The sequence below is a fragment of the Mizuhopecten yessoensis genome, unplaced genomic scaffold, assembly GCF_002113885.1.
Source record: "Mizuhopecten yessoensis strain PY_sf001 unplaced genomic scaffold, ASM211388v2 scaffold3949, whole genome shotgun sequence".
NCBI lineage: Eukaryota > Metazoa > Mollusca > Bivalvia > Pectinida > Pectinidae > Mizuhopecten > Mizuhopecten yessoensis.
Window position 1 is genome coordinate 1032057 of NW_018405300.1, and position 144179 is coordinate 1176235.

General features: G+C 36.9%; 3 protein-coding genes across 7 annotated transcripts in view; 2 read left to right on the plus strand and 1 right to left on the minus strand.

Annotated features, from left to right (window-relative positions):
- The first annotated feature begins 8429 nt into the window (after window positions 1-8429).
- Window positions 8430-105269, plus strand: LOC110448227 (netrin receptor UNC5C-like). The gene is made up of 18 exons (XM_021494371.1): window positions 8430-9039; window positions 54597-54971; window positions 61387-61490; window positions 67407-67584; window positions 73028-73195; window positions 76406-76567; window positions 82309-82350; window positions 84432-84566; window positions 86755-86811; window positions 87775-88215; window positions 89171-89272; window positions 90014-90180; window positions 90408-90644; window positions 90890-91036; window positions 96446-96616; window positions 96898-97121; window positions 98990-104322; window positions 104839-105269. Exons 1-17 carry the CDS (start codon window positions 8937-8939, stop codon window positions 99159-99161), a joined length of 2985 nt encoding a protein of 994 aa, XP_021350046.1. The 5' UTR covers window positions 8430-8936; the 3' UTR covers window positions 99162-104322; window positions 104839-105269.
- Window positions 105270-110655: 5386 nt separating this feature from the next.
- On the plus strand, window positions 110656-119804 carry LOC110448228. Its single transcript, XM_021494372.1, has 6 exons — window positions 110656-110767; window positions 111074-111152; window positions 111543-111824; window positions 111938-112024; window positions 113060-113164; window positions 114571-119804. Exons 2-6 carry the CDS (start codon window positions 111092-111094, stop codon window positions 118719-118721), a joined length of 4686 nt encoding a protein of 1561 aa, XP_021350047.1. The 5' UTR covers window positions 110656-110767; window positions 111074-111091; the 3' UTR covers window positions 118722-119804.
- A 7523-nt stretch (window positions 119805-127327) lies between these two features.
- LOC110448229 (heparan-alpha-glucosaminide N-acetyltransferase-like) overlaps window positions 127328-144179 on the minus strand; it is a 35822-nt gene continuing 18970 nt past the window's right edge. For 2 of the 5 annotated variants that reach the window (XM_021494376.1, XM_021494373.1), the window contains 12 exons: window positions 144128-144179; window positions 142869-142976; window positions 138955-139109; window positions 136019-136131; window positions 135487-135608; window positions 135147-135243; window positions 134263-134292; window positions 133568-133654; window positions 132738-132812; window positions 131835-131905; window positions 130937-131049; window positions 127328-129353 (listed from right to left, as the gene is read on the minus strand). The exon at window positions 144128-144179 is cut by the window's right edge and continues 70 nt beyond it. In XM_021494376.1, the coding sequence (XP_021350051.1) occupies window positions 129178-129353; window positions 130937-131049; window positions 131835-131905; window positions 132738-132812; window positions 133568-133654; window positions 134263-134292; window positions 135147-135243; window positions 135487-135608; window positions 136019-136131; window positions 138955-139109; window positions 142869-142976; window positions 144128-144179 (1199 nt within the window). In that variant the 3' untranslated portion in view covers window positions 127328-129177. Of the gene's footprint in view, window positions 129354-130936; window positions 131050-131834; window positions 131906-132737; window positions 132813-133567; window positions 133655-134262; window positions 134293-135116; window positions 135244-135486; window positions 135609-136018; window positions 136132-138954; window positions 139110-140949; window positions 141058-142868; window positions 142977-144127 lie in introns of all 5 variants that reach the window. The other 3 variants (XM_021494375.1, XM_021494377.1, XM_021494374.1) reach the window with 3 other exon arrangements.

A 144179-nucleotide genomic window follows, 5' to 3' on the forward strand; every position in this document is an offset into this window, starting at 1 on the left:
GCCAGTTATTTTAACGGTCGTAGAAACAGACTCGGAGCTCGATATTATCCCTTGCCGACAGATGTCTCCGTCACAAACATTATTAAAATAATATTGGTAGATATAGTAGCCTGATGTTTTGGATAAATAGTTGGGAACTACTCCTTTAAGTAAGTTCCCCCGAGGCAAGGTAATACCGACACTCGGCTAGACTGTTCATCGTCAGTGAGTCCACGATTTTGAATTTCCGTTCTGATATGTCAATAGAAATAAAGATTAATGTTCGTGTATACGGGGTCTGTGTCTTTATCCGCGATACGTCACACGGTGCGGTACACAATCCTATCTACATGCAATCAGCTCTTAAAAATTTAACTCAATTGTATTTTTTTTCAATCTTGGTAGTTCTAATGGCGATTTCCTTGACATGCACTTACACCTACCTACTTTTCACATTTATATACGTTTTCTATGGAATACGTCTTCTTATACGTACGTACTTGCGGTGTGTAACCTTGGTCTCAATTAAGAGTGTTCCCCGTAGAGAGACGCCATTTTGATGTCACATGTGTCACGTGATCTGATGGAAAGGCAAAGTGCGTTTGATTTTTAAAGAAACGCGTACGTGTGTGCGGTAGTACAGTGACTGATGGTTCAGCCAAACACAATATCCTCATTTCCAAACTTACGTCATTAATTTTGACACATTGTCCCGAGACAATGTATCATGTAAGAAATCCATCATGTCTTTCCCACTAGGTGGCGCTGAATGTCCGGTAAGACGAGACAACTCGGAACGCCATATTGCAAAGCTTAAACATAATTTGGATTTGCATGCAACGAATAAATGCGTTGTCTATGTTGATGCAATATGGACTGTTGTTATGCATAACATGTATCCCACCCACTATGCAATATCGCCAGTTCACCCTCAAATCTAACGGAAGTGACGTCATAAGCTGATAGTGTGTCTAAAATCTGTGCATAATTTTATATAACTGTTGGCGAATCTTTGCTGTGAAATATAATAAATGGCGAAGCAGCACTTGTCGGAGTGATAAATAGTCTATAAGTCATAAAATCCGTCTAATTCCATCGTTACTGCGCCTTTTATGATGAATGATGCACAAATGGAATATATTTCTCTTCAAGGTTGACGTTTTTATCAGAGAATAAAACCGTACTTCCAAAGATTGCGTCTTTTATCACTTAGATACATGAACGGGAATAGTTATCGCTGATCGCTTTTCTGTGAATGTTGTTTCTGATGTTGATATCACTGTATCATGGGTAGGTTTCAAGTGGCTGTACGATTGCGCCTGGGTGTGTGAGGGTGTAGATATCGCGGTTTGAAGCTTTGCACGTTTCTTTCCCCATGACAGACATCAGTTGACGTCTAGGCGGACATTACATCAGCACGGTGGAACGTCTGATCGCAAACGTCATATGCTACATTTGTTTCATGTTAAGGACCTTTATCATAGTCGTTATACCTAGATCGTACATGCAGCGCATGAAAAACACGTGCACTCAAGCCACGACTGTTTCTTTAAATACGCCTCATTGTATGGGCAAGTGTGTGATCTGTCGTGGATTGTTTATTCGTAAATACAATTTAGTATATTACGAGAATTGTCAATAGCAACAAAGATCTAAAATGTAGATATCTGTAAATAAAACTGGGAAGACCGGGTAAGGTAGAGAGCAAACCTTCATGTTAAACATTGATGTTACGATGACTAGAGGTTGTCCTGTCGTGACTGTGAACCATTTGGCACACAAATTACATATGGCCATGATACATGTCTCTTATATCTGATTACCCCTATCCTGACCAAAGAGTAGATCCCGTTGTCCCGTATACCGTATCGCCAATGATTACAACATCATACTCCTCTCATCCTAAAGAAACTTTGTTTCTCACGAATCTCAAATTGACATCGGCAGTCAGACTAGCAACCGTTCCGGGAACATCGTCCATTGACAAAAATATCATTGAATGAATAGACATTTTACACATATATATTGTAAAGATATAAATAGGCATACTGTTACATGAAAGTTTAAGACCAAATATAATGTGGACGTGGTAAATGTGTTATGTTCCGTATAAACCATTGCGTAATTTCAGCAAATGGCGATTTCTATGTAAATGGTGATCCCGTGTTCATTTCCTGATCAGAACGCAATCGATTCTCGTCCGTATCTCGATATACCAATAGTTAACTTCTGATTTATTATACTACCGTTGTAAAAAAAGAACGCGAACGCACAAACGAATATAATGTGCAAAGATTAAAATTTAATATTTTGCATCCCCCCCCCCCCAATCTTAGGAGACCTGCTGAAGTCGCTACGCTAAGAGAGCAAGCCATGTTCTTCGGTATCGGAGGTATGGTGTCATGACCAGGCTTCGTTCTGACATTTGAAAATGAAACCCATAACTTGGTGGTTTTTAATATGACTGTAATAGAATAATTTGATAATATTTACAGCCCAGTGTCGTATCCATTTTATCGTTTTAGTTTAAAGCTGACAGGTTTAATTATATATCAGGTTTATGAAATAATTTTCTTCATTTTGTAATCGTCTAAATCCGGACATGTCAAAATATAGTGTCAGCTTAAATTTTTCACAAACTACATTTACCAATTATTACGTCTCCAGATAGGGTTTGCAACCATGGTTTCTTTTACAAATTAGTTACGGGGACGTCAACATTTATCCTTCAATTTAGGAGATGTAATTTGGAAATTGGCAGTAGAGTGCCGAGCGGTCGAAGAACGCTAACAGGGTACTCCCTAAACTATTTGTAGATGAACCATTTTTGAGCACAAGTTGTACAATTTTCATTGTGAAACCGCGAAAGGAGAAAGCGATTTTATGTTAATTGTAGAAACAGTAAAACGTTCAAAAGATCACGAAGTTTGGTTTTATCAATGTCATGTAAGCAAAACACAAGAGGAATCGTTGATTCTGCATGGGTTCCATATCAGTCGCCTCTTCCTGTAGGGACCTACTAGCCTAAAGAAGAACACACACATGCATAAACGCATTTGGAGAATTTAGCCAGATGGCATATAACAAGAAATTAGAGCCTGACAAGGCAATTCCTACGAATTGCTAAAATAATGTGTTGATTGATATATTGCATGATTTGTTTACATCTATGTGTGGTAAACTGGAGCGGCTACCAAACGTCAAATTACCAGGATTACACTCATACTATTACCTCTATAATATTCATTTCAGATGTTTCTATAACAATGTTTAATTGAGATATTACTATAACAAGGTTGAATTCAAACATTACTATAACAAGGTTTAATTTAGATATTACTATAACAAGGTTTAATTCAAACATTACTATGACAAGGTTTAATTCAAACATTACTATAACAAGGTTGAATTCAGATATTACTATAACAAGGTTTAATTTAGATATTACTATAACAAGGTTTAATTCAGATATTACTATAACAAGGTTTAATTCAGATGTTATTTTAACAGGATTCAATTCAAATGTCGCTTTAACAAGGTTTAATTCATATATTGCTGTAATTAATGAGTGCATCAATTCGTGTTATAAAAAGAGAATTCAATAAATTAGTAAACTTGTGTTATAAAAAGAGAATTCAATAAAGTAGTAAACTTGTGTTAAACCGTTCTGTACACTAACTGGACTAGCCATGTCCAAGAGGCTATAAAGCCATACCAATGTAAACAAAACCATACAATGATATGGAAATAAAGTTAGGTAACCTGTCGGCTAAGATGAAAGGCGGACGGGAGGACAGGTGTGTCTTTGTCGGGTTCACACTTTACCTCATACATGTGTCGGTACGTTTTCTCTTTGAATCACGGAATCAGATTATCAAAGTTTGTGGTTTTCATGATCTCAAACAAATAAACGTCCTTCACCATGTTCGTGTTGTTGAAAACAAGCAACAAGCTAAAAGACTACACAAATAAAAAATAAACAAACAGCTTAGCGTAATTTTGACGAACATCTGTAGTACTATCTTTGCTGGGAGGTGAATTGGAAACCGATTATTGAAAATTCAATTTATATACAAAGCCTAATTTAAAAAAGAGAGATAGAAAAAAAGATGACTATAAATTTCAACAAATTAGTTTTCCACTCTCTTCTTTGCTCATTAATTATTCGGCATGTTTACCGCCATGTCACAGCTCGTCACGTAAACAGACTAACGAACGATCGGATAAGTAGCGCGCACACAAGAGGCACCAGTTCCAGGCTCCGCTCGGTGCGTTTCGGGGATTTAGATTGCATTATAATTACTGGCATCGGTCATTAAAATTGATAATGTCATACTGTAGATAAATAGACGTCTATAAAACTGACAGGATATCCAGATTTGCAAAGATTGCTCGAATGACTTTAGTTTGGAATAAATCTGCTCTTTAAGACGTTATCTTAATCATCTTTTAATTTTGATACATCCAATCCCCAAGGAAGACTCATAATCCGGGCTTCCCACAATAAGCCTCTATTGCAGTCAGGTTAGCGAGCATTTCCGAGTACCGTTCTATGACATAAAACGATCAGGTTACGTCATTTTGGGAGGGGGCGACAGAGCTGCCACAAAATAAAACTATGTACCTTGGTTGGCCTGTCATGTGAGAGCGTAAAAAAGGTTAAAAGCTTGAAACTTGTAAGGGAAGGAAGGAGGCCATATGTAGGAAACTATAAATGACAAAAACTATTAAATCGAAGAATTTTAATCCATTAATCACATTTGATTGTATTGTAATACAATTATATAGTATCTATACCACTAAGGCACGTCTCCAGAAGTCCTGTAATGTCGGGGACGGCATACCGTGTTCACGTATGTAAAACATAAATCTGACACGATTACTAATCTAGGTGTTTTAGGGCACGGATGTTGATACAAAAGAATGGCGGGAGATGGGAGGGGTTGTTTATATATCCGTATTTAATCCCATCACAACGTCAAATGCATGTTGAGAAGGGTCGCTAGGGAGCAAGATCACCAGCCCCGCCTCCCCCACTTTCTCCGGTGTAGTATATATAATCTGTTGGGGAATATTAATTCTGTTAATTATAATATTGTCCTAGTATGAGTATTAGGGGTAGAGAACCCGCATACCTTTATGTAGAGGTTTGGGAGGGGGAGGCCTTGGGTGTTGCGGAAAAATAATTAAAGGAGTAGAAAATGTTCCTGGGTGATTATTTCAATGTCAGTATTCCCCTACCCTGTTCCGATTCCATCTGTCTCGGCGACGACCTGAGTAAACGTCAGGCTGGACATGATTAAGTCATACTTGAACAGAGGATAAAGAAACAGGTAAATAAGATTGTATCATTCTCAATCTCCTTCAGGTAATCTTATTTGGACCTAAAGTAGTCTTTGTATGGTGTGGTCAATACGAGGGGATAATCGGCCCACACAGGTAATCCCCAGTCACCCTGTCTCTGCCTTACAGGACGGCTCCCGGACAAGTCTACCTTACAAGGACGGGGCTTGTACTGGAATCTCTCCGTTCCGAATACAACAGCAGACTGTAGAACGGTTACACAGCCAATTAACAATGTTTCTTTTTGTGAGCCTCTGGCGAAATTAAAGGAATATTTTGGGATGAGTTTCATGGATAAAATGAAACTTAATTGAAGATCTAAGTATTTACATCACTATAAGACTTAAACAGACAATTACCTTTCCTCGCGGACTTCGGTAGATCATGGTTCATCACGCCATATCGATTGTCCGTATATTATGGCCATCGCGATATTGAGCAGGGAAGGATTCACAGTTTTTGCTCGGACTGTGATGATTGGTTGACATTTCGTCTTCGTTGTAAATCTCGTTAAGTCTCGGTTAATATAACAGAACGATTTTTTTGGAAAAAAAATATGCATTTATATATATACTTAAAAAAGGAAACGTTCTTTTTTTGTTTTTATTAATATTTATTCTAGTTTTTATTTCATTTTTATTTCATGAAATTCAAGCAGAGATTTTATGTCCGATTATTTGATTTTTCTAACGAATGATTCTAAAACGCATTTCTAGATCTGTTCAATATTGATGAAAACATGAAGTTATGTCAGCGCTCATCATAAAGATAGACATTATGGGGCAATGCCGATTCACTTCTCCTATTTGTTTCCCCTGTTCTCTCTAAACAATGTGTAGTGGGAAAGTCCTAGCGTAATAGGAAGATAAATGATAAGCTAGTATATCAGGTATTGAATTTATTAATAAAATCTTAAATTGTATTTAATAGGATATTAGTGTACACATGCCTGGTGACTACAGATTCCCATATATCCACGTCAATACTATAGTATTAGGGGAGATACAACGTGATAAACATCAAATTCAGTATATATATATATATATATAAGAAGCTGTGCGATCGTAATTCAACTCAAAATCTTTCAAGATTCGTCCAACATTTTCTCCATAGGTTGTATGCCTCTGATATTTGTAATAAGTATAATGTTACTGATGCTGTACTTTCAATTGTCACAATAATCAGTATAGCCCGGCGGACATTTTGTTATATGATATATCACTTTGATTTGTAGTAAGTCATTAACGATGAATTAGTACTATTACGGAACAGTCATATGAAGTGTTTTCGTCGTCTCAACATAAATCCGGTATGTTTAAAGTTATATAGATTTTTTTAACAGATTCTTTTCCTGTTCATATACAATGACAGTGTTTGATGGTAGTCACCAGACACATGCATGATCCCCTCTATAGTAACAACGAATGCCCAAACAACTATTAACCTTTTTTTACATTAATTATGACCAGAACTTTGATATCAGCATATTTATTTACAAATTTGGTTTATTAGAAATAGTGTAAAATGTGCCAAAATTCACAACATCCTCCGTCACTCTTCATTTGTCTTTTGTCAGTACATAATTTCATTACTTTACATGCTTTAAAAAATAAGTTTTAACTGATGTTATTTATACATAAGCTATACCACGTACGGTAGAAGGGTATGCTTTAAAATAAATTACAAATGTTGCGATGCTATTTCTATTTTTAATAATTGATTTATTCTTTATTTTTTCCTTATTACAAACGATTGAGTAAATGTTTCGTTATATTTTTATTCCTCTTTATCAAACAGTTCAGGATCAGTGAGGCGATATATTAAATATTTTCTGATATATATAGCAATACATTATCCAATCTGTGATTTCTGATTTATACCAAAAGCTAATAGAAAGGAAACAACATTTAATACAACATTAACTATATCACATGTTACCTTTGTGTGGATCTAATCAATTCAAGCTCATTTTCATAAAGAAAAATTGATTTTAAATTGTGTATTTATGTATTACAGATTCCCTATTTCATATGCCGACTAAACAGATTAAATATTATATTTTTGAACTTATATCAATGTTGAACGGAACTTAACTGTCTATATTATTTATTTAACATTGTACATATTGTTTATATCATTAGTATTATTATGTAGATACTGTGAAGAGGATTGTTCAAATCCTGTACCGGAATATACATTATTCTTGAGGAGCCATCGTAAAAGAATTAATGCACACATCGGAATTATTTTATCACCAATTGGGATCTGCATATATATGCTTGCATAGTATTACTATAATACAATACAAATTATTTTTATTAAAGTGTCACATGTCAATTTTTCTTAAAATACATACATACAAGCAAGATCTAAAATGTACAACAATATATGATTGACACCCAACCTATNAAAAAAAAAAAAGGTTAAGACTTAATATTAAAAACACATTCTTCTACGATACATCTTATGAACTGTGCTCGCCAGAACATATTGTAAATTATGTTCATTCATTAAGACAACAAGTTACTAGTAAACATTTCATTACAATTTCACTGATACCTGTATAGTTAAATTCTACCGTCGATGTTTGCATTCAACTAAGTTAGAAAATATATAGTTGTTCTCGCCGTAATTAGAAAAAAGTCTTGAGAAAATCCTATTAATTGGAGGGAAAAAAAACTAATAGAAAATTTTACTTAAATTGAAACCAATATAACCTTCATTCTAAAGAAGCTGATGGTAATATTTTATAAATATTTGTGACAATTTAACGTTTAAATAAATTCTACAACCAACAACTGTTTTAAGCAGTGTTTAGACAAAATCAATTAATATTTATAAGATGAATATTTAAATGAAATACGAAAGGTTCACATATTTAATATTAATTAAGTATTAATATTAATTCGTGGCCTTTTACCTCATTTTAAAAGAGCGATAAAATCATTGACGTTTTAAATACACTGGAGTGAGTTCAGTCCTACTAAATTCTCATGAATGAACAAGACACGCCCAGCCAATGAGAACCAATGATCTGAGAAGTAGGCGTGGCTAAGAGAACTTTATCCAATGATTTATCGTTTTAGCCAGCCCTCTCAGCGTTAAACGGTTGGTTACGCCAGGATAGTTTGTACGTTTCCAGAACACCTCTAGATTCTCCATGGTAGAGCTAGCAGCTAGTGGGGATCTCAAAACTTCCTTCTGAAAAATCAACACACTGAAATTGATAACCGTAATGTCACATTGCAGGGCTGGAGTACATGGCTAGAGATCCGGCAAGGTCTATTCGGTTAGTCCAAACGACAAGGAGAGGAGTCTACAAGAAAGAAGAGGATTAATTTTGTGGATACTGATGATCTGATGATATGCACATGTAAAAAGTATGAAAACGTGAAAAAATAGCATTTACACCTACCAACTTGTAAAGTGTGGAAGTGATTGGATGTGTATCGCAGTGTGCCCATGGGGAGTTAACAGTGTGATTGGAGTATAAACACAGCTATGTATATAGTGGATTATATTCTTGACACACCAACTGTTGTGTTTTAATTGTTAAAACATCCATGGCATGGTATTCACTCCATTTGGGAAATTAATCATTTAAATCTGCAAACATGCAGTTTAAAAGGAAACGTGATTTTATTTCAACAACTGTTTTTAATGTGTGTTTGACTGCTGTTGTTTTTCTAGTCAATGGTGGACATTCTGAAAGTAGAGGTAAGTAACAATAATATTGTCTGTTTTACTGTTTGTTTATTTAACTATTGTCATCGGGGAGACATTAACCGCTGAAGAATATTACAAGGGCTCTTACCATCGTCTAAAGAACCACTTGGTTTTCTTAGCCGATTACTACCCGCAGTGAAGGTGTAACACAATTCCTTTCAATCATCTCTCAACACTTGCCGGGAGTTTATCGATTTGAGGAACCCTCTTCGTGCAAGTGTACCTCCATCTCGTACTTCTACTGTCATCCTATTTAAATGATTAAAAAATATATTTGAAATACGTACAAAAAAATGGGAAATATTACAAAATGATATTGATTAGAATCGTTACGCTTACTGATGGAGACGGCTGCTGTAAAAAAAATTGGCGAATATAGATATATAATAAAATGAAATATACCCATTGGCCAATACCTATCATGATCTATCTATAGGGATTGCTTTAGAATATAGATCAGTCTCATCAATCATGGACTGTAAAAATATATACACGTAGACCGCGTGCAATTAAAACCATGGTTAATTACCCACTGTAATTAAAATGTGGATTTAAAAAATCCAGTCTTATTTTCCCCGTTTGAAGTTGGGTACTTGACGGAAGTTCCATAATGGCCATTTGTATATTAAAACGCTTATTGGAGTATCCCTCTGAGGCTGACTTCAGTGATTGAGAAACGCTTTTACTCAAGGTGCAAAATCGATGCTGGTTTCTTACGGCATGCAGAGCATGGGCAATTAAAGTCGAGTACATGTCTCTATATAGCTTATTGATATTACAACTACAATAGGCCGCCCTATCCTTACCAGTAGTTAATACGATCGGCTTTCTTCGGCTTCAAGCTAACTCAAATATAGTCGCGTAAGGAACCGTGATTTATAAAATTGATTTTCAATGTTAGATTCAATATTTCCTTCGTTAATTGTGTAACGTAAACTGCTTTATTTTTTGTGGATTAGGAAATGTAATAACAGTAGAAAGTTGGATTTATACAATTGATTATTAATCATTTGTTTAAAACTGGATGTCACAATTAGAATTGGGTTAGAGTCGGTTATGAACCTGGTAATCAATATCTACCATGTTATGAATACACGAAAGTGAAGCCGTTTTAACGTGTACGTGTGAAGTAGTTTGGAACCAATACCTACAGACTGTTAGATAAAATCCAATTTATATATTCTATATTTGAATTATGAAGAAAGTTTATGATTTATTTAGAAATGTCGAAATGGATTTCATGAATACTAAGATCGAGAAAAGGAATTGCAGTCACCTTTATGTATGTATATTTATTTATAATTCTTGACATTAATGGGAAGCGAGGAGATAAATTTTACATCAAAGAAGAATTTCCATCCCCGTTAAAAAAAGAAAAAAGTTAAGACGTGCGAATTCTGGGATAATTGTTTGAAGTTCTGTAGCCCGCTGGACTCTAAAAATCAATTACGGATCGATAATTTGATGGATATTACAAGGTTGTTTGACAAATGTTCCACGGACGAAACTGGACAATAGCAGTAGTGACCACTAATTGAGCGTGATTAATGTCCTGCGTGCTACCTACGGTCACCTTAGTAGGGGTTCTTTGATGACGGTAGGTGGGCAGGACACATCCCTACAACCAGCTCACCTGTAATACGATTAGCGCTGATGACCTAAGTATGGCCGATCTGATAAGCCTTACGTAACTAATGCCCAGAGACAGTGTTCCACCACGTTTTGATATGGTCGGCCTGGTCACTGTCAGATGGACACACAGGTTGTCCACCCAACATGTCCGACAACTACATACATAGGGGCTGTCGGGCCCATGATTGTATGTTGACAAGGGACATGTGGGGTTGTTTTTACAACATGGCTGATAAAAAATTCTGATATATACTTAATTGCTGTTAGCTATATAATAATGAAAACAGATAACCCCTTCTATTTGACATAATCTCAAAAATGTCATAGATATAAACTGATAAACCAGTACAATTATACAATGTATAATAGATTAAATTGAACATGCCATGACATTTTATTGTTATATTGGCTAAAATTAAAAAATTCTATTAAATAAAAGCTGTCAAAATATATGAAAACAAGTGAATAAAAAACAGCTAATGGAGTAAAATTCAGTAAATATAAATGTTGTTCTCTGAAAATATTCTTCTGATTTCAATTGAAAATGTTTCTTTTATAAAAAAATAAGTAGGATGGTTATTTCAAGTGCTTTGTACTGGTAGCAATATAACCATTTTTTGGATAAAAGTGATTTTTTAAAATCTTTTAAGTGTCTATCATTAAGCTATTAAAGTTTCACTTTGGTGTAAAGCAGATGGCCAAAAATATTCCTTCCATAACATACCACTTCCTTTCTTCCAAAGCAAAATTGATATGGGGAATCTTTGTGATGGAAAGTTCAGAGAAGCCATGAAATTTAATCATTTTTCTGTGCTGCAGAATTGTAATCCTGAACAGATTAGTCGAAATTCATCATGCCTCGTTTAGATAGCTCAACATACAGGATAAAAGCAATTGTCTGTGTGTATATTTTACATATATTCATCATTTATAAAGAGCTAGCCTGATTAGATGAGCAGTGCTTTAAAAGTTTGCTGAAATATGGATCGTTTGTAAGGGTCATCAGTTGTTATATAAAGATTAACCCCAGTCCCCAGTCTCCCAGACCCCCTCCCTTAACGTTACGTGGACATCCAGGTGTGCTAAGTTGATAGGGCAGATGATATCACGGATTTGATAGGGCCCACCTGGTACAGATACAGGGAATGTAGGCAGCACCGCTTGATCTCTTCGATGATAGAATGTGAAATGTATGCCTCCAGCATCTGAAAGCCATTCCTCTCCGACTCACTAGCTGGATACAACTCTCCCTAACTCTACAAAAATCTTTTTCACTCCACTAACCCTACAATAGCCCTCATCGTCAAGATCTGGGGAACATACAGCCTCCAATGTATCCCTCATCAAGATCTATTCGCCCCTAATCTGATTTCGCTCGGTGTAGGTTTCATTCTATGACAATACAAAAGGCTACAGGATTGTATAGAGGGATTAAACTAGCTGTGATTGAGTATTTTTGTAAGCTTTTTGATAAAAAGCAAACCGTTTTAGGGTAAAGGATGTTTTTGAGATAGGTCCAACTTCTGTAGTTAAGAATTATTTCTTTTTAAATTTAGAATGAAAAAAGTGTACCTTATTTATTATTTTGTCGTAAGTTGAGTTGAAGCATAGACATTTACAAGTTCACTTACCAAAGCCATTTTCAGGTTTTTATCCCAAAGATTTGTTTTGATTTTATTTCTTTTATATTTTCTAGAATCACAGCTAAAACATATTGGAAATAATACCAATATTTTGCCTGACTGACATCACAATAATGTTATTGATCCGTTGGTTCCTCAAGTCAATAGAGATTAAACCTGATAGTGGTTATTTCTTTTTCACTTAAAAAAACATTTCAAATTAATATTTAATTGAATTGACATCTTAATGTAGTCAGCAAATATTATTGAAATCAGTGATGAATATCATACCATACAGATAATATTTTGTTGTTGATACTGGAAATAATACTGTTTATAATTGCCCATCAATTCACTTTGTATTCATAGTTTTTTCCAGTAATAATATTGTCTGTATCATCTATAGATATCCTATCTGTCCTATAATGCATTCTTTCAAGAAAACTCCCCTCCGTCCCTTAAAACAAAATTACTTTCTCAAGTTCAACATTAGTTTGAATCATAAACATTGAAGTTTGAATAGACAGATATATTACCTGTAAGTAGTGTCTTATTAGTAAGTTATACACCCTATTTCCGAAGTTGAGAGCAGATCTTATAAAAAGTTCAGTTATCAGGCAGGAAATCCACTGAAATTTGTCTCTCCATGAACATATACCATACTACCATAAAAATGTAAAATCTTATTTAAATAGCCCCACTCTTGTTTACTAATATTTAGTAGGCCACTTGATATAAATTGATATTTAGTCAGTGTTGAAGTTTTTATTATGTCTATATTTGAGTAGGGTGATTTATAATGTAATTATCATAAATAGGCCCTTGAAAGTGAGATTTTTCAGAATTCTCGACCTGGAGACAGGTGCAGTCGTTAAGGGGTAGGGTTGACATTTCCTAAACGTAATGATAACCTGTTTCAGATAGAGAACTGGAAGGGTTAGTGGCCAGGTGGAGAGGTTTTAGGGGTTTGAAGGGGCCTCCGTCTTTCCATAATCTCTTGGTGATAGCAACTTGAAATGATAAACCAAAATGAAAGTGGGTTTACGCTTACATTCCGGGGTTGTTCTCCAGATAAATGATCAAGTAATTGACAGACTTTTGGTTGGAGAGAGAAATAAAAATCTGATGTTTGTGTGTACAGTGTGTGCTTACAACAAACTTTTATATAACAGCCATTTAACGGTTTGTGAGGAGTTTACAACGCAACTATGTGAAATACTCACCTTATTTTATTTTACTTCATGTCAGAAGATTAAAAAATGTTAATGTGGCAGAAATAAGTATAATGCAGAAATTATTGAAACCCTGTGTCAGAATTCAATAGCACAAGAAAGAAAATTATTTGTTTTGTGTTTTTGGTGATAACTTGGTGGTTATGGACCCAAACATGACCATGTTATTACGGATATAGAAAGAAAACACAGTTGTTAGATGATATAACAACAGATATGAAACTGAGAATGACACCCCCCAAGCTACAAAAACAAGAGATACACAAATACAGATATATGCTAGAAAAAAAATTCTAATTATGATACAACATGAAATATTTAAGTTACTGTAACTTACTGATATTTTTGGGATCTACTAAAAGGCTTTGGTCGCCCACTCAGCTTTGTCTTCCAAATATTAAGACCTCACAAATCTCATTGATGTCTGATGTATCTTACTTAAAACACATTTATTTAACAGTGTATTTGTGAAGTTTAAAGTTGGACACCTGCCTTATTTTTTCATCCTGATGGTGCTAATATAAAATATAAAAATTTCCTTTTTACACAGTGTTGGGAAGTCTTAACACTGAAGCTATCCAACAATAGTTTGGCCACTAGATTCCAGTACTCGACTGGACAAAAAGGCTCATATGGAAATGTAGTTTAGTGTGAAGGAGGGTTGTGATAGTTATCAGAAGTGTTGTCAGGTGAGACCGTCTAAGGTCCCCCATAAATCTGCTCCAACACCACACTTGTCTGGCACAAAACTGACAACATCCAAGTCGGTGCCACGCTCATTTCCGAAAAACTTTTTACTTCTACAAATACTGGGCTGCAAAGATAACAAGTTGGACATTTTGGTATGATGTTTGGGGATGGTGCTAGGCTTGTAATGTCAATATCAACTGGATGCTGGTTTAATTGGCGTAGTATAAAACTTCACAAACATCGCTGGTTTATGTGGCGTTTTATTGTTGCCGTCATTTCACTGCTCTGACATATGCAGTTTCTAGGTTCTTTGTGGTTTGGATAGAAAAGCTGTGGAAACTGACTACAGAATTATATTTAGTATTTATCAGCGGAAATGACTGCTAGGAGTCTGGTCTAAATTATATCCTTTTTTAAATGTATCATTTCTCCAGTTGAATAAGCCCAAATTACTCTTTGTTAAAAATACTTTGTTTTTTAAATTGGTAATTTTTTATCAGTTGTTGTTGCTTTATTTGACTGTTACTGCCAGGTGTGCACACCTGAAATCCCTCAATAATCCTCGTTAATCTACCTGTATGAGAATTTCGGATGATATCTTAAGTATGCTTTATATCCTGAGGTATATGTCTTGGGTACCCAGCAATGTTACACGTTTACCACTTCGTAGGTAAGCAAAACTAATAACAGAAAACCTTTTTAACATGGAGATCTCCTGGCAAAATAGCAGAGCTAGTGTCCTTATAATTGAATCCCTGTTCTGTTGTGTCAGTGTATGAACGTAGAAGATTTGTTTGGTGTACCTGGACGATTTTGTATCCTCATACCTTATACATGTATAGATATTTCTACTACACAGGCTTTCACAGTAAACCTTCCAAAATATCACACTTTATATACACGTATCACAGTTACATCTTGATTTTACAGTTTAAAAATCTTAATTAAAAAATCTTAATTAATCTTAAAGGTCGTAACATTGTGATTTTTCTCCATTCACAAAAGTTGTTGGCTGTGTTGTCTAAAAGAAGACATCCCTGTTGAGTGTCAGGCCAATGTATATAATTATTTTCATGTAGATATTTCAAAGCTGGGTCTGCCTCTTCAGAATGTTTACAATTGACTATAAAGTTGGTGTTATATAGACATTTGTGTTTTTCCTGCCATCAGGTGATATAAACCTGTTAAAAGTGATGTATGTTTGTCCTTTGCCGATAATTGCTTGACTTTATCCCACCCAAAACTTCTGATACTCTGCTCTAACTTTAAGGGATGACTATGTCTTTTGTCAGTGTTCCGTGTTCCGTTGGTTTGCGATCTTTTATCACTGTTATTCAAAGTTATAGAGAATTTCTTAGGAAATTTGCATACATAAGTGCATAATTTTCTGCCTGAGCTATGATATGTAAGGGTTGACTAAATCAGGCCGGCCTTTTGATCGGGATGTTGACTTTATTCCCTTTACTATAGGGAGTATGTAATAGTCTTTACTCAGAACAAAGTTTCCCTGCCACACATTAAGCCAGAAGTTGTATATAGGCCTATATGTGTTCAATCTAACCTGTCAATATCTCCAAACCATGTTTGATGTTGGATCTCCCTATACAATCCTCTCCGCTCCTCAAAAACTAAAGTCAACAGTTCTATGCTGTACAGCGTGCTTGACAGCTCCGCTGATTTTTGCATGTCATAATGGAATTAACTTTAGGGAGATGGCTTCACCCCCTATAGCCTACTGCTGGTCAGTAAATGGTGAGAAGACCAGGTAAATCCTTCTGACATTTATATTACACTATCATTGTTACTATTTTGTTCTGAATTTAATATTAATACATAATTTCCTCTCATGGTTAGGGAGCAAAAGAATAAAGTAGAAAAACCAGGCTTATAAATACGTTATCTTGACAACCGCCTACTTCATCCTGTGCTTAAATAACAGCTTTACAAACCGCTGCAATCTGCCCTTTCTGAAATTGAAAAGTTGGTAAGTTTTGGAAAAAGTTCAGAAAGTCTACCTTTGATGTACTTTTCATGTCTACAGACAGGGCAGCATCTGGAGAAGGGAAGTTCACAGCTGAAAGACTGGAAAGTTGTGTGATCTGTGTTAGGAGCTAGAGACTTCAGGTGTAGAACTATAACTGTACATGAAAATGGTTTGAGAAAGGGGATTGGTGAGTGTTAGGGGTTTTTGTTGTAGGGGTAAGGGAGGACAGAGCGTGAAAGCTATGTTTTTTTGTCCAGGGAGTAAAGGGGGCTACGATTTAGCGGTAAAGTTAAAAGTTGTTTTCTTTGAAATTTATCTGTAATTAATTGTGATACTACATGATGTTAACATGGCTGAAGGAAAATGAGGTACTGATTGTAAGTTAAAGATAAGAAATTTAAAGCTGCATACCTGGGCACACAGGTAAAGTGTGTCCAGGTAAAAGCTAGGTAGATTCAGCTGAGTCGCCTGGATTCCAAAGAGCACCTAGAACCATTGCTATCACCTGGTAGTGTTCACTCAATAGTCCTGTTAAAGGGGGACTCGCGCTGTGATCAACAATGTCCTCAATAGTGTACAAACGTTCTGCAGGTGTTCGTCGTTAGCGATACACACAGGGACTTGTTGGTGTTTGTCCATAAAATGTGAACAGCCCCAGTGGAGTTTTATGTGTGGTAGACAATCTTTATGTCCTTCTCAATGCCCACAATGGCTAAGGTTACACCATTTCAGTATCATTTAAAAAATGACAATGACAGTTTCTGGTCAAACTGACAAAGGAAACACATAATGTCGGAGTTGAGCCGATTCAATACTGTTGCAGTTTTGAATGACTTAAGGTGATTTACTTGTATATTATAAAATAACGCCATTAAAACAGGATTCTGAAAATATCTTGGCATCAGATATCTCTAAATCCCTGGAGATTACTGTATGTATGTTTTGGTTTTTAATTTCCAAGTTTAAAATTTCAAAGGAATCATGGCTGATATTTCAAATTGTTTTAGAGGCATCTTCATCGGTTAAATTTCTCAGTCATTGATCTGAGTCACTGGAATGCTTTACTTGGGAGAAATGTGTCGCCTAGATGTTTGGAGATTTCTTATTTGGGGTTACGTAACAGTCATAAAAAGTGGATTTTTTCAGCAGGAAAATAANCCCAACCCCCAACCCCCAGGTTATAAAAGTAAGAATGAGCCACATCTTGTTTTGTCAGAATAGCTGACTCCGGGTCTGGGAAAAATATCCTACTTTTATATACCCTCTCTGGAAGTGAAAAATGTAGATAAATTGACTGTAAAAAGAAGGATTTGATTGGATAAGGCCTTTGGGTAAATATTGATTTGACAGGGGAAATAAGGGGTTGGTAAAGCTGTTTGACTAAAAGTAAACTTAGATGTTTATAGAGAAAGGTAAACTTGTCAACCATCTAAATGGCTATGTACATAATTGAATTAAATAGACTGCACTTATAATCAATTAATCACAGTCCCAGCGAGCAGGTGCTTGGACTCCAGTACCTCTAGCTAACTGACAATTACAGCGCCACATTATCACTATTTGATCTGTTACTGCTTCGCCTGGTCCAACTTCTGGAAAAGAAAGTAAATAAAAGCAAAACTTTTCAGTCTAATAAAAATTATTATACATTGTATGTAAATAACTGGCTCTCTGTTTTTGATATTATTGTGTAGTTGAAACCGAATCTAGTGGTGGTGTGTTGCTGTGGCAGTATTAAGTGATGGATATATATTTTTCTGACATCTTCTGCATATAACGGCCCAGACTGTGGCCATTCATCTGTAGTTTGTGTCACAATAATGTACATTTACCGCATAACAAACAAGACAAAATGGAAAAAATGCTGCAAATATGACATTAGCCAAGTCTGATTACCAACTTGAGTCAGAAGTTCTAACATTTTGGTAATATTTTGTTTATTGTTATACAAGATGAGTATTTGATGCAACAAGGAATTTGTAATGATATAGATGTAAGCAGACAAGCATATAATATGTGTAAGTCGGTATGAGAGCTGACAAGCGTTTATCTATGGACTGGTCCCCATGGGTTCTGATGTGTTTGAAGGTTTCCCACCCGAGACCCAGAACAAGCACTGTGCTAGTGATGTAAATGGTCCCTAACCTGCAGGGATATAAGAGTTCCAAATACTTCATCAATGTCTGGGTTAGGATAGGATTCTCCTACAAATGGACCCTAGGGGCCAATTAACAAGCCCCTTTTGGACTGTTGGCCCTTTTTCTCTGCCCTTTGAGGTGGAGTTCTGTTACGGAGCTGAGATGTGATCCTCTCACCCCCTTTCCACATGGCTAGTTGAGCTATCTTGTTGATTATATATAATGAATGCTTGTTGCATAAATGCAGTACACATTTTCGGATCTAGTTTCCCTGAGGGTGCATTCCCAGTGACCTCCCTTTTCTTAAGTTATCACTTATCCGGGTAATTTTATCCGCTGCCGTTATCAATAAGACATTTGATTTGCCCAATTCTCACAATAACTGTTTATTAGTGCACCTATTATTTTTCAATTTATACCACAATTTTGACATTTATATTTTGTGGAGTATTTGAAAACCCAGACGAAAGCAGGTGTTTGTAAGAATGTTACCTTCAACAAGAACTATTAACTAAGTATTTGGTTGCCAGCGGTGTCGACCTTATGAAATTTTGGGATGGAGTCTGTTGCATTTCAAACTTTATGAGGTGAAAGATATTGAAGATAATGTTTTGTGATTGATCCAAGTTTTCTTATGGGTACAATAGCTCACTCTTCTATTTAGGAGGTCTGGAGGCATACATGTAGATGAGTTTAAAGTAAAACGTGCAAAATGACGCATATGCTTGCCATTAGCTTGGCTATCAAATCCACAAATTTCTGTTTGATAATGTTTGAAATTACCCAGTACTTGCAACAAAAAGGTGATCCTATAAAACTTGTAGTAGCAAAACAGGAAAAGCAAGAAAGTAATACTCATTGCTAAATAGCCGTGGCGTAAACTGGTCCTGGTGGTAGAGGAAGGAACTAGACATGTCTTTTATTTGACACTGCCCTTTTACAATCCTATATGTTAAATGAGATCGAAAACTAAAAAGCAATATTCTACTTCAGGCTTGCCATCGGTATTCCACTATAGGCTTGGGAACAGTAAGCAATTTGAAAATCCAATATTCTTGACTTTTCTTCCCTTTTCATCAATTTATGTGAAGCATCTGTAATCTTGGATGCCATTATAATGAATTTTTCAAGATAACTTGAATATAAATGAGGGAAGGAGTAAATTTATTGGAAACAAAGTATTTTTCCATGTTTATTTTATGAGATTAAAAGGCTAGATTCCAGAAAACAGCGTTCAAACTTACCACTGCAGAGTGAATGCCATGTCTGGGATCCTAGCTCATCAGTCTAGTTGTTGATCAATGTGGGGAGTCAATGCAGGTTCAAATTTATGATCTTATTGTCGTCTGCCATCTAGTTCTCCTTGTTAGAAATTGGTGCTGACACATCTTTGTGTTTCATGCTAATTCCTAACCAGAATTAAGATTTAAGAATGAAAAAAACCTCGTTTAATTCAAAAAACCAGTACTGATTCGTTAAAATTTTGATCTGTTTGTTGGAATCTCAAATTAATTGAGTCCTTTTCAGAAATTTTAATTAGCGATCTGCATTGTGAGTTTTTGTTATGTCGTATGTTTGTCAGCAATGAAGGTGCCTTCATTATGGTAACTGTCTTCACTTAACATTCTAACACCAAATTTGAAATTTACACAGTAGTAGCAGTTTAAACATGGAGAAAAACAATAGAATTGAAACTCCGGATATGTACACCTAGTCGGGCTCCTCGCCAATAGTTACATCATCAGGCTCGTGTTGTAATCGGCCATTGTCAGAAGCCATGGGTGAAGTTGGTTACGAGAATTTTGTTATGAGTACTATTATTCGCGACCAACCAATAATGAGAATTAATTCCATCTCATTTCCTTCATTTGGCCCGAGCACTGCCAGCTTGGTGCTGGTGTGGGCGCGCGTTTTGAGGAGACCAGCACTCTCCTTGTCTTTCTGCCACGGGCATGATCTCACGTGCACACAATAAATAATTTAATTATAAACCAAAATTGTCACCATATTTATCAATTGCCGTTAATGCTGAGGGAAGGGAACCTTCATCTGTCTTTGTCCTTCATCAAGTCATGGGCGATTTGCTTCTATGAATGCATTGTGTTTTCGTTTGCTTGATTAAAAATACAATTATCTTAAAATGATGAGATTATTCATTTAGATGCACAATGCAGGTCTGCTTGCTCTGTATTGGGGAGATTTTAAATGGCAAGGGCCATGTAAAACACACAAAACCCTGATGCAGTCTCCTGTAGTTCAACATTCCGGGGGATACTGAAATATAACGTGTCCACCCTCAAAACCCAGTTAAACTAAGCTGTTTGACAAGATCGGTTCAGTCCATTTCTCAACTGAGGACATTGAGAAATGAGTTTTAGTTAAATTGGCCTGATTGTTTTGTGTCCCGTCGTATTTCTTTATTAGAAAAAAATGGCTATCAAAGCAAATAATTGAAGTCACCATCTTAAAATTGGGTGTTTTGTGGGTTGTTGGTGTGAATGATAGTTGTTTATTGTAAAAGCATCCATCACTGGGACTAATGAATGCCGACGTGTTGTGAAATCAGGTGTTGTCCTGTCCAAGCAAAGTGATTTTTGATTAAAACCGATAAAGTTAGCGTTAAGTGGGTATTTACCAGACGTCTGTGCATTGAATGTTAGAAGTCAAGCTCTCAGAAATGTTTGTAGAATGCACCGTAGTTATACAAACTGATAAGAAAGAACCGGCACAAACTGTGGAGGTTTTACAAAAGACCATTTGTAGATCAAATAAGTGGTTAAGAAATTGTAAACATTTGGCATAGTGAACCTGCAGGCTGGAGACAATTTATGCTGTTTTTTCATGCATATGTTTGTTAAAACTGGAGACACAAAGTCTTGCTTAAAGGGATTATCATATTGAACCTTTGGTCTATTGTTCTACATACTGTTATGTATCAAAACTGTGATCAATCGATCAGTACAGAGCGGCTCTGGAATAATGAACCAAGTGATTTACAATGGGGAAGTGTGTTGACCCATAGGCGTTACAAGTTTGGGTAGACTGGGGTAGTCCAGCCGCACCAGGGGCTGGAGTGTCCACCCATTTCTATACAGTAAGGACATGCTTGTAAGGTTATAAGTCAATGACACGGTCATCTGTAAACATACTTGTCCACTACCCAGATTTGTCAGCCTCTTGCTTGACCGGATTGATGTTTGACTGGTCTATTTGACCATTGTCCACATTTGATTCGGCCTATTGCTGATCACCACCATGCCATGTCTGGTTGAAGCGTTGTATCTCCCTTACAACTCATTTAATATTTGACACAAATCCATAGAGAGTCCTAGACCACCTTCTGAAATGTTGAAGCTCGGTAAATCCACATGAAGGTCTTTCTTGCTTCGTTCTATAAACGATAGGTACAATGAACAGTCTAGATCTGGGGCAATGATTAGCATGTTACTTTAAGAAGTCTTTATCAAATAATTCACTAAAAATATAAAATTATTTCAAGCAGCACTAAAAATAGTCAAGGTCGAAGGTGACCAGTAATTAGGACAAGGATGGTCGTAGTCCAAGATGACCAGTAATTAGGACAAGGATGGTCGTAGTCCAAGATGACCAGTAAGTAATAAGGATAGTCTGTGTAAGATGACCAGGGTTAGGAGTATAGAGATAGTTTATGAACCAGTAGTTAGGCTAGGGATGGTCCAAGTAAGATGACCAGGCGTAAGAATAGACACTATTGGGTGTATTTCTGGAAACTGGGCGGGAGGGAAACCCCACTGGTCCTTGTTTTGTGTGGTCAAACTGCAGTGGTCAGAGAACACTTAGGCTGTCTATGGTAGAGTGGTCAGAATTGTCACATAGCTTAAAGTGACACATTGGAATCAATGATGCCATTGAGGGTCAAATTACCAAGTCAATTACTGTCCCTAGCAGTGGTGACTATCCCACTGTCAGGACCACATCAATTTAAAAACTGAAAACAGATGGAATGAATTTGTTTACACTCAAAGGAAAGAAACAAACACCTGCGGACAGCAAGATTTTACACTGGGTCATGTGACCACATAAATAATGTAAAAAGCTTGAAATTGATTGGTGTCTGTGCTTTGTCGAATCTTAGTTTTGGTTTTTTTAAAGTCACTGATCCATAGATAAAAATAATTGGAGAAAATATTGCATTTTATTGTGAGCTTTAAAATTCATTTTATGATTGAATGCAATAAAAATTATAACTTTTTCACAGATCATGAATAAGAATTAGAAGCTTGTTACGAGAATGACAATAGATCCCTGGGCCGACATCAAAAGATTGGTGGCATTTGCAGATTGGTCTTAAAAGTGCAAGGGTAATAAACATTGTATACATCCTGTATGTTAAACACAGACCCCAGTACATTGTGACCCAGTAGTAAGCTGCTTATTACACCATCTCCTCTCACCAACGTGTTTCTCAGACATATTAGTCCCAGTTTTGTAGAGATATTTGCTGGTACTCGTTCAGATTGAGGGGATCAGGTTTTACTTGGTATTTGACCAATAACATGTTTTTTTTATACAGACGGCTTTGTTAGCATATCACACACCGTGGAAATTACACGGCAATTCTGCGTGCACAAGGATATTACCCAAAGATTTAAAACAGTTTAGGGAATTTCATGCACTAGGGGTTGTGCATTGATTCGTTCGTTGACCCTGAATGACACAGTTTGATAACCATGCATTACAACAACCCTTGAACAGCAGATTCCGGCTAATTAATTCTAATTGCGGTAGGTCAGACTCCAGAACGGTTTAATTTTCTGTATGCTCATTTCTCAGATTTTTAAATAATATGCTGCATAAAGTATGACTGTGTATTTCCGTCCGGAAGCGATGTCGGCAAATGCAGATCAATGGATCACTAATGTAAAGGAGATCAGGATAAATATTCCTTTTGTGTTAATTACACTGAAAGATGTACTCTTATTTAGCTGTTTTTATGGACTAGACTATATTTAGAAATGCACTTCAAAATTGGCAAAGATTTGATGAAAGTGACATGCTTTGTAAGAATGGACCCGACTTGACAGGGGATTCTGACAAGATGTTTGTACAGGTCCTGCCAAATAATGGTAAATAGAATGGACTCTGTCTTGATTTGCTTATCATTTCTGCTGCTATAAAGTTCCGGTGTGTGGAGGGATCAAACTGTCTGCAGATGTGGCGTTGCTCTCTATTGGGTGTTTATGGTAACCACTGCTGACCAGTGTCCAGTCTAATGGCTTACTGGTCAGCAACACATGGCCAAACAAAACTCGGGCCATTTCATTTTATTGCTATTTTGAAATGGAATCACTCAATAGCTGTACGTAGAAAATCAAAATATGCCTAATGTCAGTGGCCATGTTTTCTGTTAGGGACTTATCTGGTTCTGTCTGTTTATACCTTCTGAGTGTCCGAGAGTAAATGCTTGTTTCTTAAGCTTGCTTTTACCTTATCTGATCTGTTTATCTGCTTGTTTTCCTGTGTTTAGACCTAAATTAGATATACAAGCTGGACCCCTAGGCTCATCAAATCTCCTTGCCTTCATCTAACGATATAATCCACTCTTTGGATCCAAAAGCATGCATGTCTTCTTCGTCCACGTGCCTATAAAATCTAATCAACATCTGTTTGGATCAGAATTCTAATAATTTTTCCAGTATTGTTGTTTCATAAAAAAATATATCTTTTAAAAGTTTTAATTAGTTTTTGTTACAGTTGCCTGTTTTAAGATGTTGGTTTAGACATCAGTAATAGATTTGATATAGCTTCTACAGATTTCAAAGTGGCTTGTCTTGTTTGTACTGTCAACAAACCCGCCCGGCTGTGAGCATGGAGCATGGCTGTGTTAGCCCTGTATGTATGTCAGATAGCTGCCTCCATACCAAACCCATTTCCAACTGTCAGAAAAGTTGTGTTTTCAAATATTTTCCTACATTATACAAACATGTACTAACAAGCTATAACAGTAAGAAGTGCAGGAGCCACAGGATGGGACGGGCAAACTTGTGTAGCGGAACAGATGTACCTGTGAATTAATGTTACTCATTCCTGGAGAGACATGATTGCTTGTAGAATGCCATTTTGGAGTTAATTAGCGTTCTTTGCTGTTTCCAGTTAGTGAGTTATGGTGTCATTTCAGTAATATATTTGCCCAAAGTTTTTGTGAAAGTTTTGATCAGTGAGAAAATGGGTAGATAAGATTGTCTAGAGAGATTTAGACTATTTACAAATGGTGAACTTGGATGAGACAGGGTAAGGATTTATAGCCCCAGAATTTCATCATCTGATAAGGGGGTTTAGAGATTATTTGTCCTGACTTTAGTGTTGACTGACAGTTGTGACTGGGAGATTTTGTGTCCAGTTGGTTTTAGAAGATTGTGTGTGACTTGTTGGTCATGGTCAGTTGCTGTGGACATTCTGTGGACAGTGGCTAGCTGGGAGCACATCCATAGATAAGGAGGATACACCCTGATCAAAGCTAGACAAACATATTGCTGTATGTATCTTATCTGAGTTCATGATCAGGCTTAGGAGAAGGCCATCAATCAACTTTTCATCCACTCTGTCCTGATAGCTTTGGTATTGCACTAACGGGTGGGCAGTAGACCAATCATCTTGACCATTAGATGACCAGATCTGAGAGGCTAAGTTAGTCCTGGTTTTTTTTTTAACTACATTGTGACCTGGTCTGGATTTTTCTACACAAGTTTGTAGAGATTTGGTCTAAGATGTATAAATAAATTTCAAAGCTTATTTCAATTATTCCATTTTTCATTCCACCTGATATCAATTAGACCTGTCTGTTAGGTTAATGAGGGCTCGTTTGGTACCAGAGCCCTGTAAATAATGCCTAGCAGACGGTCAACACAAGTCAATTAAAGGTCAAAACTGACCACCATGATACATGTTGGTCAATTAAAATGAATTTAGATCCAGACATGAGTTACTGATAAGTACGATGTACTGTTTACACTGCCGACTTACTCTGTAACACAGAACACACATGACTTAGTCATTTTACATTCTTGACAAATTAAATGATGAGCAAGACTCTGTGAGCATCATATTAAGATAATTCAAGGGATGTTTTTCCTTCTATGAGTAATTTGAGATGGAGATATTTAAAAGGGAGTGCTTTGTGAACCTCTGTATCCGTCATCTGTTTTGACTTATCTGATGTAATTCCTGTTCATTATACCGAGATCATCAAGGAGACACTACAAAGACGGGCTGTAAATGGCTCTGAAGTTTACTGTAGTATCACCACTTTGTACGTCTTTTCTTTGCTCCTCAAATCTGACGGAATTTGAAAGTAGAAAGACACTGTGTTGGCACTTTTATTTGTAATTGAAATGATTTCACAAGGGGGAGGTCATTTAGTGCCACGCCCTGAGATAGGTTTTCCTCCGGGGATCTGAAGGCCAGGTGCTGGTAGAACCCCATGCTATGTCAATATAGGTTAATTCAATTAAACATGGCTGACATATCTAAGCCCGTTGGGGCAGGCCTGATTACTGGGTAGCCTTTGGGAAGACATCTTTAGCTTATTGGATTATTTGTAGATCGTCCTGTATTCCCTGTAAAAAATAGACCTTGTTTCTCACAGTCTCAAAGGGGTTACTATCTTCTTCCCCTCCGAAACGATCTTGACCACGGATAGCGGAGGTGTACTATGCTTCGTCACCAAAACAACTGTTTCTATGGAGACTACTACAAAACTTGATTATCAGAAAAAAATGTCGTTTTGATGAATATCAGATGTGATACTTCCCTTATAAAAATGGTCGAGCATTGTCTTGAGGGGTTTACTGGCAGTTGAAGAAAGACAGTTATTAGGTTTATGTTTCTATAATTATATTACAGGGGAGGTAATTCTATTTTTGAGGAGTGATGATAGTAGAAGTGTAGAATTGACATGTTTAGTATCCCTTTGTTAAGGTTTGTAACAGAAATGACGGAAAAGTGACACAAGAATAAAACGGAATCATCTTGATTATACAACTCAAAAGGAAGAAGAATGGGTTCCAATACTTTTATGCATTACTGTTTAGTTAGATTAAACGCTCTTGTTATAAAAACATCATATGTGTGTGGATTGTATTATTTGTTCTGGTCAAAAATTGAATTGCTGAACATGATCTGTTCTGCTGGTCAGGAGGTAGGATGGTTTGAAGACAAACTCTTCCATCTATTGTTCTGGTTATGGGGAAGACGAGGATTTGCTATCCTATCTGTTCTGCTGGTCAGGGGTGAAGACAGGCAGAGACAGATACACATATATAGATAGAGACAGCTGGTGTTAGATCTTACTGTTACATGGTGAAGGGTGGGAGGGAGCCTGGGAATGGTGGTCTGAGGTAGACCTGCACCTGTGGAGTGAGAGGAAGATAGGGTTACTGTGGTCAAAGCCCCCCCCTCCCTAGTGTTTGGATGCTGTCTCATGCCTCATTGAGTCCCAAGTTCTCACCCTACTCGAGCTCTCCAGTGTACTATTAGCACAGCCGAGTGGGAGGAGTGGGGAGGGGCACTGGGTTATCATGGCCTTGGTCTGTATCTGTATAGGGGTGGACAGGCTTTCTGTTTATCATTGTTAGGGGAGGGGTGGGGTCTAACTTGTAGGTAGAGGGGTGGGTGAACATTTGTAGGTAGTAAATACTTCATGTAAAGGGGATGGAAGAGGTGGGCTCTACATTCATTAAAGCCCACTAAAATTGGAGGATTTCTCCTAGAATCTTACCTTCAGGAAATATATTCATGATTGTGTGGGGGAATGTTGTAGAGCTAAGCTTTATTAGAGAATCCAGCTCATAAGTATCTTGATAGAGTAGAATGATGACATTGATTTTAGTGTTTTATTTTAAATAAATTGTGAATAAGGATGTGAGAGACTTAAGCCAGCTGGGCAGTGTTGTAGTAGATACCCTGGGGAGGGTCAGGGAGACGGGAACTTGGCTACAAGTGAACACTTCAGTGATGTACGAGTGTGAAGGGGTGTGACCACTGTCAGAGTGATTAATCTCACAGTGCATAATAGCCCATATAGCACACCAAGATTACAAGGGAAATCGTTAAATTTCACGCTCTGCTCCTGAACAGTGTGCACCGGTGACTTGTAGGGGGGACATAAATCAGGACTACCCCTACAGCACCCTCCTCCAGTAGGCAGCTGTCTCTCACCCTAGCCTGTAAACTGGAGGAAATACCAAATTCTGCACCCTCCTCATACAACAGACATGAACACAGTCTTTTCTCATGCTTCACTGAACATCCCCATAAACCCTGTTACTTTTCCTCCTCCCCAACCCATAACCCTTACAACCCTTCAGCTTTCCCTACTCTTCGTGACCTCGGCCACTTACCATCCCCTGACCTAATGTTACAGACACTTGTCGGTGGGTGCTTCACACAGAAGAGTTCTCATGTCTGCCTGCTGGAGTTTTAGTCAGTCTCAATGGCTTTCCATTTTCACAATACAATTTTATGGTTTTTGCGACATCCTTCCTGCTCCTCATAAAATGCTAAGCTTCTGATGACCTGTCTCTTCCCTGCCGACACTTCAGGGTTTCCAACCTGCTCACCTGTGAAAGATCAAAGAAAGTAACCTTTGGTTTAGAGGCTACTGGTGTCGTGTTTAGTACGGGAAAGCTTGCGGGTCAGATAGACACCCCTATGTAATAACAGAGCAGGGATATAAACCGGAAAAGTAATGTTCAGATCCACTTATCCCTGGTGTATTCAATTCATTTGATGTCAACACTCATCTGTGGACAATACAATTTAACCATTGGCAACAAAGACGGAAGTGTTAAAAGCATGACTAAATTATTCTTAATGGATGTATAAAGTTTTCGGTATTGTTGGCAGAATCAATCACCCTGTAGCAGCCATTTATATTTACATGCATCAGCAGCAACAATTCATCTTTTTTAATCTTCAGGCAAAATAAAAGAGCAACTTTTTTTATTATTTTTTTATAAATATTACAGATTACACAGCCCTTGCCGTTAAGCAGGTAATAAATTCTGGTTCAAACCTGTCATTAAAAGTGTAAATCAATATTTTACCCACGGGGCAGAATTTAGTGTCAAATGTTTATTGATGGTAGAGTAGAATGTCAGAAATTAAATGTTTTACCTCTATTTGTGGAGATTTCCCAAGCTACCTGTATATAATACATATTGATGTCAATAAGTCTGCAAGGAAAATACTGATAATCTATTTGTTTGGTCATTTGGGATAATTCCTTGTGTCCGTGCTAACTTACAAATATTGAATGTTTACTCAGGGACAGTGGACATTAACAGATGTATGTTTGTAGGTTGTCACCAGAATGTATACCTATACAATTATACAGGTACGTAGGTGTACCAGCCAGGTAAGTTCAGCCGACCACACAATTAAAAGTCAATTTTGAAATTATCCACGCACATAATTGAACTGGCCAGGTAAGGGTCAGAGAACCGCACAATTGAAGTCAATGTTAAACATTCCGTTTTCTAAACAGCTGTTATGTTTTACATGGACAATATAATCACTGAGACTTGGTAACAACACAGGTTCTGGACAATTGTTGTTAATTGATATTATACTTCCTTACCCACATCACCCCTCCAGTCAGAAGGTCAATGGTCATTGATATAAATTAAATGTATGTAGGACATTAGGATCTACAAAAGTGACCATATATTTAGATTACTTCGCTAAAAAAGCATATAAATAATAGCTAAATTCAACATTGTGTGTATAACAAGTAAGTTTATATCATTATGTAGGTCAGACGAGTTGTATGACAGCTTAGGTTTGGTTTATAAAGCCTATTTGTGTAGTAGGTACAGTAACATCTGGGTTCCTCTGACAAAGTTTGACCTGCACTATCACCTTCTACACCATACAAATCTAAAGCCTAGCCTATCACTTTCCTCCACACAGTGAGCTTGCCCTGCAGCATAGATACAGTTGAAATTGTAGCCCCGTTTTCTGTACACCTGTATTGTTGTGCTGTAACTCCCCAAGGCTCATTCACAAATACTTGAACGTAACTCTCCGTATTACTTTACAATGAAATATTTAATTCATAAATCAAAATGATTGGATTTTCTTTAAAACTGTTTCTTAAAAGGCTCATGATGTATTTCATGTCAATATGATTAAATGTTTTCAAGGGTTTAAAAGATTCAAACTACTAAATGATCCCCTTGAAATTGTATCGGATGTCTCAACTTTTTGTCAGAAAAATAAACAAAGGTCCATCTTCTTGGAGGGCTCTGTTGTGTAATCATAGGGATGTCACGCAAGACTGGGTTTGAAGTGCAATTTATTTCTGATGCATTTTGCAAATAATATCATGCCTTGGTGTGTATTTAAGACAGTATTTTGTTGGAGAAGCCGAACTGAAACCATACAATCTGATGTGAAGCAAGTCAGTATTTGGCTGGTACATTGTATTTAATTCCTGCAAGTGCAGTGTATGCATCTTTGTGCATATCTGACAAGCATGCTGCATTAATTGCAGTGTGAAAAACAGTGACACGTGCTCCATCGCTGCAGATCAGAGTTGTAGCGCCGTGTAAGCGTCTAACATGATTGAAAAGGAATACAAATATTTAAATGAAAGTTTACTTGGACTGGGAGTTATGCATACTAATCAGATTATGGCCAATTGGACTCGATGACGGCCAAGATAAAATGTATTGTGTTTAAGACTACTAATCTCCAAGCCTCCTGTCTGTCTCGAAGCGCCCTCAATAATACACAATTATTGTCCTTCTTGCTTAAAATGATTTTTTTTCTGGTGGACAAGAAAAACATTGGGGACAAATGTTGAGTCAAATCTGTCATGTTAAGTCCAGCAAATCGTGCGTGAAATATTATCAGACTACTTTATCTGAATGTTTACAGTTCAGTCAGGCATGTTTTTGTGAATCGAGTACACGCATGGGGACACAGCTAATTTGGCCATGCAGGAATGTTTAGCTATAAAAACAATAATGGATTAGAGAAAACATTCTGTTTCATTTGACATATAACATTGCCATCATGTCTGCTGTTATTGTTTTTATACAAAACAACACATTATAAAACACTTCAGATGGCTAAATCAAAGTGACGCCATTGCTGTCGTAATAGACATAAATAGAGCTTGTTATATTTGTAATAAGTACAAGTTTTTAATATTTAACAAATATCCATGATATACATCTCTGTGAGGTTCCCCTCCCCGACTCCACCCAATTACAAGCTCACTACACTGTAGCTGACAGGTAAAGGGGAGGGAGGCGGCAATGCTTATTACAATAAGCTGATTGTATGAATGAGTAAGAATGCATGAGCCATGCAAAAGTAGTTACGCATGTGTTTGGGTTCATGAGGTATTGGTTTCTCTGAGAAAGAGAAAGCGTTGACGGACAAGTGCCAATATTGACAGGGTGAGGACAGTAGGTGCTAGCAGCATGTGGTTTTGTAGGTCTGCCATTTTGTGTTTTGTTGTCAGTCTGACAATGGATATGTCTATTTCTACACTTAGGGTGGTGCATTGTTAAATTGTTGGTCAGTGTTGGCATGGAAACTATCAGTTTGACCATAGCAACATGGATCCGAGGCTCAATATGCAATTATTCAGGGCTAGTATGATGATTCTTCTGCAGCTTGATATGTAATTACTGGTTTGCCAGCCTCTCCCCTGGAGATCTGAAGAATAAGGTACATTGGATGGCAACTTATTGTGATGTCAAATTAGTAGGATTGGTGTGCTACTCTTTTATTAAATCTTTCTGTGTCTGGAATTATCTACACGCCAACAGATGTTTAACTGACATAAACTCGGTAGAATAAAACAGATTTCTGGGAAAGTTGGCCAATATCGATGTTTCTGTAGAAGATGCAATTCCATATGCTTTAGATGTAAATATCATCAAATCATTCAATGATTTCTAATCTTGATCGGGGATTATTTTTAAATTCTGATTTGTTGATATGTCACCCTTTCCCATGGAAAGTTCACAAGCAACCGAGGATGAAGATATGATACAGATACAAGAGCCTGTGCTAGGTACACAAAGTATAGGATGTTAGGAGGGCAGTCTGGTGCAGATTGTAGATAGGGTTACAGATATTAAGGGATCTAAGGGATGGAAAGACCTCTTTGTTTAAGAGATACCTTAGGATTTAAGGGGTGGGAAGCCATTTTAAAGGTTCATGAGATACACAAGGGATAAAAGTGGAAGATTAGTGTTCTGTTTTGTGATTGATATATGTTGTACTGAAACAGAAGGTGGTAGATTTCGTTGTCACCCTATCTCAGCAGGGATCCCCTCACCTCCCCATCCTAGTGTATCTGGGGGATGGCAGTAAGTCCTGTGTCAGGCCCTCTCGGCTGAAATTACCGAGTTTTATCAGCCTGTATGCTGCAAACTGTTAACAATATTGTGTGGTAAAGCCAAAGTAAGGCATGACAGAGTTAGATTATGACATAACTGCCAAACTGATAATAACCACAGATGTTGTTATTCTCCTGGTCCACAAACATCATGTATCACATCTCTGCTAGTCTATAAAGCAACGGGTTTGTCTCTGGTTCATGGATTCAATATTAAACAGAAATCAACAATTTGAAAAAAACAAATTATGGTGTAAAACTGTATTAAAAGGGTGTGCATGTTGATGTAAGGATTGTGTGAAAACAGTGTTGGCCTTATTAGTTTGGTACATATCTGTTCACTTTACTCATTCAAGTGGATTAATGAAGTTTACAGAAAATATCGGCATATGTCTCGATTTCCTAATACCCATACACGCATCAAATCTTTATCAATACGTCACTAAACTCGGGTCTGGAGGAGATCAGATTGTGAAATAAGGATATTGCATATTACTGATTAATTCTATACTGTAATTATCAGATTATTTTTCCGCAGAATGAAATACGGCTACAGCAAGACCTATGGCATAATATGGGAGTTACAACGTAATCTAATGTATTATAAGACCAACGAGTTACAACGTAATCTAATGTATTATACGACCAACGGCAATTATAGTTCTGTTTATACAATTGATTGTCATGCGATAACCAGCACCCCCACATTTCCAGTTTTATTAAAACAAACAAACTTAGTGTTGGATAAAATATTAACCATGCAGTAGGGCGTCCATTGGCTGTCTTAAATGTACTCCATGCAGTCAAAAACATAGCAATTTTCTTTGGGAAAATATCAGATTTTAATTCTGATCTTGGTTAAAAAATATCAGATTTTAATTTTGGTCTTGGTTTGGAAATATCAGATTTTAATTTCTAGTTGTGAATAGATAATGATGGCATCTGTTTTGCCGTAATTAATATGTTAGCATTTAAATGTTTATAACGTAGTCATTGTTATGCAGACTATCGTGTAATACATGTCTGCTCTGTCTAGCTATTCCATTGGTATAATTTACTGTCAATTTAACATCTTGGCTATAAATAACACAGGAACAATAGTTATTTTGTACAGCAGATCAGATTGCTGGCTTCTCCACAGCATCGTTACATTTTGCTAATTTAATTGAAAAAAAATCTTTCAGGTTCATATCCTGCAAACTAATTTAACAAAGCTGTGTTATTACCAAATAACACCACCAAAATTAAATTTTGTCAAAATAAAAAAATGCAGTTCTAAAGAAATTTTATTAGAAATTGTCTGGAGTTATTTTGTGGCAGCTTGCAATCTTGTTGCTAGCAGTTAATATATCATGATAAGTGATTTCTAGATTTAAATACATAGTACCTTCATACGTCTCAATGCTGATGCAGGAATGAGAAAAGATGAATGTATTTTCCATGCGAAATCCGTGAAATTTATCTGGGGATATAATAATACTCAGTGTCGGTACTATACAACCAGTAATACATTTTTCAGAGTCTGGAATTTGCCACCCTGAAACCAAATCATATGGGCAATGCTGGCAGCTAGCAGCCTGGTGGCAACTCCACTCACCAATAAAATCACTTTGATATTTGGCAAGGGGAACTTTTCTGTTTAAATTTTTAATGAATTCTAAGGTTCGTAGCTGGCAGGCGACCATATGGTTGACTTACAGGCACGGGGCCCTGTGTGAGGACGGTTTATGGTCCCCACTTTATTGGTTTGTGGGAAGGCGGAGATTAGGTCACAGTGTTATCCCCTGGGGGGATACAGCCCCTGGCACTGGACACTGAACTAGAAGGCTGTGCCTGCCAGTGAAAAGTTTTAAAACTTTTATGACGGAAAACTGTCATAAGAGAATCAACTGATTATAATATTCTCTTTTGTAATTTTGAGTGTGAAAGTTATAAATTTTGGATCTACAGTTTAAAGCCTGGGGTTGACGGTCAGTAATAAAATACTGATGATGATCTTAAAAATATTTCTCGACTGACAACACAGTACATGGTGGTGTTAGCTAGCATGGTCAGCACACAAGGTGAGAGTCCCTTTATACAATCAAATCTCTTAATGTCACATGTTAACATGTTAATTTTCACAGACAACTATTATTGTTGAGACCAATTAACTGTTAGGTACGTATATAAAGATATCGTGATTGAGCACAGTGTTAAAATGGACACAACATTTGGAATAGGTTATAAAAGTTTAAACATTTTCTTTGAAATACAGCATTGGTATATATATGGAACGCGTTCTGGAATTTTGAGTCAACCTTTGGGTAAGTCAGACAGGTAGATTGTCTGGACAGTAGAATTACAGGTGTAAAATCATGTCTGTCGGAGATATGTGAAGTTAGTGTTACCTCATTCAGGGCTCCAGCTAGCTAGGGTACTGAGTTTACTGTCAAAAAGTTAATAGCCACATTCTTTGTGTGAGAAATTGATGTTGTTAGCACATGGCTGCCAGTGGTCACCTTCGACAGTCAGTGGTAAAAGTTAAAGCTTCAACTATCTTTGGTGGTCACTGGTCAGTGAATGGTCACCATAAACTGAATGAGGTAATGGTACTTGAATAGGTCCAGGTGTTACGACACAATAATGGGGGGATAATTTGTTGTGAAGGGTCCAAACAGCCCTATAACTATGTACAGCTGGCACAGGACCAATCTGTTCTACAGTCATAGGACCCAGGCACTCTACCAAAGAATGCTGCCTGCTAACAGATCAAAGCTAAAGAGGTGGGCATAAAAGGACAGTCTGACCATCTGAATGACCATGACTAACTGAACAAAATGGGGAGTTAATCAACTGAGAATGACCACTTAATAGGGCGGTAATGGTCACCATTATCAGCTCCCTAGATACCCAGTGTACCCACCAACTTACCTGTAACTTACCTACCTGTAACTTACCTACCTGTCACTAATGCCCAAAGTCTCTCCAACCTTAGTTGGCTCACCAGCTTGTATTAAATGTGCAAGCCAGTTTACCTGCTTCCAAAAATATTCCTTCCTCCATTTGTTTAAACAAAATTCCCTGTTTACAATTTCCTCCATGTCAGTTTACAGTGTGCATGCTTGGCTGATATATAGAAGCTCTTTATTCAAACTTTAAATCTGTAAACATGCCAGGCTTCTTTCTGAGATGTTCCTCTCAGAGGGAGCATTGTCCCTCCCTGAAATTCCTCATGGAGAAAACGTTGCTTTGTAACTGATGATTAAAATGCAGTTTACATCATGTATTTAAGAATACATGTTATAAAGGATATGGCCTAAAACAACTTTCAAACACGTTTTTATTCTGGGAGTCTTGTTAAGTTGTTGTAGTTCATTTCCTGTTGGGGAGGGTCCGGGAGGTGGGATATAGGATGGGGGAGGGTCTGTGGGTTTAGTTAAACCATGTGTGCCGAATTAATGGAGAGATGCAATGCACTAGTTTATTATATCAAAGTCAATTTTATAATTTCTGCTCTGTTGGGCCGTTTTCTAAAGGTACTGACAGTTGAAGGGATAGATAATTAAAATATCCACATGGAGTAAACGGTGGCATTCTAGCCATCCTCCTGTCAAATCGGGGTGAAATGGGTCCGTATTTTGGGCTGTATTGATGGCCAGTGTTGCATTGAGAATTAGAGTTTAAAGGTACCTGTTAAAGCTTTGATCGACGTCCATAGAATGCTGTAAATAACGACAGATGCCCAAGATTTGGATGCCATGACGAGTATGGTATAGGGACGATTGATACACCTGATAGTTGATTTATAGGGGCCAAAGAACTGTGTACAAAGGACCGACCATTCTACACCAATATCTCGATAGTCATACACATACTTTTGATTGGGATCATTGAATCATGTGTTGGGATATTAACTTGTAAACTTGTCCAGTTCAATACATATTGATTAATTATCTTGGAGTGATCAGTTTGACTGATGAACGGTCTGGGCGGAGTTGTCAATGTATTGGTCAGAGATGCACAAGAATAGTCTGAGGACATGCAGGTCAATATAAATTTGTCATCCATTGATACTGTTGTCAAGTACTCCTCTTTTTTCCCCGGCCATTGTCGCCCTTTATTTATAACTTGGGACCTGTACCTCCTCAGTTTGGTTCTGGCATTGTGTATAAACTGTTATCCCCATTGTACACTCCTTGCCCTTTGGGTAATGTGTCCCTGACCCTTGCTACAGTAGCGACACCTGGTACAGAGCTGTGGTATGTCCCGATTGATTGATTACTAAATACCAATGTAAGATAGGAAATGACCAGACCTTCCATGCATCATAATTAGAATTCTAGCTTTGCAGCCCAAGTCCCCATTGGGAATGTGAGGGGAGGGGGAGTTAGTTGGAAGGGGTGACCAAAGGAGAAAGAGGAGAATTTGAATTCTTTTCTTTATACCTGGTATGTAATCACCGGTTCGAACAGACAGCTAGGGAAAGTAAAACATGGAGGAAGGTATGTCATAAGTATGATGGGGGAGAAAGATGATGAGTTTCCTTCCCTCTCAAGTTATGGCTGTGGTTGCATGCATTACCAATATGAAACCTGGTCATGTTGATGAATGCATTGTGTATCCACTGTGTGCACATGTCATGTTGCACACAGCATGGATTCTCATCACCATAACAGTATAACTATCCAAACTAGTCGGTAATCAACGAAAGTAATACCTAGAAATAAATAGCCAGGTTTCCGCTGGACTAGCTATTACCTAGGTTTTCACTATCCTAATTTATACATAGGATTTCACTCTTTATGTCTAGTTTATCACTTAAATTTATACATAGGATTTAACAGAAATTTATACGTAGGTTATCACTGAAATTTATGCCTACGTTATCACTCAAAGTTATACATGGGATTTCACTCAAATTTACATACCGGTAGGTTATCATTACAACTGATTGTGTTAAAAAAAAACCATGCATATATGTTAGTCATTAAATAAATATATCCTTGTGTTTTTTCAAAAATTAATACATAGGTCATCACTCAAATTAATAAATATGTTATAACTCTAAGTAATGCCTAGTATATGCCTTGTGATCACTTCCCAGCAGTACTGGGGCTATATAGCTATATATCAACTCATTCACCACTGTAGCCTTGCAGGTCTTCATCAACTACAAATTATCACCCTCTCCCTATCATCAGGCCAAAATTAGCAGGAGTGGGCTGTGGACAAAACTCCTTGATGATTGTAAACAAACTGTTTGTTCTGTAAATTAGTGAGTGGGTCAGCATTGGTCATCTGGTCAAGCTACAGTAGCCATCTGCTTTTGCCATGAGCTGACAGACACTAGGTCAAACCAACTGACCACTTCTGACAACTAATAGTAATTATTGGTTATTATGACCACACTCTAATCTCTGACCAGTGTGGTTAGATTCTGTGTTAATCAAATCCTTTCTCCTACACAGGCCTCGGCCATTGTCCCCACCAGGAATCCCATTATCCTCACTGATACTGTTTTGAAGAAGATGGAGCCCTGTGCCATGATAGCCAAGAATTTCATTATCATCTACAACCATTTCGCTATATTCTTCTCCATTTATTTTTTAATAGTGCTGTCAGCAGACAGAAAAACAATCCATCTTTTATTCTATTAATAAAATTACCATTGCATCATTGTGTATGGCGAAGCGGAACAGGGGGTCCAGGAGGTTACCAGCTTTGACAGTCTAGCCAGGAGATGGTGACCATGGTGACACATGATGGAACTGAGGTGTATTGATCTTGTTCAATTTTCTTTGTGGAATGGCTAGGGGTGGCATAGATACAGATACATGTTACAGCAAAAATATTTGGGAGTATTTATTTATATTTGCAAAGATGACCCTCAAACTCCCACGCTTTCACATACAAAGATGACCCTCAACCTTCAACCCTTTCACATACAAAGATGACCCTCAACCTTCAACCCTTTCATATACAAAGACTACCTTTGACCTCCCAACCTTTCATATACAAAGACGACCCTTGACCTCCCACCCTTTCACATTCACAAAAGAAAGTGCACCTTGAGGAGTATAGTAAAATCAAGGACACTGCCAAGAAATTATTTTTACAATGATATCAACACAAATTTATCTAACTTTCAAAGAGTTTTACAATATTTGTGTATCTCCGTCCATTAATTATCCGTTATACATCTTGCCCATTCCTTGACAATATTTTATAGTGTTATTTATGTACACAGGTGCAGGGACTCCATAACCTACCCATATCATTGGTAATTTGTAGTGGTCAAGTGGTCACTCCTTGATCCAGATGAACATTGAGGGTCAGTCAATCAGTCATAATCTCTCTCCCCCATAACAATAAAACATGAGATGTCCAAAGACAATGTATGCGGTACAGGTTAGGGAAGTCGATAGGTATGTACCTGTCCGTGTGTACAGGTGAGGGAGGTTCGTTAGGTAGGTACCTGTGTCGGTGTGTACAGGTGAGGGAGGTTCGTTAGGTATGTACCTGTAGGTGTGTACAGGTGATGAGAGGTGGCAGTGTACCCTGAGATAACACAGTATCTTAGAGTGTCACTTGACAGGTATAATCCTATGATACCTGTTCCTGGTGATACAATGTACTCCCTCAACCCTAGCTAATCACAGTATCTCCTCCAATGTTAATTCCCTTCACATGTCCGATCCTCATGAAGCACTAGTATCATGGCTTTAACAAAACGGATACATTTTCGCAAAAAAGCAATTTTGTTTGGATTTTCTATATCACTTTCCAGGTGATGATATCACTTGGGAATTTGCTTATCTGATAAGTTCAGTAGGGATTTGATAAGTTTTTTCCCTCAGAACTTTCCTGAAGACTTTGTTTTTAACCTTGTTTATGTTACGTGAAGCTTTGTAGAGTTGCCTTATGTCATGTGTGTTATTCTTTATGGTGGATCCTGTGGGTTTACGCACCGTTAACGTTCCGGAAGTCCTTAAGTTCTGATGAGCATGGGAACCGTCAAGATGTTCACAACTCTACACCACGACCAACCGTACTCGAAGCAGTGCACACAGAAACTTCCACTCGTTAAACACCTCTAAATGTTTGAAGCACATTTTGTCATCTTAAAACAATACTGTTTATGTAATTACGGGATTCCTGAAGTCTGTGTTTTGGTGCGGTGGAAAGCAAGCATAATATGTTTGGCAGGGATATCATTAAGGGGTAGTTGCAGGTCTATCTGGTATTTAAATACTGTTTCATTGAAACAAAACTTTTCACTGGTAGAGGGCCTTCTCATACTGAATGTGTGAGGGAGAACAGCCCAGTGTGTTACTTTCATTCAGGGAATGATTGTATCCAAATACCTAATGCAGTGATGCTTAGCTATAGTCCAACACTGCGACAACAAAATTCTGGCCTGCAGTGGCGGGTGGTATAAAGCTACCTGCTGACTTTGTAAGTAAAACAAACAAGCAGACTATGGTAAGACCATCAACAAAATTATCAAACTACAAACACTGTATTAATGGGACTTCCTGTAACTTGCACAGTGGTACATAGTAGCCACAACCTTACCTAATCCTGGGATCTGGTAGCCATTAGGGGTCCAGTCTGGTCTGAGGGGGAAATGTTTTCTACATCAGGGAATGATATCTCATTGCTAAGTGTGTGGGGTTATCTCCTGTTTGCTTGCTTATTCTTAAAATCCATTTGTAGATCATGGGGGGAAATGTAAGCAAAGGCCTGTAATTATCTAATGACAGAGTGGTTCAACACACTGAAAGTGCTGTCAGGGCATCGGCCTAGAATCCAAGCAAGACACTGGCCTGGAGGAATCTCTGTCCTGCAAAGCCTTGTGCCCCTGAAAATATGTGTGTTCGAGAAGGGGTCTAACATTCTGTCATGTTGTGGAGAAGATCAGCTTTAGTCCCTACTCTACACAGACATGTGTATCTATTATACTGAAGAGCTTGCACATGGCTGTAGAGTACGGGTACATGACAAAATGCAATATCTCCATGTAAATCTCATACAAATGGATGCAGAAAGGAGAAAAGGGGGAAACATGATAAATTGATAGAGAATTGGCCTTTATGAGATTTCGATGAAAGAAAAATTGCGCACATATTTACATCATGGTGTTTGTCAAAAGGGTTATATAGTTGAGCTAGTGCGTTTGTTATGTAGATTAGCATGAACACGATGAGGGAGATACCATGACGAAATGTGAAGGAAAAGCTTTTGAAGTGATACAATGGGATGAGGTCTCTCAAATAGGTGTTTCGTTTGATGAAAAATGCTTAGATTGGGTGGTTTGGGAAATGTTTTCATCAGGAGGCAGTGTTTTAGAAAATGTTTTCATCAGAAGTGTAATTGGTAAGTGAATTTTCTACAGTTGATTTAATTATGAAACCAGGACATCTGGAAATGATCAATTCAGTCACCCCTACTAATAGGTTATCCTGTCATGATTGCTGACCTACTAATCAAATATGTATGAACAGTTCTTCTAGATTTTTAAATTCCAAAAAACAGCCATTTTGATTGATGTTTATGGCCCTTTGGAGAACTCTTCAAAACCCTTCAGACAGGTTCTTGTTGATTAACTGGCAATACACTTATGGATTTCTTTAGAATAGGACTGTTTACACGAGGAAATCATGTTATGATAGAATAAATGTTTAGATTGTAAGGGAGCAGGGATATTGGCCTATTTTGACCGTGTGCAATTTGTTTGCCATCCTCCAGCTCTCCCTTTCATGGCCAAGCAAACACATTGTTGTCGAGCGTATTGGAGTACTGGTTTCAAGCTTGTCCAATGAAACACAATATTTGAACTTACCATAATGTCAATTTCATCTAAAGTGCAGTGTATGATTGTAATTAAAGATATCGGAATGAAGCTGTCGGTCAACAATGCTGTTAGTTTCCTGCCAGGGTAGGATTGTTGCTGGTCGATTTGGATTACAAATCCAACCATTGTGTGTTCAGCTTAATCCTGGAGGATATTTAGGAGATGGGAGGATAGCCTACCTACACATGTCTCAATTCTACACAAACAGGCCTCCGGGGCGGCCACTCAACTCCCATCTTATATACATCCAGGCCCAGTTTGTAAATAGTTTATACTAACTTTCTGATCTCTCCCTAGGGTTCATGCAGTTTTGTACCTGTGTATTTTACCTGGAAGGTGCAGGTGTTCGTCTTAAATATGATATGATAAACATTTGATCACTACCTGCCTGCTTATTTGAGATCCTCAATAGGCGAGTTTGCCAACACAAGTGGAGCCATTGTTGGCTTGTGTAAGGCCCCTAAGGTACATTAACCTGCCACTTCATTTGGGAGTCGGAGACATTACATTTACTGTGTCAACCCTATGGTGCATTGCACCCATGAAGATCTAGAAAGAGCAGGCGATTTTTTTTTATTGAAAGTTTATGTAATATACACTGCAATTTGATGAAAAGTGTTCATAAACATCCTGTTCGTTTGATCAGGCAGTTTATTATTCACCATACTTTTACAAGAAATGTGAAGTTGATGGAGGCATGCCCGATCAGAGTTGACTGAAAGCTTCATCACAGATCTGGATCATTAACATTCCATGAAAAAATCAGTGGAAATTAATTTCTTGCATAACGTGACAGACGATTTATATTGGCTTTCAATTGATGATTTCATCTTTAAGTTCAGTTTTTATATTTTTACACAATAGCAATTATAATATTTCTCACTCCAAAAAGAGATTAGAGTACAGTTTCTTTTTGATGTGTATAGGACGCAAGCTATCCAGGTAAATTGTCTAGGGAAATAGTGTGAGCAAAGCTTCTAGGATAGAGCAGTCGTTGGAAAGTTTAGTACAACTTGTTGTTATTACTGTTAGCTCATTGTAATTGACCATAGGATGTTACTCGCAGCTTATGTATTGCTTCTTCATCTAAATAGTATAGATAAGTAATTGGAAGGCTACTTTTCAAAGCACATGTGATTTTTCATTGATCGTTTTACATCAGAATATTTCTTGACAGGTGAAATTCAATTTCAGTTACCCCATTGAGTTGGATAATGGTAGAACTCTGTTGTGTAGGGCATCCCATTACACACACTTACACACACCACAAAGTTAGGGGAATATACTGGAATCACGTTATTGGTATGTTGGTCGTCTTGTCTGTCTGTTCTCAGATGGAAAATTGCGCAGAGAATTTTCTAACATCTTTACCATAATTAAAAAAAAAAAATTTAGTGATGCAATCAACTGGATCCCACTTTTTTGTTGGAGTTATGCCCCTTTTAGATTTTTTGGTATTTGTGAGACATAAACAAATCCAGCTAATTTTATGGGAGTAAATGGCTTGTGACTTACTTTATTTTTACTGTTTTTATTGGGTTGGGGGAGGTATTAGTTAGCTTATGGCTTACAGTTCTAGTTGAGACAGTTACCGATACATCCTTTAACTATTGAAGGGTACGCAAGACTTTATTTTACCTCCCCATGTAATGAAGCACACCCATTATTTGTCAGCCAGTATCGTGCTAATGGTTTCATTGTCCGGTTGGATCATAAATAGGAACCGTAATGTAACAATGCTCTTTAAAAAATATGTCCTGAGCCCAATGTTACTACAAATGCACATAAGAGTAGAGTTGAATTGGCTAGTGTCTGGGAAATTTGAACTAAATGGGTGGTTTTTATAAGCAAAAAACCCTGGGGCGGCATTCTCAAATAAACAAGAAAAATGTGATATGTTCTTCCCATGAAGTGGCGACCAATTCACCCTCGACTTACATTTCAGTGTTGTGTATGACAGTGTGAATACTCGATACCCAGGTTTTTGTTCTACTGTGTCTTCGTGATCTCTATCAATAAGGCTCTTGATCAGAAGTAGGTCACCGTTGGTGATCAGGCCCTGTGAGAAGGTGTAGGTTGGTTGTCACATCATCTCTGACAGCTGATAGTCATCAGGTTCTGTATAAGCTATTGTCATATTGTCTCTCTGTCTATTGGCCAACACCCTGGCAATCTCGCCAAGTATATCTGACATGTCACAGTTAAAATCTCTTAAAAAATATGTTTTTTACTTCATGAAATTCTACCTGTATCTCTTATTCAGAATTTTTTCAGACTTTAAATTGAAGGTCTGATGACAAGAAGAGATTTTTGTTGTTGAAATGTCCTGAGCTTGGCATACGCTTGTGTCTGTTAGACAAAGGTTAAGGTCATTCTATTGTCTGTAGTATAACTAGGTTCAAACATTAATGCCTGTTTTACTTTGAGACCAATTCTGTAAGACATGTTTTACAATTCATTACAAAGTGTTATTGCATATGTTTCATGTGCAAGATATTTGTCAAATTCTGAAAAGGAAAATTGTAATTGCATCAGGTAATGTTGTATTTTATGAGTTCATTATCCATAAAAGCTTCCCTTTACAAAAGATGAGGATATTAGCTCTACAGCAAATAACCTATTTCATTGATAGCATCTGCTAGGTATTGAAGGAACAGTTCATGTGCATACAGCTGTGTGGAAAAGTCAAGGTCAAGGATTTGGGGTCCAAGCTGTAGTAAATTATGTGTAAGTGACATGTAACATAGGCTTGTGTAAGAATGACAGGCTTGTGTAAGAATGCACTCGATGAGATTGTGTTTAGAGGTCTTCATAAAAAAGTGGACAAAACATTTTATATTATTACAAGATGGTAATTACTTTCTATTGACAAAGCTAGCTTTTCCACTCTGTGGAATCGGAGACCAAAAAATACTCCCAAGTGTTTGTTTTGTGGTTTTAGTGCAGGTGCATCATAATTATGGAGTAGCCAATCACTGAGGTCTTGTGTGCTATAGGGTTTCGGGGGGCTAGAGTCTCAGGGTGCTACGATTGAGCACTGACTTAGTATTTCCATACCAGTTACTTTTTCACAGTTAAATGAATCTGTTTAAAACTACAAACCATATCTCACCAGAATGAATAGAATTGTGCTTTTGATGAACAGAGTGGGTTAAGTCATTGTTCCGGGGTATGTGTTAAGTCCTAATAGTCACGCAAGGTTTTTACATTCTCCACGTTATGAAATTATCACTGGGAAAATCGTTCATATCACTGACATATTGAATGGAGTTTATTGTTCAGAACCCCCTAGCTTCGGTTTCACCTCTGTAGGCAGTTAAATTTCCACTGTATAACATTGAAACTACTCGCATGTTGAAAGGTTAGAAAGATTGTATATTATTAAAGACAAAACAACTTGAAATAGGTTGTAACAATACAAACTGAAGTAAAAGAGTTATGATGGAATCGTATTGACAGGTTAAAATGTCACCAAGCTTTGACTATAGGTCCAGTGGACACACTAGTGTTGTACTAGGTAAAACCAAGATGTCACTAGCCAGGCGAAATAGTGAGAACTCTTATCTGTGAAGGAGTGTAACTCAATCTTATCACCAAATGTAGGAATGTCCGAAAGGATATGATGACTGATGACATCAGAGTCTTTTAGCAAGAAAAAAATGAAGCAAGGAAAGACAAAATCGAATTAAAGAAAAAGTTAGAGGTCTCTGTGGTGATGAATGGAAAAGAAAACATGTAGGAACATTTTACTTCCTGATTTTGTCAGTTCTGTTTCCAACATTGTTTTCAAGCTATTGAGTTTTGAATGTGATTTTGGGGTAGCTGATTGGAGCCCCGGACCTCCTCGCCAAGGTGCCATTACTGATCAAACAATCTGCTATTGTGTTTGTCTAATGAGACTTTTAGGAATATTTCAAGTCACTGTGTCTGCATATTTAGATTCAATTCATCATAATCCATATGTGTATGCTATGCAAAATCCGGAAATAAATGTCTGAACTCTTTTGTGCGGCCTGTCATCATTAGAGTGTGAATAGGGGTTGGTGGCGTGATCAGGAATGATTTAATGGCTGTGTTTTAAGACTAACTTGTCCAGTGTTTAAGGGGCCTGGGTAGGTTGTGTCCATTGCTGTACTTAATTGGACCGAGTTTGAAGAATTCTGACATGTCAGGTTGACTTTGAAGATAAAAAAGGACATAAATTTGGGTATTAATTATTAATACCCCATAATCTTGTCTGTCTAGAGGATTTTTTCGACAGAGAAATATGAAAACTGTTTCTGTTCTCGGCATAGTAAGACATTATGTTTGTCTGGTATCTATGATATTGTTATGTTACTATCATTTTGATGAAACTAATAAAGATAGAAAAAAAAAAAAAAAAACTTTTTTTCCACCAGAACCAATAAAGAGTTTTCTCTGCCTTTATGAATTACACAGGACAGATCCCTGGGACATGATGGAATATGATAGAAGATAATTTATTTTAAAACTGTTTCTGCCTTTGAATAGCGATACATGGGTAAGTGAATGAACCTATAGTTGTCATTGAGGTAATGAAGTGGAGATCTAAGGTGTGATGAAAATTCATTGCATCTAAAAATTGCTGTATATATATGGACTTTACGAGTTTAATCATTCTATCGCACCATCTATGATTTCCTTTGAGAACAGGTAGCAATCTCACACTTTGCTCCTACGAGATTACATGGCGAGAGGAAAGGCTCTCACACTGCTCAGTCTTTGAGTGAGGAAATGAACTGCTTTAGCGTGATGGCGTTGTGGCGGTGTGCCTGGCACTGTGGAACTGGCCTGTATCACAGACACCCCTAATAGAAATAATGGTTATTGAATCAAAGAATCAATCCTATTTTTACAGGATTATATTAACAGGGTGACTTTTTGAGCCTCTCTTTATGTTTTTGTCGTTAGTTGAGCGTCGGTACATGTATTCTGTGATACACCGCAGTGAGCTGTTCAATGTCACGGATAGAAATCAAGAGTTGTTGTCGCAGGGAGCTGATCGTGACATAGCACGGAACATTCTGAGACCTGACGCTACATGGACTAAAAGCCACGGATACAGATTTGGAATCGGAGCGAGATATTAGTCCATAACATATAGACATAAATGAAATAAACTAGTATCTGTGAACATCAAAGACACTCTCCAATCAATTTATTCACGAGAAATTGATCATACTATGAATGTAATGTTCATTTGGTGTTTTTTTATTTGACGGGTAATGTTAGAAATCCCCCAGCTACATTGATTGGCTTATACTGGCTCAGCATGTGGACAGTGTAGTATGCCAGGACCGATGGAAAGTGCAATATTTCTGTGTTTATGTCCCGTTTCCTTGCCTGGGTTTCACATAGCCATGTCATAAATCACAGTCCTCCATATCACGCCTCAACAACTGCATCCTATAATGTGGAAAAGGACAACGCCATCTAGGAGGGAAAAAATCGTAAAACTTTCATTAACTTAACATGCGTGATTTTTTTCATCGGCCCCTTTGATAGCCATTGATGGTTTCCTTTATGATTGTGATTGGTATGAAGGCATCGAAGTGCCCCAATAAAAGAAACTCTGGTCAAAACAGTTCCGGAAGTCATTGACAATGAAACTGCATCACCATGGTAACCAGAATACCTTCCAATTACCCCATACTGGTTTGATGTCCTACCAATTAAGGATAGGGAAAATTCATTTAAGTTTTCTCATGAAACTTCTCAACATTCTGGCATTTTGCCGATTCAGTGAGGAAAAGTTGGGATATTAAACATTGCTGGTTGATGTTTGAAGCTTAATCTCATGTCGGAGTTTCCGCCATTTTAGTTTTGCATACTTTACAAGGATGACTTCAGTCTCGCTCTTTCTCCTTCTCCGTGTGTAATACTCATCTTCCGTTGGAGCTCGATGTTATGGGAAACTTAATTGCTGTTTAAAATCTATGTTTTGAACCGTCGCCTGGTGCTAATCAATGAGGTTACCACAGGAGACAAAGCTTAAGAAGTTAATTGCGAAATTCATATCCTGTAGTCATCACCAGATTTCCTTCAATGTCACAATGCATTTGTATTTATGGTTGGTAGAGTGATAGAGAGTGCAAATCCAGATATTTCACAGCACTAAGCTGGCGGTATTAGAATTGGGTGACCGTTTAGCCAACACTAAACCCAGTATGTATCTATAGATGGTATGTTTTTATGATGACTCAAATCTCTGGACTGTATCACTTTAGAAGATTGCACATTTTTTTTGTAGAGGTTCAGAACTTCAGGTGATATTGTGGTTCTTCAATTATACCATATTTTAGTCTTCAGTCAGACGATTGGCAATAGAGTGGGGGGAGGAGAGGGGTTTTTGAAAAGTACAAGAATTGATGTATACCCAGAAACAGGTAAATTGATGAAATAATGGCAGGAACTGTTGGAAAAGACAGAACACATTTAGATTGTATGCCTTGCTCCCAACCCAAATATTTATGTCCTGTACCTCATGATGAGTGGTACAGGATTTAGACGGATGGAGGATCAGCTGTAAGTAAACAACACTTTGTTTAGGTTAACATATGTGGGGAGAATTATGGAAATGGCCTGTAGTAGGATGGCGTGGAGTGTCACTGGAGGCAGTACCCCCATCTGGTCCTGGTGGCTTCCTGGGACTCCTCACCAAAGTGGGGTGGGAGGGGGGGGGGGACCATAAACATCTCAAAATAAAACCAAGTCTCATTTGTCAAGCATTGGTAGGGGAGAGGTCATTACATTCATATGTGGTCAAGCGGTCTCAATAAGACTGTCCAGTCTACATTTGTGGGCCTGGTAGCCACTGTGAAATGGATAATAAACATGAAGGAAGCCCTCGTAAAGCAGTCAGGTCCTGTTCAGACCCCACAAACTCATCAATGGACCCAATAAAAGTGCACATTTTGTACTGTTCCACTAAAAGATATGGCCAATTCATTATTTTGCCTGTCCCCTTGGCAACCCTACCACTGTTAACACTTTACACTGACAAGGTTCTGGTTGTTCTGAGCTACGTTTGTAACAGTTTACAGAGTAGTCAAAATGGGAGACAACCAAACATCTCCACAAATGTATCATAGTTCTCCATTCTCTTCAATTTAATAATTAAAAACTAAAAATTGATCCAACATTTTTGTTGGTTGACTAAGAATGATTTACCATGCATCATGGTCACCAATAAGGGCTTATATCAGATAACATATAGCCATTGTATTTTAGTGAAGGTAACCTATTTAAGATATTTAAAACTCTGTAATTTAGCTAATACTGGACAGCCTTACACACTGTCATGTCCTGGGACACCCAGGTGTGTAGGAGAAGTATGGCCTGTCCTTCTCAATTTGTAGCTGCATTTGTCTTCACACTTTGTGTCCTGGCTGTGATGGTGACCTCCCCTACCTGCCTGTGATGTCATATCCATGAGGTCAGCTGGTATGCAGATAAAATATATACACCTGTCACCTGCCTTTGTTTATAGCTGTCATACTTCACACCTAGCTTTGGTATTCATTTCCTCAATGACAGTATGTAAATTACACATCTTAATTTTTACAACGCTGACAGTCTATGTTAATTATACAGGCTTGTGTTACTATTTTAAACTGAAAAATTTGGATTTGAAATCTTGTTAAACATTTTGTTGAGGCATTATATCAAGTTGGAGTCTGAGCGTCAATGCTAGGTGTTATATTTGGAATCCATACAACGTTTCTGCTTCAGTTTGATGCATAAAATTACGTTTGATCTTGAGCAATACAATATGACGGTGTATGGGAACAGTGTTCTGACCTAGGACTTAATAGTAACACTATTACTAGTAACACGGTGTATGGGAACAGTGTTCTGACCTAGGACTTATTAGTAACGCGGTGTATGGGAACAGTGTTCTGACCTAGGACTTAATAGTAACACTATTACTAGTAACACGGTGGATGGGAACAGTGTTCTGACCTAGGACTTATTAGTAACACTATTACTAGTAACACGGTGGATGGGAACAGTGTTCTGACCTAGGACTTAATAGTAACACTATTACTAGTAACACGGTGGATGGGAACAGTGTTCTGACCTAGGACTTATTAGTAACGCGGTGTATGGGAACAGTGTTCTGACCTAGGACTTATTAGTAACACTATTACTAGTAACACGGTGGATGGGAACAGTGTTCTGACCTAGGACTTATTAGTAACGCGGTGTATGGGAACAGTGTTCTGACCTAGGTCTTACTAGTAACACTATTACTAGTAACGCGGTGTATGGGAACAGTGTTCTGACCTAGGACTTATTAGTAACGCGGTGTATGGGAACAGTGTTCTGACCTAGGACTTATTAGTAACACTATTACTAGTAACACGGTGGATGGGAACAGTGTTCTGACCTAGGACTTATTAGTAACGCGGTGTATGGGAACAGTGTTCTGACCTAGGACTTATTAGTAACGCGGTGTATGGGAACAGTGTTCTGACCTAGGACTTACTAGTAACACTAAAACACGGAGGTTACAGGTTCTGGTTTACTGGACCTTATGTAGATCATGCACATTACCAGAGGAACAGTAGATAATTAAACATCACCTATTGTACAATATGTATCACTAAAATCCTGGTACGTACAGAACATACTGATACAAGTATTCTCATAACATCAAGCTTTATGTCAGCATACATTGTTTTAACAATGCAGCTGCTCTATGGAAATAAAAGTTTAAGACGGATGAAATTTAGAACAGCTTCAATTATGTAATGTTTATGAGATTGGCTTCGTGTAAAAATGCAACATCGGAAAGATAATAATTTACAAAACAGAATATTGAATGTCGAAATGTACATCACAATCATTCTTTGTCCGCAAAATCATTCATTAGTCAATGCAGAGATTGAAATTATCATTTCAGTTTGTCAGGGTCTACTTAAATCTCTGTCATAATGGTTATTGTACAGCCATTTTCTGACGATTCTGAATTTGAGATAATTTAAATGTCTACTCAAATGTTCTCTAATGGTTTACAAGTCTGTTCATTGTCATTTTTTTCACCAACATGTAGATCAGTTAATTTTAAATGTTTGAGTCATGCAATTTTAAAATTTAAATGTTCACATGATTTGCAAACTAGTAAAGATCTAGTGTCTAATTTGTGATGTCCTGGGTGAACTATTTGTTTAATTTCAAGTTTGTCCTAGCTCCAGATTGTTATGGTATGTTATTTCAATAATAAATATTACACAAATATGACTTGCAAAATAATAAATATCAGTATTGTCTTATTTTCAAATTTTTGGGTTCTAATTTCATTTTTTAATTCATGAAATTCAATTTTCATTTATTTCGGTGCAAAGTAATGAATTTTCCATTGTGTCCAGTTTATAATGAAGCATGCAACTTTGGTGGTCCTTTTTCAAAATTCAAATGATATGAAATTGTGAAACTTACATGACTTGCAAAAATGTCAGTGAGACAAATTCAATACAGTAGGTGTCTATCCTAGGTATCTAGCTTGGTATATAAGTTAACTCCATGACAAATGTTAATGCTTGTTTTTGGGGAATATAACAGTGTTTCTCCCTGGGAAATTTAAGCCATGTTTTCCAAAAATTAAAAATCACTGCATATTTAACCCCAGTTTTTTTGTACTTGCGTGTCACGAATGCGTCACTTGAAAGCTAATATTTTAATGTGACATGTTTGGGGATATTGTTATAAACAGTGTGAAATCCCCAATCTGCAAGCATGTTGCAATATATTCCCTGTGCAAAAATAACAGAAACCTCTGAATATAATGGATAAAAAAATCACTGACAGGATATAAATATTAGGAGGGTCTAATCAGCTATATGTATCCTTTAAACATGTAAAATGTACTTAATTAATGCTGTCTAATGAACTATACATACATGTATATATTAATGCTATGGAGGCTAGCTGCCAGTGCCATACCTATGTGTAGGTAGATGTCGCCCTACTTATACACTGCTGCAGCCAATTATAAATGGGCCGTGAAGATTAGTAGTGTACAGGCCCTATCAGTTAGCTCCCTCAGGTCTGTGGTATATCTCCTATAACTGAATTCCATACAAAAACACTGACAGCAGAAAGAATGGCACAATCACTATATGTAATGATTGCAGCAGAATAATTCAGCCTGAGAGAATTTCCCTGGCACAGAACAATTAATTTTTATGTAAAAATCCATTGTTCAATTTGTGGTGAATGTGTGTATGACTAATAGCCACTCACACCCTTCATGATGTAATTAACACCATGCTGTTGTCTAGAAGGAACTGAAGATTTAATCAAGGGGAGTTAATTCATTACTTACCTTTTGGAGGTGATTGTTTCTATAATTGTTTTTGATGCTTTATTCTATTTTCGGTGGTTGATTGTATGAACAGGCCCTTGTTGTAAATTGTTGTTATTATGACATTTCCTTTTATGCTTCACCTTCCCAATTGGGTCAATCTGGTGACCTATGAATATAGGACATTCAATTAACTTTCTTTTTCTGATGTTTTATTTTGTATGGTGTTGGCATCATAGCTGACGGATATTTTCACTGACGTGTCCTTGGTGTTTTTTTGAAAGACATTTATTTTGTTTGGACCTGTCCTCACCCTTCCAGCCAGATCTGAAGATAATTTTATCTTTTAGTTACAACAAAATGGTGGTTTGTGTCCACAGCTGTAGGAAAATGTGGAACTTGGATCATTAACAGGGTCATTAATACATCAACAAGTTATAGTTGTGTGGGGGGGAGGGGGGGGGGGGGGGGGGGGATCCCCTCACCCCCTGCCGGGGGGTGGGGCCCTCTAACACACATTTATACAAGTCCCACTCAACATGTACACAGCTCGGGCCTGATTAGGTTTCCAGCACCCATTAATCATCTCACAAAATGTTGTGTGCTGTCCCTCCCAATGGCTACTTCCTGTTGCAGTCAGCCCCAAAATATCATAATTCAACACCAAGTTTTCTACTGCTTCAGTATTTATGGGCTATACATTCCAATTCTGTCTCTCCTTTACATAGGAAGAAATGTAATCTCCATCTCCGTCTTATCCCCCAACATGTAACACAAAGACAGTTAGAGGGGTGGGGGAGTCAAGTAAAGCTATGCAATAGGTTTCTAAATACAAACACATGCCATGGTAGATTAATTTTTAATGCTTTTTAAAGTAGCTTGCTGTATAACCACGAAACAAGAAAGATACCTTTTAGTAAATAATATTGTTTCTATACAAAGTTACAAATTTAATGTTGAGAAGTCTTAAGGCAGGGTAACATGTCTGATAATTTCTGAGGTCCTAGGACAGGGTATCATGTCTGATAATTACGGAGGTCCTAGGACAGTAACCAGTCTGATAATTACAGAGGTCCTAGGACAGTAACCAGTCTGATAATTATGGAGGTCCTAGGACAGTAACCAGTCTGATAATTACGGAGGTCCTAGGACAGTAACATGTCTGATCATTATGGAGGTCCTAGGACAGCAGCGTGACTGATAATTACTGAGGTCCTAGGACAGTAACATTTCTGATAATTACGGAGATCCTAGGACAGTAACATTTCTGATAATTAAGGAGGTCCTAGGACAGTAACATTTCTGAGAATTACGGAGGTCCTAGGCCAGTAACACGTCTGATAATTACGGAGGTCCTAGGACAGTAGCATGATTGATAATTACGGAGGTCCTAGGACAGTAACAAGTCTGATAATTACGGAGGGCCTAGGACAGTAACAAGTCTGATAATTACGGAGGGCCTAGGACAGTAACATGTCTGATCATTATGGAGGGCCTAGGACAGTAGCATGACTGATAATTACTGAGGTCCTAGGACAGGAACATTTCTGATAATTACGGAGGTCCTAGGATAGTAACAAGTCTGATAATTACGGAGGTCCTAGGACAGTAGCATGATTGATAATTACGGAGGTCCTAGGACAGTAACAAGACTGATAATTACGGAGGTCCTAGGACAGTAACAAGCCTGATAATTACGGAGGTCCTAGGACAGTAACCAGTCTGATAATTACAGATGTCCTAGGACAGTAACCAGTCTGATAATTAAAGAGGTCCTAGGACAGTAACCAGTCTGATAATTCCGGAGGCCCTAGGACAGTAACCAGTCTGATAATTACAGATGTCCTAGGACAGTAACCAGTCTGATAATTCCGGAGGCCCTAGGACAGTAACCAGTCTGATAATTACAGATGTCCTAGGACAGTAACCAGTCTGATAATTACAGAGGTCCTAGGGCAGTAACATGTCTGATAATTACGGAGGTCCAAGGACAGTAACAAGTGTGATAATTAAGGAGGTCCTAGGACAGTAACAAGTCTGATAATTACGGAGGGCCTAGGACAGTAACATGTCTGATCATTATGGAGGGCCTAGGACAGTAGCATGACTGATAATTACGGAGGAACTAGGACAGTAACATGTCTGGTCATTATTGAGGTCCTAGGACAGTAGCATGACTGATAATTACGGAGGAACTAGGACAGTAACATGTCTGGTCATTATTGAGGTCCTAGGACAGTAGCATGACTGATAATTACGGAGGAACTAGGACAGTAACATGTCTGGTCATTATTGAGGTCCTAGGACAGTAGCATGACTGATATTACTGAGGTCCTAGGACAGTAACATTTCTGATAATTACGGAGATCCTAGGACAGTAACATTTCTGATAATTACGGAGATCCTAGGACAGTAACATTTCTGATAATTACGGAGATCCTAGGACAGTAACATTTCTGATGATTAAGGACGTCCTAGGACAGTAACATGTCTGATAATTACAGAGGTCCTAGGACAGTAACATGTCTGATAATTACGGAGGTCCTAGGACAGTAGCATGACTGATAATTACGGAGGTCCTAGGACAGTAACATGTCTGATCATTATGGAGGTCCTAGGACAGTAGCATGACTGATAATTACTGAGGTCCTAGGACAGTAACATTTCTGATAATTACGGAGGTCCTAGGACAGTAACATGTCTAAAGATCTAAAGCCATACGCCAGGATTACATATCTAATGAATCAAATACGTTTTTGTAGATTCACATTTCAAGCAAAAATATTTTCAGTAGCCAAGTTTCTGCTAAGCCTGACAATATTCTAAATTACATCAACATCATAGGCTGGCATCATGTAGATAAATGAGGAGATGTGAATTACAAATTCTTTAACTAATCAACACAGCTTATAAAGTTATGTGTTATTTACAGCAATGTAAAATCTTTTGTAAAATGCACAGAAGGCCATCATTATGTAAATAAATGTCTTGTGACAATTATAAAGTGTGGATCACTTGATTCTTGGGTGTTGAGTAAATAAAGGGTCAGACACTATTTTTCACAACATCTGTATCAGAGCCTGTAAAACACATACTGTTTTGGCTGTGCTATCTGTGTTTTGGAGATGTTGATGATGGTGTATGGGTTAGCTAACCATCGGGAGTCCTGCCATCTGGCCAACCTGCTCCAGAATTGCTAGGTGAAGAGACCCAGAAAAAAAAATGATGTATACTCATTTGCCTGAACTGTGTGTGTTGCTGTGCACATCTACCGGCCATTAATAAAACCGTTTCAGACATTGAATACCCTTCTTCATGAAGTCAGGCTTTTCTGTTGATTGATTGTTAGGGTTAAGTAAACAACTAACAGACATTGTATTTCTCACCTGTCATCAGCCAAGCTATAGCTCGCCCCTCCATCCCTGCTGGAAATCATACAGGCCTGCTAGATTTTCCCCAGGAGGTACACTGTATATTTTATAAACCTCCTTATAAAAAACAATACAGTATTAACCTTGACATGATTTTATAAATGTAAGCAAAAATTGTTTTGATATTAGATACTTAAATACATGTTTTAATTTGTTTCAACTTAACACATCAAGTACACCCCACTCATTTCTTGAATTTTTATGTTTTGAATGATTTTTATTTTTGATGCATTATTTAATTTCTATACTGTTATGTGTTCCAGAGTTTGTTCCGGGAGCAGTACACGGAAGTAGTGATCCCCGTCTCATCGGGTCTCCTATGTTCATCAAGGAACCGGAACCTTACTACTACATAGTCAAAAATCGACCAATCAACATTCACTGTAAAGCTGTTAGTGCAGTCCAAATAAAGTTCCGATGTGCCGGTGTCGATCAGTACCATGAAATAACGGAGGAATACTTCGATTCAAATCTCAATAAAAAAGTGATTTCTAGTCGACTGGAAGTAACACGGGATGAAGTTAAAGATTATTTTGGAGAAGGTGGATTTTGGTGCGAATGTTATGCGACCAATAGTTTACAGGACACTGATAATGGAAAGAAAATCAAAAGCAGGAAAGGAATGGTGGAAATTGCAAGTAAGTAGATTATTTGGACGTTGTTTTCATCCAAGGGAGATAACTTATATAGAATTTTTGTAATCATATCTACACAGCATATATAAGGAACAGGTGATGGGAATTTCTGCCTGGAAGTAACTGTAAATGTCGTCGAGATTCAGTGATCAGTTTGGCCGTTTCAGACCATTATTATGTTGTGTCATTGTAACCATTACTATAATCAGCTTGGTGAGTTCTTATTTGGTTACGTAAGATCAATATGCCTCCTTTGATAAAGACATCCATTGAGATTGAATTAACAGCTGCAGTTATGGAACATATCTGATACAAAACCTAAAAACACACTTCAAGCTTAATAAATGGACTTTATTGATACGTACAGGGTGACCTTTGGTGATAGCGTTTCTCGTGATGTTAGGTGTAAAAGTGTGGACACCATTATGATTACAGCTCCACTCTCTGATGACTGATGCATGCAGACTTGATTACCCATTTCACACAGCCTGTATTAATATCAAACAAATTCACATTAACTGGTTTCAACTTGATCTGTTTAATATACTTCCACTGTTTTCACAAAGGCCATCTATTGTTTAAATGGAGGAAGAAAGCAAACATAAGGAGGACAGGAGATAGATAGTGCTCAATTAAGCAATTAATTTACCCAAGGAATCGGAAGATACATAATAGCATTGTTTTGTGTCTGTTTACGACCTAGGAAAGCACTGATCAGAGGTATAGCTGACATGCCATTATAGTTATATATGAAGTTATTAGGATAATTGATAAAGAGGCATTGTGTCGTAATAGCTTTGGATAGGTATAGCCGCCATACACAGTGGTTGCCATGGATACATACAGAGCCTCCATGTTTATTTATGGAGGGGATATGATGGATAGCCCCTGTCAGCACTTGTCCTCATCAGCCTGACGGTCAGGACACTTGTCATAGTTAGGAAAGGACTAGGGGTCATCTGAAGTCAATGATCACTGACCATTGGTCAGTATGGTATTGTTTTGATGGGAGGTATTCAATACATCGAAAAGACCACCATGTAGACACATTCCTCATAAACCTGTACATTTTGTTGTCCATCTCAATCTTCATAAAACATTACGCTCACATTATTATTTTGTTTTGTTTCTATATTGTAAGGTATAAGGTATTTCTTTTGACATCTTTATACACATAGAGACATATCAGCTCTGTTATTGTGTGGTTCCAGACAACTTTTAAATTTATCACTACAGTACAGAAGTTATTGTTGTGATTTAATTATTTATTAAAAGATCAAGGAACCATATATTATAAAATTTTATTGAAAATCACCGGAAAGTAAGCAAACAAATATTTTTTCAAACATAAAGTAGAATTCAGGATCCATTCTATTCATCATGTTCATGATTTGTACTGTTGAATCCAAACATTTATGAAAAGAAAACATGATAATCTTCCAAATGGCTAATCATTTCACAGGCGATCAGGTCAAGGCTTTTTGATATCTTTTTTATCTTAGTCGACCAGGGTTAACCTGTAAAAACAAGTTGTTCTACAATTAATCAAAGTCAAATTTTTCTGGCCTTCAAAACCCTTATCTTGTCACTTCTGTATGGTACTGATGAGAGACTGGGCAGTGAGGCCTACGATGTAAAACCCAAGCCACATGGACAGTACCAAGATACCACCATATATATAAACGACAGGAAGTTGATATTTTTTGACAACTTTTAGCTTTATATCAGTCAAGCGTAATCTCTAGTAAAACAAATCTCCTCCATTCAACATCCATCACGAATGTCTGAAAAGTGAGGTTCCTTTTTATTTGACCTTCCAGTCACTCAGATTTTCTAAAACAACTGCAGTTTTGTCAGCAAGATTTAAAAAAAAGTATGCCAGAAATCTGCTAATGTATGTTTAATTCTACAATTGCATCAATTAATTAAAATCATACTACAATTCATATGTTTATTGATTAATCTTACGCTGGCAACTTTCATGGATTATTCTGAAATTCATATTAGAAGTCAATTTCCTGTTTTTCCTCTTGACTACCCCCCTATACTTTCCTTGTGTAGGGGATAATGGTATATGTAGGGACTGCCCTACTGAAATCAGTCAGCCTCTCTACTGAAGCTGTTACATAGGATTTAATGAAAATTGTAGGAATTTTTTTTCACATAAAAGTACACAACATGTGATAGGTATCATGCTGGTGTGTTATGTCTTGTCATAGAGGAATAACTGTGTTTTTAAGGGCGAATTTCCTTGTAAAACGTCTTTGAGACCAAGAAGGAGTATAAGATGACAGGGAAGCAGTCACGTTTTATGGGAGAGTATTTCTGATCCCTTTACCTCACTGGGTAAAAAGGGGTTTAGCAGGGTCAGTATATCGGCCCATCTGTAACACATGATTATAAAATTCTTATGCCTAGTTATAATGCTTCATAAGAGCACAGACTCCCGTATTATATGTCAGTTTTGAAATTTTTTGATGTAAGATAAAAAACACCCAATGTCATTCACTTTGATAAGAAAAATCTGGAAGGGTGAAGACAAAATTCCATAAATCATCTGTGTTTGGGAGGAGTGAAAAAGAATAAGTCTAAACGGGGATACATTTTCACTACAGGGACAGAGAGATAAGGGAAAAAAATCAATTTTAGGTCCACCTGAGACAAAGTCTCAAGTGACCTATTGCGATCGCCTTTTGTCCGTCGTCGTCCGTCGTGTGTCCGTAAAAAATTTACGTTTTCGACTTCTTCTCCAAAACCACTGAACCAATTTCAATGAAATTTTGCAGGAACCTTCCATGGACAAAGGTCAACAAAAATGCCCATATCAGCCCTGACTGACCCCCCGGGGTTGATGGGTGGGGCCAAAAAGGGTTGAATTGACTGAAATTTCAAAAAATCTTCTTCTCAAGACCCAGATATGGTAGAATCAAATACTCTTCATGATGGAAGGGTATTAAGGTGCTTTACCAAAATTGTGAATTTCTTGACCCTGGGGTATCATGTTTCCCCCATAAATTTATTATGGTTTATAATGGCAAATGATACTTTTAATATTACATGTTAATAACTTGATTGGAATTATAACCTTGAGTTGTCAGTTTGATACTTTGAAAATTTTGAGCCAGCCCTACCCCCAAGGGCTGTAGGGTGGGGCCCAAAGGAGTCAGTGTGCTAAAATTTCTTCATTTTCCTTGTTTAGAATCAGAGGTGCTAGTTTCAAATACTTTTTAGTCTTAAATCTGTATGCTAGATATTGAATAAGGTGGTTTTATTGTCACTTTGAATAATATTTCTGTACATGTTAAAAACAAAATCAACTCTCTGTATATAAATATATCTGGCGACCATTAAGGCCCATGGGCCTCTTGTTTATTTTGTAATTATTTGTAATGTTTTACCAATGAACTGATTTAATAGTTTCATACAATTTACCTTCCTGTGAGCTGTCTAGTGTTAATACTAATAGCACCCCCAATGAGTATAAAGCATGTTCACTTAACATAGTAAAACAGTCATTCAAACTGCACTTGTATAAAAAACATAAAAACCTAGAACGGATAATAAAAGAAGTGATTGAAAGTTCCTAGTCGATTCCCTGTTTTGAATGCCAAGAATTCACTTTTCTAAATCGGTCTAGATTTTTATACCTACCAATTTACTAAAACATAATGTCTGTCCATTCATTTACCGAGGAAAACTTAATCAATCAATCTAAGATAGGACCTATAAAGTCCCCCACGAAAAAATCTCAGTTTTATTGATCTTAAGTGGAAAGAAATCGTCCATAATTCTAGATTTGAACGATGCTATTTCCCTGATAGGTACTCAATTGCATGTTAGGTGATGCAACGGTGGCCGCGTCGTGTATTAAAGCGATCAGTCGTGCCAACACTGCGATTGAAACTGCTAGTTGAGATGGTGTAATTGTGTGGTTCTATAATACCCAGGAATAAAAGGTGAAGTCAACTATCGGAGAGAGAGTTATTAACTTGCACATGGCATTCCCTGGTGTTGTTCGTAAATCACATGCGAACATGTAAGCTGCTTGGTGTACCAGTATCGCTCTTATCTACAATTATGTACTGTTAATGCACTTTTGAATAATTTTACTTCAAATCATAATTAAATTTTTGCCAAAAAATATTGGTGTTCCTAAAAATGTAATTAAAGAATTGCCTGAAAATAGTTTTATCTTTAAAGTGCCACACATTTTAGTTCAACTGATAAACTAGCTAAAAGAAAATATAACTTATATCTTATGTGAAATTATGTTTCATACAATTTCAATGTTTCATTCAACTTCATACAGATCAGAATTAAAGTAACTGTTAGAGAAATAATTTCAGTATTAGTTACGTTCGTGTAGAGGATGACTATTTTTAATAGATCCTTCTCCTGTTGTATGTCCCCCTCCCATAGACTTCTCCCTCCCAGAGGCACCTACATGTATGTTAGTGTGGATTACAGTACCTTTCCTGGTCTACCTGAATGTACCTGTCTAATTGTGAAAATTGAGACTGGGATATTGTGTCAATTAAGAGCTGGATGAATGGTATTCAACTTTTCTGACAAGCAATTAAATTCACAGTGAAAATATCATTAAAATACCAGAGGTTAAGGTGTTTGTGGTCGGTCACATCACACAGCTGTTATAGGGTATCACAGTCACAGCCTTAACACTTTTAGTCATGTCACCAAAAGTCAGGACAGGTCACACAACTCTCGCTGTACACTGTTAAACAGTCACAGCCATCAAACTGGTCAAGTCCCACATCTGTACACAGCGTTACAGTCCCACAACTGTACACAGCGTTACAGTCCCACAACTGTACACAGCGTTACAGTCCCACAACTGTACACAGCGTTACAGTCCCACAACTGTACACAGGTTAGGTTTAGTGTGATGTTTGATGGTAGGTTGTCTTATATTTAGGGATATCTAAAAACGTTTTGCCATTGAGGAGTAAAGAATAAAAGGTGGAAATGAAAAAATCTCCATTATAAATGAAAATAGATGAAATCAAAACTACTGTTGAGACATTACGGGATATTATGTGACACTGACAGGATGTTTACGAAACAAACCATTGATAGTCATCCTCTTTATAGTACACTTTGTAAATGTAATTTGCTTTTTGTTCAATATAAATCATATACTGCTTAAAAAACCTGGATGCTTTAGTTTCTGCGAGATAGTTTCATCTTATATAATCAAATGAACCATGAAAAGTTACTCAATTCTCAAATGTGCATTATACAAATAGATAATGGCATAATAAATCTGGGTACATCCAGCATGGAATGTGTTTGTGAACATGTCCTGCGTACATGTAGCACAGATGTTCGACAGTGAAGTGATATGAACACGAGGAACAGATGCTTACATAATCCCCAGCAAATCTAAGTCCTGCTAAAACGAAAGTAATTGAGACACATTTACTGATAAAGAAACATAGGGTTGAACATCTTGACAGAATTACGTCATCTCTATACATTTAATTGTGGCTGAGTTAAATTTCAGGATTAATTTTAAACCAAGACGATTAAAATTCCACCTTTTTTTTATATTCAACTCTTTCATTTCAAATGAGCTGCACCTGTGCTAAGTTGATAGAACACAGAAGTGAACGACTTCCAATTATGGCCTATCTTGATCGAAACTAAATTTGAGAAAGAAATGATACAGTGTTAAAAGGAAAGGTCAAAACATAAAGCTGTCGTTGTGCTGGCTGTGTGCAGATCAGGCTGTACATGGTAATCATTGGAGGGGGTAGTCTTTCATAACCCTGCCACTGTCAATATTTACCAACGAAATCTATCATACAGATTCGTAGACTTCAGAAAGGAGGATTTTAACAAAAATAAATTTTCATTCACAAAACAAGTGCTTACAGATAAAATATTATGTTAGAGTCGATAAATATTTGAATAAGGGTGAGCAATTTAGCATAACCTACACAGCGAAGAGTTCCATTATGTGAGATGGTAATCGTGGCTACACACCTGATTCAATATTGATTCATCAGAAATTGATTATATATCTGGAGATATTTACAATAACCGAGAAAATACCAAACATTGAATATTGACGAGTTTGTGAGGAAGATAACTGATCGTGGTGAATACTTCTTGGAGATAAAATCATAGGGTAGTTTTTACCCCGTCACTCATCTGGAATTGACTGAACATTTATATACAAATCACATGTGTTATTGGATATGTGAAATAACAGCTGTAGCTATGGCTGACATTTTTAATAAAAAGAATAATTAAGAATCTCTGGTTAACTAATTGCCCTCAACTTGATAATGTTCTGTGTATAGTTTCTATTTCCGTTCTTTTCATTATGAGCATTGTTATATTATCTTAGGATTTCAAAAATAAATGTGGTGGTAAATTTCTATTTTCGTTATTACAGTGATGCGGAGGTGGTTTGAACACGAGCCAATGTCACTTCGTGCCGCCCTTGATACTGACGCTCAGCTCACCTGTCTGCCACCAGAGGGCAAACCCAGGCCAGAGGTAAGGTCCACACATATCCTGAGTTTAGGCTTAGTGATGACAAAACACTTTTGTAAAGTCAAAATTTGCTAAGTTCTGATTTCTTGGATATGATGCTATATTTTTATCAGCCGTAAAGGACCTTGCCAGGAATTATTGTGTAGAGAGCTAGGAAAACCAAAAAGTCGCCTGATATTTAGTATTGTTCATCAGTGAGCTAGAAATACCCAGAAGTCACCTGATATTTAGTGTTGTTCATCAGTGAGCTAGAAATACCCAGAAGTCGCCTGATATTTAGTATTGTACATCAGTGAGCTAGAAATACCCAAAAGTCATTTGATATTTAGTGTTGTTCATCAGTGAGCTAGAAATACCCAAAAGTCACTTGTTATTTAGTATTGTTCATCAGTGCTAGAAATACCCAGAAGTCACCTGATATTTAGTGTTGTTCATCAGTGAGCTAGAAATACCCAAAAGTCATCTGATATTTAGTATTGCTCATCAGTGAGCTAGAAATACCCAGAAGTCACCTGTTATTTAGTGTTGTTCATCAGTGAGCTAGAAATACCCAAAAGTCATCTGATATTTAGTATTGCTCATCAGTGAGCTAGGGATACACGGAAGTCACCTGATATATAGTATTGTTCATCAGTGCTAGAAATACCCAGAAGTCACCTGATATTTAGTGTTGTTCATCAGTGAGCTAGAAATACCCAAAAGTCATCTGATATTTAGTGTTATTTACCAGTGAGCTAGAAATACTCAAAAGTCATCTGATATTTAGCGTTGTTTACCAGTGAGCTAGGGATACCCAGAAGTCTCCAATTATGTGGAATGGTTATGCAGTTAGGAATATCAAATCTTAATTGAGACAAAATTGATCTTTTCTGTCTGTGTGCATGACAACCTATTCAATTTCTTTAATGATGAATTTAAAGGTTTTTATGGGATATGGGTGGAATTAATAGAAATATCTGACCATCTGTACATTTTGGGTCATAAAACACTAATACCATCTCCCTATTATCAATATAGTCATATCATTTATAACTTAGGTATTCATTTTTTATGCATTTATCAATTTTTAGTATCATCCTTAAATGGTTGGATGAATTTCTATAAAACCTAATTATAATTTTTGGCATGTAATCGGACAGGATATCAATATCCTCTACGGAGGCACAAGATAAATACGATGGACATATTTACTTAGTGTAGAGTGATCTACCTGACTTTGTTACCTGAGGTTAAAAAGCCAGGTAAATAAACAACCTGTGATAGCAGGTAAATGTATAAGGAGAACGGACAAGACTCCACACAAAGTAAACAGCGGGTACACTCTAGATCCTACCACTCTGCCCTGTAATTGAATTCATAAGAGCAAAAATGCGAAAGTCTGCTTTGAATCTTGTCACAACTGCGTGAAGGTAGGCCAGTGATACCCGTAATTATGACAGGATAGCTCGGATCAGGTTCCAGAGGAGGATTCCGGTGGCAGATGTGGTCCTAGCTATTGCAAGGTGTTCATTTCACACGACGTACTCAACTGCTCTCTGCTCTTCAGTGGCAATTGTTTCCTCCTCAAACATTCTTCTATTATTCCTTTTTTTTAACGTTACAAATCCTGGATTGTCTTGCTTTTTTTATTAAAGCCTTTTAAATTAAAATCATTACTGTTTTTATCATTAGTGTTTTGTTTTGTCATAGATGACTAAAGCCTAGAATGTGACTCATGCAAATGTCTAAATCGTAAGTCCCGTTCCAGTAAGCTATTGGAGCTGTCAGGGAGCAGTGCCTTCTATTGTCTGTTGGTAGTGTTTCCTATCATTAGATTAGATAAATCTAGGAGAAGTTGCCGCTGCCGTTGACGCAGTATACTTTGGTGTGTACAACTATGACTAATACGTAGGCCTTCATAAATCATACTTCTCTAAATCAAAATTAGCATGCTCAGACAATATCTATCTGTTTTCTTGTGCATGAAAATTTCATTTGAAATAAAATTCATCTTTTGTACGGTAATTACTCCAGACAGAAATATTGTCTTACAGTGATATTGTCAGATTAAGACGAATTGAGCTATCTACATGCAGATCTAGAAATTAAAACTAATACATCATTCCCTGTCATGGCTGGGGTATTCATGCACATGGAATTAGATTTAACAGAAGTATGTAATCAGAGGTTTATCCTCTAACATAACCCGTAAGAAGACCGTACATCCTTCAAGGATGCATTCACAAAAAATGGAATTGAAAAATGTAATCAAGCGTATGTGGAATATTTCTCAGACTACAAGCTATCGATAGACAATATCTCAGAGTTATTATGGATGATAATTTAAACACCTGGTAATTGCCAGTCTCTCCATAAGATAATCTATATGTACAGAGAGTGTTGTAACATGAAACATCTCTCCATAGACTGTCATTGTTGGACGGTTCCCTTGTACAGGGCAGTATGAAAGTATTTGTTTGCTTTGATAAAGATTTGGATATTTTATGTGTGTTGTTGTTATATTGGAATGACACGTGAACAAACTTGTAGTCATGATTACATATTGACCAGGATAGATAATTAGGGAGTGAGCTAGCTATGTTGCATGAATACACCCAGATACATAATTGGACAGCCATTGATCTTACCTTGGTCAGAACCCTATTATAGGTTAGCGTGCCTTGCAGTAATTACTTGGCTTCTAGGCATTTAAATCTAATTGCACACTACAAAATTTGACAAACTTTTGATAATTGGAATCATAAATTTTAAATGATATTGGGTTTAAGGAAAATGACATGACATTCCCCATAATGAGTTATAGGGCGACGGTAGTAAGGGGCACCCGAATCAAACGTCACCTTTTCATTGAAAAGAATCTTAACAAAACGTACAGAGGGAAATAAGAGAGTTTTTTGTGACATATCAGGTCTGAGGTATGATAAACTAAGCCTATCTCCGCGTCATGTAAAACCTCGGATGATGGTTATATTTGAGCTTGCACTTGATTGCATAACATGTATGGTTTGGGGTCAGAATTAGAACCACTTATAATGGATGTATACCTGGTCTGACAATCACAAACCCCCAGTGTTGACTCAGTTCGGGTAGGACCCGTCATTGGTAGGGCCGAGATGCTTATCAGCACTTGTCTGTTCCTCAGCTTGTTAAAACCTCTTTGTCAATGGCAGATCCAATTTTACCTTGAAATTATCATAATTTTATTGAAATTTTATAGTTTGTTATTTGAGTCATATTATCAATTTCCATTCGCTGTTGAAATGATCTGCAGTTAAGGTGGAGACTTACAGATTAAATCCCTTATAGACTTCAATAGGTAATGTCAAATTTGTTCTCCAAATACAGGTGCACGTCTTTGAAGTTTTAACTTTTACGAAACTGAATGAGGAACGGTTATGAAAATAAATAAATCTTGGGCCATATTTTTTTTAAAGGTCTTTTCCAGTGTTATCAGAGTTTTATGAAGACATAGAGATATTTGATTACAGATCTCTGAAAGTATTTGCAAGTTTTATTGGAACGTATGCCTAGTTTGCCCAGTGGTTTCGCCACCAGATGAAACGTATACCTAGTCCATTAAATTCTCGGTTTTGAAATGGAAGGAAAATTGAGCTGGTTTTTGATGGTTGTGATAAGTCTTCAGTATATTTTTTGTCACATTAAATTAAACCTTCTACAAATTTAGCATATAATTTTTTCTGTGGAATGTAAAACGAAATACAATGATACATTATTATAGACTAGATATAAATTAATACAATAATACATTATTATAGACTAGATATGAATTAATACAATAGTACATTATTAAAGACTAGATATGAATTAAAACAATAATACATTATTATAGACTAGATATGAATTAATACAATAATACATTATTATAGACTAGATATGGTAGATAGGGATCATCATGTATTATATCAAGGCAGAAGTGGAAGTTAAATATTGCCAATATATTATTTATTGATAATGTATATTTTGTTACTTCCAAAAATAAATAAATAAAAAAAAAAACTTTTCATGAAACATAAATTTTTCTGATGGTTGACACAAAAATTGGTCAGATAATTTATATAGATCTATGTACATGTAAAAGATGTAGTGAAATTTAGTATGGATAATTTAGAAAGGATATTTGGTTATTATGTATGGATATTTGGTTAATATTTGGTTATTATGTATGGATATTTGGTTAGGATATTTGAATGTTGGATATGTTATTTGGTGAGGATATTTGGTGCAGTGCCTCCAATGGAACTGAATAGGCTGTTATCATAGGCCACATCTAAGGACACGTTAACACCAGGTCATTATGGAGGTGCCATATATACCCACCTATACATCGCGTGGATGTAATGTCTTGGCTCTATTTGCCACGATTGTTGAACAGGACACCTGCACCAATGGACAAAATGGCTAATCTTGTATGATTATCTTGTTTAGGGACGTATTCGTTTCACCCCACACAACCTTGCTAAAAACAATGTCCATTACGAGTAGAAGAGGTCTTTGTGTGTAAGTCAGTGGAACAGAACACCCAAGATGAGATTTATATCCACCTAATGGGGTATCCTATTGAGCTATTTCAATTTATGGTGCTGTGAGAATCATGTTGATATCATTACAGGTTGAAAATTCTATGGTCGAATTGATGGATATGAAATAAAAAAAATATGATACGGACAGCAGGGACAAGGTGTAGAACTCACAAACTTGTCAAAAAGCTGGCAGGATCACCTTTGTATGGCGTCCTGAACTTTACTCTGGATTTACAAATTTTGGATGGTCTGTGCCAAGCTTTTGTAGTGGCTTTGTGTTAATTCAGATCTGTATTAAACAGGGTGTTATGTTATTATAAGTGTCATCCTGTCCAAATTTCCAACTTAACCAACCGATGGGAATCTCCGTTGTGAATCATTTGTTGATTGTCACTTCCGTTTCAAATTCAGAAAAGTTGAGATTATGAGCAAACAAAAGTTACTCAGAAAGAATTGCGACATGAAACGTCACCCGTCAAAGACAAGCTGATGAAACAGATACATATATGATCCTTACGTGTGGTTCAGGATCACCGATTTCCCGGTGTACATTGTGCGAAGGACATTGAGGAGTGTCGACTATTGTTTCACGCACTGGAACACCTACTGACAACATGGCCCCTAAATAAGCATGCTTGAAAAACCCACCCTGTCATAATCAACGTGTCACTAGTGTTTAAGTCATTGACAACCTGTTTGAGAGTTGAGAACTTTGTGACTGGTCAATAAAAACACCCCATGGTGTGTGTATTGTTGAGTAAATTTTTAAGTGATCAATTATATAATTATCTTGTTTTTTAGAGAAGAGAGGTTGTCGTCCCATACATATTTTTGGCCGAGGTCACTTCCAGGCACAAAGCTAAGATAGTCATCAGTATCGGAAGTGTAGAGTTTATTTCACATAGCTTTAAGAAAAAAATGACTTCACTGGAAATACGTAGGGTAAATTTTTGTAAGGACAGCTTAAATGCAGTTATAATTAAGCACCGCTGAGATCAGACATAATCTTTTTCATAAAATTCACCTTTCAGCTAAACTCTGTATAAGTCAGCCTGGAGACATGCTAAAGTGCTGATGGTCTCTCTAAGTCTAAATGATGTCACAGAAATCAATAGCATTTGTTCTCAATTCAAAGTTAATTAAAAGATTTGTTTTCTAAGGTTTCCTGTATTGAATGTATTTTCTATTGAGATGATTAGAGTTGTGTCCCTTGTCCTCTTCCTTCCTCCCCCAAAACATCATCACCTTTCAGAATAAAGATCACCTAAAAGTGTTCAGAGTACATTTCATACACTTTTGAGAAGAAGAAAAAAGTTTTATCAATTCTTTTGTATTGCCCCAATATTTTCAGTTATTCTTATGTAATTTTCTGTTTCAGGTTTTCTGGCTGAAGAATGGAGAGGAAATTGATATTAAGAAGACAAACAACATTATATCTAGTGAAGGAAATTTACTCTTTCCACAAGTTCGCATTTCTGATACTGGAAACTACACCTGTGGGGCTCGAAATGTCGTGGCAAAGCGTATCAGCCAGTCGGCTGTTCTAACTGTGTATGGTAGGTAGCCATGGTAACACATTTGTCACATTTTACCTTGAAATGCCGAGGCTTTTGAGCACTTCTTTAAAACATTTGATAATACAATGCTGACTTCATAGTAGATGTTTAGAAATACAATGACTTGATCAGTGCTGTAGAGTTTAAGAAATATAATGACTTGATCAGTGTTGTAGAGAGGTTTAGAAATATAATGACTTGATCAGTGCTGTAGAGTTTTAGAAATATAATGACTTGATCAGTGTTGTAGAGTGGTTTAGAAATATAATGACTTGATCAGTGCTGTAGAGTTTTAGAAATATAATGACTTGATCAGTGTTGTAGAGAGGTTTAGAAATATAATGACATGATCAATGTTGTAGAGAGGTTTAGAAATATAATGACTTGATCAGTGTTGTAGAGTGGTTTAGAAATATAATGACTTGATCAGTGCTGTAGAGTTTTAGAAATATAATGACTTGATCAGTGTTGTAGAGTGGTTTAGAAATATAATGACTTGATCAGTGCTGTAGAGTTTTAGAAATATAATGACTTGATCAGTGTTCTAGAGAGGTTTAGAAATATAATGACTTGATCAGTGCTGTAGAGTTTTAGAAATATAATGACTTGATCAGTGAGATGTTTAGAAATATAATGACTGAGATAAGTGCTCTAGGCCAATGTGCTCCTGCACATATTTGACTTACAGATCCAGTGTCTCTACAGTGGATAAATACCAGATGAAAAATTGAAATGGAGCTGATAAAAGTTTCATTTATTAATAGGGTTTTCAGTATTTTTGCGAGTGATGTTATCTACAGTGAAGCTGTGTAGCTAGGGGTGGTGGTATGGAATGACAAACAGATAGCAATATCATAACCCATTTACTTAATTGTATGTATATAATCCACGCAGACATCCAGGTCCATTCTGATGTCCATCATTGATGAAACAATCAAGTATTAAGATAATGATTCTGTTTGATATTTGATACAAAAACTGTTTGCGCTTTGGGCATTATGTTTATAATAATGTAGTTTATCTACCGAGTAGTTATGACACCAATAGTACCCCGTTAGTGGTCTGTCACTCGGTCGCTGGTCACCCCATTGTCTGACCAAGGCATGAAATTACAGCTCGCTTTAAAGGTTGGTCCTTTTGTGGGCAGGTGTGTTTTGTGTCTCCGTTGATTACCCTGGACTTTAGCAGGGGTAATTATCTGTTTACACAGATAGGCTGACTGATAATGTTGATGTTTCTGCATCATATTTACTACAAATTAAAACTTATTTTCATCTGTAAAGATTAGATGGATTTATCTGTTGTTAAAAAAGAGGAAATTTAATCAAACTTTGTGTGCATGATATGATGGTGACCTCGAATGGATCACATACATTGCTGTTTATAGTACCTTGTTCTAAATTTAAACTACAGGATACAAGTGGGGTACCTGTATTAGACACAGGATGAATTTATATATGTTATTTCTTATCAAATTAAAGGAAAAGCTACATTCAACTTTATCAAATTTATACCAACAATTAGACTCCATTGAAGAGTCATGAGAGTCTTTCAGAAAGACAAAAAATTACTGGAGGAAGGACATTGAGAATTTATGAGTGCACGCTGACCTTCTATAATCAATCACCATACACCAGGGGGGCATTTCACAAGAAAAAAACTGAAAGAAGGGATGTTTCCTCTCCTTTGGTGGTATCTGGTAGGACTGCACTGGACAACTGACTGATATTTTATTAATGGGTTTTGCTATTGGAAAATTTAGCTGAGTTTTTTCAGGGTTGCTAGGTACATTTTCCACATACTCCAGCTTATGTGGTGTTGAAAGTCAGAACAGTTGAAATTCAGAGATAAAACCATGGGAAAATGTCCTGGTCTCTGTGTGGGGTTTTTGGTGATGGGAGGTTTCAGAGGAGGAGGAGGAAGTTAATGGGGGTTACTAATGAAAACTTCATGTTTGAAATGGACTGTTTTAGACCACTGTTGGTCATTTGGCATTAAAGGTGATGGTCAGAGTGATTTTGTCCACCACCTATGGTCAGGGACATAGTGGTCAAGGCCACATGAGAGTAGGTTACACATCTGGTCCTACAAAATTTGTTTTTACATTCTGTTGTTTGAAATTAAATAGGAATTTACTTTTGGACTCGTGGGCTATTTTGACAATTTTAAGACCTATCCATCTGTATGATGTATTCCAAGATATGTCTTCAGATGCTAAACAGAGGATAGCAATGGAAGTAATTAAGGTAATTAACAGAATGTACACATCCAAGGGAGGTTATTAGCAATGTACACACCAAAGGGAGGTAATTAACAGAATATACACATCCAAGGGAGGTAAACCAAGGGTGTACGCACCCAAGGGAGGTTATTAACAATGTACACACCCAAGGGAGGTTATTAACAATGTACACACCCAAGGGAGGTTGCATTAACAGAGTGTAAGCACCCAAGGGAGGTAATATACAAAATTTACACACCCAATAGGGTTATTTACACAATGCTTGCACCCATGGGAAGCTATAAACAAAATGTTCACATGCAAGGGAGGTTAACCAAGAGTGTACCCACCCAATGGAGGTAATTTAATAATGTGCATTCCCATGGCCGATAATTTACCAAAGTGTACACTTCGAATGGAGTTAATTTCACTGTGTACATACTCAAGAGAGGTACTTTATAGCTTTAACACCAAGGAAGGTAATCTAACAGAGTTTACACCTCCAAGGGAGGTAGTTTGACAGAGTCGACACACCAACAGAGGTTCTATTAATGAATGTAAACACCTAAGGGAGATAATTTCATGATATATAAAAGCCCAAGGGAGATAATTTCATGATATATAAAAGCCCAAGGGAGATAATTTCATGATATAAAAAGCCCAAGGGAGATAATTTCAAAGAGGGGAAAATGGAAGGGGCAGGTTTGCTAAGAGAAAAGTGATTGTACAGAATTCTTGTAAGTGTTAGTGGGATGTGATTTTACGTTGAATAAACAAAGAAACCACTCAAGGGAGGCAATCTAACAAGATGAACAGGGAAATGCACAAAGAATATACTTTACGGAGGTATCTGGTTTGACATTTTTATTGTCGAAATAATTAATGCTTCAATTTACAATTATTTGAATGACTCCAAATATGTCAAGTGTAGGTCAAGCCGAAGGGAAATCATCATAGCTTTATGTAAAATGTCTTTTACAGAGGAAATATTGGAGGTGTTTTAATAACTCGTGTGTTAATGAGTCTGGGTTGACGTCTGACGACCAACATGATTGATTAGACCGATCATAGATATCTATGACAGGAACGACAGTAGATTATGGTGGAGTTTTTACTGAGTATTTTTTTATTGTTCCATGCTCTTGTGATCAAAGAGAAAGGTAGAGAAAAGCATGTACGCTGGGCGTAGATATCTGGGGATCTACTATAACAGCCGCGATTAACTCGGCGTACCAATCACTTACTGATATACACTTCTCTGTTTCCATTCAATGTGATTAATTACAACCTTGAAATGTATTTTGAATATTTACAGAAACCTAAAAAGTTGCTTGTTATTACAGAAGAACTTCAACATAATGTACACAAGCATGCAATTTTTTTGTTATTTGCACATTTCAACAAAAAAATCTTATTATAAATTTTCTTTCATTGAAACAATGTCTTTGGATATCAGTCAGTTTCATAAAAAAACACCTTCCACTTTTTTCCCGCCAAAAATTCACAGTGCTTACTGCTGGTGATTAGTTAACTTAATTGTGTTAATGCGCTGATGTCAAACACACTGCTGTAGACAAAATTAGCATCTGTTCAGTGTTTGGTTGCATTCCTGTCATTGCTGATGGATTCAAACGCTCGGAGAGTAGGTTTATGTTTTACTCGTACATTTCCAGATTTTATGAAGAATACTACTGGAATATGTCTGATATCTTTGAAGTTTTATGATAGAGGTCTCTACAATTTTAGCCACAGTCTTACCTAGCGGTAAAGGATCTATTGTACCACACAGACATATGGTAATACAGGATCTGTGGGTTTCCTTAGCTTTGATTAAGCTATGAATTACTCCAGCATCTAGACTCAGTCATAAACCATATCCTTAATTAGTACGGAGACATTTAGTCACATCTCTGACATAGAACAGGACATGTCCATTTCTCTCCAGCTGACACCTAATACTCAACTTATTGGTAAGACAGTACAATCATAATGAATAGATCCTGTCAGACAGGCAAAATATTTATACATTTTTGTCTTTGATAGTTTATATGTATCTTAGCTAATTGGGACTAAATGTTTCGACAGATATGTACATACAGTATCAAACCCAAACTAACAGCGTGTTCTCGGTGCTTAGACTGATCTGATGTGTCGGTTTGAAAATAAAGTATTTGACTGCTAGTACATTGAAGCATAATTGCAGTATTACAAAGCTCCCATTTTGTTGACCCAGCTCATCAGACAAAGAGATATACTTCATTGCAAGTTATGCAATGGATTTGATACTGAGCTTGATTACTTTTACAACCTAAGCTATGCAACTGCCAAATAACAGGAATTATTCTTCTTCCGAGTGGCGGGTAATGACCTCAATGATGAGAGGGGATTCAGAAGGGTTTTATCTAATGAGACTTAGTCACTCACGAGATGTTAGATAAATCTCCATAACGACACGGCACAGACACCTGGTACAGATTTGTCTGTATCCCCAGTAGACCAGAGTGTGTTCAGGATTTTAACTTAATGTATAAAAGGACTGGAAAGAACATTCAAAACTGAAAAAAATAAAATTAAGATTATATTTTTTTCAGTAAGGAGTTCTGCATGGAATATCATGCAATTGGTATGACAAAAACCCCGACCAGCATGACTAGTTTTTGTGCGGTGCTGTGGATAGTAGCTAATTTGTGGTCTAACGGCCAGGTTCTAGCCCACTTCTCCCAAACAGGCGCCGTCCGGTGCAGTTGATTTTCCTTCATTATACACCTAGCTCTGGAGTCGACTGAAATGTCGGGACTTTAACAGATTGCCCATCCCAATCAAACTCTAATCAAGCGTGACCACTGACTTGAGATGTGCAGCAAGATCAAATAGTCTAAAAAAATTCAATTCAATTAGGTGGTTAAAATGTTTTTAGGAAGGAGTGGATGTCAAGCTTGTGGGTGATGGAGTTTCAGGTCAGATTCGTTATGAGGAGAGATTTGTACTCTAGATAACAAGTGTATGTTGATACCATCGGATCGGTTTTATGAATGCGAAAAAAACACCTTATTATTCATTCAAATATGACCATGAGAAGGACAGTCAACTGTCGCAGCATTTCCTTGGCACGTCCAAAACAATCGGCAAGATTTGTGTCATACTGTTCAAATCCACCTAAGAGTGACCAACCCTGTAACACATGGTTTTAAACCCTTTAAAATTGACTGATTTTGATTTCAGTGAATGGAAGCTGGTCAACATGGAGTCAGTGGTCAACTTGTTCAGTCAAGTGTGGTCGGGGCTCTCAGAAGCGTTATCGAGCTTGCACCAATCCGACCCCCCTCAATGGGGGTGCCCCCTGTGTTGGAGAGACAAGTCAGAAGACTGAGTGTACCGCCATCTGTCCAGGTAGGTCTTCGGCCAACCCTACTCGTCCTCTCAACATCACTTCACTTTCTCTCCATCAGTTTCAAGTTTTGTTTGGCAGGGAGGAAACGTATGCCCCGAAACGTTCAGTAATGCAATAAGTTTGTCCGCTCTTACTGCCCGATTTTCTTTGAAGGTTTTCATAGTTTTCGACAAGGAAGCATTACCAACAATTTGATGAAGTAGTTTTAGGTATGGATGAAAAAAATAACATTTTCGTTTCTTCATTTTCTCTTTTTCATTTGATCATCTTTCAGATAAAAGCTACTTTCCCTCCCTATTAAACACATGTCAAATTTCCCCAAAATAACATAAATTACCCCAGACAAGTTTCTCAAGAGCGACACTTAAGTAGGCTCCATACCATTTATTGAAAACATGGTCTGTATAAAACAACAGTGTTCAGTTGGAAATGGTCTGCAGTACACAGGGATGGGAGGGGCTGGCTACAGAGGGGTTGATATGTCACATTACACTACATAAAGGTTCAGGGTAGTACTCTATCTAAAAATGGGGGACGATTTTAGGGGTCGTTGACACGCTGACCTTGTGGTAAGACTAGGGAGTCGAAGGGGCAAGTAAGTCTGGGTTGTATTACACACACCACTACCAGTGGGCCCCAGTGTCTAGACAATTCCTAATTCCCTGGAGCCAAATTCATTCCCTCCATAATTACAACTTATTCAATAAAAAACAGAGGCAAGGAACAACTCTCCCATGAGCCCAGGAGATTGAAGAATGCGCAAACATAAGTCATGTGATTTGTTGTTGGGACTTGGGATACATATTTTGTTAGTTTCTTTTACCATCTTTTTTGCAAATTATTAACATTCCGAGATGTTTTATGGTGATCCTTAGAAAATTAGGCAGTTATTTCAATAATTCATTTTGTGACATGAAGCTATAGTGTTTGGCATGATGTAACCGAGATCGAGAACTGTAATAAGTGATCTAAACACTCATTTCATTTGACAGAGATATAAATAAATCTTTGGCACAGGTTCATTATCATGAGTAGGATCGTTAAAAGACCTAAAATCATCATTCTTTAAGAGGCTTTCATGCTAATAATATCAGATGTAACATGATGGGTTTTGGAATGTGGTATTACAGAATGCATCTTGTGTAAGGCATAATGAGAAAATAGAGGATGAGAAAATAGAGGTCCATCTTGAAAAAGATATTACTGAAAATGAATGCAAATCTTTTATGACATTTTTACAAAAACACATCATTATTGATGAATATGATTATGGTGAAAAATTGTTTAGCCATCTGACTATAATTCTCAATAGCCCCATGTACGACAATGACTACCCATCTGAGTTATAGTAACTTGGACAATTGTAATGCTTCTAGTTATGTGAAATCTGGATGGTAGTTAAGCCTTAGTGGTGATTACAATTATATTAACATGAATCTGGCTCAATGAAATGTTTGTAAAGCATTGGCAGTATCAGGCAGTAGCATTATATTTCCTAGAATTTCGAATAATTTGACATTTTGTATCGGTGTTTGTATGGTGGTTTATCACCGAACAGCCCTGGCTCTCATTTGACCTGTATTGGTTATCCTGTGAATATAAATAGCAGTTTGATACTGTATAATTCTCTAGAACTGAATTAGCTTAAGACCGCATCACTTACATTAAATCTGTCGCTATTTTTAGTGTACAATCCTTGGCAACATTTTATTTCTGATATGTTGCAGCCTCTGTAGACTTCAGTCATCCTGATAGCATTTATTGGATTTCATTTCATCATTTTAAAGCTCATCATGCAATCTTTAATCTTCCAACATAAAGGACACATTTTGTGAACTTTTAACTGTGAAAAGAAAAACTTCAATCAGATTGTAAAACTAATAACAGCTGCAAACAACTTTCTTAAATCTCCTTAAATTAACACCATTTTAATGAAGGCAAATGTCAGTTTTTGTACCAGGGTGAAATCAATCTTAACGTTTATTTTTACTGGGGTCAAATTGATTTTATGATATATTAATATGTAAAGGAAGTGTAGAAATCTGATCAGTTATCCGTGATAAACTAGCGTACCTGTTAATCTGAGATAATTTACCTGTTAACGAGATTGTTGTGTAATTGTTGCCATTATTACCATTTCTGCCTCGCCTTACCTGGATGTGATGTAGATGCAGGTAAGCATAGGAAGGCGACCGTAGGAACTAAAATCATCAGTAGAATCCTGACCCTTATACTCTTATATATCTTTGTTTAATGTATTTACCATATAATCTGTTTAATTACCATCTTTACATACCCAGGAACAATCCATCATGGAGTCTTTGGAATTTTGTGGGTTTTTTGTTGTTTTTTTTGAAGAAATTGTCTGTTCTGCTAAGTTGGCCGTTTTGCTATTTTTTTCAGTGCTAGTTAAAAGAATTCGAACGACAAGTTATATTTTTGACATTAATATATTGGGCCAACATGTATGATTTCAGCAATTTTGATAAAATCTTATTTTGTAAAAAGTAGCATCTAGATTTGTTTTAGTTTACAAAAGAATTAAAAAGAAAAAGAATTGTAATTGACCATTGGTAAAGTAAAATAAAGTCAGCCTAGCCTGTACCTAACATAGAGATTGTAGCCTAGGTAACTATCACATTGAGGTAACACCCTACTATTTAAAATAAAGTCTTCTTATTAGGAGGAAATCTAAGAAATGTGGGCTGTACTGTTTGTATTGTTTCCCTGTGTACAGTAGTGCTGTCCCTCCCCCGGTTAAGTTCCAGACCCTCCGTTCCTCCAAAGGACATCTTCCTTGTCTCTTTTTCACTTCTTATCTTTATTTTTCACTTTATTCTGTACTCCTTGTTTCCTGATTCTTTCTGTTTGCCAGTCTTGTGAATTTCCTTTGTGAATTATTGTGTTTTAGACTTGCCTCCCTTGATATTAGACATGAAATATTTGACATTGAGATGGACAACCATACTTTTTTATATGGACAATTACCAATTTTTAATTGGTGATTAGGTTATTCAAATTGATTCTTGTTATCCTGAAAAATGATATTAGCTTATAAGATTTGATAGATGACATATTGCAGTGTTGGAGAGTATATCATAATAATTTGACTTTATGTAGCTCCTGATGTATCTTATTTGAAGTAAAATGTACATTAGCTGTGTTGAAACCTTTCCAGTCACTTTAATGTGTTATATGTTCCTGTTCAGTGAGAGGACAGTGGTCAATGTGGTCATCCTGGTCAACCTGTAGTCCTGATTGTCTCCATCATCGCCGAAGGTCATGTGACGACCCTCCCCCTGAAAATGGCGGAGGATACTGCAGTGGAAATGATCTTGATTCTACTAACTGTACTGGAGGAATGTGTCGAGGTAGGTAACAAAGAGATGATTTCTATCTGACAAGAGAAACTAGGTCACCAACGCCTGAAATAAAACAAACTATTACGACAAAGTTTCAGATAATTTCAGTTTTTGTGTCAGAATAAAATTTCAAAACAAGGAAGCACTAATTTTTTGCCACATTGCATAAAAAACACCCTTCCTAAGTAAAACCAAATGAACAGATGCAAATTACTTGCAGATCTGTTCTCAAAACTGCACATTCTTTTGCCTTACAGTGACTGATATCACTACTAGTCGGGCCAGGATACGTCTGCAAATTTACTTGTTCCCTAACCCAGCCATCACGAAGCTGCTCCTAGTCCCAACTCCTCAGTTCTCTGATTAACAGTATTCAGTTTCCCCTTCGTTGGCCTCTTGTCAAAACTGCATTTGAAATCCAGTAACATACCCATTTTGATATGATAGTATTATTTTGCTACAAATACCCAGACTAGATATGACAACCTTTTCACTTGTAAGTTTGTTTGACATAGTAAGATAGCATTTTTGGCAAGTCATGAAGATAGGATGAAATCCAACATAGTTAATGGCAGTCTGGTTGGTAAGTAACAAGGGAGAGAGAATTAACGACCCAGCTCGGATCAATTCATCCATAATGGAGAAGCTTTTTTCATTGATAGAATAATTCGGAGGAAATCCAGGAGAGTAGCAATATGCATTAGACAGTATTGATGTTATAAAGAGATAAGGGCGCTTTATATTTATTTACCAAATTATTTTAGAAGAAACATTGCCATGGGTGTCTATACGAACACAGGATTTCACAAGGGGACCACAATATTCAACTTCCGTTGTATGCGATTTGTCAGAAAAACGATGAAAGATTGGGAACAAAATTTGTGTATCAAAGCTAGGTTCATGTATATTAGCAATAAACTTGTATCTACTTCAGGTTTCAGGTTTTGTGGGATATAACCCTGCATAGTAAAACGTAAAGATACTTCAGCCACAAGATTACGTTCCCTATTTTATAGACTTACTCTCATTACAGGTCCCAGGGAGACCAATACGCTATAGTTGGGGTGATTTAGATTCCGCTTCTAATTGATTTCATCATCTGATTGGATGTTGCTTATGCACAAGATCAAAGTAATCAAGAAAGTCAAGTGTCGATTTCTTACGGTAGAATAACGAAGCTCTCTGGAAATGCGTTTTAGCGGTATCTGGGGACTAGCTTGGCTAAGTAAAGATCCTACTAATCTTTTACACTGTGTGTTACCTTTAAAATAAAGAACAGAAATGATAATTATGCAACCAAAAATACTCTCCAAACATCAGTTAAAAGTTTTGGCAAATTTTCGATTGTATGCTAGGGTTCCCTTGACTATGACTAATGCACTTTCAGTCTGAAGAAAACAAAAATATGGAAATTGGTTTCCATAGAACTGAGATAGAACTTCTGGTTTACGAAGTCTTTTAGTGTAAATGCATTGGTCACTGATGGGAAGACAAACTACTAGAAAAGCATGATACACATTTCTTACAGCTTGGTGTTGTGTGTGACAACCCTGCTGTACTAAACACACCAAGTTACTACAGTTACTGCTCCGGTTTAACGCCATAGAGGAAATAAACTGTCAGCGTTAAAGCCAGGAAAGTTGAGGGAACCGAAAATAGGAAAATAAAATTGGGCATTTATTACTTCCTGTCATTGCATTTAATGGTCAGGCTAGGCTTGTGATGTTGGTATTAATGGCAGAAAGTGTTGTGGGTTAGAGAGTATCTACTCTCTAAACACACTGACCATATGAGAGGGACATGCCATTTTACCATGGACAGGATTAATTGGTGAGGATATCTGATCTTCATCGTTTACCATATTTACTCAAAACCTTTTTATGAAGGCTAGATATATACAGATAATAGGAGGTCATTTTGAGGGCTTCATCAATGATGAAGACATGCTGACTGTTTGTCTCAAACTGTTGCTTTATTAGTAGCAGATTTTGTTATACAAAAATGAAAATGGAGTGAGTGAGGAATGTATTTTCAAGCATGGTTAAAAAAGTATCTCTTAACGTGCCAGATCTGTGAAGAACTTGTTGAATAGTGCTGATAGGTAATTGGCATAAATTGGAAAATTAAAGTGTTATCTAAGTGTGTCAATAAATGGCAAACATGGGTTGTGGGAGGTGTAGTCTCTGACTGACACAGATTGTAGGTAGTCTGGTGATATCCTACTCCTGGGATGCAACCCTCCACTAGACCCTCCTATGACATAAGACCTGGCAAGCATTTGTTTGAGTTTCCCTGATCACTGGGCCAAAAACAGTGCTGGGTCTTGAAGTAGTTGATTTGGGATAAGGGTACCCACTGAGAATCTCTGTATACATAGAGTTTTACAGACTGTCAGCTTGTACAATACCTCCCGGAAACCTAGTGGCAAGTCTGTTATCCCATCCGACACATCCCACAAACACTGTTCATAGACCACTTGAAAACTCAATCATAACAATTTTAACCACTCTTAAGATTCCGATCTCCAATTTTTGTGATTTTAATGGATCTCACATAGAGTTTATCTGTTCAAGATTTCACTAACAACAGACAAAAAAAATAATCTATTTCTCGCTAAGCTTGACAAATGGCTACTATGTAATGGTAAATACAGTTATATAAACATATGTTTGTATGGAGCATGCTAGTTATTTGATGCTCCATACTCGAGCATGTATTTACCTGTAGGTCTTGCAAATTAAATAGAGATTGGAAATTTTTTTGGGAATGGTGTATGAAAAAAATGAGAAAATTATCTTTTGATGTGTAGAAGATAGTTGTGTTTGCTTTAAGGCAGATTCACTCGCTGTAATTGGTGTCATTCTGACTTCCATCAACAAATTCAGGGATCTGGTTCTTTTTATGGAAATATTGCATCGGTATAAGATGTAGTGTATGTTTCTATAATTATTTTTAGTGTCTATGTAGTATGTTTCCTCTAGGTATGTATACAGTTTGTATACACTTACATAGATGGTATCCTCTTTACCTTACATCTTTTTGTTAAAGGTGGGAAAGGCACTTTTTGTTAAAGGTGGGAAAGGCACTTTTTGTTGAAAAATAAGTACAACTTTAGCATGCATTACTTAATGATAATGATTTAAAGAAAAGTTGGTAATAGGAAGAAGCTGTTGTACTTCAGAAGGAAACAATTTAGAGTTCAAACTAGAATAGAGATCATGAAATATCACCATAGGATATTATTTTTGCGTGGTATAATAGGCGCCCCCTCGGGTAATTACAATGCGTGTATATTTTTCTGTTACATCTTTACAAGGCTGCTTTTGATGATGCTTTTTAGACCTTTATTTTGATATGATTTGGCTAGTGATCCACTCGGGTAAGATTAAGCCCACAGGAGCAGACGGCATTGTCAATCATTGATGAACTTGCTATCCTGATGGTACTCATCGGGAGGAAACACTTGGTCCATTTTGCCTCGCCTCTATGACCGTTAATCACCAGGATAGATGTAATTGTAATATTATTCACCCCTACGCTTTACAAGTTCTTATTCTTATGCTTGATGGATATCTTAATACCCTGATAGGTTCACAGAAAGTACAGAGTAGCATTTGTGTAGGATAAGCGTATGTACCTAATTATATGAGGCCTTCATTAGTGTTTATAAATACTGGAGTTACAATGTTTCCTAAACCGCACCTTTATATGTGTAAAAGGTACAGGGGCTGTTTCTTAACCAAAAAGATATATAACATTAGAGGAAGTATTGCAAAAGATGCAAATCCCAGGAGCATCAATGAGAACATTAAAGATTCAGCATTAACTCTCAAAACAGGTAGACAGGCAGTCTCTGTTTTTTGTTACTCTTCGTTAAAACTCTAAGTTGGGGGGTAGAGCTCGTATTCCATGGGGAATGTAGGTGGGTTGATTTTATACCCGATTAAAGAGTTCTTGTGATTAGAAACAGTTATCAACTTATTAAGGGGGATGATCTTGTGATTGAGGCTGGTAATATATCATGAGTTGATTGGGTACTGGTAGCATGTTAGGGGCCTTTCCCATGGGTGGTGGGGGTCTGCTGCCCGTGATTGGATTTAAAATCTAATGAAGTGTTTGTTTTGGAGAATGAATCTGAATTGGAACCATGCTTTGATCTGAGTGCGTTTGTCTTGAGTACATTAGTTTTATCTTAAAGTGGACTGGGAAATACCATTATTATTTCACCATTCTAGCATGAGCTGATAATTTGGACATTCAGCTGAGAAAATTCTTATAAACTGGCTACTTGCATGTTTTTGTATGGCATCACATGTATAGGTAAGGACTAACAGTTATCTAAAAATCTAGGTGTGTTGTAATTTCAGATGGTAAATGGGTTTAATTCACACTGGTCAGGGAGACCACATTCATCCAAGATGGTAAAGGGTTGTTCCCCTTTCTCCCCCTAGAGGGGACAGATATTGGTTACACAAAGCTACCATTCAACATTATTTCCACATTTATCCACTTATTTCATGCACTATTAAACTGATTTACAGAATCCAATTTTTGCTTTTTACATTTGACATCGTGGAAATGTTAGTTGACCCGGAGAATGAGTAAAAGATAAACATTACGTGGACAACACACCAGTTGTATGTTTGGTATCACTCTTCATGAAGAAGCCGTTAAATTTTGCTTTCCATCGCTATGGAGACATTTTAAATGTGTGTCCAGTAGGAGGTGATTAGCAGGTGTATAGTTAAGACCTAATACTTGAGTAGCCGTGATGAACTTATGTTGACCACTGATCATCTCAATAATAACTGTGTGATGCTGTGGTCATTAAATTAGCCAGCCAAGAGTGTAGTAGTTAATAAACGTGGACTGTAGCGGACACAGAGGTGCTGCACATCCAGGGACGTGGAGGGACCTCTGTGGAATCTGGGGTCACCTAATCGTGATCAAGGCTCTGTGGTCACCACTGGTCACCTAATCAATACTAATGGAATATATTGTATGGAATTTGATTATCACTCTGCTGATCTCAGACATATGATGAACTTAAACCTGTCACCACACGTCGGTCAGCGTTAAGTTTTAGACACACAAAATATCCATCCCTGATTAACAGTGTTTCCCATATACCTAGTTTTAATATAGAGGGTTGAGTCTTTTTCTGTCTGTTGTACTGAAAGTGAATTGGAAGGTGTATTACATGTGTGTGAATATTTGGTGACTTACCTGTTCACCTTATGATAGTGTAACACAAAACATCTCCCAATTAGGTAGCACAGCTGTGACCGAGATATCTGGTATTGTCACACAACCAATTAATAGGGAACACATGTAAATAACTAGCTGACAATGACCTGACAATGACTTCAGACTAATTTATTGTTAAACAAGGTTTTTATGGTACAGTCTTTAACTCTGAATATTGAATTTGTATCATATTAGTATGACTTAAAAGAAGGGTAGTTTTGGTCAATATGAAGTTGAGGGAACAGCTGTAGGTGGAGACAATGTCTCGCACAAATATAAATCGTACTACAGGTATTATAACGTAGTCTGTAGATGTGAATGTCTACTGTTTTATGTCTTACAAACACTATGGTCTATTGTTTTAAAACTAGATGAGATGGGTTATAAAACTTTCCGTTATCCCAACACCAATCTATTCTTCCAGAGTTTTGAGTTGATCTGGTATAAATTATGATAATGGTATGCATATTAGTTGACTTTTATGATGTATTAATTTATTACAGAGAGAACACTGTATGGGGATTTAAGAGGCCCGGTAAAAACAGGTAGGTTGACGGATCACCTCTAATTATCTACCTGATGTATAGCTGCCCTACTGCCTTCTAACGCTGTCCCTGATCATTAGCATGCACAACCTCCAAAAACCTACATCTATCTCCCTTTCTCACTTCACTTAGTTCAGGCCGGGGCTTTACACTGAGAATCGCTAATCACGGGTCACATGACAGAAAACATTACTCAGACAAGTATGATGATCTTTGTAGCGATTTTTAAATTGACTCCATTAATTATATAAAACACTGCAGTTGCATAACTATCTCCGTAAAAAGTGAGATATTTGTATAAAATGTAGGGCTATTATTCATTTGGTATTTTTTAACTTTTTGTTTGATACCAGCAATAAATTATTTTTTAAAACATATTCATTGACTTTAAAATTTAATCGTTGAAATTTACATCATTGTTACTTCACAATTATTTTTGTTTGCAAATATAGCTAAAACTTATATATTGTCTATACAGTAACTTACATATTTTCAATTTAATATCATACTTATTGACAAATATCATTGACAAATGCAATGGCTTAATCGTCAAGTTGTATGGATCATGATGGAGCCTCAAAACAATTATTCAGAATATGTATTTTGCATAATTTTCATTCTTCAATCAGTTAAAGCAAACTCATCATATAATCCCATCTATTCCTCAAGTGCAATGTTTTAAAATAAAAAAAGTTTTTTTTTAGATTAATAAATGTTTTAAGTGTCAATCACGAAGGCCTCTTACACACCGCTGTGCACATTAATGTCACATGACGTACACCAGATGCTGTATTCTATGTACCTTAGAAGTTTTTGCCGAAAAAACCCTTTTGGGTAGCCTTTGATAGGAGGTCATTATTGGATGGTTGAGGGTTACAGGCATTGCACTTTACCTAGCAGATGTGTTGGTAACCCCGCCAGATATTGGGGGAACAAGATATCCTCTTCTGATTTACACCCGACAAGCTTCTCTAGATCAGCTAGGTCGACCAGTAACATTGTGCATCGTTGTGCTTCAGGCGCATCAGAACTGCAGCCATAGAGCACGGATTACTGAACACTAATTTTCATCAATGTTTACGATTCAGGAATAATTTGTGGGAACGGGAGAGGAAATAAAGACACAATGTAAGCCTAATTGGGATGTCAGATACATGATTGGGATTAACACTTTAAATTTTGGGAAATTTAAACGACCACTTATAACTAATTAGGTGGGAGACTTTATGATTTTAATGATTGGCTAATGTGATTGACCAGAACAATAGCCCTCTGATTATACTCTATGGGCTCTAACCTGTCTTGCCAGGCAAGATTTACCATCATATTTTCTCGTAAATCTAAGTTTCCTCCGAGTTTTCAAGAGTGGAAAATAGGCGTTAATTTTCACTTTCCGTTCTATTTCACACTTGCATACATTTAAATTAGCGTAAGCAGACGTTAGTTTTGGTTCCTGTGTTTGTGTTTTTAAATTTATAGGCCAATTTTGTTCTAAAATTTATGGGCAGTATTTTAGCGGGTTAGATAAATCATGGTATTTCTCCTGAAGTGGCCTATTGCAGCATCAGACGTCTGCCTCTTTGAAACGTTTGAATGCTAAGTGACTATGTAATACAAACCAGGTTGTGTTTGCCTGCCTTTCCCTGTTAGATGTGATCAGATCAAAAGCTGTATGCTATATGTTGGTAGGAGAACTGATTTCATTAAGAATCTCAGATTTAGTCGATTATGGCAGCAGATAAATTAAATAATATTCATGTGTTTTTTGTTACTAGTTATTAGACATTGTAGGTATGAGTTCAGAGAATTTTGTGAAAATACCTTGTATTTTTTCTGGCATATTTTATCAACTGAACTTTACCTACAGGGGTCATGATTAAAAAATACTTTTACACTTGTGTTTGAACTATTTTTAACACTAAAGAATGTTTGGGGTCATGGCTTATATCTGTTCCCATGTTCAGATTCAAACTGATGTAAGATTTACTTGGCCTTAATACCAGTGTATTGTGAATTTGTATTAAAAATCTCTACACTCAGAAAGATTTGAAATATAAAATGTACTTTTTTTGTCATTGTAGCAACTACTGTTGGACCCAATGCAGGAAGTGGCAACATCGCCCTCTACATTGGAATCTGTGTGTCTATTGTTGTCCTTGCCATCTTTGTTATTCTGGTCGCCTTGGCAATAAGAAGAAAAAGTCAAAATGCAAACAGTAAGTATTAACATCGTGCCGGTCTAAGTAGGTTGAACTTAAATCAAGAGTAAAACCATATCTAGATATTCATTGCTTCTTCCTAATGAAACGTGTCATGTTGAATCTTCCCGCTCCTTGAAATGCGATAATGTGTGGAAAAGAGGTACGAGATTGAGGGAAGTGAAGACACACCTGTCGTTGTATGTAGACTGATTCATGGTTATAGGGAGGGGAAGTGGACAGGCGGTGTCAGAACAGGTCCCGTCAACATTTCAGCTCAGGTCCATGGCCGAAATGTGTCACTTTATCACATAATTAGTAGGCACTAGTGTGGCAAACCATCAAGTACTCACATTGACATTTATTGTTTACTCTGTGGTTTAACCTCACATGGGTCAGCAGGCAAAGCTCGTTTATCCACCACAGGTTTTTGGTAGAGAAGGACATTTTTTTGCCTGTAATGTTGTCTTATCTGTGGAGTTGGGGCCAATATCCAAATCTATTATGTGGATTTGGATGCAGATGTGTGTTGTTTTTTTTTATCTGAGAAAGACTGGGGGGTCAGTCTCATAAGGAGGACATTGATCTTTCCAGCTGCACGCTCAGTTGGGCTTTATAACCATAGAATCAATTACCCTCACCTGAAGTTAAGTTCCTCCCCATCCATATCTATATTTCATCTTGGGTCAAATGTCTGGCAATTCAAATGTACTTTACAGGTATATACTGACCCTTATGCGTTTTTTTCCTCCCCTTTTGAACTTATTAGTGACCCCTAGTGGAAATACTCTGTGCTGATAACGGCAATTAAACCATGTGAGAATACAATGTCCACTAAACTGACCACAGAACCAATGAGGCGACACATCTACATTCAATTTATACCTCATACCTATTGGCTACTCCTTACATCCAATAGGAAACCTCCACTATCTCCCTCAACACACGTTAGTAAACAACATGAACAACAATGCTGCACTAAATGAATGGTTCCAATGAACACAATTGGTGATTTGAAAGTTTGTTGATAGCAGGTGACAAGGTGGCCCTATTGTATATCAAAGGGCACCTCACGTTTCTTCATGCTGTAAAATATCATAAAGTTTTGTAGTCTTTGTCACCTGACTTGACCTTAAGTGTGTCAATGGTTGTCCGTATGATAGAATCTTTTAACATGAACCATCTAAAACAAACCAGTGTGTGCTTCGTGACCATGCCTTTTGGGATCTCGATGGTGTGGTAGTCAATTTAGTTTGAGGTTGTGTGTCACAAAAGACACAGTTAGAAGCTGGAAGAGATTTATTGAATTTGAACCAGAATGGACCAAAAAAAATACAAATTTGAATTATTTCTGAAGTGGATGAAAGAAAAATTAAATTATGTTCCAGATTGTATGAGAGAGTTTGTAATTGTGAAAGGTTACGTTTCTTGTTTTTGAAATAGAATCAAATAAAACCATTTTGATAACGACTGGAGATAAAAGCTCAGTCGAAGGTCAAGCTATAATTAGCCAGAACAGCTGTGGTTGAGTATTTTGTGTTGTAAACATTAAGGAGAATTTACAAGGTGTGTTTGTACGGGGAGTCGTCTGTACTGATTGTATTAGGTCGGTGGCTTTCTGGATGAACTATTGACAGATGGAGGAGAAAAAACGTGTTTGACGTGTCATTTTATTCTCTGCAAAATTATAGAGTGGTATTGGTCACTGACACCAGCAAATTATTTTAAAAAGCAATTTTACAATTTTCCCATTTGTGAAGAATTCGATTTCAGAAAAGAGATTTTGATGGTGCTAACCTTGTATGGGGTTTGAGGGTAGCATGTCTACAAGCATTTATCCGACCCGGAGTAAGATTTATCCGATAAGATATGGTGGCTATACCACGCCCGCTCAAAATTTACAAAGGGAACAATCAAAAATGCCAAACCCCACTTAAACGGTACATTTGTCACTTTTCAAAGACCAGGTGCTCCCGACTTGTGTAAACATCTGACCTGTATATCAACCAGTCTGATCAGAATTATTCAAAATCCTTTTTCTCGGGCATCATGATCAATTAAAATACACACTTCGGCTTAAATCAAGTTTATCAGATTTTGGTGATACCTACAGGTCCAAAATGTTTGTAAATCCTGATCTTATAATTTACAAAAGTGAATAATATTGCAATAAATATAATTCTAATCAAGGTCTTTGCATTTGTAGATAGTAACCAACCGCCCCTAACTGACGAGGAGAAGAAAGCACACAAAAATGGAAATGGTAGGTACAAAAATTAACTGAAGAAATGCTACAACTTTGTAAAATATTATATAAAGAATAGTTTATAATAACCAAATAAAAGAAGTATAATGTTTTCTGATGTCTGTAGGGCCTCCAAGTGTTATTATCAGCTTACATGACACCTGCAGAAGAGTTTGTAGTGATACCCAGTCTGATGTAAGAGATAGTTCTAGTGGCCCAGCAGTAACACACATATCAGGTTCAACACTTGTGGAAGTTTACCATATAGTAGGGGCTTATATTTCTGAACCTCAATCTCCTGTTCCCTGTGTCTATCACAACTTCTCTGTAGACAATTCAACATGTTTGACGGCCATCTTCACACATTATTGATTCGAAGGAAATTTGATCAAAAGATTAAACGTATGAATCATTTGATATAATGATAACTGTTTCACGCCATGACAACACTTTCCTCAGATTTGGTTTGATATTAACTCTGTAAACCTTTTGTAGTGCTTCCGATCAGCCATTTATCATCTGTACCAAAGTAGTAATATTTTATAGGTGAAATAACATGTATTCTAACAATAGAAATCAATTAGTGGGTTAACGGGCGTGAGATTAGCAGGTGTGAGGAGGCCAGACAAATGGATGGCTCTGCTGGTCAGGTCTTACAGGAAGTAATGGCCGGTGTATTTCCTCCTACACAGTAGCCAACCTAGACAGATCTTTTTTAGGTTAGTCAGACTGGACAAGGTTAGATCGATCATTGATCATGCTTTTATCTCGTTCTTTTGCAGCAAAATTTGCTATATATACAGATTGAAAACAAATGCTCAATAAACGATACCATGTACAGTAATAAAATACAAAATAGACTTATTTCACTTGTTGTATTATTGACTTGGGTAGTATAGATAAATTAAAATAGTTCAAACGTCTGTTTTGGTGAAAATCTAACCATATGAAATCCTAAATTGAAATGTGTTTATTTTGTAGGCGTGGTTTCTGTACCCCCAGACCTGACACAGACTGTAGTCATTGTACAACACAACAACATGAATAACGGAATCTCCCGCAGTCCTAGTTTAGAGGCTCCCAATAACAACCATGTGAACTCGGTCGAGAACATTTATGATAAACCTGACATCAGTCCTAGCATGGACAGTAGATTATCGGGAGGCACTCTTACCAAAAATGGCAAAACACTTTTTGTAGAACCCACATTTATGAATAATAGACCTCAAGAAAAATTACCATACGAGAAAGATGTGCCACCTCCAGTTCCCCTTGGACCGAGACCACCTATACAGAATAACAATGTGATGGATAGTCGCCAGTCTATGATGTCCGTCCAGTTACCTAGCAATATTGACATGGAGGCTGTGGCATGGACTACGTTCAACCACCAGGGTGGACGCCTGGTCCTCTCGGACTCAGGTAGCCAATCAAAACACCTGTATCATTTATCTGTTCTCCCAGAATGAGGCTTGCAAATTCACTTTCAAAAACTATCTAAGCAAAGATAACCTGGTATATACAAAGTAATGATGATTTTCTGTGAGAGACGGTAAAAATTTGATAGTCACCTCATCAGAAACATTTTTACACCCCACTTTTGATTATTATCTGTTTAAATGGTTATTAATTGCGAAATGAGAAAATGAGGATGACTGATTGTAAGCTGAGGATAAAACAGTGTAGTGAGCTAGCCTGATTCTGTGTTTGATTACCACTTCTAGCCATTGTTTATAATGTTTCTAGATTATTTAGGAGTTTGTTTGAGTTTCTGATTTTCTGCCAACATTTTAAGTCATACTAGTCATTCTCATTTTGTTCATGCCTTGTGAATTTTCAAATCTAAAAATCTACAATTCCATTTGTATGTTTATGCATACCCACGGGCTATATTGGAGAAGTCTGAAAGCATTCAGATTGCATTCAATTTCTGTTGCCTTAAAAAAACGTTATGATAACATTTTTCAATTTTGCAGTGGGAAAATTTGAGTGATATCATCATCCATTTAAACTTTAGAAATGTTTAATTTCACATAACAGTTTTTTTTTAGCAGAATGATAATTATTTGTATCATGAATCCTCAGAAAAAAGTAATCGGGGTGATGTTTTAGGAGACATTAACTCCGGGAGATGAGTTTGTGAGCGGGAGAAACATATTTAAATGAGACATCTGTGTTAACAGGTTGTCTGTAATTTATGGATATTAAAATTTAAAATGGAAATGAAGTCGAGTATATATTCATTACCATATTGTCAATTCAGTGTATTTCTTTAATAGCTTATATACATATTGGGAGATAGCGATGGAATGGTTAAACCTTTCTGAGCTATAACTGAGTGAAGTAGATTGAGGTTAAAATGGTTTTTCCTGCACAGGTGTTGCACTGACGGTGCCGGAGGGAGCCATTAAAAAGGGTCACACGGAGGAGCTGTTCATTGCTGTGTGTCGCGACGACAAGGACAGGCCCAAACTCTCAGGTATGTTAAGTGAGCACCGTTATCTGATTTGAACTTTGTGCTCCTTCAGGCAGTTAGTTCTGAACCGATACTCTACCTACGGTTAGTATAATAAACAAATAATACACTAATAACCTGATCAGACTCTGTGATTGGCTGAATCTGTCTCGACTCCACTAATGACAGGTAGAAGTGCATCACCTGGCACTGTATAGAAAGTGGAGCTGTTTGCATAAATCATCTGATATATAGGTATGATCAGAGAATCTTTGACGGTGTTAACTCGAAAAGTGAATAAAAATTCAAATTGTGTTTCTACCGTGTCCTAATCTTCTATCTGAGTTGACAGTGATGTGACATTAAAATGCAGATGTCTTTCTTTACCCTCCATTGTAGGATATAGAAGAGAAAGTGAATTACTCATGTTTTGGAAATTTGGTATTTCATTCCGATTTAGAGCAGGTAGTGCTGGTTGTATTAATTAAATAAAAGAAATGAATAAAAATTTGCATCAAAATTTAGAAACATGTATTTTTTTTAATGAAACACTAGGACAGACTCTATATAAAGATTATGTTTGAAAATTAAATACTATTTGAAATTGAGAGCTTTTGTGATATCGTTAATGTCCAAATAATGTTATGTGATGCCTTTTTTATGACAAAAGGAAGAAGGGTCTACCTAACAGACATCTGGACTCCCCAGATGAATTGTGTACATTTGTCAGGTTTTTTCTGACAGGTAAAATGTTGTTTTTGACAGATCACCAGACAGTTATTAGTCCTGTGATATTGGTTGGCCCTGTCAAACATGATATGCTGAAACCAGTTATCCTGTCCGTCCAACACTGTGCCAACATGCGGCAGGGTGGTTGGATGCTCTCCCTTTGTACCAGTGACACGCCCACAGACGAACCCCCACGATGGCATGTAAGTAACCAAAAGGTTCCTGGAACAGCCTTTGATAACACTAACCATCAACAAATCATGGATTCATTACAGAATATATGGGAAAGTGTGGTTTGAGAGAGAAAAATAATTATTCACACAAAACACGACACTTGTGTCTGAACTCTACTGAAATTAAAGAATTCCTACTTAATATTTAATTTATTTTTGCCATATGAAATTAATCCTGAAAAAATCTTTTATTGTAGAAAATTGTAACATTAGGACAGGAGACGATAAATACACCAATCTATGCCCAGCTAGATCCTAACCACTGCCACATCATGACCGAATACCTTCAGAGATACGCCCTTATAGGGGAGGCAGTCCATGGGGGAAAGCCAATCAAAATCCTCCGTCTGGCTGCTTTCGCCCCTATGATGCCTCCATCCATGGATTTCAGCATCAGAGTATATGTGGTAGAGGATACCCAGGATGCATTAGAAGTAAGCTTTAAATTCAATATCATGTTTCACACTTACAAATGTTGACTATGGAGATTGAATGATAATCAAATGGAAAAATGTATATTCGAGTATGATAAGTGGGTGAAACTTTCAAAAATCCTATTTAGGTTCGTTTGATTTGAGATATTCGTTTAAGAAGCCGTTCTAATAATTTGAAAGGAATTTTGCATTTTCAATATCTTTGAGATGAAAAGAATTTTTATGCTGACTTTTGAACTTTCCAGAGTGTGATACAAGAAGAGAGAAAATTTGGAGGACGTTTACTTGACAAACCCAAGCAGATACCATTCCAAGATGGTGGACACAATTTGTGCCTTACCATTGAAGAACTCACCCCTGGTTGGAGAAGTAAATTAGCAGCAAACTACCAGGTAGGTGTTGTACACCCGGATAGCTTGTTAGTGTGTCGCTGGTGTGTACGCTGGTGTGTACGCTGGTGTGTCGCTGGTGTGTACGCTGGTGTGTCGCTGGTGTGTACGCTGGTGTGTTGCTGTTGTGTACGCTGGTGTGTCGCTGGTGTGTTGCTGGTGTCGTGTACCAGTGACATTTGGAGGTGTACTACAGATTGTCGGATGACAATAATGTATTAAGATATCTTGTCATCTCTAATTCAAGTTTTTTTGTTTCAAAAATTTCCTGCTATTTACATGGACATATAAAGTTGATAAATGCTGCTATATCACGAAGAATTTAGTGATATATTTTTGTTTGGAGGTGTGGTTGGGACTGGACTGACATTTGTTAGCGGGACCATTTAACTGATATAGATCTGAATTAGTTTATATAGGGTCTGACCTTTTATAATGTGAATGGGGTTAGGGAAAGTGACTTTCTGTATGATTGCCAGGTTGGGAGACTTGGGTTTGATGTTGCTGATGAACGTCAGTTGGTATACTCAGGTTAGATATAGTTGGTTTGTTCAAAGTTTGTCGAGGTTGGGAGGGAGGGGGGAGGGGACATTTGTAGGGGTATTGGTTGGAGGAAACGGATCTAAATCCATTAACTAGATAAAAAGACAAATGAGTTTGTCCAAAGTGTGGTGAGGAGCTGATTATCTAGTTCACGTGGAACAAAAGGAGGGGCAGATTTAGGGGAGGTTGTATTGGGATAAAGGAAGGAATTATCGTGATTTGTGGCCACATACATACAACCCAATTGGACAAATTGATAAATGTCTGTGTCCATTATATACTAGATAGAACCAGAGGTATCTGAGCATATCATTTAATACAAGTACAGTCATTGTATGACATGCATAAATCAGCATAATTAGTGTGTATTGTGACAGAGCCGGTGGGATCAGGTATCTACTGTGCCCTATTTTATTGTCAGCCCACATGGCAGGGGGAGGAGTTCCATCAGATATTCTCACCCCCCAACACAAATTGGGCTGTGATGGATGATTGTTTGACATCACATTGTTAATAAAACAAGACATGGAGAGCCGGTCATTGTTCCCAGCTCCAGTTGGTGTAACTGTAGCCAGGGTAAATTACAGACAGACTGGCAAATGGTGGCCGGGTCCTAGGAAGAGGAAGTCGGCATGTGTCGTTGATTTCAGATCTGTTCTACTTAATTGTACCGAGTGGTAGCATTCTATTTCTATTTAATTTGAACACTAACTAATTTCCTCATAGAATACCCAGGCCATGAATTCATTAGACCAGAGAAAACATTGCCCATATTTTGAGAGAAAATAAAGATAATGTTTACGAGATCAGATTGGACAAATATCACCAGACTGCGGAAGCATCGTGAATGTGTTTGGGACAGATAAGGGATTAAACACTGCATGTCGCAACATAATTTTTTAATTGATAATGGAAATATTATTTACAGATTTTGCTGCTATTGTCATAGCAATTCTATTGTCTTTTGAAGAATTTGGAAAAGTTAGAAATTACTGCGACCCATGCACCTGCACAAATAAGATCGCTTGAGATGATGGGGAGACAATTCATACACGACCAATCTGATACGTCGCTCGCCGCAGTCGCGATGCTGCACACAGCTGCTGCACATCGAATCTGACGCCGTAATTGTACATTTCATATTTCAAGTAATATAAGACCCCAAGATAAACTTTCTCGCCAAGAGATTCTAATGACTGTAATTCTCCATCATGGCTCCCAATAATTTTGAATTAAATTTAGAATTTTTTGCACAATTTTGACAGATAAACTTCTCATTGCAGTTTAAATGGATGGTTGGGTTAAGCTTTTCCTGCCATGCTTTATGCATTCTGGAGAAAATTGATATATTTATCGTGCAGTGGCAATTTTACGTTGGAAGCAATGTTTAACTGAAACCAAAAAAAATAGGTAAAATGGAAATTATATGACATTAAAATTATAGACTAAGGAACTGAGGAAGATTATGGAATATCTTTGGGACGTGTTTTATAAAGATTTTAAAATTCAAAAAAATTATTCCCAGTACAAAGAAATCAAAGTATTTAGATATTGTTAATTAATTCTGGGCCTAAAACTATTGCTAGTTATTAACAATATTTGTGTTTCAAACACTGATAAGAGATATTTTATTGAAGTAATTATAGAAATTGGAATAAATAAGAGTAGTATTAAGCTATCTTTATGAAAGATCTGTGAAGTCCCATGAAATGTTAGGATTACTACCAGTTTATTGGCCAAAAATGTAAAATGATTTGGTAAAGTGACCCAGTGATAGATATCTATGAGTAATGACAAACTTATCTAGCCACTTCAGTGGGGCTAATTCACCCAGCTGTGTCACTCTGACTGGAATGTCTAGCCCTGATAAAACACAATTAGCAAATGAGCAGGTTGAAGTGAAGATTGCCGGTAGAGGTGCAGACAAGGTCATGGAGGGGCTAATTCACATTAGAGGTCAGCCCTGTCTGGTCAACTATCATCTCCACATGGGGAGTTTTGAAGACATGAAAAATAGGTTCTGTTAAATTTCCATAGGGGAATCATTTTGGTAACACCATAAATCTAGCTCTGAAGGGGATTTGTTTAAACAGATGCCCCCAGTTGAAGACACTTTTGTCACGCTTATGATTTATGAGTCTTTCTTTTGTCAACTGTTCATTTGCCTGGGAGATCATACCCTGATTACTTTTACATTTATGGTAATAAATGAACTATTAAACCAAGATGACACAGTTAAGCTCCGATTTCTTGCCCTGCAAATTTCTGCCATTAGCACTCTACTACTGTACCATCTCAGGGGATGGGATTTTAGCATTACCCCATGTATCGCCACTAGTACTGGAGATAGGGTGTTAGCATTGTACTATGTACTGCCACTGGAGGAAGGGTGTTAGCATTGTTCTATGTACCATCACTGGAGATAGGGTGTTAGCATTGTTCTATTTACCATCACTGGAGGAGGGGTGTTAGCATTGTTCTATGTACTGCCACAGGAGGAAGGGTGTTAGCATTGTTCTATGTACCAGCACTGGAGGAAGGGTGTTAGCATTGTTCTATGTACTGCCACTGGAGCCCGGGTGTTAGCATTGTACTATGTACCATCACTGGAGGAAGGGTGTTAGCATTGTACTATGTACCACCACTGGAGATAGGGTGTTAGCATTGTACTATGTACTGCCACTGGAGATAAGGTGTTAGCATTGTACTATGTTCCATCACTGGAGATAAGGTGTTAGCATTGTACTATGTACTGCCACTGGAGATAGGGTGTTAGCATTGTACTATGTACTGCCACTGGAGCCCGGGTGTTAGCATTGTACTATGTACTGCCACTGGAGATAGGATGTTAGCATTGTACTTTGGACTGCCACTGGAGATAGGGTGTTAGCATTGTACTATGTACCACCACTGGAGATAGGGTGTTAGCATTGTACTATGTACTGCCACTGTAGATAAGGTGTTAGCATTGTACTATGTACTGCCACTGGAGCCCGGGTGTTAGCATTGTACTATGTACTGCCACTGGAGGAAGGGTGTTAGCATTGTTCTATGTACCATCACTGGAGGAAGGGTGTTAGCATTGTACTATGTACCACCACTGGAGATAAGGTGTTAGCATTGAACTATGTACCACCACTGGAGATAGGGCGTTAGCATTGTACTATGTACTGCCACTGGAGCCCGGGAGTTAGCATTGTACTATGTACTGCCACTGGAGATAAGGTGTTAGCATTGTACTATGTACCACCACTGGAGATAAGGGGTTAGCATTGTACTATGTACCACCACTGGAGATAGGGTGTTAGCATCGTACTATGTACTGCCACTGGAGATAAGGGGTTAGCATTGTACTATGTACCACCACTGGAGATAAGGTGTTAGCATTGAACTATGTACCACCACTGGAGATAGGGCGTTAGCATTGTACTATGTACTGCCACTGGAGCCCGGGGGTTAGCATTGTACTATGTACTGCCACTGGAGCCCGGGAGTTAGCATTGTACTATGTACTGCCACTGGAGATAAGGTGTTAGCATTGTACTATGTACCACCACTGGAGATAAGGGGTTAGCATTGTACTATGTACCACCACTGGAGATAGGGGGTTAGCATTGTACTATGTACCACCACTGGAGATAAGGTGTTAGCATTGTACTACGTACTGCCACTGGAGATAGGGTGTTAGCATTGTACTATATACTGCCACTGGAGATAGGGTGTTAGCATTGTACTATGTACAGCCATGCTAGAGGGTGAAAATTTAGCAAAGTTAGCGAATTTGGAAACAAAAAAAATCCATAAATTAAAACAAATAAATAGTTTCTTCAAGTCAAACAAGAGACAATAGGATAAAATTGTACTAGTGAACTGGTCAACCAGTAAATACTTCTTAATCATAAATACTGATTTATGTTAACCAGAAACTGGAGGTGTTAAGAGATTAGGTGAATTAAGAAAATAAAATGGTCTTATGTCTGTGTGTAAAGCATTCCATGTTGTTATATGGTGTAGTATAGCAGTGTATCTCCAACTCTGTCACATAAAACTGACACTCACTTCTCTCCCTTTGTAGCCGGGATAATGCCATGGACCCTTAGTTAGGTTACAAAGTGACAGGGTCACTGGAGGAATTCCCGTTGTCAAACTTTTGTATAGGGGCTCATAAATTATAAGGGTAATATAAAAAAAAATAACAGATGAAAAGGAGCTGATATAAGCATCGTCAGACCCACCCCTCCCGATGCGGACTTGACGATTGTGTTTTCCAACAGATTTGATTAAAATAGATTCACTTTCCTGTGTCAGTATGACAGATGCAACTATCAAACTCCCTCTGTTGTTAGTGCCCATATATCGCTGCATAATTTGATCACTGTTTGCATTATGCATACCAACAATCTCTTAATATAATTCATTTTAAAATGGCTGAGGGGTACTTCATGCATCCCGCATTTATATAATTGAATATTCAATTTTCATGAAATATCTGTTTGTCAATAGTGTTTTAGCAAGGTAGACATTGTAACTAGGTCTCAAACAATCCATTTTGATATGTCCCTGAAGATCACATTAACTTTAATTGACTTAGCCTATGTGCATATTATTTTTAAGGAAATGTGATGTAATATTTCTCTTATACTTTGATATATTGGCAGTGGTGAATCCATGGACTAATACGATAATCATAGTGTATTCACATACAATTATCAGAGGGAATTCAAAGGAGCATAATAAATGAAAAAACCAACAGCGGGGTGTTTCTTAAAAACTTGATGTTATTAGTATGCTACTTATTAGTAATTTGTTGAAGTGATGTGTTGATTGGTTTTAATATTAATAAATATTGCTTATATTCTGTCCTTGCAGGAGATTCCGTTCCAGCACATTTGGAGTGGGACTCAGAACAACCTACACTGTTCGTTCTCACTGGAACTGGTGGACCGGGCTTACCACAAAGTTAGCTGTAAAATACAGGTCTACCAGAAAGCTATACTCAGTAATAGACAGGTCCTCAACATCAGCAACAACTTTAAAGAGGTCAGTTGTCTCCCTTACCTGTTCACATTCCCTTCATTTAGGTGTATAGCTCCCGTTGCCTGTCCATCTTCCCAATGATTGTGTGTGAATGTAGCTGTCTCCCTTTATCTGCCCGCAGTTCTCTTGTTGTAGTGTCCAAATTTCTTTTTAGAATCAGCTTGGTCACTTTTAAATTCATCTATAATTTTTTTCCATCATACTTCAGATTTAAGACTTAACTTTCATCGATATTTTCTAGAAGAAATGTTGAAATTAATATTTTTATTTTATTTTTACTCCAGAAATCAACATCTTGTTCCACGCCCTCCTCAACACTCAAAGGGAGGTCATCAACAGTTACCACCAATTCCAGTTCAGGGTTCAGCTCCATGGTAACGCTCGACCCTCAAGGTCAAAACTTCCGACTGCCAACACATATAAGGACAAGATTGTGCATGTTACTAGATCCTCCCAATGCTCGGGGTAATGACTGGAGGATGTTAGCTCAGGCCCTCACAGTAGATAGGTAGGTATTCAATACATAGACAAAGTCTATAAAACTTTAAATATCTAACTATGGAAAAAGCAATAAGTGAGAATAAGCTTGGGAATGAGCAGTGAAAGGGAGAACTTCACAGCCATTTTACTAACTAATTTACCAGTCTGACCTGGTGGCATTCGTAAAATCTCCATCAATAATGGAGGAATCAGAAATAGATCAATGAATTTAGGTAAATCTAATTACGGCATTAATCAGACTGAACACAGTGAGGTGGAAACAATAGCGGGCACACATGAACAGGGGGCTCTACATCAATAGTCTCCTACTGGGGTAATGATGAGCAGTGTACTCTATCTTTTCAAATCCTACGGAGGCATGTCGTTAAGTTTAAGTTTTAGGAAAACGGAAATGATTGAAATTGGAAGAATGCCTTGGTTGCCAACTCCTGTAGATTTTTATATATATATATTGCCTCACTGGATCTGTGGCTGTAATTATTGAACAGGCTTGATGATTCTTCTATTGAGGTACTGTTAGAAAATAGCAATTAACCAGACACATTTTGATATCAATCATTACATTAGATACAGATTATATCAGATAGTGAGAGGCTTACTTAGACAAATATTACACAAACAGGAACTTAGTTTCACTTTGAGAAAAGACATGTTTCACTTCCTGTACAGTTGTATGTTTGATTCAAAAATATCAATAGTTTGTGTCTAACAAATAAAAGAGTAATTTGGAAAAAAAATTGTTATAAATTATGAGTCATAAATCTAACTTTTTACACGGGGTAAGGGTAGGATACTAATAAAACAGTAATGTGTACGATGTAGGGGGGGATCACTCTGCCTCCCTCGGAGGACGGAGGGTAGAGATATTGGGGGGATACCTAGACAGCCGACTGAGCAGCATGAGGCTAATGGCATGTGATTTGAAATTTCTTTACATGTGCATTTCATAGAGTGTGTATAAGCCTCGTTTCACAGACTTGATTTTCCTTGGTAAGACTACATAATCCTGACAGCTCCCCAAATGACTAGGGGGAAAAAGGCAGAAGGATTATGTTGGTATAAAAAAAATAGGAAATGTAGCTTAAATACCTTGGGTTGATGATAGAAAAAAATCACTTTGTATACGTCATTTGCAGTTTGTACTTATGTTACCGTACGGGAGGGGCTAGGTTTGTTTGGTGTTATCTACAGTTTACTTATGTTACCGTACGAGAGGGGCTAGGTTTGTTTGGGGTTATATACAGTTTACTTATGTTACCGTACGAGAGGGGCTAGGTTTGTTTGGTGTTATCTACAGTTTACTTATGTTAGCGGACAGGAGGGGCTAGGTTTGTTTCGGGTTATCTACAGTTTACTTATGATAGCGTACGGGAGGGGCTAGGTTTGTTTGGGGTTATCTACAGTTTTCTTGTGATACATGTGTAGGCACTGTGTTTACCTGTAACATCATCCACTATGTTTCTTCTACGCTTCCCTCTCATTTCACCTATATTCCTTTTTTTTTTATGAATTTAGCTTATAATATAATTCTGAATTTCCTGGTTAACAAAAGGAAGATTTTCACTCGAGGCAATAAAACATATTATCTAGCCCATAGTTAAACAGGTGTTCAGGGCTCCCAAAGTTAACAGTCAAGCACAAATACCCTAGGTACATGTATACTGAAGTCAACATTCCAAACAAGCAAACTCATATTCTCTGGAGATACAATCCAAACAGCTTGGATTCTCTTCCTTTAACTTATTCTGATATACCGAAAAATGAATGCTCAGATATTTCAAAGTTTCTCTCCAGACCCGGCTACATTTTGTGATATAGCTACTTTATTTGAATAGAAAACTGACAGATTTTAATGGTGTGTTATTTCATTTACAGGTATGTTCAGTTCTTTGCTACAAAAGGGTCGCCAACAGAACACATCCTCGACTTGTGGGAGGCGCGACACAGAGAGGAGACGGCTGTTACAGACTTAATGAACATTTTCCGTGTAATGGGTCGGTTGGACGCGGCGTCTGTCCTTGAGGAGGACCGAGGATCATGGTTATGATTTTGTCAGTGTGCTGATGACAGGACAATACTTCTATAACCTATGCAAGTGTGGCTGTGATGGTGTGCAGCCTCCGTGTGTGAGGCGAAAATATTCGTCGAGTGCCTCGGGAGGCTGTGCACACCCCAAAGAGTTCCGACTCGGAGGGCAGATATGTCTCATAACCAAACTCATCACTGGTGCTCCACAAGGCTGACTGGTTTGTGAAACTATTGCAAACTAGGACAGTATTGGTTACTTTACCAAACAGCAACCCAGTCGGTCCTTATAAGGACATTTAATAATGAGATGCATAAACTAGTGACATGATGGTCTTTATATCATGTTCAAAAAAGTAGCAGAGTCGATTCATATATGTCATGAGCGCATCATATTCATGAATGCTGCCACATAAGTTGTCATTCGTAGTGCTTAGAATGTCTCGATGAAACAACGGCCTAATATGGGTGCTCAATATAACCTCGTATTGAATGTCTGCTGATGCCTATCATGGGAGGTGATGCCTACACAAAATCCGTATTATACTTACAATGAAACTCAGCCAAGTAATTTAAAGAGTGCTATTTCAAGGAAGATGAAGACTTATCACACTAACTATATATTTTTTAAAAAGATTTTAATAGTAGTGTCATTAATCAACTCTAGGAGTTTCAGTTTGGATTTTGTGGTAGACAAGTGGAAAGATTCCTACAAAACTATTCTACACAACAAAATGAGAGAAGAGCTCAGGCAAAGAAGCATTTTCCTAGACCTGGCAGAGACTGATGACTTCTGTCGGCGGAAATGTCAACCTTTGAACCCCCTAACTTGGTCAAAGGTCAAGGAAAAAGTGCCCCCATATACATGGACATAGATAAACTTTGATATGTGGTGTATATACACTATCTTCAGTGGAGATAATGTTGTTGTGTTCAACTGGGACAAACGAAGAGGTCATCTTTGTGATCTGTGTCAAAAATGACACCATCACTCACTGGTGACTGTTGATAGGATAACAAATATTGTGATAAAATAACATTATGAATTGTCCTACAATTCAAACTGCCAAATGTGTGTGTGGATGGTCGGTTATTGTTTTAACCCTCACATGTGTGCTTATAACATGTGTAAAAACAAATTGTCAATATTTTGTCAGACATGAAATTCAAACACGTGGCCGTTGATACAACCAGGGTGTTGCGCTATGAATTATATTATTATTGTAAAAATACTACATCTGAACTTCATATGTATTGATAATGATAAATCATGTACTACTATTGAAACAAAAACATTCACATTTTCTGTCTTGGGGTAGTATAACAATTTGAACTGTAATTAAGGTGATGTGGTTGTAGGAAGAATTATCATGAAAGGATATCTTAATAAGAATGAAAATAAATTGAGTCATTATTTATGTTGGTGCACAGGAGAAAGTGATTGCAATTCTTTACCCGTGGGATAAACCTGAGGTTTATAACAAGAGTAATTTGTTCAAGCAACCAAAACAAAGTTAAACCTGATATGTCTAAATAACCGCTCTAATCCTAGGGCCCTGTACAGGCTAAACTACCAGATGAAGTTTTAAATTGTTTCAACTTCAATGGCATCACATTACTGGGGTCACAGGGTGCAATTTATGTTGAGGTAATGCACATTCTCTCCCATAATGTTGCCTTTGTGTGGTGGTACAGGGATTGATACCACATCAAAATAATGGCTGAATATGGCCGGCTGACAGGTGTAATCCTGAATCTACAGTACTTCTTGTCCCAGGTATGGCCTGGCAGAAACACCACGATTCTTTGATGCGTCAATTTGGTGTGCAATGGCTCAAAGCTGGTGGAACTAATGGTGAGGATATCAAAAGGTAGCTCACCAATTACAAGGCGTATATAAACCTGGCCAATTTCATTTAATCAATATGGGCTAAATTTTATTACTGTCGAGTTGAAAAATTGAATTATTCAGAAAAAATTAGTCTACTTTTCACAAAACATTAGCGCATATATATATTCTTCAAATACTTTCTAGTCATTTTGTATCTTATAAAACCCTAGATGAATGGTCAATTGTACACTGAATATTACATGGAAAGTGTGGGCATATTTACAATCAAATGACTCTCTGAATAAAAGGCCAATTGATATTGTACTTGCCTTTGACCTTCGACAGCGTACTGAATGGAGGGGATTATAATGTCGGAGGGGACAGGGCGATGTGTGTATGTGTGTGCGCAGGATTGTCGACACTGACAACAGTTTAGGGGCCATCACTCGTCTCATTAGGGTATTACACCAGTCTATAAGTGTAGCAGTGCAGTATCTCATTTCTCCTAACTCATTTGCCACCTAGATGGGTGTGTGAACACACCATATTGTCACCATTTTATAGCTGTACTTGATAACACTATGACCTGCTCTCAAACATGTTTCAACCTCTCAGTATGCAAACATTCATTCTGTACTGCTAAACTGAGCTCTCGGTAAAATGAGTTGACCTTCACGTTACAGACACTGTTAAACGCTAGTTAGTGAGACATGTCTCTAGTTCTATCTGATTATACATAAGTAATAGGAATCAAAAGACAATTCATAAAAAGGTGATAAATGCCCTCTCTTGCTGAAAAAAAGTGCTTTTAGTGTGTATGTAAAATGTATGCTCAAGCTGGCACTCAAACATTGAGAGGAAATGTGTTATTTCTTATAACTCTGAAATAGTTTACTAAAATAGATAAATGACCAGTAGATAAGGGGAGATGAACCTCCATTATGATTCCTGTAAAAGGCAAGAATTGTTGAATTGTTGAACTTGGTTCTTTTTAATCTATTTGAGTGTTCTATAATTTTTGTATATCACTTCTATATTTCAAAGAATTTTTCAAATGTTGTTGAACATGTTCCAAAATGTTTTTGAAGAAACACTGTTTCACAGAGAGTAGTAGTTTGAATCTTTGTCTATGTGAAGTGTTGGTCAGTCTGTTTTCCATATGCCTATCATATATAGTTGGTTACCTGCTGGCTTTTTCCCCTCACAGATGGTGCTAATATGAAATTCAGAAATAAATCGCTGAGTAATGATCTAATATATCACAACCGTGTTGTCAAACTATTGATCTGGCTTTACGCACATCATTGTCGCCCTCACTTGATGATCTGGCTTTACGCACATCATTGTCGCCCTCACTTGATTATTGTCCTTATTATAAATATTTAATGTTCACCCCAACACAATGCAGTGCTTCCATCATCACTTTCATCATTCCCATTTTAAACTTTCATAAGAAAAGAAGCTATTATTTGCGAATGAATCATCATCTGACATGTATATATGCCCTAAATCATTCAGATATCACCGTTTCTTTATCATGCCAGTGCACATTTTGGCAAGTCTCCTTCGCTATTAATATCTAGCATGTGTGGGCATCATTAGCCATTTTTTAGTGGGAAAGAACACTGGAAACAATTGTATGTGTCACACCAAAGTGTCAACATTTCCAAATGATAGCTTTTCTTCAGAACATGTTTTATATGGCATAGAAAATGGTTCTTGTCAAAAACAATTTCATCTACTGTTTATCAAATGGTCTCCTGGCCGGAAATCATTTTGAATTGTATTTTATTTTAATCATTTTGCTACAAATTTCTTGTCAATTATTCTGCGTGTTGTGTGTAACTGTTTTCCCCCTTGTTTGACATGTGTGCCACAAGGTGGAGCCAGGAGTCCCTTTATCACAGAGATGGTGTCGCAGCAATGGCACAGGGGAGTAAGGCATGCACGGCACTCGTGCTGTGTTTGGTAGGCTCCGGTCAGTTGGTAGTGTGAATGAGTGGTATGTCTCTCCATTAATGATTCGAGGAAGCCATGTTAATTTATTGAGTATAGTAATGCTATTTTTAATTTTGAATGCTTAAAAGCATCAATGTATTTTTTCTCTCAGAAAAATTGATGAAGGTGGGACCTAATCTGTAAGCATCTTATATTCAGTACTGGATTCTGGAAAAATTGTTTGTGTTATTAATTTATGATATATATATATATATATTAATGTTTTAAGTTTTTAATTTATCACGCATAGGGAATGACGAAGCATAATTTAAGTGTAATACTAAAAAGTTCAATGTATATAATGAACAAATTGAATTTTATGTCAAGGCTGAAGTCATTAGCTTGTCGTTAAATATGAATGTCATTGTAGGTCAAATCATTTATCAGAGGGGGCATATATTTAATTGAAAGGAAAACAATGTTTCTTTCAACAATTTGTTCGATGATTAACTAATAGTTTGATGGTCTAGTTCATTGTGAATGTTAAATGATCCTAGAGGGAAAAATATCTATTAAAGGATAACAATGAATTTTTAACCCCTGCATCCAGATATTGTCATACTGAGGTCCAGGGCCCACTTGTATAAAACATCTCAAAGTTAAGGAAAATCTCAAGCAATGTATTGTCTATGGGAAATCTCAGACTTGAGGAAATCTCAAGAGTTGAGATGTTTTATACAAGTGGGCCAAGGTATGTTAAGATTGCTGCCACTCCACGCCAAATGTACCTTTAAGACAAGAGTTCAATGCCTTCATCATTGTGAGACAAAAGCGTGCTCCAAGCTAAAAAGTACACCTATTCGTTTGACCCAGGGATTTGATGCCGTATGACTTCAGGTTTTACTCATTCTTCCTTTTGTTTTAATTGAAACCTGATAAGTCCTGGTAACAGATGGCTAGATTCCATTACAGCAGCACGAATCACATTACACAAATTAAATTTAACTTGATGAAGGCAATCAATGTGCCACATTTTTTAAGTAGAATTTTCAAGCAAGGAAGTTTTCTGATTGACCTAATCCATCTTACTCTTCATTAATGTAATGATCAGTGCCATAATGGGGTAATTACAGCTAATTTCGGGCAAGGGTGGTGTCACTTTTTTTTCATAGAGGGGAAGGGATGCATCTTTTTTTTTAAGTGGGAAGGGTGGTGTCTTTATTTTAACAAATGGGGAAGTGTTTTCTGAGAGTTGTTGATTCCATATGCAGTGTGTGTGTATGAACTTGTATGTGAATGTATAAATGCTATGCAAGTGGAAGAGTGATAAATGATGTGTGATAGTACAGGTGTGTGACCATTTGATGACCTGAGCTAGTACAGGTGTGTAACAAATGCTGACATCCTAGTACAGGTGTGTGAGTGATCAACAGCATACGTGTGCTAGTACAGGAGTGTGACCATTTGATGACCTGTGCTAGGACAGGTGTGTGACGATTTGATGACGTGTGCTAGTACAGGCGTGCGACCATTTGATGACATGCGCTAGTACAGGTGTGTTACCATTTGATGACCTGACCTAGTACAGGTGTGTAATTGACGACATGCTAGTACAGGTGTTTGACCATTTGATGACTCATGTGCTAGTACAGGGGTGCGAGTTATCAACAACATACATGTGCTAGTACAAGTGTGTGACCATTTGTTGACACATGTGCTAGTATAGGTGTGTGACCATTTGATGACCTGTGCTAGTACAGGTGTGCGAGTTATCAACAACATACATGTGCTAGTACAGGTGTGCGAGTGATCATGACGTGTGCTAGTACAGGCGTGCGACCATTTGATGACATGTGCTAGTACAGGTGTGTAACAAATGCTGACATCCTAGTACAGGTGTGTGAGCAATTGATGACGTGAGCTTGTACAGGTGTGTGACCATTTGATGACACATGTGCTAGTACAGGTGTGTAATTGACGACATGCTAGTACAGGTGTGTAATTGATGACATGCATGTACATTGGAGATTATGAGTGCTTCGTTTTCTCACATGTTTTCTTTGAACCTCAACACTTTATACATGATTATGTCGCATGTCAGTTTTTACAGAATTTGTCATTTATCATAAAGATGTGACATTCTTGTTTATTTGATACATAATGAGTGGGAAGCTACAGTTATATGTATAATAAATATATATGTCATATATATATGTAAATTATGTAAAGATAGGTAGCTACCTGGTCTGTAGGCTACAACAATGATCATGCAATTTTAAGATTAAATATTTTGTTTTTGTCATGGTAACATGTTTATTGTATATAAATGTCACTAAAATAAATTGAGAAAAATGAAATCTGAACACCTGCTTTCTGTTTTTTTGTACTTCTGTGAAGATAATAACATGTTAAAATTTCATATCTTTACTTAAAATTATACAAGACTTGTTAAGAGCCCCAACACTTAATTCAGCCTTTCAGTGTCAACCACAGAATGGATTAATAATTAATCAAGTACAGAATATTTTTGTCAAATTAATAATTGTTACCTTTAGCTCTGTCCACTATTAGGGCAGAACTGTGATTCTAGTTGAACATTTTCACATTTGAATTTATGCTTTTCTAAGTAAGAAGATATTTGCCTGAAATAAAATGCACACATAAATAATTGCCCATTTTACTGTTTCCAATTTGCATTTGTTATTACGTTTTAAGAAGGAGGGTTTCTGAAACTATAAATGACATTAAATTTTAAAGATTGATAATCATTATACATGTAGTAATTAGGACTTTTTTTGAAATATGACAATGGCATATAAGACTTGGATGCAATTTTCATTTTGAAAAACAAACTTTAGTTGAAGCATACAAGAATGTTTGTATTACATATGAATGCTTGTACAGACAATAAGAAAAAATAAAACCATAGATATGCCATGTTTTATGCAATGCTCCAAAGCAACCATGACAAAACAGAACAAAAAGATAACTTTGTGATAACCAAACAAATTGTTTGCATTCCGGTGGTCATAATTATGCTAGCTTAGGTCTGATTGCATTCCTGTAGTCATAAATCTACCTATGTAGCTTTAATGATTTAGCAGTTCGTTATCCATGTTTTATACCAACAAATAATTCTGAATTTTGTATACAAAATGCTTGTAAATCTATACAAATATGGCCTAGACAGGGGTAAATCATGCAGTGCTGCATTGACCATTACAGATTATTTAAATCAGAGGTTGCAAGTCTTCAGATTGGAAAGACTGTTCAAGGAAACTTCAGTTTCTTTTTATAGTAACAGAAACCTTGATCATTTTGACATGTTGGGTAGTTTATAAAAAGTACACGATCATGAATTAAGTGAGTTTATGGAACTTTCGGCAGACCAATGAAAATGTATTTCATCAGCTTAACCTTATCTTTACCTTTTTACGTCACTTGCTCAAGTTTTCTTGACAGGTTTTCGGTAAAAACGACGTTTTCAGTAAAAACTTCAGCCTAACGGAAGCATTAGCTAACAAACTCGTGGTATTTACCGATTCTCTAGATACATTAATGTGAAACTGAACTTCGACTATTTAACCTGATTCAAATTAAGAACATTTGGCAAGAAAGTATGAAGTGTGGTTCACCCAAGTTAACTCAAGCGTTTGTACTATAGTGAATTCCCAGACAGATTATCTAGCTTAAATATCGGTACTATTACTACCAGTTAAAAGCTTCTGGAAATCCAAACGGATGAAATAATTTGATTTTTGTCGAGTAACATGCAGATGATTGCTAGAATTGTATTCGAACCTCTATGTACAGTAAACCACAGAACGACGTGTCTACAACATACCGATAAATAAAACGGAACTAAATAAAAAATCAATACCACTAAAATTGATTTGTAAAGTAAATATGGAAAGCGGATTTCTTAAAGCAATTAGTCGAGTTTCAGAAGCTTATTACATCACACATAAGCCGTAGTTACTGCTAACCTAGTTTTAGACTCGCGTCTGATTGTAATGAACTTTTATATTTGCAAAGTTCTGTTCAAGGTCTTGTTATTTACAGACTGCCGACTCACCATTGTTTTAATAAGCACTAATTATATATATCATACAAATAGCTGGTAAAACAAGCACTTGTTACATATACCATACAAATAGCTGGTAAAACAAGCACTTATTACATTAACCATACAAATAGCTGGTAAAACAAGCACTTATTACATATTCCATACAAATACCTGGTAAAACAAGCACTTATTACATATACCATACAAATAGCTGGTAAAACAAGCACTAATTATATATATCATACAAAAAGCTGGTAAAACAAGCACTAATTATATATATCATACAAAAAGCTAATAAAACAAACACTAATTATATATATCATACAAAAAGCTGGTAAACCATGCACTTATTATATATATCATACAAAAAGCTGGTAAAACAAGCACTAATTATATATATCATACAAAAAGCTAATAAAACAAACACTAATTATATATATCATACAAAAAGCTGGTAAACCATGCACTTATTATATATATCATACAAAAAGCTAATAAAACAAGCACTAATTATATATATCATACAAAAAGCTAATAAAACATGCACTAATTATATATATAAAAATAGTTGGTAAAACAAGCACTAATTATATATATACAAATAGCTGGAAAAACGATCACTTATTATATATATCATACAAATAGATGGTAAAACAAGCACTAATTATATACATCATACAAAAAGCTGTTAAAACAAGCACTTATTATATTTCTCATACAAATACATGTAGCTGGTAAAACAAGCACTAATTATATATATCATACAAATAGCTGGTAAAACAAGCATTTATTATATATATCATACAAGTAGCTGGTAAAACAAGCACTTATTATATATATCATACAAGTAGCTGGTAAAACAAGCACTAAGTATATATATCATACAAGTAGCTAGTAAAACAAGCACTAATAATATATATCATACAAATAGCTAGTAAAACAAGCACTTATTATGTATATCATACAAATAGTTTGTAAAACAAGCACTAATTATATATATATCTTACAAATAGCTGGGAAAACGATCACTAGTTATATATATCATACAAATAGCTGGTAAGACAAGCACTTATTATATATATCATACAAATAGCTGGTAAAACAAGCACTAATAATATATATCGTACAAGTATCTGGTAAAACAAGCACTTAGAATATATATCATACAAATAGCTAGTAAAACAAGCACTAATAATATATATCATACAAATAGCGAGTAAAACAAGCACTAATAATATATTTCATACAAATAGCTAGTAAAACAAGCACTTATTATATATATCATACAAATAGTTGGTAAAACAAGCACTTATTATATATATTTTACAAATAGTTGGTAAAACAAGCACTAATATCTGTCCTTCGACTATTCGGTTTTTATCTAAATGTTTTCCCTACTTTTGTAGAACATTCGCTAATGTTGCAAAGCTCTGGATTATTTCTCCAGATTGTGAATTAGCATGTGAATAATGCAATGTGCTTGTAGCCGATGCAGTTGCACATTGTATCTTGGACTGCTCTGGCGAAGAAGTGTTAGCTTTACGCGATACCATCTTCTCCAAAATTGTCAACGACTACCCTGGTCATGCTACATGTAACGTTGCACTGAAGAAGTCGGGATATCCAAATAGCAACGTTTCTTGGCTCTCCTCCGGATCTTTTTCGAGATCTTTTTGAGGAAGACGATGATCTTTTCTTGTTTTTGTACGAGACTTGCATTTTTCCAGAGAAAGCTTCTGCTCTTACCTTCCAATAATACATGTGTTCCTGTAAGTAACCTTTTTGTATTATACTGGTTGAAGTCTATGCCATCGTTAAATGTAAGTTTGCATCATTCAATCAGCTTATTTTTCAGTCATTATACTTTTTTATGTAACTGTATTAATTTTCTTATATCTATTGTTTATTCAAAATATGTATTTCATATAACTTTTCATGTTTGGAGGAATAAAGATATGAATGAATGAACCTAGTACAAACTTTTAAAGTTTAAATAAGCACTGATTACAGTACATAGTTATCTAGTTTATACAGTATAGGTTAAACAAACACTTATTGCAGTACAAGATCATCTAGTACACACACCGAAAGTTTAAATAAGCACTGATTACAGTACATAGTTATTTAGTAATCATGTATTTTGCCCTCACTATTAGTTGTGATCCTATTTAGTTTTGACACCAAATTTTGTTCCGGATTATTCGGAATATTTTGCTTTGCTACTTTATAACCTTACAAGGTTAAGATGGCGTTTATGTTACTTAAGCTATGAATGCCTACCGAAACAATGCAATGCCTAGGATCAGTGAATATTTTCCTTCAAAATATAGAATCGTTGAAGCAGCTTGGTTGTCAGTGAAATATGATCATTGATTGAATATATTGTCGTTTTGTTTGAAAAATTACATGATTTTTGTGCACACGGAGTCGGACAGCCTTGAAAATGCCAAATAGTGAAAGAAATAATTAACCAGTACACGTACGTTCTCCTGAAGTATATCCATGTACATGTACATCGAGAAAATGTAAAGAAATGCTCAAATGTTCAGAATGATGACATGACTTTCCATTGTGACAACTGTACTCTCAAATTCTCAATTAGCAGTTTCTCCAATGGCCATACCTTGTTTTTGATACAGGTTGATAACTACGACCACCCTTTTTTATTGTGAGGATGAATGACGAGCCCTCACACTGACACGAGCTTCGATGAAATACACTAACACGAGCGTCGATGAAATATCGTAATTAACCCGGTCTTAATTTTGCATATTTTTACATATTTTCATTTTTTTGGACTCGGAATGCAAGTGGTCGAAATAATTTCAAACCTACGCGTTTGAAGCACTGTTCGTTCGTATAATGTCTTATGTATGTTTCCTCAATCATACAAGATATGTTGTCCAATATCAGTGTGTTGGAACTTTAAATTGACCACTGAATGGCCACATCACCGTTGGACATCGCCTTTTTACGACCAGATCAATTTATTTAAACATTTTAACGCAACAAAACCATTAAGAGTTAATAAGATTTATTTTCTTCTGTTGGAATTGTGGTTCAAGGGAAGCAACTCTTATTACATATAATAGTGAAAAAAAAAAGAAAAAAAAGTCGTTATTATCTAAAAGTGTGGAAAGTTTTCATGAGGAGAACATATTGATGTAACTAGGATAATAGTTGATGACAGTTTTGTTTTTGAGATTGAGGCTTGGTTTTAAATGTTAACCTGGTCGTGTTACATATGTTTAATCTTATCTCAGAATTTTCCACTCATCATTAACTCGAGGATGTATGTGTTCGCAGTGTTTTAGGTTAGCCTATACAATATAATCAGACATCTAGTCCTTTCCATTGAATGTAAAATAGATGAATAATTATTATAAAAAATGATAAGTTATAATAGTTCATAACTGAAATCTTCTGTCATTTTTTTTCCAAACTCGATTTAACTGCAACAATCAATAAAGAGTAACATTTTTAATAATTCAGTTTTACAAAGTTATAAAATTATATATTTACTAAGCACTGATTTAATGAGTTGGCTTGCACGAATAAACCTTTTTATGACCGCCATTATCGAGCTAGATTAGATTTAAAAGCTCGGCAGTGACGTAATACTTCAGTTCAATAGATATGTGTCATGTGCCTCTATGTTACACATGCGTATTGACGCGGTGCATTACAATGGACAGTCAGAAGGGACTCACTTAGTTGATCTAGTGACGAGGCTATCTGATATTTCTGTCTGAACATTTCAATCAAGGCAGGGCAAACACCACAAGATGTAGAAGTAAGTTTTTTTTATGTATTTCATTCTCTGAACTTTTCACTGATAGATTCAGCACTTCCTATGTAGCCGTGTAATAGGAATAACCTATCACAATGAAATAGTAACGGTATTTTGGATTATAAAAGAAACGTTTTAATTCCTATACAATGTACTGAAGTTTATTAAACTAATGCAAATAGAGTAGAACAACTTAAATATCCTTCCAGGAAAAAACTAGTTTCGTTTTGTGCACTTCCGGATTTTGAAGAGTTACATGATTGTCTGGATTGGGAAAACTGTCTTATTTTCATTTTGCTTATATTTCAGTAACAGCAATATGCGATTATGTATCATAGATGTCAATCAGCCAAACAGAGGATATCTGGTGACAGAAAAAGTAGAAAAGGTATGCAACATGATAATTGTATAGTTTCATTTTTCATTTCTCTCGAACATAGTTTCTCGGGTATGGCATAATTCCCTCTTATAATTGAAGTATCATCATCACAAGTGCAATGCAACACACTAATGCTGCTTCAGATTCTGATTATTCTTCTACGGAGAAATGAAATTTTAATTAGAATACATTGTGTATCAATATTCAGTCGCTTTGTGACCTTTACGAATGCTCCTTACTAGCATCGCTTGCCTAGTTTAGTTTTTGTATTGTTTAACGGCCCATCGACAATGCGAGTCATTTCATGTCTAGAGAAGCAGCAATATACATGTCATACATAATGGTGAATATTGTAATGTACAGGCATACGTCACCTAGTTCTTACAACCTGCATTGTAGTGAAAAATACATGGAAATCATTCATCAGAAACTTGAGCGAGGGGATTGGATCATCCGAGACATGGCGGGAACTAGGTCTGAGACTGGGCTTTTCTCAGTCTCAAATGGCTCAGCTGGATGCGAGCCACAAGGACGACCACTGTTTCTGTGCCCAGATTATGTTGAAAGACTGGCACAACATTGCCAAGAAGTTCATAGACCATCCAGAGACACATGTATGTGACACTTTGAGACTGATGGGAAAGGACAACCTGGTAGAATCATGTCAGCTGTCTAAAATAGGCAAGCGCTTTTATTTATTCATAGTTAATTAATCGTTTTATGAAGTAACTTGGTATCAGGGAGGGATGTTTCGTTTCATGTTAGTTCCTTCAAGGTATACCTTGTGTTTTCAGACGTTTCACAAGCAAGCGTCTACAATAAGGACACAATGACGAAAGAAATTCAAGCCATTTCGTTTGGTCCTACAACGACGGTGACAGGTAGGTATTTACATAATCATATTACGTGTATATATGCACACAACTATGCATACCATAATATATAGTTGTTTGAATCTTGCAGGCAAACATTATGTTGAATTCTTTGCTGAACATAATGTATAGGTCTTGTATAACAAAGAATTGATCCAAATTAGACTCTTTTGGACCCCTTGATATTTCATCTGTTCAACACAATGCAGAAAACTTGTGTTAAAAAGGATGGGTGCCAATGAGATCCGTTTTTGACCCCGTGTGTTCTCTCTTGTTTCAGTGATATGTCAATACGAAAACAGTTCCAATATTTTTTTCTCTCAAATGGATGCTATAATGAAAATATGTTTTCAGGATGAAATTGTTTTCAACAACAAATGGGGAACCCCATAATGGGCTGGGCTGCCATCAGGGAGATCCCGTGGCTCACATTTAGATTTATCACATAATGTTCTGTGTTATCCGGTGAATATTAACTCATGTAATATGACCTATCAGCCCTGTGATTTGTTGTAAGTTTCAATTTGTCAATTGTGACGTCCCGCCTAGGACAAGTAAATGACGTCACAGACTTATGCACTGGGGTCAAAATAACGGCTATTTACAGTTCAAGGTTGCATGAAAATTGTCGTTTTACACGAATGCCTCATATCTTGATATGTGATAAAAGGGATCTTCATTTGATATGAAATTGATGAAACTTGTCAAGAATTTTTCATTTTTGCTCGCAGGAGGCTCGCTAAATTGACAAATTCTTAGACTCGTTTCATAAATCTCATATCTAAAATGGAAACTCGTACGTGTATAGGATACGTTATATTTATTATATGATATAATAAATAGAAACACTAAATTCTTGTTTTCTTTTGTATAAAATTTGCATTGACGTTATATATTACATACATGTATCTAAATTCAATTAAGATTCAGCAACGAATAACTTCAAAAGATAAAAAAAACAAATGCATCAGTTATGCATCTCGACATATTTTGCTTTAAAAATACATTGTTTTGTTTGAAGTTAGGCAACCTTTATTCTTTTAGGACCATCACTGACCCACGCAGCTTATCATATCTCGAACTGTAGTACTGTTATGATTGGTACAACAAATACTGTCACTGGCAGTGCTGATCATGTGTCACCAGTTGGTACGTATTTGTGTAACTTAACTCATACACAATTTAATACATACTTATTGATTAAAGTTCATTCTAACACGATTCGTTTGCAACGCGTGTTTTGATTGGATACGGACCATGTTCTAATCTGCGATAGAATCATGATCAATCGTGTTAAGCTCCTCCCATCGCACTTAAGCCACGCCCCGTTTCAAACTAAAACAATATGGCGTCAAGCTCGCCTCTTAGCGAAATCCCGCTGATAAGACTAGTAGGCAACAGAACAGAAACGACCGATGAAATGTATTTGTTGAATGAATTAAAAAGTAAAAAGTACACATTCCTTGTTCTTACCTCCATTTATTACTGAAACATTCGTTCCATCCGTGTGAAGACATCTACTTAAATCCGAAATCAAATGAAACATTTCACATGTGTCGTATGCATTTACACAAAACTCTTCACAAATCTATACAAATAATCACCGATTTTGTCGATAAGCACAGATTGTTATGAATACTGACATGGAAATGTAAGAACTTGGTCAATATTAATCCAAATGTGTCGTATAAACTTTGGTAACAGGACGTTCACGAACAATCCAAATATTCCGCCTCGTCAACATACAGATCGAGCGCTCGCCAGTATGGGCGGGGCCAAATGACCGACTTTTGAAAGCGTCTTTCCGATTGGTCAGTGCGCTGCAGAATGACACGTCGCCAGTTCAGGTCACAAAGTGTGTACTTCTGTACAAGGAAATACAATGTTTCTAAACATATTAGCGTAGTATATTTGTTCAAGTGTGTTAGAATGGGGATAGTACGTTGTTTTTCGTGTCTTATACTGGCGATTAGAACATGAAATTTGGTTTAAACTCTCGACCTATCGTTCTCGAGTTCAAACCCAAATTTCATGTTCTAATCGCCGGTATAGCCACTCAAAACAACGTACTATCCCCTAAATAAGCCATCTAAATAATGTTCGTTTTGACAACTTTTCTTTTCCTTTTTGTACATAAAAAACCCATCAAGATGTTAGCATCATTAGGTCACATTTTTACTGGACAGGTATATTCCATTTAGGGACGTTTTACTTTTAGATATAACTATATATGTATATAGTTGTTTGCTTGTTTTGTGTTTTTTCTATGTCTAGATGAAGGAGCTGATTGCTCCGAAAATTTGACAACATCATTTTGTCTACACTGTAAGAATTACTTCCTTGCCCCCTATACAATTCTAAGTAATTCGTATCCTACAAACCTACATTTGCAAGGATCCAGTGTTATTCAGGAAGCTACTGGTAATATTACCTCTTGGCCTATATGTATATATTTAGATATACACAGCAAGGAATGAAAAACACTTTACCCTACTGACTACTCACATGTATTTCTTCTATGAAATCAGGTTAATTTCTTCTGACTTGTATTGTAGTGTCATCAAAGCCGGAAGGTCCAGAAGAAAAGATTGTGAGAAGTTTGGAAATGATTATCGAGCGACATCCAAGTAAAGCACAGGGAATGAATTTGCAAAAGCTTGAAACTGAGTTCCAGAATATGTTATTGATTCAAGATAATGTAAAACAAACGTTTCATAACTTTACAGGAAAGAAACTTCTTAAGTTTTTGAAAGAACATAATGACCGGTTTGAAATATGTCTTGATAGATCTATGTATTCTGTAAAAACGATAACCAAATCGGTTATGCCCAAAGTTGCCCCTATACGCACACCCGTAGCAGCTTCTCATGTACAAGAAGCGACTGAAAGTGCCTTGACCACAAATCTTTACGTTGAATCAGATTCGGACGACGATGTTCCGTTAGATTTAGATGAAAAATGTGTTGAAACCAAAACAAGTGTGCCTGAAAGGAGACAAAACATAGTTAAATCGTATGCTGCGGCGGTAGGGGCTCGTGGTAAAACTCACACGAGTGCAACATCAGTCTCTTTACCACCTCCAAACATTTCTTTCACTAAGTCAAAATCTTGCAATCCCGACGACATAGAAGACGTTCATTCTGACCCACGAGACTTACTCGAGTTTGTAAATAACTTCACTGGGGGGCATTACATACTATTCGTTTGTTTCAAGGGGAAAATGAAATATCTAGATTGTCTTGCACTTGTTCCCTGGCTCGCAGTATTTGATTTTGACGACGAAAGTCGTAACAATGGACTGCTATCTGTTTTGGAGGAACGGATCAAGAAGATGCGTGCAATATACACGTGTACATGGAAGGACACTGCCAAATTTTCCGATTATAGTACTGAATGGTGCATGATCAGAGGATCGGTTCAAGAGGCAGACAGTAAAACACCAAAGGACAGTAGAAAGTGGTTTCGCACTGTAAAGACCAAATTAGACCTGCATTTCGAGACGATGGCTGCTTTTACTGAGACGTATACAACAGTAAAATGCATAATTGTCCTTCCCGAAGACGAAGAAACTTTGCAATGCATGCATAAAACAATGTTGAAGATGGAAGAGTATATCGAGCCTGCCCCTACTGTCATTGTATGTGATCCACAAAGGATGTCCTATGGTTCGAATTCACAAAGCTGGATCTACAAAGCCATACATGTAGACTTCAAACTACGGTGCGATTTCCAAGAGCTTTGTAAAGCTCTATCACATACGTCTCTTGCCGACGATTTGAAACAGATGAAGACGCTGTACCGACTTCCAACATCAGACGACACAAACAACCCAGGATTTGACGAATCCTTTGTATCAAGTCTTCGTGAAAATTTGGAGGTACTCTACCTTGATTATCCGCGCTCTCGACCGATCGATTTGGACGCGTTGAAGGAAGAGGGGGACAAGTTCCTAAAAGGAGGAACTCTGCGTTGGTTTGCGTTTTACGAATGCAATGCTGGTCATTTCGATGCAGAACGAGACATCATGGAGTCTATAGTAAGAACTGTCATGGAAAAATTTCTCGGTCCCTTCAAATCTGGTGTAATCAAACTGTACCATGCCCCTGGCTCAGGAGGAACAACTCTCATGCAACGAGTCCTTTGGGAGTTGCGGAAATCATCACCGTGTGCACAGGTGAAAATACATCCTACAATATCAGTTCAAGATCTTGCACACAACTTGGAATCTCTCTTCGAAAAGACGCATCTTCCATTAGTTGTGTTGATAGACGGAGGAGAAGACAAACTGTCAAAGCAGCTGGCCAGGTTGCTAGGACATGTTAGTATTGTCATCCTGCAAGTGAAGCGATATCCTCATACTATAAGCATGACTGAACATCCTCATAACAAATTCTTTTTGAAAGGAAAGGTATCGGAGAAAGAAGCAACGGAGATTGGTATGAAATTTATGGATAGGTGCGACAACGATGCAAAAAGAGATGCTTTGCAGGAATTGGTTGTGGATGTTCATCATGGTCGTGACCATTCAGTTTATGAATTTGGTCTAACGACATTTCTGGAAAAGTACCGTGGAATTACCTCGTATGTAAGAGGTTATCTTCAGTTAGAGTTCAACAAAACTCAAAACCTTGAACCATGGCAAGAAATACTTGGATTTCTGTCAATGGCATATTACTATGGACAGACATCGATGCCGTGCCAATTCTTTGCCGCTATGCTTGGGAAACCGTTGAACTACGATGTTTCATTCTCAGACTTCCCACATTTTGTGCAGGAGTTGATCGTTCCATGCGATTCAGAGGGGAGAAAAAACAACATAAGAATATGTCACTACATTATCGCAAAGGTAATTCTTGATCAGATTCTGGCATGGCCACGAAAATGTGACGAATCGGTTGCACAAATTGGCCTCAGTGAGCAAGCAAAATCAAAGTTGATGAACTTCGCCTACAAATTCATAGAAGAGAGCAAGAAGAGAACTGTGAGGTCAAACAACAGGTCAAATACCATCATTGAAACTTTAACTAGAACATTTCTGCATCGCGATTACAAAGATGTTGGCGAAGGAGAAATTTCTATGCGAAAAAGGCCTCTTTCAACTTTGTTAGAAGACATACAAAGCAAACCGCCGTACATAGAGCGAATCAAAATCATCGAGAAGCTCGTTGCGACATTCCCCGAAAATCCTACCTTCCATGCACATATGGGTCGCATATACATGATTTGTCAGCCCGAAGAAGAAGAAACCGCAAGGAAATGTTTTGAAAAAGCATTGGAACTTTGCAAGAAAGAAACAAAAGGAAAGATAATCGACGACATCAATGAAAGTATGAAAATAACATTGATGCATATTTACCACATGTTTGGTATGCACTACCTCAGATGCCTTGGTAAGTTCACTGGTCGATTTGGTGAAAAGCCTGTAAAGAAAACCCCGAAAGATGAGTATCCAAACCGGATTGATCACATCATAGAACTGGCTAATTGTGCATGTAGGCATTTCACGAAACGACGGGAGATCACACCCATAGGGAGTGAAGAAGGATATGGATACATTGGCGAAATAACAGTTCGTTTACAGGTATGCAATTTTATAGCCAAGTACTTTCCAAAAGGCATATCCAACTTTGGAGAATATTTGAGGATGGCTGAGGGAACCGCTCCAGCGCGCTTCGTAAAAGAAAGTATCACAGAAATATTGGAATTATTCATGGAATGCTACAGTGCTGTGGATGCCAGTGACCTTGACCATGAATATTACAAAAATGTCAACATGTATAACGCCCTATTCAACAACCATAAGCCTGTGCTGGCATACATTTCAAAACCAGAAGACATATCAGCCAGATGCTTTAAAGCAGCAGCTATCAAACTGAAGTATGGAAAAGAAGAGAGTCTTGGGGTCATTGAAATGATAACCAGCAAAGTCGATATAGAAGAACTTGTCAAAATTTATGAAGAATGTTTTGAAGAAATCCAGAAAGCAGGCCTTATCGCGAAACGGCGAGTACTGGAAATGTGCTACAAAGAATGGATCCATGCGATTCGTCATATACTTTTCCCGCCAAACTACAAACAAGATGACGTACTTTTGCAAATACGGCAATGGAACAGCTTCTTGCGAAGTCCAATGTCAAAGTTCTATCTCTTCTGTGTACTGAGTATAATTGGGATCGGTTCTGATGGCTCTAGAGGAAACGTTGACCATCTACAAGAGGCTGATGAAATAAGGGAAGAATTGCAGAAGGTGTATTTTCCAAAGCCCCGACGGCCGAGGGAGTGGTTGGGAAAAGGAAATGGAATCAAGGCTCTGATACCAGTAAGTGAATTTCTTGGACATGTAGAAGAACGCAATGTTAAAGGCGAACCAAACACGTCGCGACTAGCCTTTCTGAAAGGCACCATACGCAGACCAAATAGACAGCGACAAACTGGGTTTATCGACCTAGATATCGGTGAAAATCTGAACACAATAAAGGTGTTTTTCGTTCCTATTCGGACAGAGGGAAAGCTGTTTGGCCAGACATACGCTGGTGAGCGAGTGGAGTTCGCTCTGGCATTCACAACCTCAAACGGATATGAAGCCTACAACGTTGCTCTTTTGGAGAAGATAATATGTACAAACTGTGACAGCTACGTGGAAATCAAAAGCGACGAGGACTGGACGACTTGTGGAAGTTGCAACAAAAGACTTGACCGAGAATAAATGCCAATGTAATCATGATGAAATAGGATACCATGCATGTATACGAATAATACGCTAATCGGAGAGGGAAAAAGGGAGGCGGATTTTTCAAAATGTGATAAAAAAAATGAGCAATGGGTATTCTTATGGAAATGGAGGAATGCGACTACCTGTTTGACAATTCAAATCGCGAACTACGGTATTGACGAACATATTTTTTCCATAATGGACAACTGGAAGCTACAGACGTTATCGTAAGCATATGCTCATTATACAAATGTATAAGTGTAGTATAATGGTCAATAATACGGTTTCATGTGCATCTAGTATTCATTTCAACATAGTGGCTACAAAAATTGTATATAACATTCTTAATTTAGAAATGTATATAATTCATATTTTCATATTTGTAGATTTCGTTTTAATGTCTTTGACATACAATGTGTATGAAGTGTTATGTATTAAAAAAAAACTAATTTCATCAATTATCTCGAACTTTGGTAATGAAAATAAGAACAGGTAAAATGGTGGATATTTTTTTTCATGCGTAAACCATATTGTTCATTTATCTATTTATCCATGCTTTCCCATTACTACCCTGATAAAAAATATCCGTAACGGATGAAATCATAGGTGTATGCATTTATCGTACATCTGAAAATGTATTCGATTGTACTTTACTTCTTTTTCAAGAAAAAAACGATGTTTGTCATTTACAGGACAAAAATAAGAATTTGTAAATTTATAAATACGTAAAGGGAAAGATGAACATAGAGATTTAAGGGGAAAGAAAAGCGGGGTAAAATAAGATTTGTAAGTTTATAGATATGTAAAAGGGAATGATAGAAGATAAGGATTTGTAAATTTATAGATAATGTAAAGGGAAAAATAGAAGATAAAGATTTGTAGATTTATAGATATGTAAGGGGAAAGATAAACAGGATAAAATAAGGATTTGTATTTATAGATATGTAAAGGGAAAGATAGAAGATAAGGATTTGTAATTTTTTTAGATATGTAAAGAGAAAAATAAAAATAAGGATTTAACAAGTTCAAAAACGCATCCAGATCAGCAATCAGCCTTTAATCTGATACAAGTGTGACAGGCTGACAAGTATGACAGGCTGACAAGTGTGACAGGCTGTACATGTACAACTGATGAAGAGCTAGTCAGATTACTTCCAAGTTACCATTCCTTCATAGAAATAATTTAAGATTTCATATCGGTTTCTGAATTTTCGATATCTTTTAATAATTGAATTACAGGCATGTCAATGGACTGAGACGATAAGTGCCTTTGGAAAATGAGTAGTAATATATTTTAGACGCAAACAAGGATCAAAGAACTTTAAATAGCTTGATTTGAAAAACCGCGGTTATTTCGTTAGTTAGAAAATGGGAGATAAGGTTTGTTATTGCAAATGAAAAGTAGAATTAGATCGAAAACAAATTCTAACGTTACATTTAAAAAAATAAATGTTCTGTTCTGGGCAATACAGCCAAAACAGTTAAAAAATTATGAAAGAAAATGATATAGTTCTCATAATAAAACGATACACCATATAACAAAGTGGTATGAAACTTCATTTTTTTCCATTAAACCACTAAAAAGCAACAAAGTGTAATTATAATATCTAGAGATTCGTTCTGCTAATGGCAAAGATAACATATTCAAATTACATAAGGCTTGGAATAGAGCGTAAATTAGCCTGTCGAAATATAAACCGATAACAAAAGTATACTCAGAATGCACCAAAAAGCGAAGCGGTTTACGTGAAAAGTGCACATCGGCTATCGGTCCATCCATCAATTCACTCATTATAAATCAATTTCGAAACAATATGAAAAAGAAAAACTTCTTAAGAAAATTATTTATCATTGACGAATTGATTTGTATTATGTCAAATCAGAGGCAGTGTTTCAAATTCCCCGCGCGTGCTACGATGTGCTCATATTGTATCGGCCTACCAAGGAAAATCAAAACCAAAAGAGCGTTGCGATAATAGTATTATAAACAACTTTAAGAAACAGCAAAAATTGATCGACGTTACCGTAAATTACTAAGTTTGCAGAGACCTGGTTTTTATTTGCAAATATAGAATATACATGTATTGCGTCTCTTACACTCCTGTTTTGCGTTCCTTCCGATGTCGTTGTTGTTGTTCATTGTAATATAATATGGTGTTTTGCAAAATGCAACGTAAAAGTGTTTTTTTTAGTTTAGAGCGTAAAATATTTGTATACCTTTTGTTATCTTGTTGCAATATAAAAATATATGTGGTGTATGTTAAATCTGTAGTTATATTGCCAACATTTGTCTAGAGATGAACGTTATGAAGAGTTTGTTGATAAAATGGGGGGAAAAGTGAAAAGGATTTGTTATATAAGAATGAGAGAAGAAATGAGCTTCTGACATGTAGGCAGTAAGCTAGGTGGCAAATGGAACGAGGGGTATGCTATAGAGGTTTTACTGTAGGGATGCTTGCAGTGTATGCTACAATGTAAAAATGTTTTCTTGTGCTACGGTATAAAAAAAAGTTTACTGTTAGCTACAATGTAAGATGTTTAGTGTAATATATAATACATTGTAAATTGTAAAATGTTATAAAATGTAAAACTTCAAATCAAAACTGCCGAGACAATCACATAGTCATTTCACATGTAGCCTTCGTGTTTAGGACACTGTAAATGGCGAGATACAATATGTGTAAGCCTATTAATCATCAATGCGTATAACATGCAGTGTATGAGTACTTACACACTACACTTTACAGGTACTCGTATGGTATATATTACAATACCAGAACCCCAGTAATTGTTCTCTTATTTCTTTGATTACTGTATGTATATGGTATTCAATGTATACTTTCTTATTTAATACAATCTATTGTGCGTATTGTAGACAGCGTCTCTCACTAGGTACTGTTTGAGGGTATTTCTGTTCACACCCTGTCCGTACATCACTTTGTCCGGGAATATCTGATGTTCTCTATCACTAAATTTTACCTCTGAAGATGGTACCGTGTTGCATACTGAAGCAGGACTCGTGCACCAAATGACATTTTGTTTGTTTTCGATACCGGAGTTAGGGAGCTATGGATTACCCTCACACCGTTGCCGTGTCGATGACCTTTGTTTAAATCAATGTAGACATATCAGTATGTCTTTTTTTTTAAATTAATATATATATTGGTATATTGTGATATATATTTTATATACAGTTTAAGCCTCAATAGATTATTTATTTAGAAAAGTATTTGCTTCACCAGTAAACTTCGGTTGGGCGTTTAGAGGAATTTCACATCATTGCTTCATTATCTTACTACGTCGGTAGCCCTGCTCAAAATTGTGGCTGATCTTGGCTTCTCTCAAATTTGCTAAAGAGTCTATTATTCTGACTTCGTTTCTTTTAAATCTCTTTAGAATATTTTATTCGATTTCCCAGTGTCTCTGGGGTTGCTTGTATCCTAGTCACTTCACATGAGTTCGGCAGAGTCTGTCTTATTCTCCATTTTTATCGTTCGAGGCTTCAAAACTTTGAAGTTTTAGGTTTAGGTCTGCTAAACTGTAGTTAGAATGATTTGCCTCTGGTCGAATGTTTAATTATGTATTGTCGTCCTTATGTCCTACATTATATCTATACATCAAAGAGAGTCATTAACAGGTAAACTAAGTTTAGAGTATTTTGGTTTTATAAAGATTGGCTAGTGTAATGATGTTTTATAAGGTTTGGTGGTAGTATTGTGTTAACTATTGTAATTATGTTTGATTCAATATTGATTCCAGTATTATTAGCTATTGTAATGATGTTTTTATTAAATGTTGATTCCAGTATTTTTAGCTATTGTAATGATGTTTTTATTAAATGTTGATTCCAGTATTGTTAGCTATTGTAATTATGTTTGATTAATTGTTGATTCCAGTATTGTTAGCTATTGTAATTATATTTTATTAAACGTTGATTCCAGTATTGTTAGCTATTGTAATTATATTTGATTAAATGTTGGTTGCAGTATTGTTAGCTATTGTAATGATGTTTTTATTAAACGTTGATCCCATTATTGTTAGCTATTGTAATTATGTTTTATTAAATGTTGATTCCAGTATTGTTAGCTATTGTGTTGAAATTATTTTTACCAAATTTTGGTTGTAGCATTTTGTAAGCTGTTGTAATTTTTTTACCAAATTTTGGTTGTAGTCTTGTGTAAGCTGTTGTAATTTTTTTACCAAATTTTGGTTGAAGTATTGTGTAATCTGTTGTAATTTGTTTACCAAATTTTGGTTATAGTATGGTGTAAGCTGTTGTATTTTGTTTTACCAAATTTTGGTTATAGTATTGTGTAAGCTTGTGTAATGATGCTATATTTAGTTTTTGTAGTAGTATTTTTAGCTATTGTAATAATGTTTTACGGATTTGTTTGGCACTAGCATGTCATAATTAGACAAGAATTACTTGTATTCAGGTTGGAGAATGATCTGCAATGGCAAAGTTTGCTATCACGAAAGGGTTATCTAGCGGCACGAGGCCCAATTTAATTATGTGACACTTTAACATACAAAGAGTTACTCATACACATATGATTAACGTTTTTTTTTTAATTTTGTAACAAGCCGTTCTATTATGATTGTTAATACTTGTTATTTATGTATTTAATGTAGTAATATGATTATCGTTGTATAGCTAATGTGTCTTGTTATATTCTTGTATATATAGATATGCGACGCATAATCATAATTCCTGTATCTGGTATCTTTATAATATACATGTCAATAGAAGTACATGTATATATCTCGTAAATGTGACAAACAAAACAGAATTGGTGCTGACAATAACAATTCTGGTATGAAATAAAATGAAAGCTCCTATTACATGTAATGATATTACGATGTTGTCCGATGGAGTTTTGCGCTGAACTTTTCAAGCACACTATTGCATTTATCAAGTGGGCGTATCTATTAAACAGTCATTGTTTGGGCATTTCAAAATAGTATTTTTTAATTTGTTTGGAAAAAACCCCCAACAAAACGGCTAGATTGCTGCTTCCTGTGTTACATTGTACAGTGGAGGTCGTGATGCCCAGTAGACGTATCGTTAAAGTAAAAGCCAAATTATCATAAATGATCAATAGAGTACATAAATTCATTGGTTCTCCCTTTAATATATGATGTAATCCTTCAGTCTAAGCTGCTTTGGAACCTTTGGCACGGAACTCCAACGGAAACAGTTGTATATCAGTAATCAAATTGTAGATGGTCATAAGCTACGAATTGTTGTTAAAATGTCTATGTTTGAATTAGCTGTAGTGCCAAGTATTTTCTATCATCAGTAGGCACACAAGGTGTGTTCAAGAGAACATCACAAATGTTAACATTTAGCATTGCCTATTGTATATGTACATTGTACATAGCACGTGTCTACATACCACATGCAACAAAGAAAAATAAAGTCATCTTGCGCCGTTCATCTTTATTTTTTCCTAACAGATCTCTGCGTGGTCGTTTTACCGACTCTTTCAATCTAATTTTCAACTTGTTGAAGATCACAGGCCGTACGAGAGATTTACCTCATTCATAAACCTTAACCAACAATCCCTCTATATATTCATCAGTACGATTTCCTACTATTTAAGTTTGCTTATGGTCTTAAATCAGAACTGTGAAAATGTATCCATGGTTTTTAACCTAATAAATCTGACGACTGAAATTTTAATTTTTAAAAGAATAGTAATATTTTTTTAAGAAAACGGAGAAAATATTCTTAAAATGTTATTCCTGATAACTTTCCATCGTTTTTGTTGTTACATCGGCATATGATAGTGCCACATAGCTAGATTTGCTCCTGTTGTAAGTCATTTAGAAACGTTTCTGTATGATCTATTTCCATTGAACATATCCTATCCTACTTACATGAACATATTAACAAAGATTTCGGGAATGCGAAAACAGAGGTAGATATTGTGTCTATCCCCAGCAGGCAAGGAAACACTAAACACCGTCAAAAGGCAAAAGGTCCGATCCGAAAAAAATGTTTTAGATACCTTGTTTATCCTTATCTGAGATATCATATTAAATCTATAAAACTGATCGGGATGGAATGACTCATATACTGAAACATATGTCTATGGGATTAAGAACTAAGATCTTTATTCGCTCAGGAAATATCGTTCACCTTATGCAGAAAGTAGCTACAAACTGAGAGCGAGACTGATGATTCTTACCCATTAACTTGTCTAAGAGGGTTATTTTTTCTGAACAGTGCAACAACAACCAGGATGTTCACGAACTGCTTTAGGTCTATTGTTGCTGAAACTCCACACGGGTTTTTTGTCAATAATTTTAACTCTCCTTGCCATCACCAAGATTGTTTGTAGTAGACTCGCTTCATCCCTAAGTATGTGGGATCTTGACACATAATAATACATATGTTATCCAGAATCATATCACAATATTCGCAAACAAGTTGTATACCAAGAATGAGATGGGCTATACATTTAGAAAAAAGTCACAGCTATTCCTTTCAGCGATGATGTATTTCTTTGCCTCAGAGACGACCACTGGTCAAACTATGGCGTTTACCGTGATAGACGGTTACATCTTGCCAGTTATTGTACCATATCTGGTATGATGATTATATGCCAGCATCACCAAACAACTATTTGATCACAGTGTCGAAAACAAAGTTTAGTTGAAAACAATAATGTCCTAGTCGTTGACAGGGTATTCCGGATTCTACTGAATTGTTAATTAAATGATATCAAATAGGTATGCTTGTTTTCCTACCCAAACACCAGACAACATGTTTTGGAGGATGCAACGGATTAGAGCCTAGTTACAAAGCTGTGTTGGTTGGTGGCGTCAGCAAATCGTAAATAATTAATGGAAGGCGTCGAGAAATGTCATATACACATGTACCTTTATTTGCGATTTTTGTTGAACGTCTATCGTGTATTCCATGTCACTAATTCCCGTAACAATGTCATTGAAGACAGAATGATGGCCCTAGACACAAGCCCTAATCAGCGAAAAGAAACGTTGTTAAGGAAGAATATGGGTTGAAAGAAACTAAGTTACTGGTCAAAATTCTGAAGAGGAAAGTGCGATTCTTTCACAAAATCGTCGTCAGAACAAGCCAAATTACAAATACCAGAACACTTGAATGTTCACCAAGAACACATGTCTCGTCACGCTACCTTCAGGGTTTATAGACAGAATGATGGCCCTTCTGTAGGTCGTAGTCTATTCTGTAGGTCGTAGTCCAATAACTGGTTGGTATTGCCAATGTAGAGCTGCTGCACCCATGTTACTTCAGATTGTGGTTTTGCGATACGGATTTAAATATGTTTCACATAACAATAGCTGGTGGTGATACATATATATGTGACGTTTATCTGGTCAAGACAATGTGTTAACGGACACATCATGATCAACAGCGTATACGTAAGGGCCAGGGCAGCGCTACATTCATCGGTGGGGCGGTACTTTCAGAACTTTGTAATATGAATTACTATGTAGTCGTCTTGTTATAATAATATTAGTCTCATTTAATTACTCAATTATACAGAAAATCAAATCAGTTTTGCATTAATGAAGTTTGCTTTGAAGGTTGAGGGTGAGTGGTTTGATTTAAACATATTATACAAAATCGATTGGGCACAAGTTGTCCAACGTATATAAAGCAAGATGGCAAATTTTAATTTAATTAATATTTCCAATTAAGTTTAGTGTAGGGTATGGCAAATGTTAACTTAATTAATATTTCCAATTAAGTTTAGTATAGGGTGAGTGGTGAGGGAGAGGGGGAAATAAGAAACACATAAATTATAAAATCAAACTACTGTTAGTACCTGTTAAGACATATTTATTGTTTCATGGAAGTCAAGGTTAGGTACTTAAGATCATATACATATAGCACCGAAATACATATCCAATATACATGGGCGAGGCATTTAGTGGCAAGATAATAAATTAACATAAGCATATGAAGGTACATTTATACATACATAATAGCATCTATACTTCTCAAAATGCAGTTTACCTTTGGTTGTGGAGGGTGTTGTCCTTCACCTGTGTATACCGTCCTTAATAACTACAACTACATAACGTCACATTTATAATGTTAAATGAATGAAGACAGATATGAGAACATTGTGAACTTTTAGTCAGGTAACCGTATCTCATGTTTTCTTTGTTAAATACTTAAAGACATCTGCCGCAGGCAACTTCTATTGGTGTTCAGCGAATCATGATACAAAAAGGAAATTTCATCTCGAAGTATAAATCTTTAAACAGACATTACAGAATTACAATGGAAGTGTATTAAGTCCTATATATATGTACTGTATATCTGATCAGGTAATCACACCTTATCACAGGTGTAACTACCATCATATCACTACACATCAGGTTTTGGTTTTTAAAGTTCTGAAGATAATATATATAGGATCTTACATGAGTTTCCATTTCATATGAGATTTATTATAAATTTATGATTTATGATCAGAAACAAGTCGTATGAATTTTTCAATTAAGCAAGCCTCTGGCGAGCTAAAATGAAAGATTTGTGATGAGTTTCATAAATTTCATATGAAATGAAATGAGTGTAAGATCATTTTTATCACATGCTCAAGATTTGTGGCATTTATTTGTGTAAAACGACAATTTTCATGCAACCTTGAAATGTAAAAAGCCGCCATTTTGACTCCAATGTGAAGTCTATGATGTCATGTTCTTGTCCTAGGAGTGACGTCACAATTGAAACAAGGTCATATTACATGGGTTAATACACAAAAAAATATGACATGGGTATATTCACTGGATAACACAGTACATTATGTGATAAAATGTATTATGAACAAAGACAGATCTTCATCATTGTGTGTTAACATAAGTGTCTGTGGTGGGCAAGGGAGTTAACTAATGATGTGTATGCTGTGATAAACACTTAAACTATGTGGCTTAGATACACAGGACGAAGAGTAAATAGCTATTATAGAACAGTAATAATAATCACATCCACACAATCCCTCTTGATAAAACAGCTCTAACATACATGCTTACACAGTTATACAAAATATAAAATGATGTGAGACGCAGATCTAGATGAGCTATAGTATATCTGATCCTCACATCCTATAACCAGTGGTTCTTGTTAGGTGTTGTGTCTTCATATAAATCACATTAACCATATATTTCGATAAAGTACAAGTTTCTATATACACCATTATCAATTTGGCACAAGATAAAGCTTTCTATCTCATTCATTCTAACATACCCATTCTACAAAATGCATATACTTACAAACACACACACACGCCATGATGACGAAACATTTCTACCTGTTTCAGTGGTATCTCTCTAGAACTATACTCTTGGGCCCCATAGTCACACCAATCACACAAAATACACCCACTTGGTCATGGCCACTAGAGGGTGGATGACACTTCAGCCACACACAAAACTAACTTTGGCATGCATATGGCCACCATATATCGTCTAGTCATGTTAAGTCATGTGTGATTCATCTCCCCTGCTACATCATCTGGGGTGTTCAGTCAAGAAAAACATACAGGAATGTTATTTAATGGTCATATTTAAAAATGAAAAGTTTGTTTGCTTGAAATTAAACCAAGTCTTTAAAACATGATAAACTTTCAATCAAATATTGAATTATGTCATAAAAGATTCACTTTAATGGAATAACAAATATAGTAGTGATGAGGATCGTATGGTGGTCACATCTGTGGAACTTCAATCGATCCCGAGAAAAGAAACAGAGGTTAAATCTGCTGTGTCTCAAAATACTAGAACTGTGAGCCAAGGCTAACTAATACTCCTGAATCTGTTAAAATGATCAAAGCAAAAATATATTGTTGTGTAAATTAAGTAATATGAGAATTGATGTAAATATTCATAAAAGTCTGTTAATAATATTATCAGCAATTAAAGTTCTAAACAGGGACTGTTCCCAAAACTTTTGTTGAAATGGGCTTGGTAGTTAAGGAGGAATAGTCAGGACAGAGACAGAGGGATGGATGGACAGACAGAAGGACAAGCAAATTTTAGTAACCCCTTCAAACCTTGTTGCCTGGGATACAAATCATCAGGAGGTATAAAAATGTATCTAGACCTTCATGCTGTCAACCCTATACAATATTTGTTACATTTATTAACAAGCATAAAATACATGACCACAATTTGAACATTTAAATTTTGCCATGACTACGAATCTTAAAATTCAAAGAATTACAGTTGTCTTCAGTACATAGTTTATAATTGATTCTATTCATAAAATTATCCCTTTCACCATATTAAAACACTTTCAGCACTCTTACAAAAATAATTTTATTTATTTGTTTATTAAATCACATTAAAGCTGATACTCTGTAGAAATAACCTGACACCACATGACCACATGACCACACACGATTGGTCAACTGTCGTGACTGATGTAGCTCCACCTACAATGTATAGGCTGGGATCAGATCGCCACAAAGATCTTCTTGCAGTAGAGGAGGATGGCGACAAACACCCAGACGAAGGTACCCCAGAGGTGGAGGGGTAGGAGTGCCGTGTGAGTGGAGGACACTGCCCACTGGACTGGGAAAGCGTTGTGAAACACTTCGTGGCCAATATACACCACGATTGAATTCATCCCTGTAAAACAAATATCAGTACATGTTAGCACTACTTAGCAGGGATTTCTAGTATTCAAATTAGTTTAGCTTAACAAAGTTTAGTATAAAAGGAAATAATGTGATATTAATAATCAAATAAATTTCAGATTACAGAATACCAAGAAATTTAGTCCAGTAAAACTTTCACCCTTTGCCGATAAATTCTGTAATTGCCCAGTGTTAATTTTGCCCCTCAAATTGCTACGTATATGATGTTGTTAACTAACATTCGCTGTAATGATCTATTTGCCCACATATATAATGGAGGGCAAACAGGTGAAAGTTAAAAATGTGGCAAATATTTCCTGGTACCATATAAAGAATGCACATCTTGCTTCAAATAAATATTGTTTTGTTAATAAAGGTACTATAGGGTTGGATAAGCCTGCGGTGTGATTTGCAATTTAGACCAGGTAAGCGGATAATTTTATGTCGCCTTCCCCATGAAAGAATAAAGTTCTCATAAGCATATCCTCCCCCATATAACAAGCAGACACAACTTAACTGTCCTGTTTGTTATGCAGACACCTGTTTCCACTTAATTCTGTTATTTTCTCTACACAATGGGAAAAAAGGAAGGAGACATAAAGAAGACATACCCCCCAACTTTTCTGCTTGTGCCAGGTCAATGTAATACAATTTTATTGGACATTTTGGCAGATCAGTAATAATTAGTCAAATGACCAGAAAAGATGACCACCAGGTATTCCTAATGGGGTAATTTTATTAGTGTCCCAGAGAAAAAGGCAGGAGGATGATGGCGTTGAGATGATTTTGTCAGGATGAGTATTCCCCAGTACGTGTTGGTTTGAAGCAAGTGTTTGGCAGCGTGGAGATAGGGAATGTTGTCCTAAGTACAGCAAATATCTGCATGATGTCTGTGCACCGGTGTATAATGGGCAGGTTTCTTGTTAGGAAAGTGTTGGATTTTAGTGATGGTTCGGCATTGAGAGGAAGGGAACAGTAAAGGTTATAAATAAACCGTACCACCAGTTATACAGCTAAAAAGTTAGACAGAAATGAAGATTTTCTTTTCATGCATCATGAACGTGAAAGTACACCAGAACACTGGCCCCCACAGGTTCACAGCTAGCTGTTGGGCATGGTCAGCCTTCACAGAGAAACTCACAGGGAAGCTGTTGTTCAGAACCTCGTGTGCCATGTACATGAAGATGGAGTTCATTCCTAGATACATATGGCACAAAACTCATACTGTCAACAGCTTGTTCAAGTTTCAGGAAAGGATGAATGTTTGATGTTATTCATTTGAAAATTGGTACCTGTAGTATGTTTTAATGTTTTGAGTTAAATCTGGAAATGGGTGGGACCATGCTTAGCTTCAAAGCAAGTACACTTAAAACTGTAAGATAAATATATTTAGATCAATACATGAAACTGAAGAAAAACAAGCCTGCAAAACATCAACATAACCACAATTCATCTTTTACAGACTGAGGTATTGTAACAATAATCAAAAACTTACTGTAATTATGATTCACTCGTACAAATAAAGTAATCAAAATTATATGGTTTTTGTCTGAAATGATAAATCTATTTACTCACCTGGATAATAAAATGGAGCCCCGTTCCATATTTTCCACACATCAATCATGAGGTAACACACTGTTAAAGCTATGAAGGCCATCCCAGCCAGACACAGCACAAAGGACAGAGACCTTAAACAATATTATACTTTGTTATTCATTGTCCTGTTTTATTCCTTAAGGTAAAGGGTACCACTGCATCAATTAAAGTGGTGAAGAAGAGTTCCACTCCGAGTTTATCGACTCAGAGTAATCTCCCTTCTATATAGAAGATGAAGCAACCTAAAGGAGTTTTTTTCTGGTTTAGAGTAGCTTCACATGTCGTCGTAGACTTTGCCGTCTATAGATTGGACATTAATTTTGATGCTGTGAATGTATAATTCCTGGCTGACAACATAAGTAAAGTGAAAGACTTGTACATGTCCTCAGTTTGACCCTTACAGTTGTATTATTTTTCATTTCTATTTTTCAAACATTAAAGTTTTGGACAGTTATGATTCTGTAAAATGTATAGCAACATGTGATTTTTATGAAGTTAAACAAATATTATGCAATGGTGACAATGGTTATATGACTGATACTTGTTAGTACCCTTTATCTTAGCAGTGAGCTACTGACGCAGGTGAACAGATGTGCATGCTAATCAATAATACTGCATTCACTGTCTGTTAAGTGAGTAACAAATGCAACCTCCTATCACCAGGTAGCCAAACAGCTAAAATCTCTGTTGAATACCATAGAAACTGTTTGTCAGGTTCTGGAAATTTGAATGTGAAAAGCAAATTTAATGAAGATAGATTAGGGACCATAAGAAATTTGTCGGGTGATACAGGATGTCATTGCCAGTTGATAGTGTATGACTGGATTAAATCTAGTTTTGATGAAGATAATTACAACAATCCTATAAATATACCAACCACAGATTCTTGTTGATGGGGATCCAGCCATCATCTTTACTAAATTTACACAAAATGGCAGCAATCAGGCACTGTAAAAAACATCATTTCCAGATAAATTGCATCGAAAAAGATTTTTATTCATAAAATGACATTTTTTTTTATGGAGAATTCTGTATTTTTGAAATGCAATCACTAACAAGAGGCCCACTGGACCTGTTATTGGCCAGTGTTTGAAAACATCTCACATCAATGACCTTCACAGTGGGTCAATGTCATTTCTTTGAACTTGATAGCCTTTTATCCTAGATAATGCGTAACTCTGAGCCAAATATCAATAATTTTGGCCTTATGAACCTTAAATCTTTTTAATATATTACACCCCATTGATCCAGAAAGAAGGTTGATTAGGGGATAACCCTGTCAGGTTCTGAGATTTGTGGTGGTACATTTGTATATAGAGGTTATACTGTAACAAACTGAGCGTTTCTGCTAAAGTGTGTAATCACGATGAACGTAAACATATCCCAAAATAAAGTAGGGCTATTCCCATTTTAATTTTAATATGGAAATTGAATTCATCAAAACAGAAAATGATGATCTTAAGTTTATTTTTGTGCATTTTACAGAAATCAGAGTTACTCAGACATGGATTAGTGATGTCAGACATTAACATTAAACATGCACAACTAACAACCAATGCAAGGACACTCCAGGAAATCGGAGAAAAATGTGCTTCTTAGGAAATAGCAATAGCAAGTATTGTTTCAGGACAAGCAAAGGATGAACAGACCATAGGAAGGCCGATTGATGATGAAGAGGTAAAATGCTAGTTCAGTCAAGTTAACAATGCACGAGGGTAGTTAGTTACATGGATTGAAATTTGTAATTTTTTAAGTTCTAAACTGTAGTGATTAAACTCACCAGCACAAATCCCCAAATCAGGAAACGCACCACACGACCTTTAACATCCTTGAAATACATCAGGATTTTCCCAGCCTGTCAAAAGTTTATAGACACTTGAGATTTCACATGTTGTTTATCACTCCAATATCATAATGTACTTGTCTCTACTATTCTTACATATGGAAACTGACCCTGATTGTTTATCAATTATAAAGATAAAAACAAAAACTTTAAAATATATGGTAAACAAAGATGAAAATACATAAAAAATAAAGCAATATACAATATATATATATAATGGTACCCCATTTAAATTATACAATTATGCACTTTACAGTACTTAAGTATAAATATAGTATCAACAATCAGACAGTGGTACAAAAGTATCATTATTACTCATTGTGTATATATATATTGCTATTGTGTCGTCACATATTGATGAACACTTTAAGTTTATGACACTTTGTATATACAGTCTTACATGCCATATATAATGATTTAAATTCAAATCCTAGTCTGGCCACACATTTCTCATTTCTCTGTTACAATGTTGGTCACAGGCACCACTGTCCCAGGAGAGGAAAAATGCACGCCAGACCTGGATTTGAACCTGCAACCTCTGAACTCTAGATGGACGCTCTAACAAATTGACCTATCTGGTCGTCGGCAATTGAACCAGTCCAGTTTTGCATCAAATATAACTTTACTCATCACAATATTTCCACATAAAATTACGATTTATTGACAGAGACAAAATATTAAATTTACCATAAATAAACTATAATTCAACATAAATTCTGCAATGCTGTTCATGTCAGCAGTAAAAGCAGTCAATGTTGATGGTTTACCTGTAAACCCAGAAAGCACATAAAACAGGAAGTGATGGTTCCCAGAATTCCCTCAGGATCGTATGGAACCTTTGTGTTGTATATTTCCTGTGAAAAAATAGCAAAGTTACAAATTTTCCTTTCAGTACTTTGACCTTGATGTTATTATTTATAAGTACAGTGTTTTCTGTCAAAATTTGTATATAAACATTTAAAAAAAGGGTTACCATTCAATTGGGGGGTCATAGAATTAGAAAATCTTCAAAAACATGAGACATTAAAAAAGAGGCCCATGGGCCTTAACGGTCACCTGATATATTTATACAGAGAGTTGATTTTGTTTTTAACATGAACAGAAATATAATTCAAAGTGACAACACCCCCCCCTTATTAAATATCTAGCATACAGATTCAAGACTGAAAAGTATTTGAAACTAGCACCTCTGATTCTAAACAAGGAAAATGAAGAAATTTTAGCATACTGACTCCTTTGTGCCTTAGAGCTGGCTCAAAATGTTCAAAGTATCAAACTGTCAACTCAGGGTTATAATTACAATCAAGTTATTTTAAAACATGTAATATTCAAAGTATCATTTGCCATTATAAACCAGAATAAATAACTGGTATGTATACATAGGGTTGTTGTAGATATGGCTGGGGTGTATAAATACCTTACAGGTAGGTTTGTTGTATAATTACATGTCTGTGGTACATACCTTACAGGTAGGGTTGTTGTAGATATGGCTGGTATGTATACGTACCTTACAGGTAGGGTTGTTGTAGATATGGCTGGTATGTATACATAGGGTTGTTGTAGATATGGCTGGTATGTATACATATCTTACAAGTAGGGTTGTTGTAGATATGGCTGGTATGTATACATAGGGTTGTTGTAGATATGGCTGGTATGTATACATATCTTACAAGTAGGGTTGTTGTAGATATGGCTGGTATGTATACATAGGGTTGTTGTAGATATGGCTGGTATGTATACATATCTTACAAGTAGGGTTGTTGTAGATATGGCTGGTATGTATACATAGGGTTGTTGTAGATATGGCTGGTATGTATACATATCTTACAAGTAGGGTTGTTGTAGATATGGCTGGTATGTATACATAGGGTTGTTGTAGATATGGCTGGTATGTATACATATCTTACAAGTAGGGTTGTTGTAGATATGGCTGGTATGTATACATAGGGTTGTTGTAGATATGGCTGGTATGTATACATATCTTACAAGTAGGGTTGTTGTAGATATGGCTGGTATGTATACATAGGGTTGTTGTAGATATGGCTGGTATGTATACATATCTTACAAGTAGGGTTGTTGTAGATATGGTTGGCATATATACATACCTTACAGGTCGGGTTGTTGTAGATATGGCTGGTATGTAAAAATGTATACATACCTTACAGGTACGGTTGTTGTAGATATGGCTGGTATGTATACATAGGGTTGTTGTAGATATGGCTGGTATGTATACATAGGGTTGTTGTAGATATGGCTGGCATATATACATACCTTACAGGTAGAGTTGTTGTAGATATGGCTGGTATGTATACATACCTTACAGGTAGGGTTGTTGTAGATATGGCTATCCCCCAGAACCATTCTGTCTATATAGCCTGCCACCCCTCCAGTACAGTTTTGATATTTTCCAAGGTCAGACTCACCACCTGGTCCCAGGTATCCTCTGTAACCAATCAATGTCTTATATTTACAGACAAATTATTAATGTCAAAATCCAGGTTACCTCAGCATTTAAACTTGTGCAGCTGAAATGTCAGGTTCAGAATACTGGAAAAAAATCCTTAATTGAAACTTTAATAGTATCACCTTGAGGTTACAGTACAGAAACTATAGTGGTATTTAAAAAATAAATAAATACATCAACAATTGCTCCAATCATGATGTCACAGTTTGTAAATAATCATACTTAGGACAGTTTGGTACGTCCATTCCAAACGTCAGGGCACAGTGTAAGGCAATTAACAGGAAGTTAGTGATCCACTCTGGCCAGTAGTACAGTATGTCCCTAGCCTGGCTCCAGTTGGAGTGCTGTATACAAACAAGGACAAATGGTAAAGCTAACAATACTTAGTAAAATTTACTCATTCATTTTAATATTACAAACATTTCTTCTATTGGGATCAGCCCTCAAGTACCAAGGTGGGCAACACCCTTAAGTGAATAACATTTGATTTCCTGACTCCAAGGATGCTGCAGGGGTGGTGCTTGCTCCAGGCACTAATCATGTAACATGAAATTAACATTTTAGGTCCCATCTTGCTAGACCCATGGAAGCAACACCTTTTGCTTATGTAATAATGAGTCCCCTTGTTCCAAAGATACTCTGGACTAAATTTGAATATTCTTTCCTTTTATATACTGAAGAACCTAGTATATTTTTCCAGATGGCATTAATTGTATATATGGAAGGGTTTTCCTTGAAAATTCAATACACGTACCATGTAGGTGTCAGTCTCACGGATAAACAGTAGATGTATGGAGGCGGTGATGAGATAGGTGAGTGCAAACCTCTGTAATACTCCGAGGATCCTCAAATTTGGCAGGGACACAGCTGAGGAGGGTGAGGGGTCAGATGTCAGTCTCACACACACAGTTACTAAACTCATACTTACATCAGTTTTCATTAAAGTTAATACAAAGTGTCATTTTTATTCAGGCATCTGTAATACATAATTTCAAACAGTCTTATTGGTGGTTTTCAATATAGTTGCAATTGTCCATCTCCCTTTGTGTTGACAATCAAACTACAAGAGTATATCCCCAAGCCATGTTGACAACCTAACTTATGTGAGGTTCCCTCTACAGTGTTGACAACCTAACTTATGTGAGGTTCCCTCTACTGTGTTGACAACCTAACTTATGTGAGGCTCCCTCTACTGTGTTGACAACCTAACTTATGTGAGGTTCCCTCTACTGTGTTGACAACCTAACTTATGTGAGGTTCCCTCTACTGTGTTGACAACCTAACTTATGTGAGGTTCCCTCTACTGTGTTGACAACCTAACTTATGTGAGGTTCCCTCTACTGTGTTGACAACCTAACTTATGTGAGGTTCCCTCTACTGTGTTGATAACCTAACTTATGTGAGGTTCCCTCTACTGTGTTGATAACCTAACTTATGTGAGGTTCCCTCTACTGTGTTGATAACCTAACTTATGTGAGGTTCCCTCTACTGTGTTGATAACCTAACTTATGTGAGGTTCCCTCTACTGTGTTGATAACCTAACTTATGTGAGGTTCCCTCTACTGTGTTGATAACCTAACTTATGTGAGGTTCCCTCTACTGTGTTGATAACCTAACTTATGTGAGGTTCCCTCTACTGTGTTGATAACCTAACTTATGTGAGGTTCCCTCTACTGTGTTGATAACCTAACTTATGTGAGGTTCCCTCTACTGTGTTGATAACCTAACTTATGTGAGGTTCCCTCTACTGTGTTGATAACCTAACTTATGTGAGGTTCCCTCTACTGTGTTGATAACCTAACTTATGTGAGGTTCCCTCTACTGTGTTGATAACCTAACTTATGTGAGGTTCCCTCTACTGTGTTGATAACCTAACTTATGTGAGGTTCCCTCTACTGTGTTGATAACCTAACTTATGTGAGGTTCCCTCTACTGTGTTGATAACCTAACTTATGTGAGGTTCCCTCTACTGTGTTGATAACCTAACTTATGTGAGGTTCCCTCTACTGTGTTGATAACCTAACTTATGTGAGGTTCCCTCTACTGTGTTGATAACCTAACTTATGTGAGGTTCCCTCTACTGTGTTGATAACCTAACTTATGTGAGGTTCCCTCTACTGTGTTGATAACCTAACTTATGTGAGGTTCCCTCTACTGTGTTGATAACCTAACTTATGTGAGGTTCCCTCTACTGTGTTGATAACCTAACTTATGTGAGGTTCCCTCTACTGTGTTGATAACCTAACTTATGTGAGGTTCCCTCTACTGTGTTGATAACCTAACTTATGTGAGGTTCCCTCTACTGTGTTGATAACCTAACTTATGTGAGGTTCCCTCTACTGTGTTGATAACCTAACTTATGTGAGGTTCCCTCTACTGTGTTGATAACCTAACTTATGTGAGGTTCCCTCTACTGTGTTGATAACCTAACTTATGTGAGGTTCCCTCTACTGTGTTGATAACCTAACTTATGTGAGGTTCCCTCTACTGTATTGATAACCTAACTTATGTGAGGTTCCCTCTACTGTATTGACAACCTAACTTATGTGAGGTTTCCTCTACTGTGTTGATAACCTAACTTATGTGAGGTTTCCTCTACTGTGTTGATAACCTAACTTATATGAAGTTACCTCTACTGTGTTGATAACCTAACTTATGTGAGGTTACCTCTACTGTGTTGACAACCTAACTTATGTGAGGGTTCCCTCTACTGTGTTGACAACCTAACTTATGTGAGGGTTCCTCTACTGTGTTGACAACTTAACTTATGTGAGGTTCCCTCTACAGTGTTGACAACCTAACTTATGTGAGGTTCCCTCTACTTGTTGACAACCAAACTTATTTGAATGTCCCCTGCTGTGATGACAACCAAACTGACGTGAGGTTCCCTCTACAGTGTTGACAACCTAAATTATGTGATGCTACCTCTACTGTGTTGACAACCTAACTTATGTGAGGTAACCTCTACTGTATTGACAACCTAACTTATGTGAGGTTCCCTCTACTGTGTTGACAACCTCACTTACGTGAGTGTCCCCCTGCTGTGATGACAACCAAACTGACGTGAGGTTCCCTCTACTTGTTGACAACCAAACTGACGTGAGGGTTCCTCTACTGTGATGACAACCAAATTTACTTGAGTGTCTCCTACTGTGTTGACAACCAAACTTATTTGAATGTCCCCTGCTGTGATGACAACCAAACTTATGTGAGTGTCCCTCTACTGTGTTGACAACCTAATTAATGTGTGTGTTCCTTTACTGTGATGACAGCCAAACTTACGTGTCCCTCTGCTGTAATGACAACCAACTTTATGCGAGTGTCCCTCTACTTGTTGACAACCTTACTTATGTGAGGGTTCCTCTACTGTGATGACAACCAAACTGACATGATTGTCCCCCTGCTGTGATGACAACCAAACTTACATGATTGTCCCCCTGCTGTGATGACAATCAAACTTACATGATTGTCCCCCTGCTGTGATGACAACCAAACTACGTGAGTGTCCCCCTGCTGTGATGACAACCAAACTTACATGATTGTCCCCCTGCTGTGATGACAATCAAACTTACATGATTGTTGAGGTTTCCTCTACTGTGTTGATAACCTAACTTATGTGAGGTTCCCTCTACTGTGTTGACAACCTCACTTACGTGAGTGTCCCCCTGCTGTGATGACAACCAAACTTACGTGAGTGTCCCCCTGCTGTGTTGACGATCAAACCGAGGACAAACAGAATACAAGATCTCTTCAGAATCTTCAGAAATATTTTCCACTTGGGGACACATTTTTGAAGAAGAGAACTGTAGGAGAAGGCCATTGAAGTGCCCATGATGAACACAAACCTGAAAAAGGTCAGAAAAGGTCAGATGTCAAGGGTAAGAAAGGTCAGATATGTAAGGTCAGAAAAGGTCAGATATCAAAGGTAAGAAAAAGTCATATATCAAAGGAAACCTACCTCATACTCTTATTATAAGTTATTTTCATGCATTTCATACATGTATTTTAATTACTGAAAATATATGTACTCAAAACAGAACCAAGGCTTTTAGATACAAGGTGTAACTAACTTGTTAATGATATTACATTCAATAGATCACCATACTTACATCAAACAAAGATATAGCACTGGACCATAGCACTGGACCAAAGCACTGGACCATAGCACAGGACCATAGCACTGGACTATAGCACAGAACTATAGCACAGGACCATAGCACTGGACCATAGCACTGGACTATAGCACCGGACCATAGCACTGGACCATAGCACCGGACTATAGCACTGGACTATAGCACTGGACCATAGCACAGGACCATAGCACTGGACCATAGCACTCGACTATAGCACCAGACCATAGCACTGGACCATAGCACAGGACCATAACACAGGACCATAGCACAGGACCATAGCAATGGACTATAGCACAGGACCATGGCACTGGACCATAGCACAGGACCATACCACTGGACCATAGCACAGGACCATAGCACTGGACCAAAGCACTGGATCATAGCATAGGACCATAGCATTGGACCATAGCACAGGACAATAACACTGGACCATAGCACTGGACCATAACACAGGACCATATCACTGGACTATAGCACAGGACCAAAGCACTGGACCATAGCACAGGACTATAGCACTGGACAATAGCACAGGACCATAGCACTGGACCATAGCACTGGACCATAACACTGGGCCATAGCACTGGACTATAGCACAGGACCATAGCACTGGACCATAGCACAGGACCATAGCACTGGACCATAGCACTGGACAATAACACAGGACCATAGCACTGGACCATAGCACTGGACCATAGTACTGGACCATAACACATGACCATAGCACTGGCCCATAGCACTGGACCATATCACAGGACCATAGTACTGGACCATAGCACTGGTCCATAGCACAGGACCATAGCAAAGGACCATAGCCCAGTACCATAGCATAGGACCATAGCACAGGACCATTACACCATATTTCAAATAATTATTAGTCATTAAAGCAAGAAACAATTTTATGTGGCATTAAGCTATTAATTTTTGTATATAGTAAGTGCATATAGGGATTGATTAAACACCCTGCTCAAATAACGGTAAACTGATATTGAAACATTGTAGTGTAGATATCTAACAGTATATATTGTAAGCAGATTGAATTCAAAAACAAAATTGGAGTAGTTTAAACTAATTTTGTTTTGTTTGGTCACCCTGCACATAAACATGATATATTATATATGTTTATTCTCATATGTGGTTTTTTTCTGTCACAAACAACATTTATCCATAATAATTATGAGATATAATAACTGAAATTGTCATACTCTATAAACATGCATATGTACATGTATCTGATAACTTTTGTATTACTGCACATCAGTGTGAATTACATACTCAATGATATAGAGTAACTACTATCTAAAACACACAGGAACACATTGGTGATAGGTTACACACTTTTGACTTCATACTTTTCCTGCTGAGTAAGTGTTCACTGGCTTTGCTGCTGGTTTACTTGTATATAAAGCTTTAAGCAATAGCGTGTGAATATTTTTGTGAAATTAGCAGACACTTCCACCTTTATGATATAATGTGCGACATGCATGAACAGAAAGTAAGTACACAACCTTTTGGCTAGAGCAATCAGTGAATGAATAGTACTGAAAGGACATACCAGGGGAAAACCAAATCTGCCACCGTGATACCATTCCAGTCAGAGTGGGCGAAAAACCAGTAACCCCCTCCACCGTAGTTAACAAAGCACATTACCACTAAACTCAATCTAAAACATGAGAGTTGAGACACAGAGGTGAGTACATGTGTATAGAGTGTGTGAGAGTTGAGACACAGAAGTGAGTACACGTGTAAAGAGTGAGTGAGAGGTGAGACACAGAAGTGAGTACACGTGTATAGAGTGTGGGAGAGTTGAGACACAGAAGTGAGTACACGTGTAAAGAGTGAGTGAGAGGTGAGACACAGAAGTGAGTACACGTGTATAGAGTGTGGGAGAGTTGAGACACAGAAGTGAGTACACGTGTAAAGAGTGAGTGAGAGGTGAGACACAGAAGTGAGTACACGTGTAAAGAGTGAGTGAGAGGTGAGACACAGAAGTGAGTACACGTGTAAAGAGTGTGTGAGAGTTGAGACACAGAAGTGAGTACACATGTATAGAGTGTGTGAGAGTTGAGACACAGAAGTGAGTACATGTGTCTAGAGTGTGTGAGAGTTGAGACACAGAGGTGAGTACATGTGTATAGAGTGTGTGAGAGTTGAGACACAGAAGTGAGTACACGTGTAAAGAGTGAGTGAGAGTTGAGACACAGAAGTGAGTACACGTGTATAGAGTGTGTGAGAGTTGAGACACAGAAGTGAGTACACGTGTATAGAGTGTGTGAGAGTTGAGACACAGAAGTGAGTACACGTGTATAGAGTGTGTGAGAGTTGAGACACAGAAGTGAGTACACGTGTATAGAGTGTGTGAGAGTTGAGACACAGAAGTGAGTACACGTGTATAGAGTGTGTGAGAGTTGAGACACAGAAGTGAGTACACGTGTATAGAGTGTGTGAGAGTTGAGACACAGAAGTGAGTACACGTGTATAGAGTGTGTGAGAGTTGAGACACAGAAGTGAGTACACGTGTATAGAGTGTGTGAGAGTTGAGACACAGAAGTGAGTACACGTGTATAGAGTGTGTGAGAGTTGAGACACAGAAGTGAGTACACGTGTATAGAGTGTGTGAGAGTTGAGACACAGAAGTGAGTACACGTGTATAGAGTGTGTGAGAGTTGAGACACAGAAGTGAGTACACGTGTATAGAGTGTGTGAGAGTTGAGACACAGAAGTGAGTACACGTGTATAGAGTGTGTGAGAGTTGAGACACAGAAGTGAGTACACGTGTATAGAGTGTGTGAGAGTTGAGACACAGAAGTGAGTACACGTGTATAGAGTGTGTGAGAGTTGAGACACAGAAGTGAGTACACGTGTATAGAGTGTGTGAGAGTTGAGACACAGAAGTGAGTACACGTGTATAGAGTGTGTGAGAGTTGAGACACAGAAGTGAGTACACGTGTATAGAGTGTGTGAGAGTTGAGACACAGAAGTGAGTACACGTGTATAGAGTGTGTGAGAGTTGAGACACAGAAGTGAGTACACGTGTATAGAGTGTGTGAGAGTTGAGACACAGAAGTGAGTACACGTGTATAGAGTGTGTGAGAGTTGAGACACAGAAGTGAGTACACGTGTATAGAGTGTGTGAGAGTTGAGACACAGAAGTGAGTACACGTGTATAGAGTGTGTGAGAGTTGAGACACAGAAGTGAGTACACATGTATAGAGTGTGTGAGAGTTATATAATAAAAGTATTTCAGCTCTGTGTATTGCCATCTGGAGTGTGAGTTTTCATGATGGCTGACACTGAATGACTGAGGTGTCATTGAAGCTTGAAAAGTAAACAGAATATCAGCAAGAGTTAAGTTCTACAACAGACAGAAACCAGTGTTAGTATCAAACAATATCACTGTAAACATGCATAATACAGCTACATGTACATGCCAAGCAGCATTCTAGAGTTATCTCCCATCTGTAAACCACTCACCATGGAAACACCAAATCAGCTACTGTGAGCCCATTCCAGCGGGCATGGTGGAAAAACCAGTAACCCCCACCCTTGTAGTTAACAAATATCATTATCACAATACTAAGTCTGCAAAAAAGACAAAACAGTATCATTACTGATAAGATAGGAATTCACATCATAAAATAAAAGATACATTTATTTTAACAGCAATACCATACAAAATCTGTACATAAACTGCATTCTATCAATATCATTAACAAAGCAGCTACATGGAGATCTTTATATCATTAAGTTAAGAATCAAAGAGTTTTAAAAAGACTGATTCGTTTCCAAAAGGTCAAACAAGTGTACATCTAGAGACTTGACCTAACCACTAAAGGTGTCTAAAGACTTGACCTAACCACTAAAGGTGTCTAGAGACTTAACTTAACCCCTAATTGTGTCTAGAGACTTAACTTAACCCCTAATGGTGTCTAGAGACTTAATTTAACCCCTAATGGTGTCTAGAGACTTAACTTCATCCCTAGTTGTGTCTAGAGACTTAACTTAACCCCTAATGCTGTCTAGAGACTTAACTTAACCCCTAATGGTGTCTAGAGACTTGACTTAACCCCTAATGGTGTCTAGTGACTTAATTTAACCCCTAATGGTGTCTAGAGACTTGACTTAACCCCTAATGGTGTCTAGAGACTTAACTTCATCCCTAGTTGTGTCTAGAGACTTAACTTAACCCCTAATGCTGTCTAGAGACTTAACTTAACCCCTAATGGTGTCTAGAGACTTAACTTCATCCCTAATTGTGTCTAGAGACTTAACTTAACCCCTAATTGTGTCTAGAGACTCAACTTAACCCCTAATGGTGTCTAGAGACTTAGCTTAACCCCTAATTGTGTCTAGAGACTTAACTTCATCCCTAATGGTGTCTAGAGACTTAACTTAACCCCTAATTGTGTCTAGAGACTTAACGTCATCCCTAATGGTGTCTAGAGACTTGACTTAACCCCTAATGGTGTCTAGTGACTTAATTTAACCCCTAATGGTGTCTAGAGACTTGACTTAACCCCTAATAGTGTCTAGAGACTTAATTTAACCCCTAATGGTGTCTAGAGACTTGACTTAACCCCTAATGGTGTCTAGAGACTTAACTTCATCCCTAATGGTGTCTAGAGACTTAACTTCATCCCTAATGGTGTCTAGAGACAGGAAGTATCCCCTATTGGTCTCTAGAGACTTGACTTAACCCATTAAAGGAGTCTAGAAAGTTGACATTGACTTACCCTCTGAAAGTATCCAATGATTTTAAACGTTCTTTTTTGGGTCTGCTCTCCT

Coding starts and splice junctions, on each gene's coding strand:
- LOC110448228 (XM_021494372.1), top strand. CDS start 111,092: ATGTATCATAGATGTCAATCAGCCAAACAGAGGATATCTGGTGACAGA. Junction 111,153..111,542: donor TGACAGAAAAAGTAGAAAAG/GTATGCAACATG, acceptor CCTGCATTGTAG/TGAAAAATACATGGAAATCA. Junction 113,165..114,570: donor TGATCATGTGTCACCAGTTG/GTACGTATTTGT, acceptor CTTGTATTGTAG/TGTCATCAAAGCCGGAAGGT.
- LOC110448227 (XM_021494371.1), top strand. CDS start 8,937: ATGCAGTTTAAAAGGAAACGTGATTTTATTTCAACAACTGTTTTTAAT. Junction 9,040..54,596: donor TGGACATTCTGAAAGTAGAG/GTAAGTAACAAT, acceptor TATGTGTTCCAG/AGTTTGTTCCGGGAGCAGTA. Junction 90,645..90,889: donor ATACCCAGGATGCATTAGAA/GTAAGCTTTAAA, acceptor TGAACTTTCCAG/AGTGTGATACAAGAAGAGAG.